Genomic DNA, 140,113 nt, shown 5'->3' on the forward strand with positions numbered 1-140,113 from the left:
AAATAGATACTCGATGCTTTGGAATTGTTGTAGCTATATCACTATTGTAGTAGTAATATAATCAAAGTGATATTTTGTTCTTTCTATCCGTAATTTTTCCCGATTTGGATTCTTCACATTAAAAATTATGTGTTCGTTTGTGCGCTTGATAGTTTGATCGTAATTTGTTTTTTATCCAAAATCCTAACAAATTGGTATGAGAGCCGTTGGATCAAACCATCAACTTTTAGTATATCTTACCCGTTGGATCTGCGGTTCTTCATCATCTTCCATATCTAGGGTATCTAGCTACCATAGCCGTCGCCATCAATCACAGGTGCCTCAGCTTTGTCATTCTTCTCCTAGCTTGACCATCATCATCGATCTTCGTCACAACCTGTCGACGACCACTTCGTCTTTAGCTAACGAGGCCATTAGTTGTAGTGGCCCACTACCGGATAGTCCCGCTAGTATAGGATATCCGAAAGGAGGTCATCACAAGTGTGATATAGAACAATAACATACAACACCATAATACTATCCTTAGATAAACTCAGCGGAAGCTAACATAAAGGTTTACAACATCTTAGACCATAGTCTAAACAAAATGAAATACAAGGGCACTAACAAATTTTACAACATAAAATTTCCTCACACCTGCCCTCATCACAAATGCTAACATAGACCATCTAATTTGGAAGGTCTCTGTACACTTCTAACCCTGGGCTTTAGCCCCACTGGGCTCGCCCTCAACCACTGCTCTACTTGTACCTGGAATGACATGAGAGTAAACAAGGTGAGCTACAAGGCTCAGCAAGTGTATTTATAAAGCATGGAGATATAGAATCAAAGGCAAGGATAATCAAGATAGAATAAACAACTCTATGAGAAGATATTAGTATAACGCGACTCATAAGTTCTCCGTTTACATTAATTTCCCATGCCGTGATTATTACATATATTATGCACTCGTTTTCATGCTCATGCATATGCACCAATAGTAGGGAATTTTTCCGCATAATTCTCAAGGCTCTCACGGCCTATATATATATATCCATTCATAAATATATATGCATCATGAAAATACATTAACAAATGATAACAATTTGAGCCACGCCTTCTGGGTTGATGGCCACCTCACCCGCGTCAAGCGCTCATAGGATATCCTTTCTCATCCACGGACTTAGCCGTCGCGCAAAATAATAGGTGCGCAAATCAGTATAATCATGCATCACATATGCATATCCCCATTTCATGTCAATCCTCAATGATTAAGAAAAATCTCAAATCATGCTTAACATGCACAATTACATAAATTAAAGTGTGCACTATCTTATGATCACAGGGTAAATTTTAATACATTTATTTACTCATACTTATAGAAATGCCCAAACCAATATTTACGGTATATTTTTACCCCAATAATAATCGCAAGGAATCAAAATTTATACATGCAAGAAACACTAAATCTTGCATGACACTAGACCCTAATGAATAAATGTCATTCCTTAAGAAATGTAGGGTGACACAAAACCTTATTTAGTTTTTTGTAATGTTCAACAAGAAAACGAATTAATATTGCAAGATTTATCGAAATAAGGAAAATAAAACCCTTTTATCCAACAATGAGGGTTATCAAGAATAATTAAAAAAAAAACAATGGAAGAACTATACAAAAACCATAATTTTAAACGTAGGAAGGATAGACTACATAGGAAGAGTTGAATAACAACATATTTCAGAAATTTCCAGATTTCAAGCATATTTTCAAAAATCCAATCTGGGCTCAATATTTGGTCAATTACCACAAACGATATACCAAATCAAAGCCTAATGAGTCTAGTTTCTGGAACATCAACTGGATTTGAAATCGGAAATAACCACAAGGAGATATTCCACAAAAACCGAAACAAGGCAGAATTTGTAACAGTAATTTACAGAATTCTACATAGAATTCAACAAGGTTGTTATGGGTACAAATCATAACCAAAAATTTCAAATCTTATACCGAATCGAAGCCCATGAAGTCTATTTTATAGAAAAAATAAATGGATCACAATTTGGATATAACCACAGAGCATTATACCTCAAAAATCGAAGCAAGAACAGATTATTCAAAAACAGAGCAGAAAATTTTCAGATTCTGGGCAAGAATTTACAAGGATACTGTAGGCTCAAAACACAGCCAAAAATTCTAAAAAATTTACAAAATTAAGATTATCAAGTCTAGTTTATACAGAAACAAACGGATCTTGAATCGGATATAACCACAGAGAGTTATACTCTAAAGAGTACAACAAGGTCAGTTTACTCGAAAGCAGTAAAATTTTCAGATCTTAGCAGGGATTTACAAGGCTATAACATGATCAAATCTTAGTCAAAAAATTCGATTCTTGTGTCTAAAATGAAGCTTAAGATGTCTAGTTTACAACTCAACAAACGGATCTCAATTTGAATATAAACACAAGGAGTTATAGACCAAAGAACATAACATGGTCAGTGAATCCGAGAATAAGAATTTAAGAGCAACAACTTAAAAATGAAAGAAACAAGCCTTCTAAGATGGAAACAAGGTTGAAGAACTTGCATTAAAAGATAATCAAGAGAAGAAGAACTTACACAATCATAAGGAGAAGAAGAAGAAGAAGAAGAAGAAGATCTTGCGTATGAAACAAGAAGGAAGGGAACTTGCCTTAGATGGTTGCAAAATTCAAAGAGATGAAGACACCCTTCAAATTGGAAATTCTCCACTTGAAGCTCTAATGAAGAAGAACAATGGAGGAAGAAGAGACAATCGGGAGATGGAGAAGAAGAAGGGAACAAGAAGAAGAAAAGGAGGGAAAAAATGTGGGAGACTTGTCTCCCAACTCCTTTCAATCCATCTCCCTTTTAATTTTCTCTAATTTGCCCTTCATACTAACACACACAATTCACATATCTCTTACCCATTTTGGTCATTTTACCATTTTCTTAATCTTTTTTCTTTTTAATTAAGATACCATTCTCTATGCTCATGGCCCAAGCCCAAGTCAAAATATATAGCCCAAGCCCAAGTCAAAATATATGGCCCAATCCAATTAAGGCCCAATGGACTTTTCTTGAGTTTTGGGTTCAACCCAATTAATTTACACTTAAGATTTAATTATTTATCAATGGTCTAATTCAAATAAGGCCCAAACCCATTTAGCCCACAACTTTGAGACTTTTTCACACCAAATATTATTTTCATTAATTTACCCCCATTACCAACTCATATAATATTCTTAACAATTAATTAATAAAGGCAACAACTCTAATGTGCAAACTAAAATACCCATAACACCTAGACCCACTAACGGGTCGTTACATTAGTCTTCTGCCTTTTTGACTTCCACCACCTCCAATCAACGACCTCTTGACATTTTTGCATTCATCACCGTACTCCTCGCCATAATCGTTCAATCTCTCTCGTGCCCTACGCCATCATCAATCGTCATTTTGCCATCATCTTCCCCGATCACAACCATTCGATTGCTGGCCACATTTTTTAGTTTTGCCTTTGTCATTTTTTGATTTGTCTCCGTCGCTCTTCTCCTTCCTCCAACGTCATTGTCGACTCCATCCCTTTGTCTTTTGCTATCGACAAGCCCTTTACCAATGTTGCTAACGACGTCTCCTTGCACCAATCGCCATTGCCAATGGCTAGTTAAGCCTTACCCAGATCTGCCATCCATCCCAAATTTAGTTCAGATATGCTGGACCCATCTAAGTCCTATTTGACCCACTTTAGATTTGTTTAGCTTAGATTTGACCCATTAGACTAGATCCGATCTGCCAGCTTTGTCCAAGCCGAGATCCAATAAACCCAGATCTATCTCGCTCAAATTTGTTACCTTGGCCTATTTTTTGTTGTACCTTTTTATTTTTTATTGACTTTTGACACTGCTTGGGGTTATTTGAGCTGCGTAATGACAACCTTAAAATATGATATTTTATTATTGAACCGGAATATTAGATTCTCACTATGACAGATAAATATATGAGCAATTTTGGCACATATGGATTTAGATAATACGAGTACTCTTGATTTAACGGGTACAAGTTCATTGGTGAAGTTGGAGTCATTAAAATCAATAAAGGTGTTCCTATTGTGATGAAAGGTAAAAAATAGTATGATAGATTATATGTTCTGCAAGATTCTACTGTTACAGGTGATACTGTCAATATTATTTCTTCTTTGTCAGATATTGATATCACTCAATTATGGTACATGCGTATTGGATATATAAGTGAAATGGATATGATTAAATTAAAAAAAAAAAAGGATTCTTAGAAGGACAGCATATTAAAAATATGAGTTTTTTGAGTATTGCGTCTTTAGTAAGCAAAAATGAATTAGATTTAATAAATGTATTCTCAACACATAAGGGACATTGGATTTTGTTCATTTTGATATTTGGGGTTATGCTAGAGTACCATCTAAAGGTGGTACCAAATATATGTTGACTTTTATTGATAATTTTTCTAAAAAAGTTTACATATTTTTCTTGAAACAAAAAATTGATGTTTTTACTACTTTCAAATAGTGGAAGATTATGATTGAAAAATAAATTAAAAAACAGATTAAATGTCTCCGCATTGATAATAGTTTAAAATTTTGTTTAAGTAAATTTAATAATTTCTATGTGAAAAAAAGAATTTTAAGGCATTTAACAGTTCCAGCAAGCAAATGAATAGAAAACTTGATGGAAAAGATACATTATATGCTGTCTAATTTGAATTTATCTAAGTCATTTTGGATTGAGTATGCGAACAGAACATGATTTTTGGTTAATAAACCTCATTCCTTTGTCATTGATAAGAAAACTCTAGGAGATATATGATTTGATACTCTTGTAAATTATTTTAATTTGAAAATTGTTAGATGTTCTATGTTTGCTCACGTTAATGATGGAAAATTGAAATCAAGGTCTAAACAATATGTATTCCTTAGTTATAAATTTGGTGTCAAGGAGTATAAGTTGTGAGATTCGGAAGTATTTAAAGTTGTAATTAGTAGAAATATTATATTTGATGAAATTGCGAAACTTCGTGATTTGTCTCCAAAAGAATCTAACCCTACAAATAAGTAGAATTCCGATATTTAGATGGAGTTTGAAAATGATAATAGTCATACATCTGCACCTCAGATTAAGTCAAACCTAAAAGAAAATACTGTTTCATCACAATGTTATATTGCGAAAGACAAATTTAGAAAAAATATCAAACCCTTATATTGAGATTGATCTTGTTGCTTGTAAACGAAGATATCAATCTTTACATCCGTAGAAATATGATAAATTTATAAATAAATATTCAATAGTCTGAAATTATTGTGTACTTGTATTACTATAATGATATTATTATATTTTATTATTTCTATTTATGATTTTTTTTTGTATGTTCGGGTTGAGTATTTGTTTTTGTATTTGATAAATATCTTTTCTATTTATGATTTTTTTTGTATGTTCAGGTTCAGTATTTGTTTTTGTATTTGATAATTTGATTATGATTTATTTTCGACCTAAAATAAACTTTTAAGTAGTTTGTGCAAAATTTGCAGAACTGCTGTATGCCGGAAGGAATTTGGATATGATATCCCAAGAATTTGTTTGATAAATGTCACTAGTACGTATCTGCCTGCTTCCTCATTTTGATTATTTTTATACATGGTGCTGAGATAGTAACATTATTACAAGTGGAGAACCAAAAAATATATAGGATTGGATTTGTTGGACTTGATTGAATTCTGCAACAGATCTTTACACGTCTTCCAAAAAGAATTGACTCAACAGATGGTGTTCTCCATGAACTTCAAAAATTCCCCAAAATCTATCCTCCCGTCTCCATCCTTATCAAACGCATCGATCATCCTCCTGCAATTCTCCACCTCTAAACCCTCCTTGAATCCCAGAACACACAGAACTCTCTGCAACTCCTTCGCCTCAATGAACCCATCACCGTTCTCATCAAACACGTCGAAAGCCGCCTTCACCTCGTCCATGCTCGGCCCCTTCTCTTCAAACAAATTCGAGATCTCATCGGACCCCAACGTCTCCTGAAGGCACTCATCATCTTCTTCAGGGTCGCAAGAGATCCCCAACCCCTCCATCAGCACCTCCAAGTCTTCTCTGCGTACGTATCCTTCTTCTTCTCTTCTTCTTCTTCTTCTCTGTTCTCACTCGAGCAAGGCGTTCGGTATGGCAAATCGGCCAAATTCTGGCCGTTCTTCACAGCATGATCTTCCGAATCTTGAAACGACCCGAGTTTGGGTTCAATGAAAGACACGGATCTTGCCAAAAACTTGAGAAGCACATGAAACGCGAAGAAGTCGACGACACAAAACGCCACGCAAAAGAGTGGAATGATGTTCAAGGATACGTTTTCCATTGGAAATTGGTTCAGACAAACGGGAGACATGGCGAGTAAATTCTAAGTATTTGGTCGTGTATGCGTGTTTTCACCTGGAAATGGAAATAGGTAGAAGCATCAAGAGAACTTGGATCGTTGGGGATGATATGGGTGTGTGTGTTATATACATGGAGAAAGGAGTTGAGGAGGAAGGTGCGTCCATGGTTCGCCGAGTCCTGGAGAGACGAAGACGAGGATAACGTGAAGAATCGGTTCTATTAGGAACCTTCTGTGTTGCTGCGCGTTTCATCGTTGATTCGGGAGTCTGCTGATGGCCATAGGCTGCTTTCCGTCGTCTGCTGCCGGCTGATTTATGGGGGACTTGCCACGAAGTCTCCATATGTGAAGAGGAATGATTTAACAAATGAAAAAAAGATTTAGGAGAGAAGCTTGTTGGAATTTTCTCATTAGGCAGCCATACACTTACCCCCACAAAAACGGGGGGCGGCATTGACTTTATTTGGTATTAAATTGTCTTTTAGTTACGTTCGTCTAAATGGATATTAAAAATGAATATAATATGAAATAAAAATAAAATAATAATATTTTTTTTAAAAAAAATAAAAATTAGAGGGGTGAGAAAATATATAAATAAAAAATATATTTTTATGAATATAATTTTTAATAATAAAAATTATAAAAAATAATTATTCAATCAAATTATTTGCAGATATATATACATTTATATATTAAAAAAATAATAGACTCCACTAATGTAAAAAGAGAGAAACACCCGTCAAATTACTTACAAACATGCATGTATTCATAAATATACTCACATACAACTATGTATATTCATTAACAATCACAAACACAGAGTTATATATATGCATTCACAATTATAGTTATACATGTATTCATAAATGATAATTTTTGATCGAAAGAAAATAAATAGATAGAGTTATAGTCGTTGATCAAAGAGATCAGAGATGATGGTTGTTACAATTGTGGTCTTCAACAAGAAAATAAACAAATGACAAAATAACGAAAAGATAAAAGATCAATCACGAAATGGTAAAATTACGACGAGAAGTTAAAAGGATGATAGTGGCAACAAAGAAAGTTAGCTAAAAAATTTTCTAAAATAAAGAAAAAAGAACAAGACTGAGTTTAAACTCGAATCGATGCTACAATTTTTCAAAAATTACAAAAAATTTTAAACTTGAATCTCAATTATAGATGAAATTTTAAACTTGTGGTCCAAAATTTTATAATTTTGAATCAAAATTTTTTAAATACATTTTATCATGTCAAAATATGAAAACATCAGGTGTGAAAGAGTCTTCCATAATCAACAAAGACGACATTACTTTTTGACCCTTTCTTCAGAGTGTTAAATGGCCGTTGGAAGAAAGAAGCATGGGAATTGAAGTTGGAAATTGGAAAAAATCTGAGGTTTGACTTGCGGGAGGGGGCAAAGAACTTTATGTAAAACGAGGTGTTGGATTGACGTCTCTCACCACATTCTTTAATTATTGGGTAAATTATAAGAAACTCCTTGCATTTAAAGTGATGTGTAACTTACTCTTTGTGTTTTCGATTGTATCAAAAAAAAAATTCTGCACTTTCAAAATGTTACAATCAGCCATAATTTGTTGTCTTTTTACATAATTTTATGCAATTTATTAGTTGATTAATGCAAATTTTTATATTTTTTTGATATATTAAAATTATATATGTAGAATTATGTATTTTGTATGTAGATTATTATACAAAATTATGTAAAAAAATAACAAATTATGGCTGATTGCAATATTTTGAAAGTGCAACGGAATTTTTTGATACAATCAAAAGCATAAGAGATAAGTTACACATGACCCTAAGTGCAAGAAATTTCATATAATTTACCCTTAATTATTTATACAAAAACTTTCATGACATACGTGTTGTTGCTAGGGATGTGTAATTAATTATAATTCAATTCAATTCAATTGAAATATATAAGTGAATCAAATCCATTGAGTCATTTAAATTAATTAAAATAATCAAAATTAAACTAATTAAATTTTAAACCATTGTAATCGAACAAAAATCTTACCAAAAAAAATTGAACCGAACCTAATAAAATAGAGTTGGTTCTCCGTTCGATTTGATTTTTTCATTAATAATATAAAAAAAATTGAATTGAATAACCAAAATTCTTGAAAGAAATAATCAAACCGAACTAAATAACCTAAAATCTTGAAAAAAATAACCAAAACGAACCTCTGATGGTGAAAAATCGAACCGAACAGATCGAACTTGTGGGTTTGATTCGGTTAGTTCAATTTACCCGAACTCTTAGTCACCCTTACCCGGTCCTTTCAATTAAAAACTAAACATAAAGTTACCAATTGAAAACTAACCTTATTTGGTTACACTCATTTATTTCTTTAAACAGAAGCAATTAATGTCTATGGTTTTAATTTTTAACTTCTTATTCTTTTTTTTACCCTTATTTTCTTTGACATATTTATCCAATCATTGATAAGTAATTAGAGAAATCAGATAATATGAAATGTATAATTTGATAATACTTTTTGTGTCATTAGTGATGTATTAGCTGATTTAATTTTTGTATATTATCTTTAATTTTTATTTTTTTATCATTTGTGATGTAAATTTGTGATCCCCCCGAAGTGGAACAATGGCCTGGCCGGACCAAATTGGGCCGAAGAGTTAGGAGCTCTAGCCCACTCAAGAGTGGGCTTTGGTCCATAATTAGACCAGGCCGCTTGAGATTCTTGGGCTGGGCCAGCGTATTCTTCCTACAGGCTTGATAGAAAAGCATTTTTCAACCAAATAAAAGTATTCTTTTGTGCTGTTTTGCTAATAAGCAAAACATAATTTATTTTAAAAATTAACCAAAAAATAATAGATTCTATAGACAGAGGACCAAAATAATTATATCTGCAAGTGGGTTAGGGGACAAATATATATATATATATATATATGGTACTGTTAGGGTATGGATTGGGGGAGTCATTTTCATGGAATGGAGCAATGAGATGTTGAGAAAACAAAAGCATTTAAAGTCCACATTGGATGTTCCCTATCCCTATCCCTATCCCTATCCCTATCCTCCCCTACCATGGATACTACAGAGGGATCTCAACCACAATCACATATTCATCTATTAGTTATTGGCTATTGGTTCGTGGCCTAAAGAATATTAGTCCTAATTAAGCCCATCTATCGAATGATCCATCTAAATGTAACATTTGTTGTAAAGTACTAAATAGAAGCTTGTAGCTAAAATTTAGCCTAATGATATCAAAATTAACATTACACAACAATAAGAACTCCAAAACATCACAAGTGAATAAACATTTTTTTATTAATTTAAATTGAATAGGTATAAGTAATATTCTAATAATCAAAGTGGATCGACTAGTTGACTCAACAACTACCCAAAAAATTGATCCAGTTCATGGTTGTCAAAAAATCGAGAAAATTGTTTTTTTAGAAGAATTGTGATTGAACCCATAAACCACTCTAGTTGAACCAATCAATACTCCTCGCAAAAATGATAATACTCTTTGAAAAAAATGATAAGTTAGGGTGTGTTTGGTTGAGAAAAAGATGGAAACGAAAAATATTTTTCAATTTCGTAGAAAACAATTCTCATCTCTCTCTAATTGTAATTTTTTATGGAAAATGAATCAAAACATACTTTAATGAGTTGTATTATGAAAATTTTTCATGATAAATGTTAAGCAATCAAATATGCAAGTATGATTTTTTTTTTTTTATTAATGTGACATTTTTTATAAAAAATAATTTCAATCAAATACACCCTTAATCACATATATTGAAAAAGATATGTTTAACAATGTTGCCAAATGAGACAATTATGCACTAATTTTAGAATATAAAACAATTGGACTATTCATCTTAATATCTTTTATGGATCTTATCTTATTTTCTATTCAATATTGTTGTCTTTACTTAAAAATTTTGGTTTCATATAACATAACTAAAAATTTTTATCAACTTATTTTATTAACAAACTTGAAAATTATGATATTCACATCGCACATAGCTTGCCCTTCAACCCTTTCCCTTTCAAGAATTTTTTTTTATGCAAGTAAGAATTTATTAAAAAAACCCCTTAAATAGTCTATATTTTTAGTTAGGGCATAATTCGAGTATCATAAAGTAATATCTAAACTATCACTAAAGATAAGACATTTCTTACAATATAAGTAATATAGGCAAAAAATAAAACATACAAAAGAAAGCCGCATTTGTAGTCTTAAAAATAAGAATCATTCATGAGTTTACCTTCCTAAGCATTATTAGACTTTTAATGTAAATGTCAATATTTTATGATGAGAACACTCGGTTATTTTATGACGAGAACATTCAGTTACTCTTCTAAAAAGTATTTATATTTTTGATACAATTTAATCACTTTTTTGAATATTTATTAAATATTGTTAATAAAAATTAATGTGATATGCATTAATATAAATCTCAAAATTAATTTATTGGAGTTTGTATTAATTTTAATATTAAGTAAAATTTGACTTTAAATCAATGTATGTTATGTTAATTTTTGTTAATAAATTAAAATATAACAAGTAATTTATTATAAAATACAAATTACAAAATATAGATAATTTGGCAGCGTATGTACGTATGGATGATTCCATTAGATTAGGACACGTGTTATAATGTCGTTTTGCAGCGAAATTTGGGCTGCCGACACGAGGGCATGCAGTAAAATACTGCGGAACAGGTACAAAACACAATTGACAGGTCGTTGTCTGTGGGCCCCAGAAGATATTTGTGAATTTTGAGCCCTTTTCTATTTATTTTGTTATTATTTCATTATTTTTAAATAATTTCTTAAACTTCTATATGCACCCACGTTCTTGTCTTTCACGGTGAGGGAACGTCGGTGCGAGAACAACTTGTATTAATTAAGATATAAATTTAAAAATATAAAATATAAAAATTATTTTATATTTTTAATATATTTATTAAATTTATCTAATTATCACTAAAAAGGAAGCCACATAATTTTTTATTTGATATTTTTTAAATATACTTATTTCTTTATCTTCTTCAAATAAATATATTTTGAATCTTATAGAATAATGCATATTTTCTTTAATGTATTTAAAAAAATTTAATAAATAATTTGATAAATATCTTAAAATATTTTCTAAACTTATCTTAATTATTTTATATTTTAATTTAAAAAATATTATAATTTTATCTTACTCATTTTAATAAATGCTACTTAAATAAATATTTTTTTATGATTTTGAGAAATTTTAATTGAGATTATAAGAATGAATGCATAAATAATTAACTTAAATTTTAAACATGGCATCTTAATATGAAAAGAAGTATATCTTAGTAGTAGGTGATTGTGTGAGCGAGTTTAAAGTCTTAGTTTAAGTTCAAATATTATGAGACCAAAATGGTACAATAATAAGTAAAAAGGAGTAATGTTATTCGGCCCCACAACGCTACCCTTAGTGTCGCCCAATATACAATTATAAATTTATCCACTATTATAATTATAAATATGTTCATGCTATTTAGACATCATTTATATAAATCTTGAACTACACAAGGTATGTAAATAATATAAATACCCATCGTCTCATTGTGTTTCACTATCTTGGGTGAGGGTATTTTAGACATTAGTACATCATTGTGTTGTCTAAGGTGTACACAATGATATACCAATAACATTTTCCTTATAAATATACCCTTAATTCTTATATACCCTCAATTCATCCTTTTCTCTTTCACTCTTTTCCGCTCATATTTTTTCCTTTCCCTCCTCCCCTCATACTCTCTCTCCCCCACCCGTGCAATCAAGCTTCCTCCATTGTAGCAGTTCTGACCTTTTTTCTATCTCTCTCCCATTCGTCACATGTCTCCATTACCCTCGATCTAGAAGGAGGTAAGTCTTTTAAATTTATCCACAATGATTTTCAGTACAGATCCACAATATATATGTATATACGCATTATTTGGGTTTGGCCAAAATTTTAAGGTTAGATCTACTGAGATTCAGCCGTTGAATCTTACTAGTTTTGGGGTATGTTGGTCGATGGGCCTTTGGGTGTCAGGGTGGCTGCCTTTGATCTCCGAAAATCTCTGGCCACAGTGGCTGGTGAGTGCTGACAATGTATTTTTCAATTGTGATCGAAAATTAAAAATCAAATCTACAAAAATTCAATCGTTAAAGATGACCCATTTTTGTGTATGTTAACTCCCTTGACTTGGTATTTCTAATAATAGACTCTGATCATGGGAGAATCTCCGATCGGCTGTTGTCGACGATCGCCACTAGTGGTGGCGATTATAGCTGGTTTAGGGTTGGCCAAGTTGGTTCATAAGCTATCCCATTGTGTTTAGGGTTGGGTTTGGCTCGTTTGTGGCAGCCTTGGGGTTGGTCCAAAAATCCAATCTTGAGTTTTTTTTATTATTTTTCATTTATTATTATTAGTTTTAGTGTATTTATAGTGGACTCCATGAATGGAATGCAATTTTTACATGTTATGTCTGGAATACAAATGATAAGAAGGATATGCAAGTGATGATTGTTATATCACCTCCCCCAATCCAAGTGTAAGTAATTATTATAACTTTGTTTTTCTTTCTTGATCATGTTTTATATATATGTGTATGTTTAGCTAGCTAGCTAGGACTTGTAATGGATTAATATTAATTTGTGGTTTAATTTCAGCAGGTGCATGCTTCAAGACTGGTACATGCCTCACCTTATTGCCAAATTGAAGTTTCCTTGCTATTGGGATGAAGAATGTTTCCAGTCATGGCTCAAGATTGAGCTTTAGGAATTTTTATGAATTTTTTTAATTATTTCTCATGTATTCGAAAAACAAAATCTGTCGAGAGATAATTATGCTATATTTTTTCTCTCACTTTGTTATGTGACCAAATACTACAAATTAGAGAATTATGTTATATTTGAAGGTGAGTTAGTGATATGTTATACATTGGATTAGAATATTTAATTAAATCAATCAAGACATAGAGTAATAATATATAATTTAAGAAGCAAAATAAATATGTATTAATCCGTCATAACAATCTAATTAATGTAATATTTAAGATAATGAGTAGACTTAAGAGTTAATGAGATGTGTATTTGTCTCATATTATTTTATTTCAATAAAGAGATCACATATTACAAATCTCATTTCTAATTCACAATTATCTAAATATAGGTGATAATCTTGTAAACAATGAAACGAGCCATACAAATTAAGAGAGGGCTTCGATCAATATAACTTTTTACATCAAATTTTAAAATCTTTCAATAAGATTTGTCAAATTTAGAATCGATACGTCAAGAATTTTCTTCTAAAATTAATCTTAATCCATGATGTGTAGCACCAAACGTATACACCATGCTCACACACGATATTTTGATGTGAGCTAGAGTAGATAAAAGCTTCATTCATTTCGAAATTGGAACTCATAATTCCTAAAAATGTAAAATTTAACTAAAATTTGATTTAATTAAATTCAAAATTAGAACATTATAAATATCTTCCAATTTATACACTATACTAACAAGTGTATAATACATGAATAGTTTTATATTTTTCAAATGTTTGAATATTTGATTGAATTTTTTTTGAATATTTTTTTTTATAATGAATGTTTGATGAAATTTTAAATTATATTTAAAATATATTTAGCTGAATAATTACTAATATTATTATCATTTCCAATATTTTCTGTATATCGAATTGCTAACAAGGCTATTGAAGACTGATGTAGAACATGAATGCTATAATTTTATTTTTCAAGTGTTAACATTTATCTATTGCAATATTTGATATTTTGTTTATATTATTGTGTTTACTTAAAATTATATAATTACATTTAACATTTGTGGATTGAGTAAGTTTGATTTAAATAGTAAAAATAAAAAATTAAAGAATATAATTTTTTTTTTATTTTATTGTATATGTATCTAAATATAGTTAACAAATTAAAATTAAAACTTTTCATTTTAAAGTCTTCAATTTATTATCATAAAAGATTCACATAGTTTAAATTTAATTAATATTTTTAAATTTTATTGAATATAAAATTTAAAATATATATACACATTAATAAATATCTAAATTCAAATAAAATTAACAAAAACTATTTACCATTCAATTCTTAAATAAACTTAATAATCTCACTTCAAAAATTCACAAAAAAATACAAACCAATTCAATTTATTAACATTCAAATTTCAATCAATCATTTCATTTTAATCTTCACAATATTCAAAAGATCACAAATCTAATATTCAACTTAAGATTCAATTTCAACATCTGCAATACAAAATCATAATTAAATATCACATTAAATATTGACATTCATAATATAAACTAAAATAATTACAAAATAATATTTAAACATTAATTCTCAAAGCCTCCACTCATATAGGCCTAATTCTCTCTTTCCTCTACAAATGAGACCCAAACTTCGAACACAATAAAAAAACAAATCAAGTTTTTTGATTTCCACGTCAATAACCAAATCATCATCATCATCTCCATACAAAAAAACAACATAAGCAAATAGGAAAAATTAATGTAAAATAAAGGGAAATATATAAATATATGTATGTACAGACGCGAAAAATAACCTAACCAATTACAACCGTCGCTACTAGTGGTCGCCAATGACTATCACTAGCTAAAGATTTCCACGATTAGAGTCTACCATTAGAAATACCAAGTCAAGGGAATTAGCATACACAAACGTGACTCAAATTTAACAGTTGAATTTTCGTTGATCTGATTTTTGATTTTCAAACACTTTTGAAAAACGCATTTTCAGTCATCATCGACCACTATGACCGATTGTTTCTAGCGATCAGAGGCAACCACCTGACACCCAAGGGTCCATCAACTAACATACCCCAAAACTAGCAAGATCCAATAGCCGAATCTCCATACATCTAAGCTTAAAATTTGGGTCAAATCCAAATAGCGTGTATATACGCATTACCAGTTGCCACTGGCCACTGACTGGTGGTTTCTGGTGATTTAAGGCAATCATCTAACACCCTTATCTCCATTGACCAACATATAAAAAAAAACAACAAAATTTAATGCCTAAATCTCCATAAATCTAAGTTTAAATTTTCAGTCAAACCCAATATTCGTGTATATATCTTTGTTGAAAATCATTGTTAATAAAACAAAAGACTTACCTTCTTATAAATCGAGGCTAGAACGAGCGCAAGGGACACCGGAGACGTTGCATGGGCTGGAAAGAGAGATGCTGAACCGAGTTGAAGGGACTTCGGAGCCTTAGCCGGACGTGTGAGAGAGAGAGAAAGATTTGAACTTCACAAAAATTCTGCTACCCTCCTGTCATTGGATATATTGCGATATCATTTGAGATATCGCGATATGTTGGTGTAAAATATTGCAATATCTCTTGAGTGGCAATGAGGGTGGCGAATAGCATTAGTTAGTAATGTAAAAGACCAGATTGACGAAGTAAGAATATGCTCTTCATTGACTGAAATGAACAAACCAGACGCAGCTGGTGATTTACACTCTATTGCTCTCTCGCACTCTCATGATAGCTAAGCATATATAGAATAGGAGGAGGGACAAAGGCCAAATATATATATTCAGCTCAGCTCAAGCTGATTACAACAATTGCCTAGCTAGTTAGCTCAAGAAGCCAAATGGGCTTCGCCATTACTACTATGGCTTTTCGCCACAAGGGCAAACTGTGAATCTTCTAAACCCAGTGATTCACAGACACACATCATCCCGAAGAAGAATGGGGAAAAGGGCCTCTTCACCCTTCCCCATTTTGCCTTTCCAACACCACACCACATAGCTAATTAGTATCATGATGTCATATATATATATATGGTTTCTACTTTCTAGCGGAACTGGCTGCCGGAAAATGTCTGGCCGAAGGACCAGCTGGGCGGCGCGACATTGTACGAAACCACACTCCGGCCGTTGCTGGTGGTGACCTTGAAAGACAGGGCTTGCCCGTTCAGGTAGCTGTTGCTCTGCCAGTTCTGGCCCCAGTTCCTCGACATGGCTTGCCACGCCGTTCTTGACCCCTTGATGTACACGGAGTGGACGTCGCCGGCCCCACCCACATTGGTGATAAGCACAAGGTTGAAGTAGGAGTGGCCGTTAATGGTGAACCTTATGCCCCCCCTTCTTCTGCAGGGTACCCTACACCCACATCAAAAAGACCCCATAATTAGGGAAGGGAATTTTGGAAAAGAAAGGCAGAGTTTATACACAGATTTTTACGTGCTTACCTTCTGAAAGCTACGGGAACAATTCCGGCCCTGTACTGAGCAATGTGGAGGAAGACGGGCTGGGCGAGGTCGAAGTGGTAGTTGGGAGGGTCACACCATCCACCGGGCGGGCAGAAATTGGTGGCGGTGACGGTGATGATGCCGGGGAGGCACCATTGTGGATCATTCACGCACCTAATCTGATAACAAGACCCGCAGCTCAAGCCATTGTCGAACAGGGCCGTGCTCAATGCCGCCGTGTTGGTCCCGTACCCCTGGCTGTATAGGTTTCCATACCCGCATGCCCCGCCTGCAGAAGAAAAAGTTCAAGAAAAGTTGAACAAGAAGAAGTGAAGAGTGAACAAAGACGACTCCATTGACGTATGTACGTACCCATTGTTCCAGAAGCATCACCGCCTCCATAGAAGGTGGCATGAGCACTAGTCCAGCCCCAATTGTCGCCTTGGGCCGAGGAGATGAGAGAGAAGAAGCTTGCTAATAAGATCCCAATAATAAATGCCATTCTTTCTTCGCCTGCAAAACCCAAGACTAGTTTGTAATTAAGCTGAAAGCTCAAGTGCATGGCCAAAAGAGAAGAAAGAAGACAGAGGGATGGAGTTAATAGATAGTTACAGATAAGAGAAGAGAAGACGATGAGGAGGAGGCTGGGACTGGGAGGGAGAAGTAGTGAAGAAAGGAAGAGCGCATCTGATGGGAATAAATAGAAAGGGCAAGCCAAAGGGACCTAATAAAAAGTTTCAACATCAGCTGGCTGACAATCTGAGGGGTTTCTTCAGCCACTGGGTTTGTTGGGACCATATCCTCGATCCATATATGCACAAAAAATAAAACTGTTAAAAATGTAGGGCAAAAGAAGCGCATTTACAAGAGGAGGGTTGGTTGGAAGTGGGTATTTAAGCCTATATGTATGTGAATTCAATCTGGGAAAAATCCCTTCAATGCCGTGTGGGGCAGAGTGAAGCCTTTTTCCACTGTTTCCACAGAGAGAAAGCAATTAAGAAGCCTCATTTGTGTGATATATATATATATAAATTAAACAGCAGAGAATGGGGCCAAGCCACCCACCAGCTAGCGCACATTCATTTCTGTAAACAAGCAAGGCAAGCATGAGGCCTTCTCCATCCCCAGCAAACTTGTTGATTTTTCAGGGCCTCTCGACCCTTTGAAGGCATGCATCGTGGATGTGCAGTTCTGCCTCTCATGTTCCTAAAACAAACACGCGCGCCCGGCTCCTAAATAAATGCCACCATTAATCTTCGAACGAGCTTCCTCAGAATCATTCGTTATCACCTCAGAACAGAAGAATTTAAGGTTTTTAACTATGCATACTGTACTTAATTTACTCCTCAACTGCAACTCAGCACCACATCATCCATCCCCTTTTTAGGGAAATCTACAACTAGACTAGCTAGATTACCACGCGTATTAGTTTATTGTCATCTGTTGTTTGTAGTTTGGAGGAGGGCTTCAAGATGATTTTCGTATCTTATCCAAAAAAAAAAAAATAGCGTCTTTGTTCGGTAAAAAGCTAGTTATATTCTGAATAAGCCAATGCCACACATTTGACAACGCACCGTGACAAGAAGGTAGCCTATAGCCTATAGCCTATGCTTCGAGCTAGCAGTGAAAGTCTAGACACTAGTTCATCTTACCCAGAATTGCGGGCGAAAGGTCTCTGGCTGATAGAATTGATAAGGTTTCTTTCCTTGCATTATTGTTGTTTTGTTACGTGCCTATTGTTCTGCTATTTTGGGGTTTTGTTGATCTTTCAGCCAATATATTGGGTTTAGAATTTTTTATTTTATTGTGAAAATCAAGGGATTCCTGCTTTCTTAAACACCTTCGGCTAAATTATTTCACCCTCTATAAATCACAAATCAAATCACTGCAGTCTCATAAACTAGACCATATAAGTTGTTGCCAAAGGTAAGGGCCATGGCCCTTTGGTATTAGACAGCTGACACTTCCGTGCAAAGCATAATCGAACTCACATCTCTCGATATCCAAATCTTTAGCGTGTGCTATTAACCAGCTTAGCTATTTGGAAGAGTTTAAGATTTATGATTAATTATAAAAAAAATCATCTTTAAAAATTAAAAATTAGGGTAACGTTTAATTCTTTTATAATTATCTGCCTTAAAAAATTCTTAGGCTTAATTAAGAAATCAAAAGTCAGTCCTTAGTATAAACAACACCAACTTACAAGGAAAAGAAAATAGCCCTGTGACAAATTATGTAACCTTTGATACTAAAAAATATAAAATAAAAAAAATTAATTAAATCAATTTATCAACCCAAATGAATAGAACTAAAAGAAGGCGCGTGAAATTCTCGTGGCCCAAAAGGTTGGCAGCAAATACACTGTCAAAGTATTTTCTTGAATATCGAGAAGTCTCACATAATGCATAAACTTGATAACTCTGACAATTGAAAATCTTTTTAAGAAAAGAATAGACAATCATCCATAAAAAAATTTATCCTCAAAAATTGTAAAATAAAAATTATCTATAAAAAATAGATATCATCCATAAAAATCCTAGTTCTAGTCAGACTAAGAGTAATTAAAATAGGCATTACCTACAATAATCTTAAATTCTATTTTACTTTAGATTATTCCATACTTCTCTGTCTAAAAAAATATATATTTCCAATGCTTATGTAAATACTATTCTTAGTCTTTTATTATTCTCAATATCTGATTTAAATGTCAAAGTATTTGAGAGAAAAATCTCTCACGTTTTTTAATTATTTTATTCCTTACAGAATCAGACAATTTAACAATAATATTTTTTATCAAATAAATTTATTTTTATATATTGAAATCAACCGTGTTGAATGCTTAACATAAATTTTCATTTTCATTTAAGGTCGATGGTGTCATTTCATTTCATCAACTCAATTATTGGCTCAATTGCTAGCACCACTCCAATTGCTAGCACCACTCCATATAAGTCCTGTCACTACGTACCAGGTTACATAAATATTATTTATGTAAATGAAAAATTACAAGATCTTTATAAACATTAGCATAATTAATTGTAGCATCAAACCCTTATCACCAATTCAAAAATTTAAGTTATTTCCTTTATAGCACAGCAACTCATTAACCCATGGTTCGATTGTAATTCGAGACCCAATATATATATATATATATATATATAATGGTTTTACACAAATGTTTATATATTTATTTAACATACGAAATTTATAAATTATTACTTGTCCTTATGATCATAGCCCCTCCATATAACAGGTAACGATTGATTGTTCCATTTATAAGGGAAAAAAAAAAAAACACATGGTGGGGATTGCTCATTTATGCCATGCATGGAGCCCAAGAACTTATGACAACCCACTAATAAGTCTTGATTTCAATATACATTTATATGCAGAAGAAGTAGGTCCATTTCTAATCGAATTGTATATATTGTTTAGCGAAATGAGTTTAACAGTAACTTCTCTTATTAAACTTAAAAAGAAATATTCATGAGATAGAGAATATGTTTTGATATATTACATTAGTAATATTATTAGCCTATTTTAAATAATTAATGGGTCCCTAAAGATAAAAAAAAAAAGACTATTCTCATAGGAATTCGAACACAATACTTTTTCTCCAATTATTACGATATGGGTAATATATATCTTTTTTTTTTTTTTTAATGAAAAGTGATGCCAACCCACCAAATGCTTAGAAGATAGGGAGGAATATGAATGAGATGGGTGGGGGGGGTGTCAAATAGGAGTGATAAAATTAAGCAAGGAAGGTAGGAATATAGAGGAATGGACAGGTTTGATGAATTGAAATCTGTTGAAAAGTCGGTCTTAATTTCCATGAAAAGTGAGGTCCTCGAAACCTGAAAGAGACTTCAAGAGTAGCTTTTGGGGAAGTACAGAAAGAAATGTAACATGTGAGCTTGCTTGTGGGATTTAGGCATCCACCTTGAGCAACGAAAAGGATGTAATGTAACCCACCCGCCCTCCATTAACGTTGCAGCTGTCCCACTAACCACTACTACTGCTTCCTTCATCAACAGCTAGCCACATTATTATTATTCAAATTAACGTCCAAATAACATCCATCGTGCATGCCCATGTAATTAAGCTGAGTATTTATTTAACTCAACTCTACACTGCCTGCCTTATTTTCTTTAAATCGGTCCTACTTTCTACTCTCTGAAAATCGTTACTACAGTGAACTGGGGAGGAGGGAGAGGTTCAATTCTTCTAGGAATGTATACGTGAAGAGTGGATGGAGAGGTAACGTCATACGTTGGTGGGCATGGCCAGCCGGGGGCAGTGATTTTGAATTTGAAAAAGATGGGGGGCCGTAATGCAATTTATATGGGGCATGTGGGTTTAGGTTTGACCAAACGGTCAAGGATAACGTAACATTTTCGTTTTGGTTTTTTCTCCAAACGGGACCCTCACCCTTTATGCCATGCGCTGCACTGCAGCTATCCATTCGGTATAGTGGCTGCTGGTTGTTTGGGTTTTATTATATAATATATTATTATTATGCTAGTGGGGATTTGAATTAATCATTATTTGGTCTATAAATTCAGACTCTTCGAAATTGGCCTAGTTAAAAGTATTCAACCAAATCTAATTAAATTTTGAGGTTGATTTCAGTCCTCCCCTGCTTTCTTGCTGCGCGATTCTAGTATTGTATTCGATCAAGAATATTATTTGTTTTATTTGTAAAAATTTTATATAATGATACTAGATATTAGATATTTTGAAGTCTTGTTGATAGGAGAGAATAAGAGAGAACAGAAGAAAGAAAATGTACTTGGAGAAAAGAAAACAAAAAAGTGCATGTCATTTTGCAATTAGATTTTCATTAAATGTAATGTATATAATTGAAACTGTTTATCTCCTACTAATTTGTATGTATGCATGTATGTATAAGCCGCTCAACTTGGGTTCAAATGACAAATAATGTAACCTCTTAAGGGCATGCAATGTATTATGTTTTAAACATAAGAAAAAAAATGGACCAAATTATGCATAAAACAATTTCTTCTCCCGAGTAAACAGTGAGAGTTCCGTAGGGGAGGGTTAAAGGAATATATTTCACTGTGATGTACACATGGGTTGAGACCCACCCAACACATGGGAGATCACATGGCTACAGTCCACCCCAATGCCACCCTCCCAACCCACTGGCCACTACTGAACTCTGAGGTCCATGTGTGTGGGCCACACCAGAGCCTAACCGCACTATTGTGGTTTCATCTCAACCTCTGAAGTCTGAACCACTCTCCTGGGTACATATTATTGAGGATGAGAGCCCACCCCTCTACTTATTAGGGCATACATCACAGCCTAATTCTGATTGAACGTACAATCTCTTTCAACCATTTTCCTCTCCAACTCCAAACCCTTCCCCATTTCAACCATTCCATTGAGAGGCCGTTTTCAAGCTCAAGGGGCTCCCATTTATGACCCCTCTTGCCTGCTCGCTTAACCTTGTGGAGTCGTCAAGCCTTCAGAAACCAGTACCGTAGGGCTTAGCCCTCCTAGGCTTATCGGGAGAATGTGGACTTGTCGGTGGCGATGGAGATGGCTGCTAAATAGTCCCAAGGAGCAAGGGGAAATTGTGGAAAGGAGCGGCGCCATGTTTATCTGTTGTTGAGAAGCACATTTATGACGGGGCGAAGCAAGCTCCAGCCCCTAGACAATGATGGAAAAACTGCTCCCCCGAAATGTACATTTCATACGGTTGCACCCACATTTATTTTCCATGCCCACCTTGTATCTCCCTTATTGCAGCAACGCACGCATTTATGTTCTAATCATCAAAGCCACCTCCATCAATATCTTTTTTACCTACACTAACCGAATTCTGGCTTAAAAAATTGCTCTCCTGCTGCATCATGTTTCTTGTGGAGGAAAAAAATTAATTTCAATCATCTTCATTTTCATCCATTAAATTACAACAACAGGGAGAACAAGCTTGTGGACACCAATCCTGGCTTACTCTTTTAACACCTAGAAGAGTACGGATAGCCTGAAAGTTAAAAGCTGACAACAGCATACAACAGTCCATGGCTAGAAGGTTTACCTTGTGCCCCCATTCAAAATAAAGTTGAACTGTTCGAAATGCCTAAACTAACAGAGCATCAGACCTGGGGCCATAGATGCAATTGGACGCTCAATTCTTTCCAAATCCAAATCCATGCACCAAGAAAAGATAAATACCAGCTCCAGTTAATTTTATCATTTGAAGGAACTTGAATATCATATAAAGATGTAGAATCTAAAATTTACGACCCAAAAAAATGTATAGAAACTTAATGTAAACTTTCAAACCAAAAGCCAGAAAAAGGAGGAAAGAGTTTCTAGTGCCAGATTTGGAGCTAAATCATTGACAATACAAGGCGGCACCACCATTAAGTCATTTATCAAAGCTAGGGATACACTAGATTCTAGTAACTGCAAATCAAATAATTTTCTTTCCCCTTGCAAAACCATTCTGGGCCGAGAGAGAGAGAGAGAGAGCCATTATAGATGGTACAACTAACCAACCAATTAATGATAGTAAGAAGGCTGACCTGGAGGCAAAGAACCACCAGGTCGCACATTAGCCTGACCCACACGTTGAGATACTCCTGAAGAAGGCAAAGTAGGACTCATTTGTCCAATTTGCACCGGCGGCAATGAAGCAGCAGGAGTTGCTGCAGTAACATGGTCAGGGGCTGAAGCCGGTGGATACATCTGCCCATGAAATGCGTTTGGAACTGAAACAAAGGTTGGTCTGCCTGCCCCCATGTTTGGATCCCATGAAGGCACTTGACTCCCGGGAGCTTGAGCAGGTACAGCACCATCAGCAGGAAACTCACCCCGAGGGAACATTGGAGAGGCCTGAGGATTCTGCCAAGGTGTTGCTGTGGTAGCACCAGGCGCCTGCTGTATTGCAACCAAACCTGATTCGGGAGCTGTGTAATCTCTACTTTTGTCACTGTATGCCTAGGAACAATATAATTAGCTCATCAGATGCAAGGAAAAAATTCCCATGAGGAATAAAAGTGAATTAAGTGTCACGAAGCATACATTGAAGAAAAATTCTGTTTGCAATCGCAATCAATAATGGACCCAATTTTCTTTTAACCAAGTTTTTACAGTTTTTGCCTCTCAATTTTTCTTCATGAATGTTTAACTCAGAGCAAATTTTATACCTTTATATTGAGATCAGAATGACGGGAGTATGTTAGATGAAGCTTGCAATAGCCACCATCATATATGCAGTGTCCTTCTAGGGCATTTTTCGCAACTGCAGCCATAGCGACATCTAGAAATATAACAATAATAGATCAATGACAAAATCTGTCAAAAAAATCAATTGAAATGAAAGATCAAAAGCACAAGGAGATAATAATACCTAAATAAGCATACAGTATCTTCATCATTGACGTGGCTTATGCAAATGTTACCACTATTTGTATTTACACTAACAAACTAAATAATTCGTCGTTTATCAGTTTATTAACACCTATAGGAAAGTGGAAATTTGGAAATTTTACCGAATCGAGAAATATAAGAGCAATGGAACAACAAAGAAAAGAAAAAGTGGGTGACTTTTCAAAAACTAGCCAAATAAGCACAATCAGTTTTCAACCCTAAGTTATGTATATCATAATAAAGCATTGTGCCTGCCACGTCTCAGACACACTCATTAGACGCACAAAACAGAATACATATTATTAATTTTGTGTACACTTAAAAAGCTGTCTGCAACTTAGCATCCTTGGTGATGTGTTCACCACCAAGCATTAAGGGCCAATATTAACATAAAAAACAAGGTGATTTTGCACCTATTATTCCTTTGTCCATGCTAGAACATTAACTCTGCCTGTGCATGTTTTACGTTCAATCTTCACATTGCAAATCCCAAGTATGGATAAAAAGACAGTTGCATTAGGTAACAAACAACAATGTTTTTAGCATTTGTTAGATCCTTTATGAACATGGATCCTAAGAATAATCATGTTAATGCTAGGGTATTTCTCTTAAACAAGTACCATGTACCCCTCAAGTACAGTGGAAAGTGGGTGAGGGTATCACAAGGTGCCTAACAGCATGTCAAGCCCTTGACTTAGGGTTTGACAATGGCAGAAATTCCGAAAGTAATTTCCTTCTAAAACAGCAATACCAGAAAAGAAAGAAAGAGAGATAAAGGGAGAGAGAGAGAGAGAGAGAGATGAAGAGGGCGGGAGAGTTTGTTATTTCATCAAAAACTGATTCCTCCTTTACAACAGCCTCTTTAGTAGGCTGTAGCTCCCACAACTACCCACTGTTATTACAATTATGCCCTGGGTCTTAACAAATTCCCCTCCCCATGAATCAATTCTTGTCCCCAAGAATGTCATAGAAGACTGATAACACAGGGAAACTGCTTCAATACATCTGGTCAGTACTCCCAAGTAGGCTGGTCTGGAGGTAAGTGAGACCACCTAATTAACACTTGAGTAATAGGGGTTGTGCCCTGATATATCACCCTTTTGTCCACAACAGCCTGGGGTTCCACTGCCACTTCATTCTCTTCAATAGTTGGTAACAGCGGACTAACTTCCACTTTAGGTTCGCCCTCCAAATTAGGTAATGAGTCGTTGACTGTCACCTACGGAGTGACCGCTTTCTTTAGTAACGACACATGGAATACCGGATGAATTTTAGTTCCCACTGGTAATTGCAGCCTATATGCCACCTCACCGACCTTAGCCAATATAGTGTAGGGTCCAAAATACTTTGGGCTAAACTTAGACACCGAACCCTTGGTGATAGAAGGCTGTAAAAACCGCTTCACCTTAAGGAACACTTGATCTCCTACTGCCAGAGTTCGTGCACTTCTCCTTTTGTTAGCAGTTTGTTCCATCCGATTCCGAGTTGTCCTGAGCTCCCTCTTTAATTCCTCCAAAACCTCCCTCCGTTCTTGAAAGTATTGCTCCACATTAGCCAAAGTAGCTGATGTCCTCGTAATAGTTGGTAGTAGGGGTGGACAATATCCAAATAAGGCCTCAAAAGGTGAGCGTTTAATAGCTGTGTGATAGGTTGAATTATACCACCACTGGGCTAGAGATAACCACTTATGCCAGCTCCTAGGCCTTGCAAAACACATGCATCGAAGATACCCTTCCAAACATTGATTCACTCGTTCCGTTTGCCCATCCGTTTTCGGGTGATAAGCAATGGAAAGGTGTAGCCCAACTCCCATATTCTTAAACAATTCTGCCAGAAGGAACTTGTAAATATTTTATCCCTATCCGACACCATCCTCTTAGGAATTCCATGGAACTTCCCTACTGAATCCAAGAATAGTCTAGCCACTTCAGAAGCTGAAAAAGGGAGTGTGAGACTGATGAAGTGGGCAAATTTAGTCAATCTATCAACAATGACCAAAATTGTATCTTTACCCTCAGATTTAGGCAATCCTTCAATGAAATCCATCGAAATATCTTCCCACGCTTGCTCCGGTATGGGAAGTGGCTTGTAACAATCCCGGCACAGCCATTGTTTCATGTTTACAACGTTGGCAGATTTCACACTACGCTACATACCTTACCACTTCCCTTTTCAGCCCTGGCCAATAGAAAAAACCTCTAATTCGATGATACGTTGCCCTCACCCCTGAGTGTCCACCTATTGCTGAATCATGCATGGCTTGCAATATTCTTGTTTTTAACTGTTCAGCATTTCCAATCACAATTCTGCCCTTGTAGCGAATTACTCCATTAGCTAGTGTATAACCTTTTTGATTATGGGGATGGATAGCCAATTGGGGCAGCAACTCCTGCAACCAAGCTGTGTTGACGTAGTTGCTCACGACCTCTTTAATCCACTCCGAAGTTACAGCTATGACAGCTTTACAAGATCCTGTTTCGTCTCTTCTTGATAGTGCATCCGCTACCAAATTATCCTTTCCTTTTCGGTATTGAATTGTGTAGTCCATTCCTAAGAGCTTCGATACCCCTTTTCTTTGCAATTGGGTGTGCAGTCTTTGTTGGCTTAAGAATTGTAGACTCTCACGGTCAGTGCGAATTATAAATGGGTTGTTTTCCAAGTAATGCCACCATTTATCCACTGCCACCAACACTATAATTAACTCCTTGTCATATACACTCAACCCCAAATGTCTGGGAGCCAACCCTTGACTAATGTAAGCCAATGGCCGCCCTTCTTGCATCAGCACTGCCCCCACCCCACTGTCGCAAGCATCAATTTCCACCACAAAGGTTTTCGAAAAATCTGGTAATGCCAACACTGGAGATTGAGTCATGGCCTTTTTAAGGGCTCCAAAAGCTGCCTCCGCTCTAGGATTCCAATGGAAATTATCTTTATGTAACAATTCTGTTAAAGGCCGACTGATTACTCCATAATTTTGAACGAATTTTCTGTAATATCCCGTCAGTCCCAAAAACCCTCTCAATTCTTTAACAGTAGCAGGCAGTGTTCTAAAAGGCGCTAGGCGCTAGTCGAGCGCCAGGCTGGGGCCTAGCGCCTAGAGCGCCTAGGCGGGGCCTAGGCGGCGCTTAAGAAAACTGCTATTTTTTTTATTTTTTAAACTTTGTGATATAATTTGATATTATTTTTAACTAAATCAAAGTTGAAAAATATTAATAATGCAACATAAACCAATAATATATAGAATTAAGCATGAGAAATAAATTATTGTAATTAATAAATAACATTTTAATTAGTCATACAATAATACTATAAGCAAACAGCTAAGTGGATTTTTTGGAAATATTATAGAATATATATAATTAATAATAAAACTAAATATAAATCTATAATTATATATAAATATTAAATAGAAAAGAAAAATAAAATAAAATAAAAACAAAAAACAAAAACGGTGCAAATGCCCCAATAACCACACAGAGAGACGGGGAGACGAGAGAGAGAAAGAGAGAAAGGTTATGACAGATGGAGCTTGCCGCAGCGGAGATGGAGCTCGACGGCGAGGATGGGGGTGGCGACGATGACGCTGAGGACGACGAGGATGCGACAGATAAGAGGCGGTGACGATGAAGCTTGGCGGCGAGGATCGAGCTGGACGCAGCGACAGCGGTGAGCTACTGGCGGGCCGATGAAGCTTGGCGGTGTTGAGGCGACAGCGTTGAGGCGGCGACAGCGTTCAGGTGAGAAGAGAGAAATAGGGAGATGTTGAGAGGTTCGATTTAATGATTTAGCAAAAAAAACCCTAAAAATGGCTGAGCCAACGAGTTGGGTGCCAAGGCGCGCAGGCCGACTAGGCGTCGCCTGGGCCGCCTAGGCACCCAAGCCGGCCGATTACTCGGGCCGGCGCCTAGGAGGCCCGACTAGGGCAATTTCGGGGCGGCCACCTAGGCCGATTTTTAGAACACTGGTAGCAGGTCTTGGCCAACTTACCATTGCTTCTGTCTTCCTTGGGTCAGTGTTGACTCCCCCTTCCCAAATGATGTGGCCTAGGTATTCCACCTCCTTGGCAAATGTACACTTGGACAACTTGACATATAATTGATTAAACCTAAGGACTTCAAAGGCTATCTGAAGGTGGGCTAGGTGCTGGTCTAAATTCTGGCAGTAGACAAGTATGTCGTAAAAAAAAAACAAGTATAAAGTTCCTCAAATAAGGGCTGAATATGTGGTTCATTAGGGATTGAAATGTGACTGGGGCATTAGTGAGGCCGAAAGGCATAACCGTGAATTCATAAAGGCCTTGATGTGTGCGGAATGCTGTCTTAGGTATGTCGGCTGGTAGCATCCTAATTTGATGATATCCTGCTCGAAGATCTAATTTCGAAAAAATGGCTGCACCATTTGAGTTCATCAAGCAAATCCTCAATGATGGGAATAGGAAATTTGTTTTTAATGGTGATGGAATTCAGCTGTCTATAGTCTACATAGAAACGCCAAGTGCGATCCTTTTTCTTAACAAGTAGTACTAGTGAGGCATTGGGACTGTGGCTTGGTTGGATTAGAGAATGGGCCAACATATCTTTGACTTGTTTCTCAATTTCAGTCTTTTGTATTGGTGCATACCGATAGGATCGGACATTTACAGGTTCAGCATGTGTATGGAATGATCAAAAGGTCTTTGGGGTGGCAGGGATGTAGGTTCTAGGAATAAGTCCTTAAATTCAGTCAATAATAAGTGCAAGTTGTCACAAGGGGTTACCTCATTAATCAGTAATTGCAACTCAGCTTCTACATTGGTTACTTGATCTTCCTCCTCCACTCCTCTTAGAGAGTACAGATGGGTGATTTGTCCATTGTTTTTCTGTATCAATTTCTGCAATCTCTTTCCTGAAATCAGCTTGCATTCTCCTTGTTCCAAATTTCCTACTAAAGTCAGCTTCCTTCCTTCCACGTCCACCGTCACCTCCAGCTTATTAAAGTCAAATGTTAATGGGCTGACTGTCTTCATCCAATCGACCCCTAAGACTATGTCACATCCCCCTAACTCCAGCACCCTGAGGTCTGCCATAAACTCCACTCCTTGAATGACCCAAGTGAAATTACAGCACTTGTGGTGACTATACATTTTATTACCATTAGCTATTGTCATCGATAGGGGAACGGTCTCTGTCATCTTGCAATTGAGGTCTACAGCAATAGCTTTATTTAGAAAGCTATGAGTGCTGCCACTATCAATTAACACCGCGAGTCTCTTCTTTCCCACCTGAATAATCCTTCCAGCTGAACCACCTTTTAAGGCATGGAAAGAGATCTGGCCTCCTTCATCCTCGCAATCTTCTTGTTCTATACCATCCCCTTCTACGACTTCTTCCAACAGCTCCTCCTCTGCCTCATCGTCCTCGCCCGACCCCTCCATCTTCAGCATCAATCTTCTGCATTGATGTCCGAGCCCGTATTTTTCGCCGCATTTGAAGCATAAACCCAGCTGCTGCCTCTGTTCCATTGTTGAATTCTTATTACTTCCCAAATTATTATTATTCCTGGGTCCTCCTTGGCCACCCACTCCCATTGTCGACTTAGGATATTCCCCTGAAGGAAAACTTATACCCCTTCCTTGTTGTGCTCCTACGTGATTCCACGTCCTACCCTTCTTGAATACGGCTTCCCACGTCAATTCTTGCAAGCGGGCCTTCTCCGCTGCTTGTTTTATTGTTACTGGCGCCAACATTTTCACCACCGATCGTAGATCATCCTTTAAACCGCTGATAAAACTTGAGACAAAATAGGTCTCTGACAAGCTAGGATGGGCTATTCCGATCATCGCTCTCAACTCCTCGAACTTCCTTAAGTAATCCTCTATCGACCCTTGTTGCCTCAGCTTGTTAAATTCTTCTACCGTGTCGGTCATATTTTTTTCTCCGAACCGGCCACACAATTCTTCCGCAAAGTTTCTCCACGACACCCATGGCCCTTCTGCCTTGCTTCCAATTCTGATACCATGCATCGGCAATATCGTTGAGATATGCCGCTGCCATCACCACCTTCTGATCTTCCCCGACACGGTACAATTCAAAGAACCGCTCACAACGGCGAACCCACCACCTCAGCTTCTCCCCTTCAAAGATCGAAATCTCCCATCTTGGTACGGGCGGGTGACTATGGCCTGTATTCTACCTTGTGACTCCTGTTCATAAACTCCTCGCTCGTCCAACATCCTGATTCCCTCCGGCCTAGGCAAGATTCCATCCCTCTCCAAGAATGGCTCGGTCCCCGATCTTGGACGCAATTCTCCAGCCACTTTAAACTGTGGCAACGCCGACAGCATAGTGAACATACTGTCGATCTTTTGGCCGTAAAAATCTGCTCGTTCTTGGCCTCGTTCTAGCTCTTTGATGCCGTCACGGATGGCTGCGACATCTTCCTTGTTGGACGTCGCGTCCTCTTGTACGCGTGCCACGCTCGCCTCTAAGGACTCCATACGCGCCTCCATCTGTTTGAGACGAGTACCTTCCGCTATGCCGTGCGTTTGTCTTCCACCCAAGATTTTCTCACTGGAGAGCCACCAAGGATCCACCTGCTCTGATACCAAATTGTCAAGCCCTTGACTTAGGGTTTGACAATAGCAAAAATTCGGAATTTCTTTCTAAAACAGCAATACCAAAAAAGAAAGAAAGAGAGATAAAAGGGAGAGAGAGAGAGAGAGAGAAATGAAGAGGGCGGGAGAGTTTGTTATTTCATCAAAAACTGATTCCTCCTTTACAACAGCCTCTTTAGTAGGTGTTAGCTCCCACAACTACCCACTGTTATTACAATTATGCCCTGGGTCTTAACACAACAGAGATAAATGAGCCCAACAGTTCCTGTACCATGTCTAGGTGCAATTAAAGAAGAATAACATGCTTAGCTTGGGAGTATAAAACTAGTTAACAGAAAGGGTACAGTGATAACAAACACTTCAATTAGAAGGAACATGAGCATAGTGTTGCCAAGAAAATAAGCACATAGGGGCAAAACCAGTAGATTTAAGAAAATACTACATAAAGTGGAAAGGGTCGGGCATAAAGCATAATATCACATAAATATTTCAAATAAGACAATAACAACAACAACAACAACAACATATCCAGCCTTTATTCCACTATGTGGGGTCGGCTACATGAATTCTAGACTTCCATGTATTTCTATCTTTTGTCATATCTTCATTGAGATCCATACACTTCATATTAAACTTTAATGTCTCCCTCAAAGTTTTCTTAGGTCTGCCTCTACCTCTTTTTTTGATTAGTTGTTCTATTTCATCAACTCTCCTCACAGGAGCGTCTCTTGGTCTCCTTCTCACATGACCAAACCATCTTAGTCTAATCTCTCTCATCTTCTCCTCTATTGGTACTACTCCTATCTTATTACGAATAACTTCATTTCTAATTTTATCTTTTCTTGTATGGCCGCACATCCATCTTAACATCCTCATGCTCCGCTACACTCGTCTTTTGCTCATATTGGTATTTGACTGCCCAACATTCTAAGCCGTACAACAAAACTGATCTTATAGCTGTCCTATAGAATTTTCCTTTCAATTTTAATGGGATTTTACCATCACATAACACCCCTGATGCATTTCTTCATTTTAGCTAACCTGCCTTAATTCTATGTGTGACATCCTCGTGAATTTCTCCATCTTTTTGAATTTCTCCCTAAGACATTACAAGTAAAAGTAACAAGAAAAAGAGATAGAAGAATGTTACTAGAACTAATCGAGCAACAATATTTATAAGGAAAAATAAAATGTTATATTAGGGAGGACTTGGTATTAGTGTAATAGTGGTTGCTTTCCTCAGATTGGATAAGATAAACTAAGACGGAATTTAGGGTGGATACTGATGGGTTAATGTGAAGAATACCTCAAAAGAACAAGTAATTATAGAAAGGGAATTTAAGGCCCATGTAAGAACAAATTTTAAGCATATAAGAATGGTACATGGTGTCAGGACCCTAATGTAGTTAGATAGTTAGTATGGATGGTTGTAATAGTAGACAGTAGGGTTAACAGTTAGTTGGTTGTAACAACAGGCTGTTAAATGACAGTTAGGTGGTTTAGAGGAGCTGTTAATATTGTTAGAGGAATAACCAATAGGCTGATTGTAAGCTGTGGTGGTAGCTATATTAAGCTACTAGGCTGTTGTTGTGGGGATATGGAAAATATGAATTGAAACATTTGTTCTCCTCTCTCCCAAACTCTCTCTCTCCCTCTCGGACTTGTCTTCTCTTCCCTTCAGCCTCTCTTCCTATCTTTCCCTTTTGATTCTCTCTAATTCTCCCTCTCCTTCTCTTCCATTTTCCCCACTCTTTCTCCAATTCTTCCCTAATTCTTCCTACAATTGGCCCTAATTTCTCTGTTGAAACCCTAGGGTCACAACACATGGTTAATATTGATCTGGAAATAGGAATAATGCTGGGGGCAATCCTGGATTTTGCAATGGCCTATAATCTCATAATTGGAAACACTAATTTTGGGAATAGAAATGGATATCTAACTAACTTTAAATGTAGATTAAGTGAGTTTAATAATCTTTTCTCCTAAATATAAGAATAGTTAGTCAAATATGCGACTCAGAAAATAGGTTAACTATAGTATGTGTGGTTATCAAAAGAACACTACAGAAAAAGTTAGTATGGGAAATAGAACTAGAATTGTTTCAAGGATAAAAAGTTAGTATGGGACTTAGATGTGTCACGAACATAATGTGCAACTAGATGAAATATGTATAAGAATGACATCAAAGAATATTCATATAAAGTCAGAAGAGAAAGCACATTATTAGCAAAAAAAAAAAACAGAGAAAGAACATTTTATAAGGATACTTGGTCTTGGTGTGGAACAAATGCTAACATGCTCTGTACAAATGCTAGTACAATGATTCCATACTCAGAGACCTACCAGGATACTGAATCAGTGCTTGTGTTCCCCCATTCTTCTCAAATATGGCAATTTTATGAACAGTGCCAAATGCAGAAAACACCTAGAATGACAAACAGAATGATATCAGTAGAGCACACCAATATAAATTAACTTCACATGGAAAATATTGTGAGCAAATTTCATCACCGTGTGAAGAACATCCACTGTGACAGCATATTGCATATTCTCAATAGATGCAAGAAGCACATTACCCTCAGGTTCCATTCTCTTTACATCAAGACCTACAGTAGGCTGCATGTTCTGCTAGTTAGTATATGCTCTTAATCATTTGATTCATTTCCCTGACTCAGTCGAACATCCAAAATGAGAAATCATACCTGAACAAAACCCTCAATAGCAGTCGGGTTAACAGGAAGATATGGGTTTGTGTAATCCCTATTAGATAAAGTAATAAATTCCATGTATCAGGAGTCATTTTCAGAAACAATGTAATAACCCATTAGATGCAAAATAATGGGTGAATTTATGCTCCTGAAAGTAGGCATCATATCATCATGAACTACCTTATTCTAACCAAGTTAAGGTCCGTGACATGGCATTCATAATGTCAAATTGACTTTTAAAATTCACACAGAAATCCATGCAAAAAAAAAATATTGTGGCAAAATTTTATGTTGGATACCCTTCTAGAAGAAACCTTCTAGCAAGAGAATAATCAAATAAAGTTCCAACACCATCTTCATATGGAAAGTTGAATAAAACAGTAAAAATTAAGAGGGAGAAACAATGAATTATTAAGTTTCAAAGGAAAAAATGTTAAGCAAACAGATTTGACAACAGAGAAGTCTCGATGTCATTCAACTTGAGTTCTTGTGCCTGAACAAATATGTTTAAAATGTTAGACAACTAATCAAGTCTAAAATGAAAAAAATGACAAATGGCTCTGCCATTGTGGGTAGATATCAATGATGATAATGAAAATTTAAAGCTTAAGACACTGAAATAGCAACCCGCATAAGAATGTCCAAGCTAGAATACACACAAAAAATAAAGCTGATGTTATGTAGAATGAGATTGGCACAGAAGACAGGAAGCAAGGTTTTTGACATCAAGGGATCACATCTCAAAATGCACAAACTGTTTTGCACCTGAACTGATCATAAAATTACTTTAAAACCTGATTTAGGAACTGAAAATTCCTATAACAAAGGCTGCAGACAAATTTTTCCCCTTATATAATAAAGAAAAAGGTAAAAGAATTGCTTTAAGGGGGTGAACCCCGTACAATAAAGCCAAAAGAACTACTTTTAGAACATCAAAAAAGTTTAATCAGAAGATTCAAAACCATAAACTATGATGAAACAAACACAGAACAAGAAGAACAACAGAAATTGTATAGAGTGACTGAACATTGTCAAGCACCTAATTTGCCGTTTGCAGATAAATCAATGAATACAACAATAGATTAGATTGGTTCAGTCCGTTCATTTAATATAATTACGGAACTTTGACATTTCAACTGCAATAAAATTACAGTGATAAGGAAAAAAACAAAAAAGATGAAGAAAATTGCTAAGAGGCATTAAAAGACATCTTTGTTCTAGCTGCCAAGCCTCACTAACCCCCAGATGAGAAAAACCACACACCTCAACCATGGAGACCTCAAGTTGAAAACCAAAATCACAGAATCATAATGGTGACAGAGGGTACAGGTAGTGTAGCTAAATAGGGAATAAGAAAAATCAAGACTGTTGCTATTACCTACTCCGATGAGATTGGTACTTAATATTCAGGTCTGTATGGGCAGAGTATGAGATGCGCAACTGGGTTAAACCAACATGGTCTGGAAGCAAGTACCTGAAATTTGTTCAGTGCCAAGCAGATCCACCAAAGTGAGAACTCCCAATGACAAACTATGAAAAGTTGGAAAAAAAAGAAAAGAAAGATAACTATATTGGATCAATGGAGGGAGAAATAGGAGCATGCCTGGGTATGCTTCTTCCATCCAATGCCTCCCTTGCTGAAGCCGCAGTCTGAACATCAGTATATTGGATCAATGCCTTCCAACATGCAGCAACATAATAAAATTAGAAGAGAACAGAAAGCCAAATTCAGTGAAAGAAAGAATTAAAAATATACTTCACAGCATCATACCTGAAAACCTGCAGCCTTCTCAAAAGTAGCAATCTTGTGCACAAATCCAAAAGCTGAGAACACCTGAAACAAAATTTCAATCAGGCCAAAGCATATTACCAGAGAAAAAATGTAGGAAGAAACAAATGTTTCACCATTGAAACCATCTTAGCTACAACTATGTAGGAAGAAAAAATCATCAGTCAGACAAGTGTAGAATAACACCTGCATCTGTATGCGAGAACATAGACCTCAGAGAAGAGTACAATGCACAAGATAATATATCCAGATTGTCTCCATCAAAAGAATCTAAATGAGAACCATCATCATCTGAGACTTTAACTGATTTCAGAAAAAGCTGACAAATAATTTTAATCAGGGTGCTACTAAGAATGAGCCAAGATAAAGTGGCATCACAACTTTGTTTAATGCCACAAAAAAAAGGTAAAAAGAAAAACTACCCCAAACTAGTTACGCAAAGAATAGCTTAAAAAATAATGAGAATGAAGGTGGGGGTGGGGGGGAAGAAAGAAAAGCATGAAAGTGTTATGAATTGGCAAGGAAAAGCTTAACTTTATTTCCAGCCTATAACTCAATATATATACAGTTTAGGAGAAGCACTCCCCACTTCCTTAAATTAAGGATCCACTACCCAACTAATAATCTGAACACAAAACACAACTTGAGGGCCATAACTTCAGCCCACTAATGGATAATACCAAATAAAACAAACCAAATAACTGTACAACAAGAAAACAGCAAATCATAAATCTTATAAATCTGTAAACATGCTCCTTATTTCCTGACACTCCCCCTCAGAAAATCATCCATTCTCCAGCTTGTTAGTTAGCTTTTGAAAGGCTGTCCCAGGAAGACCTTTGGTAAGTAGATCTGCCAGCTGACTTCTTGTAGGTGCAAATAGAGTACAAATTAGACCATTTTCCAGCCTTTTTTTATAAGTGTCTGTCAACTTCCACATGTTTAGTACGATCATGCTGCACCAGATTGTGTGCAATATTAATAGCTGATTTGTTATCACAATACAGCTTTATAGGATCCTTCCATTTGACCTTAAGATCTTCTAGAACTATTTTAATCCATAGTAATTCACAAATCCCAAGTGCCATAGACTTGAATTTAGCCTCTACACTTGATCTTGACACCACATTCTGCTTCTTATTCCTTCAAGTAACAATATTTTTCCCCCTAGAAAAGTACAATATCTGGATGTTAATCTCTTATCAACCATTGATCCTGCATAATCAACATCCATATAGGTTTCAAGGGTCAATTCTTGTCCTCTTTTGAATAGGATTCCTTTACCTGGTGTGCCCTTTAGATAATGCAAAATTCAGTGTACAGCCTTTAGGTGAATTTCATTAGGATTGTGCATAAATTGGCTAACCACTCCCATAGCATAAGCTATGTCCGACCGTGTATCTGCCAGATAAATGAGTCTCCCAACTAATCTTTGGAAAAGACCTTTACCTATTGCTGCATCATCTGGATTGTTACCTAGCTTATGGTTAGGCTCAATAGGTGTCTTAGCTAGCCTACATCTTAGCATACCAATCTTTGTTAATAGATCTAGAATAAATTTTTGTTGTAATAAAAAATACCCTGCTGAGCATGAGCTACTTCTATACCCAAGAAGTACTTCAGCCTACCCAACTCCTTAATTTCGAATTCCTTTACTAAACACTGCTTTAGGCTTTCCATTCCCTCCAAATCATCTCTTGTCATTATGATATCATCCACATAAACTAGCAAAATAGTGATTTTTCTAGCAACTGAATTCCTTAAAAATAGTGTATGATCTCCTTGGCTTTGTTTGTATCCCAATTTAAGCATGGCTTTGGTAAATTTTCCAAACCAAGCTCTTGGAAATTGCTTCAACCCATAAAGGGATTTGTTTAACTTACATACCACATCTTTTGCCTTTGTTTGACTCACTCCCGGTGGAACCTCCATATAAATTTCTTCCTTTAGATCTCCATGTAAAAAGGCATTTTTTACATAATATTGTTGTAATTTCCAACTAAAATTAGCAGCTAGGGATACCAATATCCTTATGGTATTCATTTTTGCAACGTGAGCAAAAGTTTCAAGGTAATCCACACCATATGTTTGAGTATAACCCTTAGCAACCAACCTTGCTTTGTACCTTTCTAATAACCCATCTAAGTTGTACTTAATAGTGAATATCCATCTACACTCTATTGGTTTCTTTCCTTTAGGGAATGTTACTAGATCCCATGTCTTGTTCTTTTCAAGTGTCTGCATCTCTACCCTCATGGCTTCTCTCCAATTCTCATTGTTTAATGCCTCAAATACTATTTTTGGAATAGGAATTGAGCTAATGTTGGTGAGAAAGATTTTGTGACCGGGAGACAAGTGCTTATAGGACATGAATAAGTGCATGGGGTGTTGTGTACATGTTCTGGTCCCTTTGCGAGTGGCAATAGGTAGGTTAATATCAGTTGAATTAGGCAAATCAGAAACATGTTCAACTTCATTAGGGTAGATGGTAGTAGAAGTAGTTACCTCAGCTTGCTCAATGTCAGGTTTAGGAGCTGATTTAGATACTTGAACAGGTGTTGAATGAGTAGTAGGTCTCTTCCTTCTTGAGTAAACTTAACGTGAACGAGGTCCAACCTCTTGAATTAACATTTTTGTTTGTTCTTGAGGCTTGGACTAAGAATTAGATGTTGATTGTATGGATGAAACAGTAGGTTGGAAGTGTTGTACAGGAGAAGGCAAGAAAGAAGGAAACTCAGGGAAAAACAAATTTCTATCCGACCTCACTTATTGAGATCTCCCTCGAACAAAATACTTAGTTTGTTCAGCAAATGTAACATTCATTGATACAAAAAAAAAAAAAAAATTGGTTGGAGGATGAAAACACTTATACCTTTTTTGAGTAGACAAATACCCCACAAAAATACATCTAAGAGCCCAAGGATCTAGTTTTCCCCTTTGTTGAGAGTGTTGATAAACAAATGCTACACACCCAAATACTCTAGGTATGAGACCACTAGAGATTGAAGCTTGTGGAAAGAATTGAGACAGTAGTTGAACAGGACTTTTAGGACTTAGTTTTCTTGGTGGTAGTCGATTTATAAGATGAGTAGCAGTCAAGATAGCCTCCCTTCCTCCCCCAACCCCCCCAAACTATTGTTTTGGAACATTCCCTTGAAATAAAAGGGCTCTACTGATATTTAGATGATATCCATTCTTTCTTTCGACCACCCCATTTTGTTGTGGGGTGTTAACACATGAGGATTCATGAACTATGCATTTTTCTTGGAAGTAGGAAGTAAGAACCTGATTAAAGTAGCCCTTAGCATTGTTTGATCTGACGCTTTTGATAACAACGTTGAACTGAGTTTAGATCAGATTATAGAAAATAAGGACTATAGAACTGACATCTGATTTGTTCTTTAAAAGATAAGTCCAAGTGATTCTAGTACAATCATCAATAAATGACACAAACTACCGAGTTCCAATGATATTATGAATAGAAGATGGACCCCAAATGTCATTGTGAATTGAGTGTAAATGGAGAAGGACTTCTTTTAACATTCATTGGAAATGAGGTCCTTCTATGTTTTGCAAATTCACGTGTCACATTGGAAGTCTAATTCATTTAATTCTTTGAACAATAAAAGTTACATAATTTTCAGAACATTAAAAGAAGGATGACCAAAACGAAAATGTTGTAACCAAATCTTCTCTTTGTGAGATTGAGAGGATTTTGTCATACATGTCATAGGAGATTTTTTGGCTAGCCTAGGTTCCTGTCCACTACTTTGTTCCTCAAGAAAATAGAGACCTTCCTTCTCTTTAGCAAGCCCAATCATCTTCCTCGTGTCCTGCTCCTGAATTTCACAATATAAGGGAAGAAAAACCACTCTACAATTAGAATCTGAAGTAAGTTTTTGGATTGAAACAAGGTTAGTGAAAAGTTTAGGTACATGTAGGGCATTTTTTAAGGTAAGATGTTCATTGACATAAACATTTCCTTGATCTGCTATTGTGGTAGTTATACCATCAGCAATGGTAATTTTTCGATTGCTAGGACAGGGACTATAGGACACATTTGTGAGAAGAACAAGTCATATGATCGGTGGCACCTGAGTTAATAATCCAAGAATTTGAGAAAGCAGTACATGTGGCATTTAGTGCATAAGAAAAGGAGGAAATAGCTTAAGAGATTAGGGTACAGGTACCTAAACCAGTAGATTTCTCTAGGGATCCAATCAGTTGCTTCAATTTAGAGATTTCTTCCTTGTTGAACTAAACAATCACCGGTTTTGAATGCTCTAATTCCCCCACCTATTGTGTGTTAGCCACATAGGCATGCTCCTACCTCTTCTGCTTAATTGGTGCTTTACCTTCAGCTTTGGTTTCCCATGTAACTTCCTGCACTTATCCATAGTATGTTTACGCTTCTTACAATAGGTGCACCATAGGAGATATTTGTTTGATCGTGACACATCTATAGGTTTTTTAGTCTCACTTCCTTGATATTCTGCACTAGAATGCTGGTTCTTTCTTGTCATTAGTGCTGAGTTTTCCACTGTATGAGTCTCAAGCATGATTCCTCTCCTTCCTTCCTTAGCTCGGACAATGGCTATAGTCTCATTTAGAGATGGTAAATCCTATTTTCCTAGTATCTGGACTCTCACTGCATCAAAATCAATATTTAGGCCAGCAAGGAATTCATAAATCCTTTCTTTACCAACAAACCTTTTAAGTAAGGCAGCATCCTCACTACATTTCATTTTGATACACTGATAATGATCCATTTCCTGCCATAGAGTTTGTAGGAGATAAGAATACTCAATGATTGAACGATTTTCTTGTTTGGTTGCTGAGATGTTTGTATTGATCTCATAAATTTGGGCTACATCTTGAACTTTGGAATAAGTTTGTTTGATTGCATCCCAAATTTCTTTAGTAGTACCTAGAAACATAACAGTATCACTTATCTCAGGAAGCATAGAATTCCATAGCCTAGACATTACCATAGAATCCTCTTCATCCCAAGCTTCGAAAGTAGGATCTCCTTGCTTAGGCCCAGTACTGAGTAGATAGCTCAATTTGTCTCTCCCTTTCAAAAAAGTCCTAACCAATTGAGACCACTTCAAATAGTTCTTACCATTCAACCTATAGACTGCCTGGATATTCTGCAATTCTCCAGTAGATGGATTACTTTTATTCTCCCCCACAAACAGTGGTTGTAATTGGTGATTCAAAGGCACCACTTACTTTGGTTGAGGTAGACATAGCTCCCAAATGAACTGCACTTGAACTTCTTGGGTCACAAGATAGCTAGGCTTAAGGTCTCGGATTGAGATGTTGGTTTCTTCGGAAATCGGACACCTTTATGGCTCTGATACCATGTTATGAATTGGCAAGGAAAAGCTTAACTTTATTTCCAGCCTATAACTCAATATATATACAGTTTAGGAGAAGCACTCCCCACTTCCTTAAATTAAGGATCCACTACCCAACTACTAATCTGAACACAAAACACAACTTGAGGGCCATAACTTCAGCCCACTAACAGATAATACAACAGAAAACAAACCAAATAACTGTATAGCAAAAGAACAGCAAATCATAAATCTTATAAATCTGTAAACATGCTCCTTATTTCCCGACCTAAAGTAATCCATGAACTATTCAACCAGGTATTAATGCCAATTTGAAAAACATAGTACCAGAAGTGGCATTTTCCCCTTAACTGTTAATAAGATCACAAAGATAGAAGGAGTTTAACAAAGCAAAAAAGACATTTCCCAGTTCAGTAAAGTGAATTGGTTGTTCGCTTAATGTTCCCCTTCCCAAACACTAACTATATCAGGCGTTTTACAATTGAACGCACAAAATAAGGAAAAGGTAACTAGTTCACAAGTACAGGCTTTTCCAAATCAAGGATTCTGCAATGTCAGATAGAAATCAATCTGCAAGGTAATATATTATGGAAAACAAAATTACCAAGTGAATAACATCAATGCTGACATCTCCAGCTCCTACTCCCTCAATAGTTACCAGCAAGACATTTCCCGGAGTATCCCCTGGACTTTTGTTATTGACAATTTCATTTCTATTAGAATATTGAATGTAAACATTTTTTCCACGAATTAGCGCTGGCTCAGAAGATGAAGCAAAATATGTAACCATATTAATTGCTTGGTTTAGGTCTGCCTGCAATAAGGGAAGAAAATAAAATCAAATATCACTACAAACAGAACTTCCTCCAAATAAAAGGAAAACACCTAGACAAAAATGAACGAACATGCATAATAAAAAATAAAGAATATAGTACGTTTAGGCACATTTGATGATCCAGTAAAAAGGTACAGCCAATGTTAATTAGCGTATGAAGTCCACATACAGTGACCAAATTGACGATCAGCCTTAGTTTTGAGAACCATTACCATAACTTAATCCCATCAGAAAATGGTAAGGCTGAGTTTTGTTACTTATAGTCTCAGACCCATAGAACCTACGAGTCACAGCTATCGCAGACTTCTATATTCCCATAAAATCACTTCCAGAACTCAGATTGTACCTGTACCATGAAAACTATAAAGGCATAAAGAAGAAAAAGAAATACAGTTCTTTGTTCGTATGAAAACAACACTTTCTCTTTTTTTACTTCAACTAGTATTTATCAACAAAAATATGCTATCAGATGCCAAATCAGTAAAAGGTCTTCATATTGAGAATTTTGACAACTCAAATTCCTCATCTCTTTGCATAAGTATGACATATCGTCACATCAATTTGCACTAACCTTCTGCTACCTCATTCAATTGTTTTATCAACAACTTATCAGACAAGATATGAATATATTGAAAGGTCTATCAACTTGAATTTAATTGTTTCAGGTTGAATACAATGTCTCTCAACTTCAGTTGTGTTTCTATTGTTAAAAAGAATTTATAGAACAATCAGGGGAAGTGTGTCCTATTAAGCCTTTTCTCATATCCGTGCTAGTGTCAGGCAGACATTACATGAACCCCAGCACTACTTTTTTCTGGGTCATTTAAATAGTAACATTCATTGCAAATTATTGTCTTAAATGTGCAAAACAAGATAAAAAATATGTTGATTATCTTAAGGGCGACAGAGATCATGATCATCAATTATAATTTTATTAGCGCCTATAATAAGGGATTTTTAGGTATATTATTTTCTTTTGCGGTTGAGCTAAATTTGGGGATATTTTCTTTTTTCAGATTAATAGGATTATGATTGTTTTTACAAAGACTGATCAGGCCTATATTGACTGGTAACAGAATAAAGACTACCAGATGTTTTTCTCCCTCTAAATTCTCTACTCTATCTTGGTTGTTTCCAGTTTCTCTACAATCTCTCCTTCCAATTTCTTCTTATGTGCTCCCCTATTATTCTTCTTCTCTTTTTCAATTCTTCCAATTTTCTCACTGTCGTGTTCCACATGAGAAGCATGAAAACCTCAAAAAAGTAGCATTCCCATCTCGGACACGTTTCAAACAGGGAAACTTTTTGGAAGTTGTAGGAACGTTTTGGAAACTCCAGGGAAACTTCCGAGAAACGTTTCTAGGTTCTTTGTAATTCTTGAAAATAAAAAATAGGTCTCTTTGGAAAATTAAAAACCTAATGAGCTAAAGTGATGGTGTTTTTATATTGTACTTTATAGACATTATTTAGAAATATTATGGTTACTGGTATTCTTAAAGTTAATTCATGCTAGAATTGATGAAATAATCTTTTTTGTTAAATGAGAAATAATCTTTTCTGATTATATTAATATAATTAGATTATTACATATTTATATATATTTTTTATATAGCATTTCTTTAACGTTTTACTTCCTACTATTTTAGGCAATAGCATTTCCACGTGTCTCGTGTCTTGTTTCCATTCCCTCTCCCACTTCCATGCAACTTCTGAACCTAGCATGCATCTATCTTGCCTTGCCTGCCTTCTTCTATCCTTCCGTTTCTTTCCCCTCTCAGATTCTATGGTCCTACACCAATTGAATACCGGAGATTTCATTCTTATTCCCTTCCCGCATTATATTCTTCCACCCTGTTCTGGTTCTACATCACAGAATAAACCACCATCAACAAAGATCCACTATGACACTAATATAACCAAGAAATATGTTGCAAGTAGTGGGGTGTGAGTGTCGGTTGATGGTGAGTGTTAAAGTATCAGACTCGTCACTCATCTTAAGTGTTCTTGTTTCTTGGATCATTCGGGTAAACGCAACTCGGCCGGGACAACAGGAGCGGAAACCACTATATATGCTATACATTACTTAGTGACTACGTACACGAATACAGATCAAATAGGTTCTGTAGTTGCATGTGCGTATGAAAAACCCTAGTTCGCAACAAATTCAGAGCAGCATACACGAAAAGCCGAGACAAGCAGTAACACTCACGAATTCAACGAAGGCCTGGTTGCGATTAGCGCCGACATTGCACTTGGTATTGATTATCTTGCCGAAGGGCTTGCAGAGCTCGACGAGCTCCTCTTCGATGCACTCCCACGGCAGGTTTCGCATGTGCAGGACCTTCGACGGCGTCTGCGTATACCGGAACTGGTGCTGCCCCGACGTCGACATCGGTCAATTGAAGGGTTTATACACTTGTTACAGTTCGAGAGGGACCAAATCAGTGCAATCAGCACTAAGGATCAGCTAGGGCTTTGGTTGGGGTTGGATTCGGCCAGTTAAGCTAGAGGTTGTGGCCGGTCATCATCTACAGATACCTACATCACTAGTTTCCTCTGAGCAATTTTAGGTCGAGTTGCTCTCTCCCTCCCTCGCTCTAAACCGCTTTGCCAATGCGCGCTACCCCTCTCGTTGCAAGCCACACCTGGTGCTATATATATGCGCGCGCGTGTGTGTGAGCCGTGAGGCCATCATTTTCCTTTGTTAGTCCATTTCCCTATTTTATTTGCCATGATTTCAAATTTTGTAAAAGCATGATATACATATATATATATATATTTATATTTTCATCAATAAAAATATCTATACTTTTCTTTTTTTATTTTTAAAAATAAAAAATAGCATTACTTGATTTATTGTTTTTGTTTTAATTTTTTTTAAAGATTTCACTTGAGATTAGTAATTAAATTTTTATTTTCTTATTTTTTTTCAACTTGATCATTAATTAACTCAATTTTTCTCCACTGAAATTGATATTTGAGAGAGTTTTAGTGAATTTTAAAATTATTTATCTATCTATTTTAAAACTCAACTCCACATTGACTTGCAATTTCACCGTCAAGCACGTTTGAAGCACTATTGTTGATGTGATAAATTTAATTCTCGAAAGCAAGTTTATGCAATAATTAATGTGAATTTTCTAAAATTACTTTCTATAACCTTAAAAAATATTTTAAACAAATTAAAGTTGAATTTAAGGTATATTATTATGTCATATATATAATTATAGACAACTCTAATATATCAAAAAATAAAAAAATGTTACTTTTATATACCTTAGACTACATAATGGTGTAAGAATGTCTAAAATATCCCTGAGTCTCAGTGTGAGGCACAAGGTATTTTTGATATTTTTATATTATTATGTAATTTAAGGTATATATATAATGGTATATGAATAGAATCACTAAAAAAAAATACCCAAACACATGTAAGATTTGGCAAAATAATACAGACATGTAAGGCTCGACTTTTGGGCCTTATTTTTTAGAAGGCCCAAGGGGAGCCAAGTCCATGTGACAATAGAAAGCCACTAGGGTTTCCCAGCTTCCTTCCTCCCCCTCTCTTCTTGTTCTTTCCGTTGCAATCTCTCTCTCTCTCTCATTCATTCTCTTCTAAGAACGCTTCCGCAAGTCACTTCTGATCTTGAATCCAACGTATTTCCACCGTGAAAGAAGCCCCGATCTACAAGAAGGTAAGTTTTTTAGTTTTATTTGCCATATTATCAGCATAGATCCATGATATATATACCTATATACACGCGGTTGGGTTTGGTCGGAAGTTTAAGCTCAGATCTATGGAGATTCGGCCGTTGGATCTTCTTGGTTTCTGGGTATGTTGGTCGATGGGGATAAGGGTGTCGGGTGGTCGCCTCGGATCGTCGGAAAACACCGGCCAGGGTGGCCGGTGGCGACTGCCAGTGTGTTTTGTCAGTTCTCGCCGAAAGTTAAAAGTCAGATCTATGGAAATCAAGCTGTTAAATCTGTCCCATTTTTGTGTATAGTAACCCCCTTGGCTTGGCGTTTCTAGTGGTAGGCTCTGATCGTGGGAATCTCCGGCCGGCGGTGGTCGCCGGTGGCGGCGGGTGTGGCTGGTTTAGGCTGTATTTGGGGTTGGCCAAGTTGGTAGGGCTTGGCGGGTTCATGGGGCAGTCCAATGTGTTTGGGGCTGGGTCTGGCCCAGTTGTGGCAGCCCTTGGGTCGGTCCAAAACCCAATCCGTTGACCCTTTCCGTTATTTAGTTAGTTAGGGGTAGACATTTGGATCTTGTATTTATTTAATTCTCATGTGATTTAATGATTTTGTTAGGCGCCTGAAGGAATTCCAAATTTTATATAACACTGTGAGTGGGTAATTTGTATTATGGTAGTAATTGTTGCATTCATATCTCCAATCATCCTAGTATTCTATATATACTATTCACGATTCCATTCTTTATTTGCATTTGGGAAATTAGAATACATCTTGTCGGATCTGCGCATATTGACACTTATGGTTGATTTCATTTCCTTTAATTTGCATTTGGGAAGAATATGATTCATGGTATCGCAGACTATGAATGTTGATGCTTATATGTGATATATTCCATATGGCACTTGATAATACTAAATGATAGTATAAAATGTGTGTGAAATGGAGTAACAATTAGAGCCTTGTATTGCTAACTACAATAAGAGTTAACCATTGGTGCACCATGTATACGTTAGGGTGAGAGTATGGTCCACCCTTGTTAGAGTGAGATAGTCCGCCATCCATGTTTATATCTGGCGTAAGTACGGTCCGCCGAAATGGATCTTGTGGGTGAGAATACGGTCCGCCCTAAGAGATGGAATATGTGAATTTTGGTTCTAAATTGTTTTCTCCTAAATGTGCATGTTTATTCGTCATCTCCTATTATGTTATAATTACTATTGAGCATGATGATTTATCCTTGGTGCATTGGTTCTATATTTCCCCCATTATAATGCCCCTTACCCCTCACTCAGCCCGTGATAGGCTTACCTCTTAATATTTCAGATTTTGTACGTTGGCATTAATTTTGACGGTAAGAGTTGTGGAAAACAATTCCACTACATATACCCTAGTCATGCTCCGGCTAAAGCATGTAGACCTCACCTCATGGGATTTGGGCAGGGGAAAGTTTAAGTTTCTTTCTTGTGTAAATTAGTAAATTTTGAATATTGTAAGCATATGATGGATTCTGGCTTAGTGGGCACTTCAATTGCAGTATAAAGGCATTGGAAATTTGGTTTGTGATTTATTTGAGATATTTTAATGTCAGCAGATATATTGTAAGGCCTACTGCCCGCTCTTGGAGTATATGGCTTCTTAGGAGGTATCAGAGCCTAGGCTTTAGAACTTTGGGTCATAAAATGAATATGACATGACACCTGGTACATGAATAAGGGGTTGAACACTTTCACATGCATTGTATTGCATTCACGGTACTCCCGGAGCAAGTTTTTGGTAGAATAGGTATGAATATGAGCCGCGACATATTCATAACCTTGCCTTGCCAAGGACTCTAGGTCCCTTATGCATATCATGATTGTGTATGTGAAGTTCTATTTTATTTGGTAAGCTATGTTAGTATCACCAAACGCTAATGACAACTATGTTTATCACCATCTTCCTCTTAGATCTGGCCCTAACATGTTTGTTTTACCTTGATTTTTGTTATTATGAAGTATGTTCATTCTTAGATTCAGGTTGGCACACTCCTCCCCCCCCCCCCCCCCGCGCGGACCCCCGACCCCCCTCTCGTGTTAATATTAGGATATGCTCTGGCCCAAACCTGGAATGGAGTAAATGTTAATCAGTGTTGTTACATGGGTAGTGAGCTTAAGCACAAATAAAAGTGCAAAGCGCAGCCCTAGTGTTTTTTCTTGTCAAAGTGAAGTGCAAATGATAAAGCACGGGCTTATTTGTTAAGCACAGGGCATGCTTATTTATTTTTATTGTTTAAAAGTAAAAAAGAGTTGTTACTCTGTATCCTAATACACCAAAACACACCCAGTCTATTATATAAATATCTGGGAGTGCTGTAGAACAGAATGATTAAGTATTTAGTCATGATTTTTTGATTTGAGGTGTTGTCATGAATAGCTCAAGTTGAGGAGTCTAGATTTAATATTAGAAGCAGTGGAGGCAATGCAACAACTGGAACACCAGCTTCAACTTCTATTTCACAACCAGTCTTTGTTGAACTTAAGCTCAAGTTGAGTTGCTTTTCTTATAGATTTAATATTAATTACAATTGAATTGATCAACTTCTGGTTCACGACCAGTCTGTGTTATTGAGTTCATCTATCACTAGAGAAAGAGATAGGAACTTGGGTTAGAACTTTAATGTAATCCAATTGTAATTAATATCTGTCAAGTGTTTGTATCATATCTTATCCCATCCTATCGAACAAACATGCACTTTTTACTTCTTCTTCAATGATAATATTTACATAGAGGTGATATTTTTTAACAGTTTAAATTTCTTTTGAAGCAATGTTGGTATGTTTTGGTTTTCTTAGTAACTTTTCCATGTCTTATATCTAATATTTGAAATGCAAGACAGATTCAAGTCCAATGGCTGGTCAGAGGAATAAGCGTTCTCAGTCTGACTATACTGACAGTGGGAGGAATAAAAGGAGGAATTCTGGTGATGATAGAGACTTCACTATTGGGCCAGAAGATACTGTATATAGATACCTGTGTCCTGGGAAGAAGATTGGAAGTATTATAGGGAGGGGAGGGGAGATTGTTAAGCAACTAAGGGTAGATACTAAATCAAAAATTAGGATTGGTGAGACAGTGCCAGGTTGTGACGAGCGTGTTGTCACTATCTACAGCTCAAGTGAAGAGACAAATGATTTTGATGATAATGATGATCGTGTTTGTCCAGCCCAGGATGCTCTCTTCAGGGTGCATGATAGGGTTGTTGCTGATGACTTAGCTGCTGGTGAGGATATGGAAGAAACCCCACAAATTACTGCTCGGCTTCTTGTACCATCAGATCAAATTGGATGTGTTATTGGGAAAGGTGGACAGATTGTTCAGAATATTCGTACTGAAACGGGAGCCCAAATTCGCATTTTAAAAGATAACCATTTACCTTCTTGTGCATTGAGCTCTGATGAACTTGTGCAGGTGACAAAACAAATGCTGTTGAGTTTTTCTTCTGCTTGTGACTGTTATAGTGCAATTATTCTCATTTTATTTATTAAAAGAAGTGTCACATGAGCAGTTGCAAATAGTACTATGGTATCATTTCTTATGTACAGCATTTGACACTATTTTAAATTTCATGTGGATAAGAAGAATGATTTTAACAAATTTTCCATGGAGATGTATAAGAGTATTTTCCCTTCTTTAATTCTAAGTATTGGCAATATGATACAAGGGAGCATGTTAGCTCTCCTTTTATTTATTTATTTAGTTTACAACAGCAATTTCTCTTCTTTTACTCTTATTGTTCAGAATATAATATACGATGGAGTGGCTCTTATTTTATTTATTGACTTACACCTGTTTACTTTTTAAATAAGAAATTAGTATTAATGTAGTTATTATTACTGAGTTGATTTAGCACTGCTGCCATACTATATTTTTGTCATTTAATTTGAGTTTTGATGCATTGGTTATTTCAATAGGTATATATTTTTGGATTATCATAGTTGAAGGTTATTTTTATCATTTTTTATTTTTTTTTGTCAAGATATCTGGGGAGCCACAAGTTGTGAGGAAGGCTCTTTATCAACTCACATCTCGTCTTCATGATAATCCATCTCGGTCCCAACACTTGCTCGCCTCTTCTTTACCTGGTGCATATGCTTCTGGCGGTTCACTTATGGGTCCAACTGCTGGTGCCCCAATCATGGGTTTGGCTCCACTAGTAAGTCCTTACGGAGGATACAAAGGTGACAGTGGAGACTGGTCACGCTCATTTTACTCAGCTTCGAGGGATGAGACATCTTCAAAGGAATTTTCTCTTCGATTGATTTGTCCTACTTCAAATATTGGTGGTGTGATTGGCAAGGGTGGTGCCATAATCAATCAAATTAGGCAAGAGTCTGGAGCTTCCATCAAAGTTGATAGTTCAGCTACCGAGGGAGATGATTGTATAATATCTATTTCAGCGAAAGAGGTTAGAATTTAGGTGTTCTATCTGGACTGTTTACCCATGTTTAGGATCTTCCAGTGAATGATATCCATATATTTTCTATTTCAGTTCTTTGAAGACACATTCTCTCCGGCTATTGACGCAGCAATACGCTTGCAACCTAGGTGCAGTGAAAAAGTTGAAAGAGATTCAGGTCTCATCTCTTTCACAACACGTCTGCTAGTTCCAACCTCTAGGATTGGCTGCCTCATCGGGAAAGGTGGAGCTATAATTACTGAAATGAGGAGGGCCACCAAAGCTAATATTCGCATACTTTCGAAGGAAAATCTGCCCAAAATTGCAGCTGAGGACGATGAGATGGTGCAGGTAAAGGAGTCATTGAGAATGAGGTCACTTAATTTTGTGGAGATTGCATCATTTCTTGCATTCCTTGGCGTTGATAGTTTTCTTTCTTTCTTCTGGTCTGGTGGTGGTTTACAGTCCTTATAAGTTTAACTATTTTTCCATTTCCTTTATGTTAGATATCTGGAGATCTTGATGTGGCAAAGGACGCTCTCATTCAAGTAACTTCACGGTTGAGGGCTAATCTTTTTGATAGGGAGGGAGCTGTTTCTGCACTTGTGCCAGTTCTTCCTTACCTTCCGATGCCTACAGATGCTTCAGATGGTCCAAAATATGAAAGTAGAGATGGTAAAAGACTTGGGCGCGGTCATTCTTATTCTAGTGGATATGGTGGCTCAAGGGATTTGCCTGCAATTGATGGTTATGCTAGTTATGGTGGGTTGCAGGTAATGCTGTTAGCTTTTCTTTTTTGCTTCTGTGTATATACGTCTTTATGGATAATAAGACAATTTCTTCTTGTCTTGTGTGTCAAATTCATTGGCGATTTTCATGGTGTCTTTTATTTATTTTTTTTCCCTTTCTTTTTCCCTCTCCAGTGTCTTTTACATAACCTGTGGCATGCCTTCAGCACTCTCTGCTATTTGTCTTCATTTATGTGTCCTCCTCAAACTGCTTCATTTACTCTCCCTATAAATAGGTTTTATGTTCTTGTTATTTTGCAGAGTGGTGGTAGTGCTGTGGGTTATGGAGCTTATGGTGGCTATCCTTCTGGACGTAGTACTGGTAGTTCTGGGTAAATATTTCATTTTATCCATTTCTTTGTTTACTAGCTGATCCCCACCTAGTGGGATTAAGGCTTGGGGTTGTTACTATTTTTGTTGCATCCATTTGCCTGTTTACAATTTCAGGGCTACTGTTGTGAATTTGTTTTGGATCTGCTTTATTTCGAATTCAGTAAGATCAGTCATGAGACCTGGTCAAGTTCAAACAAATATTTAATTTACTAGACCTTATAAATCAAGAGCTAATCAGTGAGATAGCTTCACAAAGCACAAATTTGATCAGGCCTGAACCCTGATTGGTTGAGCATGTGAAAGAATCACACATGCAATTATCCCAATCTGTTGGGGGACTGTGAATATTGACTTTTCTGTGAGATCCACAGCAACCCCTCTTGCAACATGATTATGTTGGTTTGATAGCCAGTATAACGTGACCTTGCCTATGGTTGAAACTTTTGCAACTTATAAACTGAGCTATTTAAAAATCTTGTCTCTGGGGCACAGTCAACAGTTGTGGAGGCAATAAAAGATCATGTCCCCAGTTATGGTGAAACATGAAGAATGTGGTGCTCTGCATTGGAGGTATGCATGGTCGTTTGGTACTGAGCAATGTTTCTGTAGAAAATTAGGGAGTTTCAGATTCTGCTAACTCAATCAGCTATCATATGGGTGTAGCCATTTTGCTGATAGACTATTAAGACCAGATTAAGTGTGACTGTTCTGCTGACATTTTTGGCTGATAATTAAGGTTCAAGCTGATTGGGTCTGTTACTACCTTTTCTAAGGACATGTGGCACATAAAAATCGACGATGCACTTCTAAGAAAGGAGATACTGAAATGGTATTCTCCTTTCATACTGCAATATAGATGTAATAGTGAAATTTTTTTTATCAATTGCTTCTATCAGGGCTATATGGCATTAAGATAATGGTTCTTGTAATAAATTCGACATGCACATTTGATAGCCATTATTTGCTTCTCCACGAATTATTTGTGTGCAGGCAGAACTCCCATTTTACTTGGAAATAATGCTTCTTTTGTTTCTGCTTATAGTTTTCTTCGATTGTTCTTGGCATTCTAAAATTCCCTTTTCTCCAACTTCTGGTTTCTTTTCCAGGCTATCAGGTCAGAGCTCAGTTTCTCGCCGGAAAAATTATGGTTACTGAAGTTTGACAATGGTTACCTGCAGGTAAATTCTTTCTCTGTAAAATGTCTTGGGGGTTCATTTAGCTTGGAATTCTATCTATCTTGTGCTACTGAATATTTAATTTATGAATTTGGTGTCCTAACCTCTAGCCTGTCTCCCCTATATCACATTCTGATTCTTTGTTTTCCCTTTGTTTCCTTTCCCTTCCCATCGCAACAGCTGAGATCCTTGAAGCCTGAAGCCAGCCTATCGCCTCTTTGATGAAGCCTCCTGCCCTAAACCAGAAGACCAGATGAAACAGAGTTTGGAAAACTCATGGACAACCTTGATGCTTTGTTTAGGTGGACCAATATATGAAGATCTTACTCACTAGTTTAACTTGCCATGTCCCGACACCAAATTTTCCAAGCTTTATATCTTCTGCTCCCAAGAACCTATGCAGCCGTATGCCTTGCCCTATGATGTTGTCTCTTCTTCTAGCAGTTGTATTTTGAGCATTGGTTTTTACGGGTTTATAGTCCTCAGCTGTTTGGTTATATTTACATGGCTGTTTTACGTTATTGGATAGTGCCTTGATAAGTTTCTCTACCAAACCAATCAGTTGGGAAACTTGTGTTGCTGGATTTGCTGGATATTTTTCATTTTTATGCTATGTGTGCAATGACTTGTTTCTGTTCTAGAGTCCACTTTGTTATTGATTCTGAAATCTAATGCTTGTGCCCCTGCGGTGTGTATTTTCAGCTTTGATTGTCATTCTCCTGGAGATATCTATTTCACAAAAAATTTCGATGCCTTATGATTTTTTTTTACCCACTTACCTGATCAGTGGAAATCAAACTCCTAGGTGCCATTGTTTTAACATTTTTTATTAAAATCATAACATCCACATCTATATATTAGAACAGATGATAATTAGTTTTGAGATGAGAAACTCTGATCCATGAGAGTCCAATTTGCTCAAGCTTTTGAGAGGGGGGGGGGGGGGGGGTGTTAGCATTCCGTGAATGTTAGTTTAAGCCCTCGAGGTACCACCTGCATGGAATTCAACAGAGCAAAAGAGTGAATCACTTGAAATATCCTCTCAAAGGCCCATATTGATGTCTATTTACTCTAGTTTACTATTGGGAACATGGAAGCTCATCTTGAGATTTGTTGGAGGTGTTGGAACCTGAGACTGATCTGGATGACCGGTGGCAGGTTTATTCTATATTTTATGTATTTATGTGATAAAAATTCATGTCAAGTCAATTTAAATTCTTCTTTGCCGTTACTGGCAGGTTGATTCGATGTTTCCCTTGGCGCATAAACCATGTAAGTAGTTTCAGACTAATCAAATCTCGAGCAGGTAAGTGCACAATGGAGAGCAAATGAGCTTTTCGCTTAATTTGTTTGCTACTGTACGTTACAGATATCTTCTGCTTTCTCCACTATTTTCACATGTGGTTCAACTTTGGCATTCCATGTGTGCAATCTTATATTATTCCTTCAACAGTAGGATTAAAGTAACTTTATCTGCATCAAAGGTGTCCCGGGGATTTCCTCTCTCATTTTTGCCCGCAAATGATATTCTTCTAGCTTTTATGATAGCTATTCCTTTTCTCCCGGAAAGAAAATAGAACTCAATTCTCCTCATAACATGTTAATGTTAGAATTTGCTGCTCTCCGCATAACATGGACTTGGTAACGAGTACAGTAGGGTAGTGGTTTGAACTGTCCATGTATCAGATTGTTGCTAGCTGTTCCAGAGCCTTATATGGAATACCTAGACAATGTCTTTTGCTAAACTGGCATCATGATACTTGCATCTGTATTTCCCCGCTTCGCAAAGCTGAGCCTTGAGCTCCTGCCAACTTGTAGAGAGGGATTCAGAGGACGATGGTAGAGTTAAAAGGCAGCAGGCATTGGTTTGATAATTTTTGGCGGCAGATGGTATTAGGGAGTGTTAAACATTGCACTATTTTCAGTGCACTATTAGTTTAATATTTGCACTATTATTCTGAATGTGTTGAAAGAATTTGACTGGCTGGCAGAAGAATAATTGGTGGCACTGCATTTGTGAACCAAAGAGTGGGTAGCAGAATTTTTTTTATGCTTGTTTCTGTTGATACTATCTACTAGTGTTTACATATATGAGCGTATATTTACAGCAAATTGGACCCAGAAATACAGGAAAGAAAGTTGGCTTAAAACCTGTATCAGCTTGTGAAAATGAAAACTAGTGATTGGATTAAAGATATGTAACTAGTTATATATATTCGTGTTATGATACGTGCTTGACGTATCGTATCCTCGCGACTGTATCTGCTGCTTCACCGATGGGTCCTCCCTTTCCTTTTTAATCTAGCAAGGCAAATGGTAATGGGTCAACATCATTTATATATATCTTGAACTATACAAGGCACATAAATGACATAAATATCCTTTATTTTACTGTGTCTCAGTCTTGATGAGAGCATTTTAGATATTAATACATCATTATTGTGTAGTCTAAAGTGTATATAATGATATATTAATAATATTTTTCAATTGTAATTAATTAATCGTACAGTTATCACTGGGTTCGTGAAGCAGGCCGTTCAGATCTAGGGATTTGGGAAATATAAAAATTATTATTTTTTCCTCGTTATCAAGACTTATTTCACTTGTTTATTTTTATAAATTAAATATGCTTATAGGTATATATATTTATTTTAATTTTAAACAAATAATTAATGACTTGTGGGAGCACTCAAAATGCCTAAGCACTCAAGCCCAAGATTGAGATGGCGCTATGGAATAATGGATGATGCTGTCAGTTAAAGAACTCAATGCAGCGATATTCGATCCTCAATTCACTTGAGGGCCAGATGTATTATGAATCAGGTAAAATGCACCGCGGGCAAGGCTCTGAAAGGTGGTGCCGTTAATATGGCAAGGAAAAGCAGTAAAATCAGGTAGGTTTAGAATAAATGGGCGAGAGAAGGTACGCCACAAGTTGAGATGTGCACTTTTCCTTGCCAGAAGGGTAAGAATAGGAGCGGTAGAGCTGCAGCAGGCCAGCAGTGTGGGGGAGCCAATGAACAAAGCAGCAGATCTCTGAATCCATCCGTACGGTTAATCAGTTTGTATTGGTATTTGCTCCCAGCGGAAGGAGTCCCGTCCCGTCCCGTCCCATCAGATTTCATGAGTTGAGTTTGTACAATGCATGGCCGATCCACAGTTGGAATCATTAATGCTTACTCTGGATTGGCATTCACTTGATGCCCAATATCTTTCTTTATAAAATCCGCTGGCCGGCTGGGCACTGTCTTGCTTCAAAGTGCAGGAGTGAACCCTATCTATATTCGTCTAAGTTTCCTGTCAAGGGGGCTTCACAGTCCAATCGACTTCTTCCCTCCCCACTCCCCTTTCTTCTCTCTCCACCTGCTTTGGGGAAATCATCAATCATCAGTCATCAATCATCAATCCTTGTTGTGTGAGCAGAAGGGGCAAGTGTTTCTTTCTTTCTTTCTTTCTTTCTTTGGGTGCAAAAGGTGAAGTCACTCACCTTAAGGTTCTTTCTTTCTTTTCTTTAGGGAGTGGTTGCTTGCTCTTTCTGATCAAAAAGAGCAAATGGTTAAATGCCATTTTGAAAGCAGAAATGATTAGGGTTTTCATGGTTTTATTCATCCAATTGTCTTGCATGTGGGAAAATGAGGCTACGTGGTGCAGCCAAGGATGACTTGCCGGCATATATTTGCTATATCTTATATTATAATCATGAATCCATCACCACGATTGTTCAATTAGGAAGGAAATAAAATAAAATAAAAACAAAACAAAGTATCGGCAAGTCGTCTTTGGCTACGTTGCTGCCCTGTTTTCTCATGCTAGACTTGGGATGACAATGACAATGATCGATCACACACACTCCAAGCCCCCAAAGAGCAAATGAAAGAAAAATGTTCAAATCGTGAGGTCAAGAGGTTTGTTTTCATCGTTTAGTTCATTCTTAAATTTTATATAGCTTTTGCTTCTTATTTCATTTCGTGAGCTAACTTAAGCTCTTCACCACCACTCTTCTCTCTCCACCTCTCTTTATTTTTTTGCAGGCGAAGGTTCCGTTATACTTGGGCTTCTTCCTCCTCCTCCTCTACCCTTTTAAGTCTTTTTCTATGTTTTATTATATCCAGAAATTAAGTTAATGATGATTTAGCCATTCAATATTAAAGTCTGGCTATTATGTGTATTGTCTAATCAGTAACCTTTATTTAGATCAAACCCTCTGATTATTTGTTAGCTTTAGTTGACAAATTACCCAATAATGGAACCCCAAGAGTCATCCGGTGGTGGGTAACTGTGCCTAATCCTTCTTACCATGTATATCTCTTTAGTCAACCAACCTCTTCTACTTTCTAGAAAATGACTTAATATAAAAAGAAACAAAATACTTGATAATGTATATATCTCAAATCTTACAAACTCAATACTTTATTTCACCTCCTTGGAGTGTGAGGTTACCCAATCAACCTCCCAACGAACTGCCATGAGACATTTAGTTCATGTAATGAAATTGTATCATTCAGCCCAAAATATAATATATAGATCTCTCTCTCTCTCTCTCTCTCTGTCTATATATATATATATATCTTTTCTTTTTTTCTAAGTAAGCTGTCTCATATTTCGTACCATTGTTTTCGTACAGTGGTCTTGTGGGCACGTCTAGAGATTGCAGTTGCAGCAAAATAAATGCATTAATGCAATTTGTTTGCAATTTTGTAATTTTTATTTGTCAACATATAAATATAATTAAAATTATGTTTTAACATTTAACATTGTATCACAGAATATTTTAAATTCTGTATTAGCCAAAATTATAAATTTTGAAAAATAAATAAATAAATAGACATAGCAATCACCCCAAAGGCCAATACATAGAGTCCAAAGAGGAAAACCCTAAAACTAATATGGGCCGACCCACAGGACCCACCGTAACCGACTTGATGGGTAGGGTAGGGGTTAGACCGTGCAAACGCGGTTCAATACTCGATGGTTCTTCTTGAGATCGTATATGTTGAATGGAATCCTATTTTTGTTTGGCATCGCCAATATCGTATGGAATATGAATATATATATATATATATGTAATTAGAAAAATATGAAAAGACAGGATATTTAAGCTTTGAATTGGATTAGATCGACATCAAAACTCAGAAGCTGAAACAAACAAACAAACCAAACATCGAAGCAATAACGAACTAATCTTTTGATTGCAGAAAAGTGAACTGAAAAGGGCAAGGAAATTGAGTTAAGTTCACGGCAAAAAGCAGGGAGGAAGGGAGGGACATGGACCCCAAACAGACCCTTAAGGCCGCTAGAGAGAGATGAGACCTTCCCGGACGAGAAGACCGAAGACGAGCACCAGAAGTCCTACTCCGACGCATTGAGTGGGAGAGATCATAGTCTGCGAATAAGCGGACAAAGTGATGGCGGCGCCGACCAGCCCTATCACCAGAGCGCTCACATTCTGATTCATTTTCCGATTCTCCGGTTGCCGAAAACCGAAGGGGCCTTCGCGCGCGCTCTCTCTCTTTCTCTTCTACTTCCCAACGAAGAAGTCGTCTGTGATGTGATGGACAGTTTTGGGGAGGACCAACTAATATTGAGATTGAACAATAAGGAGGCGAAAGTCAACTCCTTTGGATGTCATGTGGAGGAGGAAGATGAAGCGTATCTCGGCCGCCTCGTCTGCTGGCCGAATTCCAATTCAGTTCTGGGCTTTTCTTCTGTGGGCTTTCGGTTGGGCTACTCATGCGAATCCACTTTTTTTAATCCTTAAACTTGGTAATTTGTGGATTTAGGCAATTACTACCTGAAATATATTAAAAAAAAGGTTCATAATTGGCCTCAGTGCCCAGCTCCGCTAACGAAGGAGGAACTTTATAAGATAATGCTCTTGTGACTCAAGTTCTGTGTTCAAGCTTTATTCAAGAGATCGATATTCTCAATTTATTTTTTTAGTATAATTTTAGAGATAGAGTAGCTGAGGACGTCAAAAAATATAATTCAAAAAAAAAAGAAAAAAAGGTTCATACACATAGTGATTAATAATAAATTAATATGTTTTTAATCAAATACAACTAACTATTTGTTGATTTTATTTTGGTTTATAAATCCATAAAACCATGGTTAAATCTTGAACTACAATTGAGGCTGAGGAAACAAATGATTTGGCAGTTTGCTTTAATAATTAAGGATTTACATTTTGTGACTTAGCATTAAAATACTTGCAATTCATATATTTTATACTTTTTGTATTTTAATTACAAAAGATTCTCATAATTTATTTATATTTATTTATTTATTTTACTGGAGATGGGCCTTGAGTTTTGGAATGACTGCAGTTGCGGGTTCCGCCATAGCTGACAAGCGATCAGTGGCCGAAGGAGCTCCAACATGCAAACCCTAGATGAGAGCAAGAAGCACCGCAACCACCGTGTCTCTCTGCAATCGGATGGTCCCCCCGCTCTCCGGTCTCCTCCCAAAGAAGAAGCTCCACAGCAAACAGGTTGGCTCTCTCTTCCCCGGTGAACGCCAATTCTATGCCATTTATCTCTTAGAACCTCCATCGTCTCCGGCTTCATCTTTGTCTTCAACAAGCGCTTCCGTAGATTTATCTTCAATCAATCCTTGTGGTATTGCAAAATCTGTTTCTCTTAGATGTTCACATCTTTGGTCTAAGGACGGTGGCGATGGCCCTTCTAATCTTTCCCTAAAAGACCTTCTTCTGAAGCTTTCCACTATATCTCCGGAAACCACTCGTAAATTCCGGCGAGTTTCGGATTTGAAACCGGAAAATGTCCTTGAAATATTACTCGGTTTTCAGTTTGAGTGTAAGCAATTTGAAACTGAAGTTCAAAAGGTCCAATCTTTGTGGGGGATTTTCAAGTGGGCTAGTGACCAAGGTAGGGATTTTGAGCACCTTCCTCGCTCGTTCGAGGTTATGGGAGCGATGCTCGTCCGAGTTCGCTTATTTAGGGAGGTTGAATTCTTGCTTTCAACAATGGATAGTAAAGGAATTCCGCTGGATAGTGATGAAGTTTTCAGTAATTTAATTCAAGGATATGTAGCGGCTGGTGAAGCACAGAAAGCAATTTCCATTTACGATCGAGCAAGGAGCATAGGTTTAGTCCCGTCAATGTCTTCCTATCGTGTTTTTCTTGATTTTCTGGTCAGAAACGATGAAACCCAGTTGGCTTTTCGAGTTTACGTGGACATGGTGGAAACAGGGATGGAACTGGGTGTAGCAGAAAGAGCTATTTTTGAGAATTTGATTCAATTACTATGTGGGAATGGAAAAGTTCAGGAAGCCAGAAATGTTGTTAGGAATGCTATGGCTTTGGGAATTAAACCTAGTAACACAGTGCTTGATGCAATTGCTGGTGGATACAGCGAGAAGAAGGATTATGATGATCTGGTTAAGTTCTTTGTGGAAACAGAGTGTGTTCCTGATGTTGTAGTTGGCAACAAGATAATCTTTTCTTTATGTAGTAGTTTTGGCACGGACAGAGCTAGATTGTTTCTGGAAGAATTGGAGAATCTAGGTTTTGGGCCTGATGAAATAACCTTTGGAATTTTAATAGGTTGGAGCTCCCGTGAAGGTAAATTGAAGAATGCCTTTTTCTATCTGTCAGAAATGTTATCAAGATGCCTTAAGCCAGGCGTGTGGTCCTATAATGCTCTCATTAGTTCTGTCTTCAGGGAGGGTATGTGGAAACATGCTCGGGACATTTTTCTTGAGATGAATGATAGAGGAGTAACACCCAATTGGGAAACTTTCAGAGTTCTTTTAGCAGGATTTACTGGAGCTAGACAGCTTGATGAAGTGAAATCGCTGGTTTGCAAGATGGTTGAACTTGGTTTGGTTCAACTTTCTTCTGTTGAGGATCCCCTGTTGAAAGCCTTTGTGTTGTTGGGGCTTGACCCATTGTCTGTAAAGGTGAGGAGGGACAATGGTTCAAGGCTGTACAAAGCTGAGTTTTTTGATGATCTTGGAAATGGACTATATTTAGAAACGGATTTACCTACATATGAGAGGACCATGGGTAAGGTTCTTGAAGACTCCTTGATTCCTGACTTTAATTCCTTTATATTGAAGGATTACAATCAAAGCAGTCGCAATTTGATGGTGATGGTTGAAGAAATGGGTAGATGGGGGCAAGAGTTGTCATTGACTGCCTTTTCAGTATTAGTGAAAGGGCTTTGTGCATCCAGTCACAGTATGAGAACTGTTGTTAGCCTAGTAGAGAAAATGCCAAAACTGACTAATCAGCTCGATCAAGAAACTCTGAATATGCTTGTCCAAGCTCTCAGCAGAAAAGGCTTTTCTGAAAATGCTAGAATAATTTTTAGGGGCATGCTACAAAGGGGATCCTATATCAATTCTGAGACATATACTGCTTTAATAACTGGTTTTTGCAGGAAAAGAAACTTTGAAGGCCTCCTTAGCTGCTGGAAACTTGCACATCTAGACAAATGGTTACCTGAGCTGAAGGATTGTAACATTATTATGGGTTGTCTCTGCCAACAAGGATTGCTTGAGGAAGCATTGGACATCTTTGAGAACATGTTGGCAGGCTACCCTTGCTCAAGATTGAATATTTGTCATGATTTTCTTGAGGAGTTGTCCAGTACAGGGTTCACAAATACTGCACTTGTTTTGGTGGAGGAGCTTCAAAAGAAGGGTTTTGTCTTGGACTACATTGCTTATAGCCATCTTATAAAAGGTTTCTTTATGGAGAAAATGAGTTCAAAAGCCTTCACTATGCTTGATATTTTGCTAGAAAACAAGAAGATGCCCTGCTTGGATGTTACTGTTCTCTCAATTTATCATCTGTGTCGGGCTAGTAAATTTGAGAAAGCTGTTGCTCTGAAAGAGATTTCCTTGAGAGAAGGATCTTCCACTTCACCTTCAGTACACTGTGCTTTGATGAGAGGGTTTTGCAAATCAGGGATGGTTTGGGAGGCAGTGAATATCTTCCAAAATATGTCAGTAATAGGGTTACCTCCAGATAGTGAAACTTGCAACATGCTGGTCCAAGAGTATTGCCAAATTAATAACTTCAAGAAAGTATGGGAGCTACTGGGTATTATTATAAGGAAAAAGTTTAGCATATCAATCTCAAGTTACCGCAATCTAGTTTGCCTTTTGTGCACAAGGAGTATGGTCCCCTCTGCACTGAATGTGAAAGAACTCTTGCTTAAAGAAATCAACCCTCCCTATATTGTGATTTACAACATTCTGATTTTCTATCTATTGAGAACCAAAAACAGTTCATTTATGGACGAGCTTCTAGATGAATTTCAGGGGAAGGGCTTGCAGCTTGATGGAGTCACTTATAATTTTCTTGTGCATGGATATTCTCAGTGCAAAGAGTTATCGCATTCTGTGCATTATCTTACAACTATGATGCGTGTAGAGCATAGACCAAGTAACCGCAGCTTGAGAACCATAATAAGCTGCCTCTGTGCTGGCGAGAAGCTTGGAAAAGCCTTGGAATTGAGTCGAGAAATGGAATCAAGGGGTTGGACTCATGATTCAGTTGTTCAAAATGCTATTGCTGAAGGCCTTCTTGCTCGGGGAAAAATTCAGGAAGCAGTGAGCTTTCTGGAGCGGATGGAAGAAAAAGTTCTAGTTCCAGACAACATCAATTACGACAATCTAATAAAGCAGTTTTGTCGGCTTGGAAGAGAAGACAAGGCCGTTGATCTTTTGAACATAATGCTGAAGAAAGGTTCCATTCTAAGTTCTTCCAGTTATGATTACCTGATCCAACATTCCTGTTCACGGCATAGGTTGGAGCAAGCTCTAGATTTGTTGACTGAAATGATGGACAGAAACCTGAAGCCAAGCATTATGACATGGAATGCGGTTCTCCAGAAGGTCTGCCAGAATGGACGAGTTAGCGACGCAGAAGGGCTATTGAAAGTTATGGTTCAGGTGGGTGAAACGCCAACCAGGGAGATGTATTACTCTGTTATTCATCGGTACTATAATGAGGGCAATCTTCAGAAGGCATCGGGTCTCTTGCAGATAATGCAGCAACATGGCTACGAACCAGACTTTCAGACTCACTGGTCTCTCATAAGCAACTTGAAAAATTCAAGCTCTAACAAGAACAGCGGCAACAACAGCCGTCCTTTTCTGTCAACACTTCTTTCTGAAAGTGGATTTGCTCAGAAGAATTACCGCAAGGTCAAACCACATTAACAAAGCATGATCAAGTTTTTGTTGTGAGCTCACTATCTTCTTTTTTCTTTTTATTATAGCTTAAAATCTTGCCCCCTTATATTTGCTTGGCTGGCAACTTCTTCGTTCGATTATGATTTAGGGCTTCTGCCAGTTTTCTTGATGTAATATAATTAGTTTGACAGTCATATTCTGTGTATATTAAATTCAAATGTAAATTTCTTAGTTGTGTAGATAACCAATATCCCTTTTCCTTCTCTGAACCATTATTTTCTGACAAACCTATTTCCCGGGTTAGAGTTATGATTTTTAGAACCAGTAACCTGAGAAGTCTGTACCGAAATCTGCACAATTGGCTTACCATATGTTGCCACGAACTGTGTCTGAGTTTGAATAACTTGAGTTTCCTGTCAAATTAAATATCAATTGGCTTGCATATATCCATGGCCAATGCCAACTGCCTTATTAATTTATATATAGCTTCCTTATATAGTGTGCGTGCTAGTATTATTAAGAGATGTCATCACAACATACCAAATGGGGGGAAATGCTGTTATTCAGAGTTTTTTGCCCATTTGGGCATGGTTTGGTGGAGTTGGAACATGCAGGTCCATGGAGTCATGCTTTTGGAAATAGTGATTCCAAGAGATGGAGCAAGTAAGGGCAGGTACTATACTCCATTAAACAAACTTTAAACCTAAGCTGCTTTAGTAAGTACATCATGTACTTGCCCACATGACTATGCAAGGTGGCATCAATCCATTCCCTCATGAACTATCAAACCTAACATGCAAGACCATTTACTTTTTAACAAAATTATATATATCAACACAATTTTTACATCAAATATATATTTGTATTCTGATAACGCCCCTATAAATGGACATATTCCGTACCATTCCTGCAGCGTAGTCCAAAGCATCTCTGCTTATAACCCTAGATTTCCAATATATTTAGCTAGAAAGCTCGCTCTTTCACTGATTAAGAAGATGATGAAGGCGGGTCCTCTTGAGCTTGGCGAGGCCACCGCTCCAAAAACTGGGGTGAACAGAGGTGTCTCCATTTTAGACCTCATTTTGAGACTCGTCGCCATTGTTTGCACTTTGGCCAGTGCAATCCTCATGGGAACAACCAACGAATCTCTTCCCTTCTTCACACAGTTCATCCGGTTTAGGGCTAGGTACAATGACCTTCCCACATTAACGTAAGTAGTTTTCAATTGCTTAATTACCATTTTTATTATATATATATATATATATATCCATCTTAATTAATTTCATCAACCCAAGCTTAAACCTTGTTTATATATAGATAATATATATTATACGTGATCATGCATGCTACAGGTTTTTCGTGATTGCAAATTCCACTGTTTGTGGCTACCTTGTTCTTTCGCTGGGCCTATCCATCTTCCACATCATGAGGAATGCGGCCCAAGGCACCAGGATTCTCTTAATTTTCTTGGACACGGTAAGCTATTAATTAATTCAATAATTTATGAATACCGCTGTTGCAGATAGTTGAAGTTGCATGCATGAGAAATGAGAGTAAAATTAACAGCCATCGTACGCTTGTTAGTTTAGTAACAAAATGGTTATTTTTTTCATAGTACTGTTTCTATATAAGATAACGAGTTCAACATGTGTTAATATGTGAATATATATATATATAACTATAATATTAGGCAATGCTGGGGCTATTGACGGGCGGAGCGTCGGCAGCTGCGGCCATAGTGTATCTAGCTCACGAAGGGAGCAGCAAGGTGAACTGGCTGGGTTTCTGCCGACAATTCAACTCCTTCTGCGAGCGCATCTCCGGCTCTTTGATTGGCTCCTTCGCCGGAATTCTGCTGCTTATCCTGCTCATCTTGTTGTCCGCTGTTGCACTTTCTCGGCGTTAAACATTCATCATCTAGCCACCATGGGCCATGATAATGAGTGCATGCACATGCGCTTGGGTTAATTAATTTCTCTTCAAGTTCAAGTCTTTGCGTGAGTGTGATTGTGTGAGTGGAGCCATATATATACCTTGTGAAGGTTGTGCCTTTTGTTTTCTTTTTCTTTTTGGGTCTTCTTGATGGGAATTGTTGTTTTTCGTTTAATTTGAACGACAAATCATTTAATAAAATGACTGTGTTTTTCATTTTTTTTTCATAAAAAAATAAAAAATATTCTTCACAATTAAACATATCATAAACCGAAATCGAAATCGAAACGAAACCGAAGCTTCATTGATTTGTTAAACCGAGCATTTTCGGTCACCAGCAGGATTGGCAGACATGGGAGTGGGCGGAGGATTGCAGCAGGAACAAAGCCCAATCAGGCTCAATCTCGTCCCAGGCCCATTACATGAAATGAAATGAAAGAAACGGGTTGGGTTAGCCTTTGGTTGGTCGATCTCATTTAAGAATTATTAAATAAAAATATGTGACATATGAGAAATGCACTAATTTTTAATCCCCGAAACCCAATCAAAAAATCATGAGCCAAATGAGGTGAAATCCCGTTCAATCCTCCGACCCATTAAAAAGCATCCCTCTTTTGAGAAATGCCACGTGTAATATTTCAAGGAGGATGCAAGCCTAATTTAATTTACCTTTTTACGTACAATTTGTGATGTGATGTGATGCTTGCAATAAGCTTGGCTTGAAATCAACATTTATGCGGAAAATATAACTTCGACTCCCCAAGAGACCAAGCTCTTCGGTGGGGGCATATTTTTATATATATATATGCTCTGCATTTATGCCTCCTCCAATCAACTCATAATTAATACTCTTGTTAATTATTATTATTAGGTAACTAATTAGGCTTCACTTTAGTAGAAAACTCACACATGAGATTACTTTTTGAACATGTTAAGGGTCTGCTTTGTATGAGCAAGCTTAATTTATGCTTGGCTTCTTTTGAGGAAAGCTTGTTGGAAAAATTTAAGAGTTTAGTTTCAAAGTTATAAACAACTTTTATTTTATGGGCTTTTAACAATACTCTAAATGAAATTTTTGATTTTTTAACAACTTCTTAGTAAGTAATTCTTAAAATTGTTGTACCAAACACTCTATAAATTTTCATGAGTTAACTTTTCACAAACATCTATGAACTTAACATTAAAACTCTACTTTAACCCACACTCAACAAATTTAGAGTTTAAATTATTCTGTTTGGGCTGGACTAGAATTCAAAAAAATGTTGGGCTAAAAATTAGATTAATTGGAGTTGGGATCGGACTAGTTCGGTTCATACTTTATTTTTTTTTTTCTCAAATATGATTTTTTTTTTAAAAAAAATCAGTAGATATTATGCATTATTTTATGCTTTAATTATTATTAATATTCAATAATATTTATTATTATAAATTATAATTAAAGTATATCATTATCAATATTTAATAACCATAATTGATTTTTAATCTTGAGCTGAGATCGAATTGAAAACTAATTACAATTAATATTAAGGCTCCGTTTGTTTGGAAAAATGTATTTTCCTGGATTATAATTTTTGTTATTTTGATTGTAATCTAAAAATGTTATTGAAAAACTATTTCTAACATTTCACTGACGCTTATAATAAATTACGATATTGTTTTCAGCGTTTTTTTTGGTTGTTTTGCCGTGTAAAGAACAGAGAGAGAGAGAGAAAGTTGGAAATAAAGTCAGACGATGGTTAGTGAAAGGTGGAACGAGATGGCGGCGATGACATAGGGGGAGATTTGAGAATTTATATATATATAATCTGCTGTTTATATATATATATCAATGGAGGAACGCAATGTATCTACGAAAAAATTCAAAGAATATGGGAAACAATGTATGATCTACAGAAAAATGCAAGAGAAGAATGCAAGAGAGTAGAGAAGAGCGCAAGAGAGCATCTAGAGAAGAACTGAAGAGAAGACCAGCAACATCCGGAGAACAAGATAAAAGATAAGGGAAGAGAGCAGAGAAAACTGACAGATTTGAGGGCAAAATGGTTGAAAATATCATAGTTGTTGAGAGTAGAATTATAAACTAACACCTCCTCAACTCTATTTTTCATGTATAACTTTGAAAGATGGAGAGTTTTTAACTTTTCAAAAATATATTGTCAAAATATAATTAAATAATAAACTATATATAATCTTTAAGCTTCATCAATAACTTAAGATGGTTAAAACTGTAAGCCAAACAACCTCTTAATTAGCCTCAACGGAGGCCATTCAAGTCTCTAGCATAAAATGAGTGATTCGATGTTTGGGCTCTTATAGGATGATGATGATGATGATGTCAATAGCTTTCAAAACGACAGCCTTGTTTGTGAAGGAGGAGGGTACATGGGGGGTTCTCAAGTTCCTCAAAAGTAACGACAAGTACGAGGTGTGGAGCCTCACTCATTCGTAATGGTTAGGTAGTAAGCATTAGCAATGCTCCACGATAGACACCATCTTTTCAAACGACTCGACTGAAAGCTACCTGTATTTTACAAGTATATGCCATCCCAATGATGAATTAAAATAACTTATAATAATAACAATAAGAATATGGTTCAGAAATTGCTATTTTTTAAATTATTAATGTGAATGATGTTAGATTAGTTCTCCAACAGTTGAGAGATGGGTAATAATGACGAAGTTGAACGAATTAGAAGGGTGGGCTATCACACCTTTGCAATTTACAGTCTCTCTTCTCTTCTTCTTATTTACCCAATAATTGTTTGAAAACAATGGTGTAACAGTAAAAAATGGTAGAGATATTAATGTCATGAGACTAATAATTAATTGGCAGAAGGCGGCGTCTAAACCTAATTAATTAATTTGAGGATAATCAAAAAGGGGAAAGGAAAAGAAGGGATGAAGATATAATATTAATTAATGGTAAATATATAGAATGAAACTCAATGAATTCATGGCGGATTTAGTTTTCCACTCTGGGCGAAGACAGTTTTGTAATGTTGTGAGCCGGCTGGTACGTTGTTGTTGTCACCCCGTGGGGGTGGGGGGAAATTACTTTTAACTTCATTTTTATGGCATCAAAACAATGTGACGATTGGCTTTGTTTTAGCTGCCATTTGCATTAGATAGCAGCAGATAAAATTGGTTAAACAAATGCAACTAACGCCCTCATTTTCAAACAATTGAATTCGTCTAGATGTGATAATTACAAAATTAAGACGAATAAAAGATAAGGAACAACCGTAAGGACATATAATACCCGGAAAAAAAAAAAAAAGATAAAAGAGAGAGCTGAAAATTGCAGAAGCTGCCCACCAGGACCCGGTTGCCTTCTGGACCACGTTTCTTCTCTCCTCTCCCTCCGGAGAAGCCACTATTTAGGGAGTTCTATCTTAACATCTTTCAGTCTTTTCTGTTAGAAGATTTAGTTCTCTCTCTCTTTCTCTCTTACCTAAACCATTCTGGGTATTCTTTTCACATTATATGAAATCCTAGACTTGTTTAATTTCAGCAGGCAGTTAATTCGTTTTTAGAGGTTTTAAGATCTGGGTTTAAGGCATAGCATGTAATTTGGCTAGAAAGAACTAGTTTTGGATTCAGAAAATAACACAGATTTGGTCCGAAATGGAGGTTTCCGGTCTCTGTTTGGATGGGGAGAAAATGGAGCTGCCTCCTGGGTTCCGGTTTCACCCAACAGACGAAGAGCTCATCACTCACTATCTGTCCCGGAAGGTGCTGGATCACTGCTTCTGCGCCAGAGCCGTAGGAGAAGTGGATTTAAACAAGGTGGAACCCTGGGATTTGCCCTGTAAGCCTTCCAAATCTTGTTTTTTTTCTCTTGTTGATTTTCTATTCATGATATGAGAGAGCTCAAGCTTGTTGCGCATGCAGGGAGAGCGAAAATGGGGGAAAGAGAGTGGTATTTCTTCTGCGTTAGAGACAGGAAATACCCCACTGGTTCGAGGACGAACAGGGCCACTGATGCTGGCTATTGGAAGGCGACTGGGAAAGATAAGGAGATTCATAGAGTGAAAACTCTGGTTGGAATGAAGAAAACCTTGGTTTTCTACAAAGGCAGAGCTCCCAAAGGCGAGAAAACCAACTGGGTGATGCATGAGTATAGGTTGGAGGGCAAGTGCTCTTCCCTCTACAGCCTGCCTAAAGCAGCAAAGGTAATTTAACTAGTTTCTTTTTCTTCTTCTTCACATGATGTCAGCATGATAACGGCTTTCCGGGCTTCTTCTGACGATTTCGCATTGCTTTGCAGAACGATTGGGTCATTTGCAGAGTTTTCAAGAAGGGTTCGGGTGGGAAGAAGACGCATATTTCAGGACTGCAGCCTTCGAACTTGCCGGCCCTGATGGACTGCTCGGCTCTGGATGACAAGGCCGGAAGCGTAGCCACCGACGCCTCTCAGCTGACCTGCTTCTCCGGCCCGCCGGAAGACAAGAATCCGCCGGAAAACATGGCAGACAACTCCAACAACACTACTCCGGCAGCCTCCTCCTTCTGTTCATCGCTCTTCGGAAAAGCTTCTGCTCCAGCCTCGCCCTTTTCCGCTCAATTCGAGCCAAGCATCGAAAGCTTTCATTGCCCCGATTCCAATTCGGTGCAGGATCACACTGTACTGCGAATTTTGCTTCAGAACAGCGAATCAAACGCGCAAAGATACTCGAAACCAGTGTTCTCACCGGAAGAAGACTATCCCATGAACTATGGTGGACCGGTGGACCTCGATTGCCTCTGGAATTACTAAGTAAAAAGAGCAGAACATAGCGAGGGAGAGGAAATATTATGATATTCAAGTAAATTAGTATTGCTGTCAAATTATTGTGAGTACAGATTTTCATTTTTTTTTTTTTTTTCTTCCCTCTTAAATTCCCGAGTTCTGCGAAGAACATCATCGCCCTGTTACATACGAAACCAAATTCACTGAACAGTGCTTCGTTTTCTATGTTCCTCTAATTACTCGAACTGAAAACATTATTCGTTTAATCCATGTTCACACCGGGACTGGGAGCTTTTTTTTTACTTAACTAAGTAGTTAGTGAACGTACGTGAATATATAATTAATTAATTTATATGTATGCTTCCAGATTTGTTAGTTAATTCAGCACACCTCTCTCCCTTTGTCTCTTCTCTTGCCCTAACTAATCTGTTTCAGGATAAGATGTTAGGCCACCAACCAAAGTTCTTCTTGGATCACAGAGCGAGCAAGATAAAGAGAAAGAGAGAGAGAGAGAATCTTATCGTTAATTTTAAGATTAAAAGTTTTGGGAAACGGGAAGAACTGGTTGGCCGGAAGGAGGAGCCAGTACAACCATAATTGGGGGCTGTGTGTGGTTGATGAACGAGAGCGATGGGCTAAATCTAAATGTTTATCCATCTTCTTCTTCTTTTTTGTTTTCTGATAATAATTGGTTATTAAGCAGCAAGTGAGATATTGCTTTCTTGAAAGATTGGGACCTTTTCAATTAGTGAAGACCATCAATTATTGGGCTTAGCCGAAGCTAATTTGTCCGAAACCGCAGACACATGGGCATCGTGGCTGGCGGGACATTGCAGCAAATAAGTTTGAAATTTGTGAATGCCCAGCTACATACTTACTGCGACATGATCCAAGCTGTCTCCATGGAATGTCCCAAGCTTCCAAATATTTTTAAGAAGGAAGATATTTGCTTTGGTTTAGGCCCCGTTCCGCTTCGAGTTTGGGTGGGGGTGGGGGTGGAGTTTGAGTGCATGCCCGAATATGGTAAATATGATACCCCATAGCTAGCTGTGTTAGAAGGGCTCAAATTTAGCTTTAAGAATCTGTCTACCCAGATGAGTTAATAATAGAGAAAATTATTTGCATCTAGCTAGGTCATAAAATTGTTCAATATAAAAGGGTAAAACTTTTGAATCATCAAATATTTGACCAAGACACCTTGCCCCAGTTCACCTAGCTCGTCCCAGCAGGGATGTACATATATAATAAATTTTTATACACTTTCAATTAACCTTATTTAAAATAAAATTAGAATAAGGTTAATTGGAACCCCCTTTTTATTGGTTTGATACGAAAAAGATTAAATAATAGCGTAACGTTTAGCATGTGATGAATGAAGATCATTAAAATAACTACAAATCAATCAAATGCGCCAAATGAACCTCCTACCTGAAAAATTAGGTTTGAATCGCAGCCCCTCTCCCACAAATCTCTCTCTCTCTCTCTCTCTCTCTCTCTCTCTCTGTTTTGTTATACCAATGCAATGAACAAACTTCTATATAAAAATAGTGATAATTGCTGTTAGGAGGTACCAGCCCGAAATATAAATTATGCTCAAACTAATTAGCAATCCAATTATAATGGGTAAATTATATGAAACTCTCCTGCACTTAGGGTTATGTGTAATTTACTGCACTTAGAGTTATGTGCAATTTATCTCCTGTGTTTTCGATTGTATCAAAAAATCCCTCTGCACTTTCAAAATGTTGTAATTAGTCATAATTTATTATTTTTTTACATAATTTTATGTAATTTATTGATTGATTAATACAAAATTTTATATTTTTTTAATATATTAAAATTATATATGTAGAATTATGTATTTTGTACGTAGATTATTATACAAAATTATGTAAAAAAATAATAAATTATGGCTGATTGTAACATTTTGAAAGTACATGAGAGTTTTTTGATACAATCAAAAGTACATGGGGTAAGTTACACATGACCTAAGTGCAGGGGGTTTCATATAATTTACCCAATTATAATTATAGGTGCTTGGGTTTTATGTGATCTTATCAATATTAATTTATTTTTTAAAGATAAAAGGATTAATAATATAGATAATTATTCATAAATTAAAAAATAATAATATACATGAGAATCCGAGTTTGGATTGGACAAATAAGCTGGCAATTTAAAGTGGGGTCCAGCGTAACGTAAGCGGTGGTGGGTCCCCTAGTTGGGCATGCCTCCGGATTGAAGTTTGGCTGCTTGCGTCAACAAAAGTGGTCCCTCCCTCGACCCGTCTCTTTCCTCTCCTCCCACTGTATTTCATTCCAATCCTTCCATTCCTCCACACTCTCTTATCAATTATCACGCCAAAAGCGTGCTCCCCACGTGCCCCAAATAATTTTAATTTCTAAATATCCATCCATTTTATTAGGGACGTGCACTGTTCGATTTTCGTAGTTTATTATTGAATGCTTAGTTTTTCTAATTTGATGCAGTTTGGTGCAATTCGACACAGTTTGACGTAATTTAATTTTTGCTAATCGACATGCACTCAGCATAATGCACCAAATCACTTTATGGAGTATCTTAGAAATCAAATGAATCAGTTATTTTATGTTAAAAGGAGATACTTTAAGAACTGAACTCAAAAATTTAATATATGAGATTTATATCAAATGAAATAATATATACACGGGTACATTTTTTTATTTATTTTTTAATTTTTTTATTATTAAAATGTTACTCGAGCAATTCAATTTTGAATTAAATCGCGAAATTTTCAAATCGCAAACTGCGTGATTTGTGATTTTCTAAAACGTGTTTAATTGGTCACTCCAAAAATTTAGCTGTACAATGCAATTCGACTTATTTTTGTGATGTGTCGAGTTTTTTAGGGAAATTTGAAAAAATAGGACTCTCGAGTACTAAACTTTGCAAAAATGTGACACTATGAAAATCTTTGTAAAACTAGAACTTTTCAATTTTTACTAGACAAAAATATCCTCATTTTTCCCTCTCCCTTTTTTGCACTCGCTGTCAATCAATCTCAAGAGTCTTTCTTTATCCCTATCATTGTAGTTGCTTCTTCATTAATCGTCTTCTTCAAAGTTATTGTTGACTAACTCTCTTCTTGAAGATTAAAAAATAATAAAAAAAAAGATAAACTATCTTGAACTCACCCATATTATTCAGAGTCGTTGACTAACTCTCTTCTTGAAAATTAAAAAATAACTAAATACTTAAATCGAGAGAAGCTGATTGATATGCAAAACCAACAACACTTAAGGAATGACAACAATGGAGGTGAATAAGATGATTGATGAAAAAACAACACTTTGGCAACTGAATAATAATGATAGATTTGAAGAAACAACAACACTCAGATGAAGATAGAAAAAGATGGATAATAGAGATTGACGGCGGCCAAGTAAGATTATGAGTAAGAGAAGAGAAGATCATGAGACAAGATTCTATAGCGGACTAATTTAAAGTAAGAACATTTATGTTCAATAAAAATTGAAAAATCCTAATTTTACAAAAATTTTCGAAGTGTCTTAGTATCAAGAGTCCTATTTTTCCAAGTTTCTTATTTTTTTAATACCCCTGCATTTTATATGCACTCTGCACTTCACCTAATAATTAATTAATTTATTTATAATAATACTTTTTTAAGTTGAAGTAACTAACGTACACTCTCTCGCTCTCTCTCTCTCTCTCTCTCCTCCGCTAAATCAAATCATTAATTGAGGCTCGATGGCCAAGAATTAGCCAGCGCAGAGGATAATATAAGAGAAGAAACACAGTCGTACGTACGTGCATGGACCGTGCGCGCATGCATGCATGCTTGTGTAAGCCGACCACTTCGGAGAAGAGCCGTGGAGCAGCTGTACTGTACGCGGCGATCAAAACTTCGACAGGGGGGATGAATGAATGAATTCCCACGTGTTAATGGGTTCCATTTTATCCCGTACGTGGGTTCTGTTTCGAAAGTGTAACCTTTGAAATTCATATTTCCGGCAGCTCTACAGTACCCACCAGTTGAGGATTTGTTCAGCCCCCCATCCCATGTAATGAGATTGAGTCCATTGCATCATCGTACCTAAAGCCTCATCTCATCTCCTCTCTAGCCAATGAGAAATACGCACATATCTATCTCTCTCTATATATGTGTCTGTACGCGCCCGCGCCATTTGGGCCGAATGCCTGTAATTGGGCCTAACTTCTTATCAAATTACCCTGTCATGATTTGGGTTATGTTACATGGCATTCCTTAATTTGGATTCTCTCAAGAAATCAATTTTTTTGGGGGTCCAAATTCACTCTAAAATAAAAAGGTGTTAGCCTGGAGATTAATACTTTCTTAGGCAATTTTAATAATCATCCAATGGCCTTAATCCGGTGTCTTTTTTTACAATAATTAATAAATAATGCGACTCGATTAAGTGATTTGAATTTTTAATAAATTAAATTTTTTTTTAACAAGTATAATTTATCATTATTTTATAAATACTTGCACGAGAATAATTTCTAATTCCTTCTGTTTTTGTTCTTAGTTTTTACTGAGCAAAAAGTGAATAAATAAATAACAAATTTAGTACGATGAGGCAGTGAAAGTTCTGTCTATTGGGCCTGGGCCAACCAACAAACGGGAAGGGAAACGTATTGGGTCGGAAGAGGGTTCACATATTTGAGGCCCACTCCCTTGTGTTCATATTTTTTATGCCATTGCCAGCGTTGTAAACCCATCACTATTCATGGCTAAGTCCGGTATTAATACAAGGGAACTATTTTACTGGGATTTTGAGTAAATTTAAAGGGTACATGGGTTAATTATGTTGTTATGAAAATTTAATAAGTATTATTATTCAACTAGTTATGCAAGATTGGACAACATATATTGCATCAATTGATCATCTAATCTTATCCTTAATTTTTTTCACTCAAAAAAAAAAAAAAATCTAATTCGATAGGTTAATTATTATAATGTGCTGGTGATACATATATACAAAACACATATATAAATGAAAAATACTATTAATACATTATGATGTACATCTTGGACTATATAAATTCCACTTCATGAATTGATGGAACGAAATTAAGTCTACAAAATCCATGAATAGAGACGTTTAAGAAATAATCACAAAGAGACGAGTGGTGATTAGAAGCCACAATTGAAGTCAATTTGTGGCCCCCAAATGAATTCTTTAATCACATATATCCCCGCTGCAGAATCCACGCACGCACTCGTTGATTGATTAACACGAGATGCCTTAATTTGCCAGTGCAAATATATATATGTGCGTGTGCGTGTGCGTGTGTGTCTTGCGCGAAAACGACAATTAATGGCTTTGATGCAGTCGGCCATGGATCGAGCTGTCGATCAAACTCTAGAGCTCAGTAACGACAATATCATCAGAGAACAAGGATCGACGATCGATCGATGACGATGATGATGATGTTGTTGCTTTCAGGAATATTAATTATGAACCCATTAATATATCTCCGGCCAGACGACCATCCATACTCCACCGCAGCCACATTCATTTGCCCTGCACCCGCCCGCAAAGCAACTTCGCTGGAATGGCATACCCGCGGAAGAAGCTCATCTCATACATGCCTTTCACGCCCACATGGGTATTGCTCTCTACACACAGACATATTAAAACTGTGAAGCGACAGCACAGCAAAGATCGATCGATACATGACATATATAATAATCTAATAACACAGTAATATGTAATGTGGGTAGCTAGCTAGATTGAACTTGATGGAAACGATTAAGAGTTGCAGGCTGGCTGGCTGGCTGGCTGTAGAGAGGTGAAATTCAAAATTAAAAATGAAAACCGTTTTCGGCCATTTAATGGATCGCACGTGATTTATCCGGATCCCAACCCGTACAACGAAGTTGCATCCATTACCCAACTGACCCGCCAGTCAACTCTACTGTCCTTTCAGTTGGATCACCACCGCAGGGAAAATTGGAACTCCCCTTTTTAAGCTTCTACTTCTGGGCAATAATGGAGCCTATTAAGAGCATGATCGGGCTGCTGAAATTCAATGCTCGCTTTTATTCATCATTTATTACGTATTATATCTTATTTCGTTTACCAGAATGATCCAGGTGGACCTTTAAGAGGGCGACAGGTGTATTGCGTCCTTACATGGGAAAATTAAGGCCAGCGTTGGACCTTAATTATATCAATGGGTTGTCGGGTATTTATGAAGTTTGAGATGTATTGCTTAAATCAAATTACTATATAATTAAAATTATTTATAATTATGGGGGTTTTGATCTTGGTATGTGCTCTTCCACCATATAAAGTGACTTCCATCCTAATATTGTAAAATTTGGCAGTGTGTTTCTATACTAAATTTTAATGAGGTTGTCATCGGGGCAGAAGGACCAGGTCTACTTCCTTCTCTCCATGGGCCTTTCAGTTACCCCCCTCTTCCCCTTCTCCATGTTGCCCCGTCTTTCTCTTCCCTACTTATTATGTCGTGTTTGTGATCTTGTGGTGGCTCTATCTATCCAACTTTCCTTTCCACTGCCATGTCAACTACCCTGCTACCACTGTGGGTTTGGACCATCTGCTCTTGCCTCCTCCTTTCTCTCGAGCCAGGGATGTATTTGTTGATTAGAGGCTTTTGCTTTTGATGGGCTCTCATAGAGTTGTTATACTTTTCCTTTTGGCTCTTTCTCTCTTTAAGGTGATGGTTTACTATTGTTTGCTGCTCTTTGTTTTTTTTTTTTTTTTTTTTTTGGCCTATTAGAGATTTTTTTATAATTAATCTGGGGGTATTCTAGGCTTTGTCTGACTTAGTCTTTAGGGAGGGGTGAGTCTCACCCTAACCTACACTCTTAGGTAAATTATTGTATAATTTTTATATAGTATTTCTAAGAAATTTCAAATCTAAGATCTCAAACATATTTATCCCCCTGTTCTTATCATCGGAGCTATCCGTGAGGTTTATTTGAGGCTTTTTAGTTATAGCCATGCAGTTCTCCATTATTTCTTATTTTGCTTTAATTATGAATTCGTGTAGTTTTTGTGTTTAGAGGGTATGTCCTTGCATTTTCTTATCAACGCTCTGCGTTTTAATTCTTTAATGAATTTTTATTCAAAAAAAAAAAAACAATTTAATTGTTTGGGTAATTTCTTTTATATTTTCACGTATGGACTGAATCAGCGGAAATGATTCGGCCACGAGGCCGTAGGGCCCAGGGGATTGAATGACGGGGCTTCGATGGAAATTATTAAATTGCCCCTGTTCGAAGGCAGGGCACCATACGATACGAGGCCAGCATTATTGTAGCGTCACAAAAAGATACATAAGCGTGACGCGTGTACAGATAGGGACTGACGTTATTCGAATTGACGATATTGTCCCCGGATTCTTTCATATTTCTGGACAATGTAGACTGGCCCAGTTCGTTACGCAGGACATTAGCGTCCAGAAGGAATAATAAACAACAGGCAGCCAGCGAGTGGAAACATATGTGCAATATTTGGAAACATTGGGGGGCAGCCAATTAATTGCCTCCGTGCCATCATCATCCCATCCAAAGTTCCAAGAATTTTGGGTTGAGGCGGTTGGTTCCGTTTTTATTTTTATTTAAATTTTAAACAAAAATAAATTATTCATAATGTAAAAATTAACAATTTAGTATTTTTTTATGTAGTAATATTTATTATAATAATTGAGTGGAGTTTAGAGTCTCCATTTTTAAGGGTTTGTTTAGTATTATTGTATTGTGTCATTTTAAAAAAAAAAAAAAAAAGTTCCAAGTGTATTGTTATGTTTATTAATGCTAAATAAAAAGAGAGAAATGCATATATTTAAGGCTTAATGGAGAGACAAATGATATACAAATGAATTAGTAAAAAGACAGAAAATTCCCTCAAGGGGACGTGTAGGTAAAAGGACGAAATGCGAGAGAGAAATCGTAAAACAAAAGGAAGGGCAATACTGTCTTATACATCACGTACCCATCGAATTGGTACCTTTGCCCCCATCAAATCAATTCCTCAGACTACTCTTCTCTGCTCTCTCTCTCTCTCTCTCTCTCTCTCTCTCTCTCTCTCTCTCCTGTCATCCGGTCTTAAAGCCCATCTTCTCCCTCTCTCTCTCTCTCTCTCTCTCTCTCTCTCTCTCTCTGTGTTTGGGGGGTTGTTATAATTAAGTAGCAAATTGGTGTTGGGCGCTGCAATCTTCCTGGGAGAGTGGGAAATGGGACGTACTCCATGCTGTGACAAGGTGGGCTTGAAGAGAGGACCATGGACACCTGAAGAAGACAAGAAGCTCTTGGCCTACATTGAACTACACGGGCATGGAAGCTGGCGCGCGTTGCCTGCTAAAGCCGGTACCTACTCTTCTTTAATTTCATATACATAATTCCATCATCAACATGCATGTTCTCTGTTCAAGATGTGTGTATATACATATATATATTAATCTTCTTCTTCTTCTTCTTCTTCGTTGCTCCATTATATATAAAAATATAGGTCTCCAGAGGTGTGGGAAGAGCTGCAGGCTAAGGTGGACGAATTATCTGCGACCCGATATCAAGAGGGGGAAGTTCAGTTTACAGGAAGAACAAACCATCATCCAGCTTCATGCTCTCTTAGGAAACAGGTCCATTAATTAATATATATCCATACTTTTAATCACTCTTTAACTATGTGTATATATTTATGATCTAGAAATACAATTTTACATCATCTTCATCTTCTTCTTCTTCTTCTTCTTCTTCTTCATTATAATTCGATCGGGTCCTTAATTTTCTGATCAAAATGAATAATATATGGGCCTGAACGTGCTTTAATTTCGTATTCAATCGTTTTGGAAATGGGTATCTGCCATCAAGCTTCGCTTGCAGAAGCTGACATTCACGTAAGTACAGAATTAAATTTATTCTCCGGATTCAGGAAGGATGCCCCTTTTAGGTTTTCATGGCCTTTTTTTTTGTCCTTTAAAGGGGGTGTTGCTCGTAGCTAGTTGTAACGGGTAGATGGTTCCTAAGGTTTGTTTGCACGTTTGTTTTTAGTTTTATTTTTAAGGAACTGATGAGAGGGTTGCCTTTTACTTGGCGTTTGGCTCCATTGTCGTCCGTCTTGTCGCCAGGTGGTCGGCCATTGCAACTCACTTGCCAAAGAGAACGGACAATGAGATCAAAAACTACTGGAATACGCATCTCAAGAAGCGGCTGGCCAACATGGGAATCGATCCGGTCACCCACAAGCCCAAGAACGATGCCCTCTTGTCCATCGACGGTCACTCCAAGAACGCCGCCAATCTCACCCACATGGCCCAGTGGGAGAGCGCCCGCCTCGAAGCCGAGGCCAGGCTCGTCCGACAATCCAAGCTCTTGCGTTCCAATTCTCTCCCCCACAAGCTCACCTCCCCGGCTCCTGCTCCGGCTGTGCCAGCCTCTGCGTCGCCGCCGCCGTGTCTTGACATGCTGAAAGCTTGGAGCGATTCCATCGCCGGGCTGGGCGGCGACCTGGAGTCTCCGACCTCGACGCTTAGCTACTCTGATAATGCGCCGCCTTCGACGGCGTTTGTTGAGTTTGTGCCCAGTTCAGGGTCCTGCGACGGTGGAGTGCTCGAGAAAGAAGAGCAGTTTCCGACCCATTTCCCGGAATTCAAGAACGGAATGGAGGACACCCTGTCGTTCCCGTCGGGGCTTCAAGATTGGACTGTTTCTGCCGTGGACGACAGGTGGACGCCGGAGCCTTTCAGATCGGGCGGCCATGAGATTACGCATGTTAACGGCGGAAGCTTCATGGAGAAGTTTACCGACCAGCTGGTCAGTAACTCCTCCGGTGGCCGAAGTGGCGGTGACAGTGACTACTATGAAGACAACAAGAATTACTGGAACAGTATTCTTAATTTGGTGAATTCTTCTCCCCCAGATTCACCCATGCTCTAATTAATTGTAACCGAAATCATCCATGGAACTCTCTCTCTCTCTCTCTCTCTCTCTCTCTCTGGTCTGCATCAATTATTAATAACTCCTTGTCTTAGCAAACCCAGATCTTTGGAGTCAATTATGTTCAAACAATATATATATATATATGTACAAAACTTCGTATTAATTGGACTCTTCTTTCTACTTCTTTTCCGCAATCTTTCCATTCGCAGGCGGCTAATAAGTCGGGCCGGCAGATGCAAGCCAAGTCTTCAGATCTAAAGGATAATTTGTTAATAAAGATACGACCTGAAAAATATGGGATGTATATGATACTTTTACCTTTTTTAATATATTTGTTAAGTTTATTTAATTAATTTTAAAAAAATTATTAATGATCTCTTATCTCAATATTTTAAAACATTTATATCTCTCATCCTTTTTAGATAAGCATATTTTGTTTCTTATATATAAGAAAAAAATAACTTACATATTCTCTCTAATGCATTCTAAAGAATTTAACAAATTTTAAAATATTTTTTAATTTTATTTTGATCATTTTATTTCTTAGTTCAATAATCATTCTAAACTTAACTTGATCCTTATTTATCTAACTCATTTTAAGAAATCGGACCAAAAAAATGAACTTTAATTTGATTATTATAAAGAGTTCCTTTTGAAAAGAAAATCTATCTGGAAAGGCAAATGGAAGTCAGACGCGTTAATGGCAGACTTTACTGCGGTTGGTTTCGTGTCTCATTCCGCGTTCAAAGAAGTAGACACTGCCTGCCTGCCTGCCTGCCTGCTTTGGCGTCCTGCTTGCTTCCTTCTCAACAAAATTCGGTCATTCATGTCATATAAATAAATATTTTTATTAGGATTTTGTTATCCGAATCATAAACCTTACATTAGCCCTAACCCCACTTCACAATTACAGTACAGATAACAGAAAATGCAGGCAGTAGTGCAGATGATGAGGAAGGAGAAGGACGTTAATTAAGGAGCCAACCGAGATATATATATATATATATATAAAGGTGAGGTGGCTTTTATTTTAATTACCTGCTGCAACAGAAGCTTAAATGTGCCGTTGATGATCGATGCGATTGCGGGGTCAAGTCCAGACTCCAGCCTTTGAAAATTGATGATCCAGCCAGGCCGAATTAAAGAATGGCTCAAAAACGCCTTCCACTACTTGTCCTCCCAAACCGACCGTCACTATATATATATATACTAGCATATACCCGTGCCTGAAGGCACGGAGTAAATAATATTAATATTAAAATATAATAATATTTATTAGTATTATAAAAAATTGTAAATACTGAATAAAATACAAAAATTAAAGTTATTATAAATTTATTAATATTTTATAATAAAAAAATTATTAAATCTATATAATAAATCACATTACTAAGTGTTCTACAACTTGAATACATTAAATTATAAATTAAATATCAAACAATACATACCGATCGTCACCAGGGACCCTTGGAGCCCCCGACAGCGGCCGGTCGGGGGCCCGTGGGTCATCTTAGACCTCCATCGCCCTCTTGCCATCTCTCGCAACGCCTCGCCCCCATTTGCTAGCCCTCCTACTCGCTATAGACCCTCCCTTCCCCCCTTCACGCTGTTGCACCCGTCGATAACATGGGTGGGTGGGTTTGTGAGAGAAAAAAAAAAGAAAAAAAAGAAGGAGAATGAAAGAGGCAATGAAGGAATATGAGAGAGGGTGCAACAGAGGGGGGGAAAGAAGCAATGAATGAGGGAGTGAGTGGCCGTCGCACCCGTCGGCCCCCACATGGCGTCGTCCCTCCCGTAGACCTCACTGCCATCACACTTGCTGACCCCCCACTGCCGTCGCACCTGTTGATGGCATGGGTGGGTGGGTCTATGAGAGAAAGAGGGAGAGGAAGTGAGGCAATGAGTGAGGGAGTGAGTGGTTGTCGCACCCGTCGGCCCCCCTACCCACAGCTCACCCTCCCTTTCTCCCACCGCCGTTGCACTTGTCGATGGCATGAGTGGGTGGGTTTGTAAGAGAGAAGAAGTGAGTGAGGGGTGGGTGAGTGGATATGCGAGAGAGAGAGAGAGAGAAAGACAAAGGGAGAGAGAGAGGTCGTGAGTGAGGGAGTGAATGGGTGGGAACATCATTCAACCATTGATATATATTTAAAATTCATCTCAGCCATTGAAATGTGTCTTTGAAATATTTTACATATTTTTAAATATTCTTCTTTACTATATAGATGATAATTATAATAATAATGTTATTTTTACATATTTTAAAATAAGAGGGTTTTTTTATATTTAATTTTATATTTATTTTATGAAGAGATTGTTTTTAGTTATTTACAAATGTCCTATATGATAAATTAATTTTTGTTATTAAACAGTAAATCATAGTTGAACTCAATATCATACTCATTTTCTTTGATTGATAGTTTGCATGATACATTTTGATTACATAATAAATTCAATATTTTTTTGTTGGGTTAAGAGGGCTTATGGGCAAAGGATTTGTTTGGTTTTGGGTTTGAAATTTTTAAAATATATAATGATAGATAATTATGAAAAATTTTATAGAATATAGTGACATTTTAAAATAAAAAATAAAAATATTATATCATAAAATTTCTATCATAAAATTTAATTGACAGTTACACACAAAGAAAATATATACACAGAATATATTTAATTAATCCAATACATTAACATACATACACACAGAGATTACAACTATAAAAATACACATAAAAAATACATTCCGTGCACAACAATAAAAAATGTATTTAATTAATGGAATATGCACCTATAAAAATACATTTATTTAATTAATGGAACGTGCACAGCAACCACCGCAATGTATTAATTAATAATTTGGAGTTTGTGCACAGCAATGTATTAATTAAAAAATATATTTTCTTTTATTTTTTTCCCCTTCTCTGTTCATCTTCTTCCTCTCGATTCTTCTTCCTGCAACGCAACGCACAGCACCAGCCATCACCCACGCAGCCTCCGCCGGCCGCCGCCGTGGCCAACGCCGTCTTCGCCAGTCGTTTTCAGTCGCCGCCCCACCGTCGTCTCCGCCGGTCGTTCGCTGCCGCAGGCCACCATCGCCGTTCGACCCTGCGCCCACGGACTGCCATGGCCATTCGACCCTGCTGCTGCATCGTCCGACCACCATCGACAGCGCCTTCGACCGCCGCACCCAGCCGCTGTATCGTCCGCCATCGACTACCGTTCGGCCTTCAACTCCCTCGCCCACTGCTTGCTCTCTGTATATATATAGAGAGAGTCGGTTGCGTTGTGAGTGTGTGCCTGTGTATATAGCCGAGTGTATATAGATGTTAGTGTATATATATATATATATTTATGTGAGTGTGGGCGGTTGTGTGGAAGATGGCTGCCTGACTTTGGGCGGGAAAACTTTTAATCCCAGCCATCAATGTATCAAAATTTGATCTCAGCCATCAAAATGTCTATACAATTCAAAAACCATCCTGTTTTATTATATAGATATATATATATGTCACCAATAAATAAATTAGGGCTGGCTTTCAATATATCACCACTTAATAATACGATACAAATGTTTGTACGAGACCGCTGGAAGTTTTGAGTATATATTTTCCATCAATTTTCAAATGTTTTATCAACCCACCCACACAAGCAAAATGTTTGGGATCCATTGGATTCTGCAAATTAATTTGGTATATTATTATTTAATCAATTTTAATTTATATACGATCCATATATCAATGGATTTTTTTAGAATTTAGAAGCTTTAAATATTTAGATATATTAAAACTTGAATATACAATAAAATTACAAATGTGAATCGTAAAATTTGAAAGTAATCAAACTACTAATTCAAAGGATAGAATGGATGGAGAATCTAAAAATATGGCAAGATTAATAATGAATTAGATGCATGCAATCAATTCAATTAAAACATAATGGTTAATAATTGATTTTACAAACCCACATAATAGAAAAAAATTTGTAACAAATGAGGGAAAAAAAGGCTTAATATATATATGACCGTCTTTCAATAATTAAAAATTATTATTTTAAATTTTTATTATGATGGAACGTTCGTATCTACATGAACGTGCACATTTTCACAAACGAATACTATATGAACGAGAGATATTAGATTAGAGTTAATAAATAAATATGATACTTGATCATTCAATAATTAAAAAATTTAATATTTAATTTTTGATATGAAATTTTTTTCTTAAAAAAAAATACATAAATTTTATGAAAAAAAAAACCTAAAATTTTTATTAAAAAAGACCTAATTATTCATAAAAAAATAAAAATTCATAAAAAAGACTTTAAAATATTCAAAAAAAATTAATGAGATTTATTTTATCACTTCTTGTTTAAGATCTCATTTGATAGTTTGTGAACAAAATTTATGGATTCAATGAAATTTTTGTTATTTTTTAACATAAATTTCATGAAATTTTTAGGTCTTTTTAAATATTTTCAGGTCTTTTTTGAATGAAATTTTAGGTTTTTTTAAATAAAATTTAGTCCTTTAAAACATATTTTTAGTTAAGTTTTTTTATAAAATTTAGGTTTTTTTAATAAAATTTATTTTTTTATATCAATAATTTAAAATTTTAATTATTTAAGAATCAAATATCATATTATGTATAAAATCTAATATAATATGTCTCCTGATATGGCAAATATCAGTGACACATATTAAGAGGTTAAAATAATAATTTAACTTATATATATCAGTGAGATATTTGAGGGATCAATTATCATTATCTTATGATGATCCTATTTATTAAGAAGTTAAAGTAATAATTTTTAATAATTAAAATATTAAATTTTAAAATTTTATATTTTAAAAATCAAACAATATATTTTTTTATTATGGATAAGTCATCGGTATTAGGGCAGAGAAAAAGGTTGTAGGTATATGGGTTGTTATGGACGTGTTATATGAGTTAGAGATGAGAGAAGATTGGCATCAGCATAGCCGGCGGAAACAAGAGAGGTAGAGACAAATGCTGAATTATTTTTCACATTAAATGGAAGAGTTATGAAGCCAGGCTGTGAACAGAGTTGAAAAGGAAGGGGAGGAAATGGTTTTCTTGAATGGTGCACGCTAGCATCATTTATGTCCTGTCCACACATAATCAATGTGAATATGACGCCACTCATTTATTGGCCAAGTCCTGGGCTAGCCCTTCTAGTTCTAAATGGATGGGCCTATCCGACCTGTAGTTGAGCTCAACTCAAGAAGACCCTAGCCCAACTACAATTCCCTGTAGCAGGGCCCAGTAGCCCACTAAAATTCTCACCGCCTTGAGGGGAGGGAGGAGAGTATAGTTGGGGCAAAAGCCGACTCAACCAATCAACTTGACTGATCTCCTTCCCGAATTTGATCATTACTGCAAAATTAAACTGAAACGAGCACGGAAGGAGGGAAAATCTGGTAACAATGTGAGGGCATAACAGGCAGCAAGAACATGTTCAAGTCCAAGCTGCAAAGCGAATCCCTGCTTGTTTCTTTTGCACGTCGAGATTAGGCAACTGGGAATGGAATGAATGGTCACAGTGCCTCAGTACTTGTGCAATGTTGTCCGAATCCTTCACAGAAGAAGTTCCTAACTCTCGCTATTATGCAATGAGCAAAGATAAAAACTAAAATTTTTGCAGAGAAATAAAAAAGTCAATTTCAAGCTGCAGATCGGATCCCTACAGTTCAGTTTTGCACATTGAGATTAGGCGTCTGGAAATTCAATGATCACAACGCCTAAGTACTTGTGCACTCTAATCGCTCTGTCAATCCAACCTCTTGGAACTACCTACCTATCTTTATATTCCTATTCTTGATCGATAGAGGCAGGATATAGAATCAGACGAGATATATATGCTAACTTGAAAGAGAGCTTCGCAGGTGCTCAAATCAAACTGCTAATTTGAAGAATTTCAAGTTTCAGATATATTTTTTGTAATCGAGATAGAGAGATGAACTAGGAGACGGCATAGACAGAAGGAAAGGAACATTCCACTACCTTTCCAAACACTGGAAACGAAAATCAGCCAAGGAAAACATAGCAGGAAGAAAAAACAGTAGCATTTACTTACGGCATTAACGGGCATATAATCTACACAGCATACCAGAAAGAGAAAGGAGAGAGAGATCCGTCGCAGCTGCGGCGGAGCCTACCTCCAGTGGGAGGAGGTAGATGAAAGCACAGGACCGGGGGATCAACTATTTAACAGGGGTCTTGAAGCCCTAGTCTTACTAAAACAAACCAAAGCCGAAACATGGGCCTTCATAATGGGCCAATCTAGCGCTTGCTCCAAAATAAATGCATTAGGTTAGTTCTATTACAGAACTGATTGAACTTTTAAAAATCAAACAAACAGAAATGGGCTTAACAACTAAGTCGAATTGATTGAAATTTTTGGGCAATCGAACTAACTGAAAAAAACTTCAGTTTGATCAATTAACAGAACAAATTGAACTTTAAACAATTCTGAATGAGGACCTAAAAATCATATAAAATGAACAAAAATTATGATATTTGGTCCATAACAATTCAAAATATTAACAATTCTAAGCAAAAAAAAAATAAAAATACCAAACCAAATTATGTCTAGGGGTGGAGGCTCTTCAGAGATTGGAGAAGGAGTGGACTCAACGAACAAGAGAAGAAACAAAGACGACGAAGACGTGAAGATGATGAATTGATGAGAGAAAAGAGTTGGCGAAATAAAAATTATATATACCGAAGATGATAAATGAATGAAAATATAAGATAAGAGAGTTAGTGAAGTGAGAACCAAATATAAGCAAATGAAAAGACAAAAGAAATGAAAAGAGTCAACGTAGAGAAGACCAAAGATAACAAAAAAGATGAAAGACGAAGAGACGAAAAAAGTGAAGAGATTCAATGAATGATGAAAATAATGAATGGACGAAGAGACAAGAGAAGATAAAGGAGTCGGCGAAGTGAGGATCATAGATGAGAAACATGAAGGGACTGGTCCGACCAACTAGAGTGCTCGAAGACAAAGAAGAAACAATGAAAAAGAGAAGAGTCAAAGGTAGAAAAGAATGCAAGGACGGACGTGACCAAAGAAGAGACAAAGACGATGAAGACTCATTAACTGTGAACATACAGAAGAGAGGAGAGAGCCAGCGATTGTGAGTCGCGGTCTCACAATCGCAGAAAGAGGGCAAGCCATAGGGGTAGGGGGTGCGTGGTTTAGAATTAAAATTTCAATATTTAGATTCTTAAAATTCAGATCGTATATATTATATAATATATAATATCTGAACTGTTATTAGTGAAGCCCCAGACGATGTCGTTGGGGTAAGCAGGTGGAGGGCCGCGTGCTGCAACCTTGAGTTGCCATATGGCAGCCAATTGGAGGGCAGCACGTGGCAACCATCAGCTGCCCTCTGATGGCGCCCGTTTGCATTATCAACCCCTCTTCTCTTCTTACTTGTCCGTCTGCTTTTATTCTGTTGGAATATTGTATATCGTGCTTGCACGATCTGATCCGAGCCATCCATCCATGCTTTATGATTCTTGATCCCAGCCCTCCATCGTCGCTATTTATCTTCTCCTCGGGATATGGTCTGGACAGATGTTTAAGGCGAAAGAGAAAAAAGATCAATCAAAGAAGAGAATAGGGATCGAGAAGAGAGAGATACCCTTCGTCTCCGACCTAGGGTTATCTGGTTTTGCTTCGGTTCTTTTCTTTCTTTCTCTGTAAATGTTTGTATAGCTTTATAGTTATATGGTTCGATAGGGTTTTATGCCTCTTAATCTGTTTGAGTGATTATTGGGCAAGTTTTGTGTTTCTCGAACCACTGTAAGTACAGAGAGATTGAGGGGTTTTCTGTGGGTGTATTTTTGATTCAATCATTAGTGCAGTGAGCTCTCCATATTGGAGCTCAACGTGGACGTAACCCTATTTGGGTGAACCACGGTAAAATCTTGTGAGTCTCTTTTTCGCTTTTTCGTTTCAGTTCGGCTTACCTCTGTTTCGCATGAATGACTGTTAAAGCTTTCATTCCTTTTGTTTCATCGTGTGTTTGTGATTGGGATATTCTGATTTTAACCCTAAGGTTTGAGTATCAGTGCTCAACAGTGGTATCAGAGCCGTGTTAAATTCGGCGCTTAGGGTTTTTTGAAAAGTAAATCAGTCAGTCTATTTTCATCTAAGGGGTTGTCATCTATTATCGGATGGTCTAGGGTTTTCTTTGAGAACCTAGTGTCAGCAGGAGTTTGCTGTGTTTATTCTCATCAGTGTCTAGAGCCACCTAGGTTAACTTCGTGCAAGGCGAAGAGGATGTCTACCCGATTTGAAATCGGCATATTTGATGGAAAAGGAGACTTTGGTAGCTGGAAAAAGAAGATGAGAGTTTTACTCTCTCATCATAAGGTGCTGATAGCACTAGAAGCTGATGACCGAAAATGGTCACCTGATCAGCTTACAAGAACAGAGGAGGTAAGAGAAGAGGCATTCAACCTCATCTTTCTTCACCTTGGTGACACTGTCATTCGCAAGGTAGACGGTATGTTAACTCCCATTGATTTATGGAATAAGTTAGATTCTTTATACTCTGTTATGACTGCACCAAATTTAGTATACTTAAAAGGCATGTTGTTTAATTTCAAAATGAATGCATCTAAGTCAATGGATGAAAACATAGATGAATTCACTAGACTTGCATTATTACTTAGAGGTACTGATCAAGCATTAGGTGACACAAGTGAAGCTATGATTCTTTTAAATTCCTTACCTGATGACTATGATGTAGTAAAGCATGCATTAAGGTATACTGGCATTGTTCCTAGTTTAGATCTTGTTATCTCGGGTATTAAAGATAGGGAACTGGAACTAGGAACATCTAAAAGGTCAGGAAATAACCTGTTTGTAAAGAGTAAAAATGAGAAAAAATCGTCTACCAGTAACAATGATCACACTAATGGGTTAGGGCAAAAGGGTAAGAAAAAGGATAAGAAGGGTAAACAAAAATGGAAGTGTTATCACTGTGATAAAGAAGGTCATATTAAGAAGTATTGCTATGATTATATTAAGAAACTAAAACAAGGGGGAAATGCAAATGTAAATGCTGGGATCTCTAACTGTTTAGCTGAAGTACTCAATGTCTCATATTTATCTGCTGAACATGAATGGGTAATGGATTCTGGTTGCTCTTTTCATATGTGCCCAAACAGAGAATGGTTTCAAAATTTTAATCAGAGGGAAACTGGTACGGTATACATGGGTAATAATCAATCATGTAGTATCCAAGGTATAGGTAGCATATCCTTAAAGTTACATGATAATAAAATCAGAATGTTAACTGATGTAAGGTATGTACCAGGATTAAAAAGAAACCTAATATCTCTTGGGACACTTGATGAGTTGGGTTACTCATATAGAGCTGAAAATGGTTTCCTTCATGTCTTTAAAGATGATAACCTTATACTGTCAGGTAATAAGAAAAATGGATTGTACATTTTAAATGGTTGTTATTCATCCCTTGTTAACTCTCATTCTGCCTGCATAGTCAATACTGGTAAGACAGATATATGGCACCTGAGACTTGGCCATATGAGCCTGAAAGGTCTCCAGGCACTGTCAAACCAAGGGTACCTTGGATCAGTGCTTGTTGGGTCTCTTGACTTTTGTGAGCCATGTGTTCTAGGCAAGCAACACAGGCTGAGTTTCCCTAAGGGAACTCACCTGGCAAAGGCATGCCTTGAATATCTTCATGCTGACCTATGGGGGCCTTCTCAGGTCCCCACTTTTGGTGGTAACAGGTATTTTCTATCTATTGTTGATGACTTTACTCGAAAGGTATGGGTGTTTTTATTGAAATCAAAAGACCAGACCCTAGAGAAGTTTAAAAATTGGAAAACAATGGTAGAAAATCAAATAGATAGGAAAATTAAAACCCTTAGGACTGACAATGGTCTTGAGTTCTGCAGTAGAGCTTTTGATATATTCTGTAATGATCATGGTATACTTAGACATAGGACAGTTAGGAACACTCCCCAACAAAATGGGGTAGCTGAACGGATGAACAGAACACTTCTTGAAAAAGTCAGGTGTCTATTATTCACTTCTAATATGTCTAAGTCATTTTGGGGTGAGGCTTTATCCACTGCTGCTCATTTAGTAAATAGGAGTCCTTCTACTGCATTAAATCTTATATGCCCTGACGAAAAATGGACTGGTAGAAAATTGAACTTTAATTACTTGAGGGTATTTGGCTGTGAAGCCTATGCTTATAAATCTGAAGGCAAACTTGAACCTAGGTCTATTAGATGTGTGTTTGTTGGGTACCAAGAAGGTACCAAGGGATATAGGTTATGGGATAAGGAATCTACTGGAGTTAAAATTATAATAAGTAGAGATGTTATCTTTAATGAAAATATTTTCCCCTGTAAAACAAATAACCTAAAAGAAACAAACACTCAGGAAAACCTAGATGATTTTGCTGTTTTAGGGGGTTCTCAGATCGAGGTGGAGCAACCAGCAGGAAGTAATAACCTGCCAGTTGCTTGACTGCACTCTCACCCTGCAATTAAAACACAATAAAAACAAATCATAATAAAACTTTTATATTTTTTTTATTTTAGTGAGAGGTTTATACTCGCCAGTGTACGAGTGCAGTTGTAGTTCAAATTTAAATTTATATTTTCTGGATGAATCCAGGTCGTCCACTGAGAGATTTATTTATGGCAAAAGAAAAAGAATGTCACTCACACGCACACGCATTTGGACAAATTGATAACAAGATTTTTTATGGTTTTGTTTTTAGACAACAGATACTAGAAAATAAAGTAAGGCAAAAATTGAAATAAACATTAAACGTAAAAATATGAATTTGAATAGTGCTTGAGTTAAAACAATTTCAATACCAACCCGTTGATTCCCAAATTTTAGCATAAAAAATTAGCAACATTAATTTAATTTCAGATATGAGAGTTTGTTATTAAATGCAATTAGAGATGATGATAGTTCTAGGTTAAGCAATCCCCATACATGATATGCGAGATTCTAATTTAAGCAACCACCATAAATCCAATTGCAATTAATACACAAAACAACTAAATTAATCATCTGGGTTTAGGTATGATAGCGTTTCCAGTTCTAGTAACTCTCATACATGGCATGAAAGCTCTAAGTTAGGCTTACGCTCCAATCCAAACCTAGTGATATTTTAATAATTAATACACACTCATACTGAAATTTAAATTAATGTTACTTATTTAAAGCGCAGCTTTCTTTGGGAATCATTAGCGTTGGACACTGTCCTTGCCTTAACCCAAGATTAGATTTAACTACTCATTTTTATTTGAAAGTTAATTGACATAAATTTAAATGACGTAATTTAAATAACAGAATTTAAATGACAAAAAATTTAAAGGCATAAACTAACCGGCCATTTAGGCGGTGAATAATTAAATGACAAGAATTAAAATTGCAGAAATTTAAAGGCATAAACTAACCGGCCATTTAGGCGGTGAATAATTAAATGACAAGAATTAAAATTGCAGAAATTTAAAGGCACAAATTAACCGGCCATTTAGGCGGTGAATAATAAAGTAATAATAAATGACATAAGAATTTAAAAGAAGAAAGAAAAAAGTAAGATTATAAGAGAAAGTACTAAAGAAAATGAGAAAGAACAAGAACAATTCTCAAAGAGAGAATTATAAGGAAACAACTAAACTTTTATTCAAGAATAATAATCACACTTACAAATGCAATCAAGTGATCTATTTATAGGCCACAAGATGCAATACAAACCACACAATTTCAATTATTCAACTAGACATAATTATATCTAATGGGCACTCACACACTTAAAGTTAAATGGATTTTAGCTATAATACACACCTAATATTAAATGGATTTTAGCTAAAATACATACCTAATAAAACACTCATAAAGTTAAATGGATTTTAGCTATAATATCCACCTAATAGTTAAATGGATTTTAGCTAAAAAACACACCTAATAAAGCTCTCACATAAAAAATAAAAATAGATTTCTATAAATTGGTTTTTAATCTTCATTAGGATTAAAAATAATCCTTGGGTCTTCTCCAAATAATATTTTCCATGGGTTGCTCAAATTGGGCCTTAATTCTTCATGGGCTTGAATTCTTCATGGACTTGATTTCTTCATGGGTTTGATTTCTTCATGGATTTGAATTCTTCATGGACTTTAATTTTTCATGGGCTTGATTTCTTCATGGGTTTGAATTCTTCATGGATTTGATTTCTTCATGGACTTGAATTCTTCATGGGCTTGAATGCTTCATGGCTAAAAATAAAAAAAATCATTTAATATTATTAATAAATTATATATTATATATATGTATTACACATAGCACACATATATATTAGATTATATTATATATATAGTACATGCATGCATATAATGATGTATATGTATTATATATAATTTTATATATTATTATTATTTACTTTAGAACTTCATTTCATTTATCTTTCAATTTAAACTTGCATATAACCATAAAATATATATTAATATCTAATTTAAACCATATTTAAGATCGAAAGAAGGGTATAATTATACCAAAATTTTTACAAAATTAACCACTAATCATTGCTCCATCTTCACCTTAGCAAATTCAACAAGATGCTACCTTGTCTATGTCTCATGATGTCTCTGATCATGATGATGATCAAGAGGAACAAGAAAATGAACCTGAGATTGAGGTGGAGCATCATAGCTCACCCCAAGACCTCAGTGGCTATCAGCTAGCCCGTGATAGGAGCAGGAGGGTTTCTAGACCCCCTGCGAGGTATGCTTACTCTGACTTAGTGTACTGTGCTCTAATTGCTGGAAAGGAATTAAGGAGCAGTGAGCCAGCCTCATATGAGGAAGCTATCATCTCCAAAGATGGTGTCAAATGGCGACAAGCCATGGATGAGGAAATGAACTCCCTCAAGGTAAATGGCACCTGGATTTTGGTCCCCAAACCTGAAAAGCAGAAACTGATCCAGTGCAAATGGCTGTTCAAATTAAAGGAAGGTATGTCTCCCACTGATCCACTTAGATATAAAGCTAGATTAGTTGCTAAGGGCTTTACTCAAAGGGAGGGTATTGACTACAATGAAATTTTCTCACCAGTAGTAAAATTTAAGACCATTCGCATAATGCTTGCTGTTGTTGTTCAATTTGATTTAGAATTAGAACAATTAGATGTTAAAACAGCCTTCTTGCATGGTGATCTTGATGAATGCATATATATGTTTCAGCCAACTGGTTATATTGATAAAACTCATCCTGAACATGTATGCTTACTGAAAAAATCTTTGTATGGATTAAAACAATCCCCAAGACAATGGTATAAAAAGTTTGATAGTTTTATCTTAGGGATTGGTTTTGAAAGAAGTCAATATGATAGCTGCTTCTACTTCGTAATTTCAGATATTCCTGTTTATCTACTGCTGTATGTAGATGATATTTTGATAATTAGTAAGTCCAAAAGAAAAATTAGTGAGTTAAAGTCAATGTTAAACACTAATTTTGATATGAAGGACTTAGGACATGCTAGGAAAATTCTAGGAATGACAATAGAAAGAGAAAGAAGTAAATCAGTCTTGAAAATTCATCAAAATGACTATCTTATTAAAGCTGTTCAAAGATTTGGTATGCAAAATTGTAAAACTGTAGGGGTCCCCTTAGCTGGTCACTTTGTCTTATCTAAATCCCAATGCCCCACAACTAATTCTGAATTAGTTAAAATGGAAGATATCCCTTATGCCAATGCAATCGGAACAGTTATGTATTCAATGATTAGTACTAGACCTGATCTTGCATATTCAATATCTCTGCTTAGTAGATATATGTCAAATCCAGGTAAACCTCATTGGGATGCACTAAAATATATGTTAAGGTATATTAATGGATCTATAGACATTGGCTTGTGTTATAAAAGAAGATTTGATACTCTTAATCTTGTGGGATATGTAGATTCTGATTTTGCAGGTGATAGGGACTCAAGGAAATCAACAACTGCATACTTTTTCACCTTGGGTGGAAATTGTATCAATTGGAAATCCCAACTTCAGCCTCTGGTGGCTTTGTCCACCACCGAGGCTAAGTATGTTGCTGTTACTGATGCTTTTAAAGAGGCTATTTGGCTACAAGGTCTATTAAAGGAGATCCAGTTGCTACAAGACAAAGTGACTGTGTTCTCAGACAGTCAAAGTGCCATTCACCTCTCCAAGAACCCGGTATATCATGAACGAACAAAGCATGTTGAGGTAAAGTATAATTATGTTAGAGATTTAATAGCTAATGGCACTGTGAGTATTTTGAAGGTGCCTACAGAAAACAACCCAGCAGACATGGGAACAAAAGTTCTAACTGCAACCAAGTTTAAGCACTGCTTGAACTTGCTGCACGTGGGAATTGGTTGATCAAATCAACCAGAGCAATGAAGGTATGGATTGTAGCATGCTGCACTTGTGAGAGTTTCAGATTCACCTCTTGTTTGGGCTTCAAGGTGGAGATTGTTATTAGTGAAGCCCCAAACGATGTCGTTGGGGTAAGCAGGTGGAGGGCCGCGTGCTGCAACCTTGAGCTGCCATATGGCAGCCAATTGGAGGGCAGCACGTGGCAACCATCAGCTGCCCTCTGATGGCGCCCGTTAGCATTATCAACCCCTCTTCTCTTCTCACTTGTCCGTCTGCTTTTATTCTGTTGGAATATTGTATATCGTGCTTGCACGATCTGATCCGAGCCATCCATCCATGCTTTATGATTCTTGATCCCAGCCCTCCATCGTCGCTATTTATCTTCTCCTCGGGATATGGTCTGGACAGATGTTTAAGGCGAAAGAGAAAAAAGTCAATCAAAGAAGAGAATAGGGATCGAGAAGAGAGAGATACCCTTCGTCTCTGACCTAGGGTTATCTGGTTTTGCTTCGGTTCTTTTCTTTCTTTCTCTGTAAATGTTTGTATAGCTTTATAGTTATATGGTTCGATAGGGTTTTATGCCTCTTAATCTGTTTGAGTGATTATTGGGCAAGTTTTGTGTTTCTCGAACCACTGTAAGTACAGAGAGATTGAGGGGTTTTCTGTGGGTGTATTTTTGATTCAATCATTAGTGCAGTGAACTCTCCATATTGGAGCTCAACATGGACGTAGTCCTATTTGGGTGAACCACGGTAAAATCTTGTGAGTCTCTTTTTCGTTTTTTCGTTTCAGTTCAGCTTACCTCTGTTTCGCATGAATGACTGTTAAAGCTTTCATTCCTTTTGTTTCATCGTGTGTTTGTGATTGAGATATTCTGATTTTAAGCCTAAGATTTGAGTATCAGTGCTCAACATGAACTTTCTGCAAGTGGTAGCGGCAGGGGAGCCGAGACCAATCAATATTCACGATTCGCCACAAAAATATCTAAACTTTCGTAGAAGCTAATGTGGATGCCATGGGCCCTTAGGTTCCTTTTCATTTTTGTCTAATCCATCCAGCATATGGCAGTGGTGGCCAACCAGCGAGCCAGCCCAGCGTTGTCTACTCTTTCTCATCTCATAAAGCATTTACACTCACACACCATTGTATGGACAGTTCAGTTGCTAATCTTTCTGTAAATACATGATCAAATCCCATAATTATTCATCACTATATATCTAACTCCACAAAGATGCCTTAAAATAACATGATCCCAACTCCATTCAATAACAACAGAACACAACATCTTTAGGCCGTGTTTGGTTTTGTGGTGTTTTTGAATCGTAACTATTTCTTTAAGAATTAACATTCAATTAAGAAACAAGAATCATTGGTTCTTTGAATGGCATCAACTTGGGATGGTCCGGTCGTTGTTTATTCTGCAAATTGTGTCAGCAGCCACCCATTTCAACATCATTCCCTTATTGACCCGTAATTTATGACTATGATCAAAACAGTATAAAGCAGAAGAAAGAGGAGGGAGGGGTTAGTAGGAATATTTTGTAAATTGGACCAGGCGAGACAGCATATTCAAATTCAAAGGAGAAAATGGGTCCATCGTCCTTCGTATATTTTCCTTCAGTACTGGACTACTACATATAGCTGGATGATTGTAAATTGATGACCATATTTCCCCTAAGCCAATCACTGCAATGGACCACTAGATTCAAATATGGCTCCTTTCCTTCCACCAACCCAAATCTTGTCACTATCTGTTGGCTTAGGTAGGACCAAGTCTAATTTTTAATATCTTACACACGGTCAATGATAACCCAATATTACTAGACCAAAACAGACAAAACGTCTTTGTTTGTGATTATAAATTAGAAATTAATTTTTCACTCCATTTAACCTTTGATTTGAAGAGGCCCGTTTAATATGAGTATATCAAAATAAAATTTAAAAATTTTTTAAATTAAGATATATAATAATTAAGATAAAAGTGAAAAATATTTTAAGATTTTTATTTGTTTGTTAAATTTTTTTGAATGTATTAGGAATATATAGGTCATTTTTTTCTTATTTTTCAAGTTTAAGATAAATTTATTTGAAAAAAAAAAGAGAAATTTATCTAAAAAATTATAAGAAGTCACCTGATTTTTTTTTTTTTAAAGATTATCAGATAAAATTAACAAATAGAATAAAAAACATTTTTGCTTACTTAGATAGTATTTGTTAAAATAATTAAGATAAAGTTATATTAAAATAAAATTGAAATAATTTTCAGACTAAAATATAAAATAGTCAAAATAAGGGTGAGAAGCATTAAAAGATTTTTATCAAATTATTTGTTAAATTTTTTAAAATACATTGAAAAACATATGCATCATTTTTTTTCTTATATGTAAGATTCAAGATATGTTTATCTAGAAGGAGAAAGATAAACATATTTAAAAAATAATAAATAAAAAGTTACCTGATTCTGATAAGATAAATTTAATTAATAAATTAAAAATAATAAAAATTTAAAATATTTTATATATCTTAATTAATAAATATTACCGTTCCAAACAGCAGCAGAGTGAATAACGCGGTATCTAATTAGTCATATTAGCTAATTAAGTAAGGTTAGTCTCCCGTCAATTTCAATGCCTTTCACGCTTTTTGTGGCCAATTGTCATCAACTACGTAAAAGGATTTTCCTTCACGATGGGCCCACCAACTTTGTAAAAATTAAAGGGCCTTACAAGTTTACTAGTTTATGATAATAATAATAATAATAATTTTTGTTTTTTTTTCAAACAAAAAAATCATATTAAAATTTCAAAATTATCATTATTGCATTATTTTGGTGGTATTTTTACTACAAAATTACGCAAAAAATGACTGGTTGAGGATATATATATATATATATATATAATGATAGATAATAAATTGATGGGTAGAGAAATTATAATTTATAGTTTTATCATAGTATGTTTATAAATAAGATAAGATGTTAGTGGCAACAACGGGGTCTGACTATGCATTTGACATCTTTCACTTACGAGTTGTCATCAAATATCAACCATCATCATCATCCTATTAAAAGGAAACTAATATATCAGATTATTGCCCAAAATGGTGGTCAGGGTCCCACTTTAATTTTGATTAGATGAGCGGATCATTTAGGTTTATTTGTCGGCCAGTCCCTAACTTAAGAAGGCTTCGTTTGGGTTGTTTTTCTTGCTTTGTTCAACTGTGTTTTTATTATGTTAATCACAATTTTTGACTCTACTTTTGACAATTTGAATAAAATCTGAATGCAAATTTATTTTAAGAAATTTTGATGGTAACAAAGGGATCGGGACGCTGTGTTGTGTTGCAGCTATTTTATTGTTGGAAAATGTTATATTTATAAATAAATTTAATAAATAATTCTCACGAAATCAGCAAGCTAACCTAACTATAGTTAACAAGAAGATTAGAACCCTAAATCGGAGGTTAAAGACAACTAGATGCTACTGGTCCGACTCACCGGTATCTGGTCCCTATAAAATAAAAACGAGGAAGCCACCCCAATTCTCCTCGCCCAGTCTCCGAGTCCAGAGCAGAGAGATCCTTTCAGAGCCTCTCTCTTTCCACTTGTATTCGAAGAGGAGACGGACAGGGAACTTGAAATTACGACCTTGCAATGGCCGTGTCCGGTTGTGCTAGGGTTTTCCCGTCGTTCGAGTGCCGATCAGATCCCGACTTCCCCGGCCTCCATCGCCCGGAGAATCAGAGCTCCCGCAAGGTGAGGGTTGGGGAGAGCCGCGGATCGTTCGCTGCATGCGGCATATCTTCGCTGATCTTCAGGTTTCCTCCCAACTTCCAGAGGCAGCTGAGCAACAAGGCTCGGAGGAACTGCGGCAACATCGGCGTCGCTCAGGTGGTGGCGGCTTCGTGGTCCAACAATCCGGAGGCGGCTGGTTTTGCCCCGGCGGCCTCGACTAAATCAGTCGATGCCGCCGCCATCGCGCCGCTTGGGGTTGCGACGGGGGATGAGGAGGTGGTGGTGGTTGGTAATAGTTGTTGTAGTGATAATAGTGTACAGGTCCACGGTTTAAACAATTTGAAGACATATTCATTTCTGAGCTCCGATGCGAGCGTCGCTATTCATGCTGGTGCGCCTCTGTATATCCTTCGAAGATTTTCTGTTTTTCTTATTCGTTTAGTTGATCTTCTTTCCTATATCCTGTTCTTTAAGGGTCTACGCTATTATACTGGGAAAGATTTTAGTGATTTTTTATTTTTTATGACCAATTAGGATTCCTTGTTTAAAGGTCCACTTTTTTTGGTGGTGCCAGTGAATGGTACCCTTCCAGATCGATTCATTTTGCCTTTTGCATCTTCCTGACTGATTACCCTGCAGTATTTGTGATTAATTAACTTGTGATTAGGCATTCATTGATGCTTCCTTTCTCGTTCTGATCAGGTGAAAGGTTAGGTCGCGGTATAGTTACGGATGCAATAACTACCCCAGTAGTCAATACGTCTGCGTACTTCTTCAAGAAAACTTCTGAGGTCATTGATTATAAGGTATATGCCATGATTCTATTTGCTAATTCAGCATTAAATGTCCTTCCTTGTACCAGCTGAAAGTTTGATGATGTTGGATTTAATTCCCATGCACTATTAGTGCATACTGAACTAGTGGATTAAGATTTGATACGTTGTTATTGTTGCACTATTAGTATAAAATTTCATTATGCAAGGGGGGCTCAAAATAGGACACATCATCATGAACTTTAGTATTTTATCAAACAGAATAAAAAAACAATAAAATTGAACTTTTAAATGACAACTTGTCATACTTTGTTGCTCAGCTTCTGCAAAGAAAAGTAGTCACTGCAGCAAAATAGAACTTCATGTTTTCTAACTTTCTCTGTGATTAAATATTTCTTATTACCTCTGAAGGTAACATGTCTACTTTCTAATCCATTCAAGAAGATCGCTGATGTAAAATTAGCAATGCTACAGTTAATGTGCAATGACACTTCATCAGCTTTGTTTGGCAAGTTTAATATGGAAACACTGGCATGATACTCGCTAGCAGGGCTTAACTTGGTGAATTGAATTGGTCCTTCAATCTTTGCTTTAGGAGAAATTATTACCACTGAAATTAAAATGTTTAACTAACTACTCCGTTCAAGAGGTTGGCTGACATAAAATAATAAAGCCACAATTCATGCGCAATGGCACTTTATCAGTTATGTTTGGGTATTTAACATGGATGGTAACAAGGCATGCTGCTTGCAAGCTGGGATTTAACCTGGTAACTGATGTGGTTCCTTGATCTTTGTGGTAGGAGAAACGCCTCAAAAGCTTTGAATACGGTCGGTATGGAAACCCAACAACCGAAGTTTTGGAGGAAAAGATAAGGTCTTCCTTTTCAATTCCTTTTTTCAGTGTAGCAATTGTGCAAATGAATACATATTAAGGCCTTTGTTCTTTCTAATGAAACAGCGCACTTGAAGGAGCTGAGTCCACTTTGTTAATGGCATCAGGAATGTGTGCCAGTACTGTCATGTTGTTGGCATTGGTTCCTGCTGGTGGGCATATTGTAACGACAACAGATTGTTATAGGAAGACTCGGATATTCATTGAAACTTTCCTTCCCAAAATGGGGATCAAGGTATGTTTTTCCCCCTCTCGGGTTGTTGGTATGGTGTTGCATATGAGGTGGAGGACCAATTTCAGATCTGTAAAGTACTTGGTGGATAAAAACATGTTGGAAAAATTGAAGGTAGAAGAGTAACAATACAATGATGATAAAAAATAATTCAACTTGAGGCGTGATGTCACTGTTCTAAAAGGTAGATTCCGCCACACACAATAATGATTACATCAAAAGCGGCTACCGTCAGGATACAACAATCTCTTCTTGTATTACTAGCTACAAAGCAATAGTAGTACAAGGTAGCAGGAACAACAAAAAGAAATAAAACCCAGCAAATGTTGATACAAAAGAGTAAGCAATACAAAGTATTAGAGAGAAAAAAGTAATGAATTGAAGATATCTCAGAGTCTGGATGAGATGCTCTATTTATAGAGGAAAAGTGAGCAAAATTTCAACTTGCCATTTTCTAGCCGAAATTTCAATAGTAAATGAAATTGAATTTGTTAGCGAGCAATTTCAACTTTCCAACTTCCAGCCGAAATTTCAGTAGTAACCACAAAGCTTAATTTGTGGAAGAGGGTGATGGAGAAAGGTGGAAGAGGGAAAGGGAGGGCTTCTGGAGAAAGAAGGAAAGGGAGGGCTTGTGAAATTGGTCATCCACCTTTCTCTAGAAGCCCTCCCTTTCCTTCTTCCACCATTCTCCAGCACCTTCTTCCACGAATTAAACTTTGTGGTTACTATTGAAATTTCGGCTGGAGGTTGGCAAGTTGAAATTGCTCACTGACAAATTCAATTTAATTTACTACTGAAATTTCGACTGGAAAATGGCAAGTTGAAATTTTGCTCACTTTTCCTCTATAAATAGAGCATCTCATCCAGACTCTGAGATATATTCAATTCATTACTTTTTCCTCTCTAATACTTTGTATTGCTTCCTCTTTTGTATCAACATTTGCTGGGTTTTATTTCTTTTGTTGTTTCTGCTACCTTGTACTACTATTGCTCTGTAGCTAGTAAGAGATTGTTGTATCATGGGGTAGCCGCTTTTGATATAATCATTATTGTGTGTGGCGGAATCTACCTTTTAGGACAGTGGCATCATGCCTCGAGCTTAATTATTTTTTATCATAATTGTATTGTTACTTTTCTACCTTCAGTTTTTCCAACATAAGTTTTTGTACCTCTTTTGTTGCTGAATTTTAAGGTTATTACTGAAAAATTTTCAGGTTAATGGATGTTGATAACCTGTCACTGATAATTAGTGGTGTTTTGGCTGCACCTAAGGTCTAGCTGTTCTATGCTTAGTAATTTTTACACGCGCTCAATTTCTTGATTTTCTTTATTACTGAAATGCAGGCTACTGTCATTGACCCTGCAGATGTGGAAGCCCTTGAATCTGCTCTAGATAAAAATAAAGTTGGTATTGAAGAAGTTTTTAATTTATTAATTACCTCCTAATTATCATATTTAGCTGTATTGGGCTTTGTTTTACTGACTTGCATTATTATTTGATGCAGGTTACTCTCTTTTTCACCGAGTCTCCAACCAATCCATTCCTGAGATGTGTTGACATCAAATTAGTTTCAAAACTTTGCCATGATAAAGGAACTCTTGTCTGCATAGATGGAACATTTGCAACACCTTTCAATCAGAAGGCACTTTCCCTTGGTGCTGACCTTGTTTTGCACTCTGCAACAAAGTACATTGCTGGACATAATGATGTGTGTTACTTTCTTTGCAAATCTTGTTAGTTAGAGGATTTACTGACCTTTTTAACTCATAAGATACATTTGAGTGAAGTGTTAACTTGGCACTGTCTTGTTGTAGGTCCTTGCAGGTTACATCAGTGGTTCTGAGGAATTAATTTCAGTAGTTCGTAATTTTCATCACGTTCTGGGTGGTGCACTTAACCCTGTAAGTTATCCATTTCATTTTCAGTGTTTCTAAATTTGAATTTTGAACTTGGCCTCCAAGTAATAAATCAAACTTATTTTTCTACTATCAGAATGCCGCGTATCTGATCATTCGAGGGATGAAGACACTGCATCTTCGTGTACAGCAGCAGAACTCAACAGCATTGAGGATGGCCGAGATTTTAGAGGCACATCCTAAGGTACTTAAAACTGCCTCAATTGCCATTGCTTTTGGGGGCAAAATATTCCAAAATCTGTAAAATTTTCATTGACTATTATTCTGTACATATAACTCACAAGGGATATGTCAACTGGAAAATGCTGGAAATGAAGTATAGAAATAACTGGGTGGAATCAGGATCTATGATTTCTGGCAGTTTGCGCATACCTTGTAATGTGGTATCCCTTCTAGTCGTACTTTCATCAGGGTGGATATCAGATTTAATGTTAATGCCATCCTGAGGAAACATTAATATTTTGGAATGCTGAGAAGCTTGTAAAATACAATGAACAACCTGACAGAAAATATTTCCACTTGAAAAGATATCATCCCATGCTCACACGCCTGAAATACAAATTCCAAAGGGACTCTATTTCTAGGCTTCAGCTGATGCTAATTTAATCGGCACAACTTTATGTTTCAACTACCAGAAAATTGAACCCTTGAATTTAGTATTTTTTTAATCAAGAATTTTGATTGGTTGAGTGCATTTTTTAGGTAGTGGGGGAAGTTTGGGCATTGTTGAAGCCATTGGAATTATTTTGTGAACTTAATGTAAAAAGGTATCCAGTATCCTCTATCTCTTTGATACTCATGAATATCAGTTGATTTAACTGGTGGTCAACTTGTAGTTTAACTGGTGACTGGTGTTGATTTACTAAGAAAAACTTGGTGAGAAACAATTAAGTATGATATTAGCTGTAAGGTCTTTGTAGAAGATAAACTCATAGATAGAATTGATTGATGAGGTAGTATTCATGACCTCACACAGTATAAAGGCTTGGTATGTTGTGGGATAGAGATGATGGGTGAGCTAGAATTTAGGTGGACCCCACTTAGTGGAATTAAGGCTTTATATGTTGTTAATCGATGTGTTTAGTGGAGGAGCCTTGTCTACTGGGGACACTCTTAGTAGAGGAGTTGAGCATTGCTATCTGGCTGAGCATTCGCATCACATGCTTATTTCTGTCACTGTCACTTTGACCCTGAACACGCGGGTACACAATTGTGCACTTCTAATCGACATGACCACTATAGCATCCCTTTCGTAGGGAAGTGGAACAAGTAGGAAATGATCTTCTGCTAGCTTTTTTTCTCACCCCATTTATTTTCAAGTAGCAATTATCATTGTTATCATGTCTCACCGTCATTACTGTCTTGAATCAAGGTTTTCATTATATGTGTGATTGGTCAATATTCTGTAGATTTAAAAGCTGTAATTAGGATGTGATTTTATCTATGTTACTATAAATAAGAGATAACCCAATTAGGAGATTTGTTTCCATAGTTAGGTGGGCATCCTGTGTATATATGTGTCTACCAGTTCAATGAGAATAATTGCCATATTTTTCCACAATTACAATTTCATCCAGTTTTTGGAAAGACAGTTAGGGATAAAGTTGGTTTATTTTTCATTGCATCATCAGTTTACCATCTGACTGAACACATTCACAGGTGAAACGGGTCTATTATCCAGGCTTGCGAAGTCATCCAGAGCATCACATTGCCAAGCAACAAATGACTGGTTTTGGTGGTGTGGTCAGTTTTGAGGTCAGTATTAACTGATTGATGCACCGGTAGTAGTTCTTTATATATAATTTCTTTATGTTGATTGCATATTTGGCTATTTTGGATTTCTTAAAGGCTATGTTTCATTCATTTCAGGTTGATGGAGACTTGCTGAGGACAGCAAAGTTTGTTGATGCGTTGAAAATTCCATATATTGCTCCTTCCTTCGGAGGCTGTGAGAGCATTGTGGATCAACCAGCTATAATGTCTTACTGGTACTCTCTTTACTTCCCCTGATTGTAGAGTTGGCAAATATGTCCATTCTTTTGTGTCATTAGTTTTCTGTTTTTCCTTACTGAAATATGCCATTAGTTTAGGGTGGGTACAACTACTATAAATTTCTTATAACCTTATCCTTAGTTAAGAATTCCTGGGAAGAAAATTTTTGGAAGACAAGGATAAAAATAAGATGATGAACATATATATATGGATGAAAACCATCTGTAGACAAGACAGTCTAACATGCTGATCCATCATCCAATTTGTTATTGTTGATGATGATGTCATCATTACTGTTGGACTTGGACGCAGGGATCTAAGCCAGTCAGATAGGGCCAAGTATGGGATCATGGACAATTTGGTTAGGTTCAGCTTTGGAATTGAAGATTTTGAAGACTTGAAGACTGATATTCTGCAGGCTCTGGAAACCATATAGAGCGTTTTACCTCCTCAGTTTTCTTTTACTTTTTTTTTGGAGGGGGGTTGCTTCATTGAAGGATCATCGGATGAAATGATCCTGTCCTGCGAATAAACTTTTATGTTCTCATGATTCTTGAGCCAGTCATTGTATATGTAGTAGTGTTCATGAGCAATGCTGGCTGAATTTGTGTCAAACCTTTTTAATTTTTTTGAAGGAAAAAGTTGCGAGAAAAATATTTAGATTCTCTGCTATTATAAAGAGTTCCTTTTCGAAACAACAAAATCTATCTGGGAAGGCAAATGGAAGTCAGAGGCGTTAATGGTAGACTTTACTGCGGTTGGTTTCGTGTCTCATTCCGCGTTCAAAGAAGTAGACACTGCCTGCCTGCCTGCCTGCTGTGGCGTCCTGCTTGCTTGATTAATGTCGTATAAATAAATATTTTTATTAGGATTTTGTTATCCAAATCATAAATCTTACATTAGCCCTAACCGATACAGTACAATACTCAATTACAATTACGTACAGTTAGTTACCAACTTACAACCCATGCACTATCACTATATATATATATATATCTAAATTTTGGGGAATTAGAAAATCTTTCCAAAAATTTCAAACCAAGCTGGTAAAAACCTCTTTTCATTCATTATTATTTAAGACCAATTATTGCCTTTAATTACATAATTAATGATGCAGTGGTCGATCACCTTCTTCTGCCTCTATTAGAATACCTGCAATGGAGACAGGGACTAGCTCCCCCGGTTTATCTCCGACGATCAAGTCAGATTATCAAATTAAGAACCTCAGAATTACTCCCTATGCTCGATTATCACATTAAGAACCTCAGAATTACTCCCTATGCTCGAGAAATCAAAAGTTTGATCCCTTACCTCCTCACGCTCCTTCTCTTTTATCCTCATGCTAAGATAAGGATTCTGGAGAGATATTCGGGATCTCTATCCTCCCGTTCTCAGAATCTTATTGATAAGGATTCCGTAATTGTAACCGCCTCCGAAAAGCTCGGGAGAGCCCCTGTCTCCATGATCCTCGACGGGATGATTGATCCCAAGAAACTCGGAGAATTCCTCGCCGAGCATCAGGCCAACTGGCGTGGTGATACATATCTGTCACGTGTCCCTCCCTAGACCCAAGTAAGATAACATCGGTGAAGTACCTCTTTAGCAGACACGTGGCACTGCTGTCAATGGTTGCATACCCGGGGTATTGGAATAATTATGGACCTGAAGGTATTCCCCTCATCACTTGCCCCCTCATTCCTTGAGCGCTTCGACTCAAATGGCTCTAGGAGTGCTGAACTCTCCGAAGCTCAGCTCCTTTTCATCCGAGGGTTAATGTCTCTAGAGCCTGAAATGTTGAGGTGTCTTTTTCTCTCGTGCGTGTCTGGGGGGCACAAGTACCGATTTGTTCCGATGGCAATACCTCTTCCCAAGGCGCTGTGCAAACCTTTTCGTCTTTCGAGCCGCACCAATTTTGGATAGTTATTACTCATCATTATTTGCCCATTTGGCTTTCTACCCTTATGGTTTAAATAGGGTTTCTTACTCTTCTGTTCATTCTTTCTTCTGACTCATCTCAACTTTTAGTCTCTTGTTGTGCTATCAATCGTTCTCTTTTTCTTCGCACCTTCTTCCTTCTCCTTCTCCCATTTTTCTGTGATGGCGATTACTAGGTCAGGGAAACTTAACTCAAACGGCGTGGAGCTTGCCAAGTGGGAGAACCATCCGGTCGCCTCCATTCCCTGTCAATGGATGAACGAATTGGAGTGTCAACAGTTCAAAGAGAGATACAACATCCCCATGGAGTGGGAGGTGGAGTTCAACAGCCATCTGCGAGCATGCCACCCCGTCTCTGGTCGCCTCTGTGTTTACAAATGCGCCTTTGATAGGGGCTTTTGCCTTCCTCCTCGAGGTAGGGTGATGTCCTTACTCCAATATCTTACCATTGTTCTAGCCCAGCTCTCTCCCTTCGGATGACGGTACTTGATGGGCTTCATCATTATCTGTTATTTCAGCAAAATAGAGCCTTCAGGAGATCTTTTTGACTACTTTTTTACTACCAATCGCGACCTAGGGGGCTGGATCTCTATCTCCCTCGGAATTATAAAGGAAGGTTGCCTCATTGCTATAAAAGAGCGCCCCGAACTCGAAATCAAAGCCTCGACACTCATGCAATCCGGAGGATCGAAAGATTTAGACGACTGGAAAGAGCTCTTCATCTTCGTCCGTCCCCGATCGTCCGACTCCTCTCAAGAAATTTGGTTCGTGTGCAATGGGTGGACTTTAGATACCAAGCACAGACATCCGAACATCGAAGACATCAAAGAACCAGCCGGCAGGCTCATGAAGATCAACCAGAACTGGGAAGAGGGATGGCTTTCTAACCTAACCCTTACCGAGGCGGGCCTAGACGGTGAAAACTGTAAACTCTTGCCCTTCACTTTCTTCCTCATTTTTTCATCCCCATCATGTGTTAATCTTCAGTGTTACTTCTTTCACAGTTGAAAATCTTTGGGAGATAACTTACTTTCCCGTTACTGAGGGGGTGGTCTTGGACTTCCCTTAAAGGAATGGCCCCTCGGCTTCTTCCAAGAGCAAGAAGAACTTCGAGAAGGCTCCTAAACCTTCTCAAGGTCGTGGACCCTCAGCACTGCCCGAGCAAGCCCCGAAGAGCACCAAAAACAGAAAATCCTCGGCTTCGTCTCGATCAAGGAAGATGGCGGAAGGGGACCCTTAGACCTTCCAAGAGGCTCCCAAGGACAACACTGAAGCGTGTTTGAAAGACCCTTCCACAGGATGACCTACCCCGGGAATAGGAAAAATCCTCCTCCCATTCAACAATCCATTGCTTTTGCCCCCACCTCCACGCAGAGCCCTTTCGGCGAGGACACTGAGACCATCTCTCAAGCCATGGAGACAGCTAGGGCGTAGGCCCAAGGCGATCAGGCCTCTTGCAGGTACGAAGCCCCCCTCGATGCCTCCTAGCATTCTTATCCCTTCTGTTTTCAAGCGGATTTTGACGCCACTGGCACCAAAAGGGCGCCCAAAATTGACAAGAGAAGCTTTGCTGGAGGGGGCTTCCGCTCTGTCGGCAAGAAAGATAATAGCTCGAAAGACGAAACGGCGAAGAATATAGTCGACTTCTCTCCCTCCTTCGTCTTAGGCGACTTCCACATCTGAGGCGGCCGAGGCTCCTATTGAAGTTTTGGCTATTTGCAGTACTTCTCCTACTGCGGGCAAACCATATTATTATGCCGAGATTCTCAAGGTAGCTTGCTTCCATCCGCCCTCTCCTTTTGAATTCTTTTCACACTAATAGGCCTTGATCCTCATTTTGTCCCCGTTCTTCAGAACCTCTTAGGTTTTCAAGATTTGATCGCCTGAAGAGAGTTAGGGTTCCGAACCCGAATTATCTCTCTAGAGTCCGAGGTTGAAAGGCTTCTAGGGCTCGAGTCGCTTTCTTCAAAACTAGCAGATTTTGAGCATAGTGTATATATCCTCACCAAATCAGTTGAGCTGGCTCAAGAAGAAGCAAAACTTGCCAACGAGGCTAAGGCTCAAGCTCGCGAGGATCTAGAGTTGGCTCAGAGAAATATGCTAGAAGCCCATCAAGCTAACTCTAAACTCGGGGAGGAACTGGACGCCATGAAAAGTGCAAATTACTTACTTAAAGTAATAAATCAAACTTATTTTTCTACTTTCAGAATGCCGCGTATCTGATCATTCGAGGGATGAAGACACTGCATCTTCGTGTGCAGCAGCAGAACTCAACAGCATTGAGGATGGCCGAGATTTTAGGGGCACATCCTAAGGTACTTAAAACTGCCTCAATTGCCGTTGCTTTTGGGGGCAAAATATTCCAAAATCTGTAAAATTTTCATTGACTATTATTCTGTACATATAACTCACAAGGGCATATTTCAACTGGCAAATGCTGGAAATTAAGTATAGAAAGGACTGGGTGGAATCAGGATCTATGATTTCTGGTAGTTTGCATACGTTGTAAAGTGGTATCCCTTCTAGTCGTACTTTCATCACGGTGGATATCAGATTTAATGTTAATCCCATCACTAACAAATATTAAGAATGTGTTCTATTTCTCGTTTTTTATTTGTTTTAAGTTTTTGATTTTTTAAAATATTAAAAACACATTTATTTTATTATTTTCAAAAATAAAAAAATTATAAAAAAAACCCAAAAAAATAACATTTTATTATTTTGAATATTTTTAGTCAAAACACACTGAAAACAACCAATACGCGGAAAACACACAACCTCCCCCCTCCCAATCTTGCACATACCTAGCATTTCTCATCTCTCTCATTTCTCTTCTTTTCTCTTCCTTCGGCCGTTGACCGCCACCGTCATTGATCGTGCCCACCACCAACAGTGCGAGTCATCGTCGATCACCCCCCATCGCTCTCTTGCTGGTTTTGTCTCCTCTCTCTTTTTTTCCCTCATCTCTCATCTATTCTTTTCTTTCTCTTGCTAGTTTTTGAATATATTAGTTGATGGGCTCTTAGGTGTTAAGTGGTTGCCTCTGATTGCTTAAAACCATCGGCCATGGTAGCCGATGGTGATTGACAGTGCATATATAGGCAAATGTTGGGTATGGTCGAATGTTTAAGCTTAGATCTAAGAAAATTTGACCATTCAATCTTCCTAGTTTTTGGATATGTTGGTTGATAGACCCTTGAGTGTCAGGTGTTTGCCTTTGATCACTAGAAACCATTGGCCATGGTGGCCGATGGCGACTGACAATGCATTTTTCACTTGTGGCTCAAAATTAAAAATTAGATCTACGAAAATTCAATCATTAAATTGGAGTTTCTAATGGTAGGCTCTGATTGTGTGAATTTTTAGCCGGCGGTGGTCGCTAGTGATGGAGAAGATGCAAGGCGTCAGAGAAGATGAAAAGAGAAAAAAAAGAAAGGAAAAAAAAGAAAATTTTATTATTAAATTTTGAAAATAAAATTATATATTTATTTAAAATTTAAAAAATATAGTATATGTATATTATAATTAAAAATATAAGATAACATATAGTATATTATTAAGTGTATAATTTAATATAAATTATTGTTAAGATGTATGCTAGTAATTTTATTATTTAATAATTAATTTCATTAAATAAAATATCATAAATATTTTTTTTTAATTTAAAAATAAACCCATTTTCTAATTTTTTATTTTAAGTAACAATTTTTTAAAATAATAAAAAAATATATTTTTAAAAATCTCAAAATAGATAGTTACGACATAAAATTAAAAATAAATTTAAAATTCAAAACTCAAATAGAAAACGAATACCACCTAATATTTTGAAAAGCTGAGACCCTTGTAAAATACAATCAACAACCTGACAGAAAATATTTCCACTTGAGTAGATATCATCGCATGCGCACGCACCTGAAATTCAAATTCCAAAGGGACTTTATTTCTAGGCTTCAGCTTATGCTAGTTTAATGAGCACAACTTTATGTTTCAACTGCCAGAAAATTGAACCCTTGAATTTAGTATTTTTTTAATCAAGAATTTTGGTTGGTTGAGTGCATTGTTTAGCTAATGGGGGAAGTTTGGGCATTGTTGAAGCCATTAGAATTATTTTATGAACTTAATGTGACTATGTATTGAGTATCCTCCATCTCTTTGATACTTGTTATACGTATTTTTTGCATCACTCTTTATGAGTCAGACTCAGTTTAATGGGCCGATCCAATCACTCAGAGCCTAGAAGGTCCAAACAATCTCGTTAAAGAAAGTCCATACACTATCGAAATTCGAAACTCATAAAGTGAGGTCCTTGCGAACTTCCGATAAAACCCCTAACGAGCTTTCAGCGATAGACTAACGAGCTTCTAGTAAAACCCTCAATTCGCTAGACCATCCAGATCGCTGGCCTAAAACCTAGAGTCCATTTACTTTATCTGCAACAACCTATGCTTCTCGTAATGAGGATCCCATTCCCAATTTTGTACAGATGATAAGGACTGTTTGTCCCCCCATTATTTCATCTTTATATTTCTATATGTTATTCAAATTGTAAAGGCCCCTCAATATAAATAAGAGTCAGATATACCATAAAAGGGCAAGGGAGAATAATCAGACACCGCCATTCAAAAAGAATAATCAGAGTGCGGTCGTGGAGTAGGCATTGTTCTGGCCGAACCACGTGAAAATTGCTGGTGTTTATTCATATCTGGGATATTTATTTTTCTTCTTCTTGGCATTTTCGGACTCACTCACCGTGGCCCAAAACGAATCACGATAGGTTGAAATTGAACGTCGACATTTTGACGCTAAAGAAATAGGTCGCTTTGATCGATAGCCATGGCAAGAGAAAGGAATACTCGAAGTTCTGAGGCAGCGATTGATCCACCAAAAAATCACCGCGATCGATCGCGAGATTGTCCACCAAATGGAGGGCCTGTTGCTTCGACAGCGAATATCCCTTTACCACCGCCAACCAGAGACGCCACCAGCATACCACCGCGATTTCCTGTTCAACCCACCATCCAAATCGTTGGGACAGGGTCGATCCAGGACTGGAAGCAACGCCAGGAGTCGTTAGAAAATACAGTGATGCAGCTCACTGACGCGATCAGAATTCTGGCTCAAACTTAAGCGCGAGCTACCCACGATCCACCGGTTTCGCCTCAAAAGATCCGCCAACCACTAGAAGAGAGACCTCCGCCTGCAGAAGAGGATATCGGGGATAACTATCCTTTCCCAAATCACCACTATCCAGATCAGAAAAGAAGTAGGCGATCGCAGGCCCAGTAATCAGCAGGCCCGGACTCAACTGTGGAGGAATTATATCAAAGAGTTCGGCAGTTGGAAAAACGACAAGGAGTCCGCAGTCAGAATAATGGCCGTGGGGACAAGACGCCGTTCACTAGAGAGGTTGAACTCGAACCCCTCCCTTGAAATTTAAAGTCCCGAGCATGCCAGAATATAATGGGGACGACGACCCCTACGATTACCTGGATGCGTACAACGTACAAATGGATTTGCAGACAACCAGCTAGCTGACTAAATGCCTCGCCTTCCCGGCGATCTTGGGTGACATTCCCTGAGCTTGGTTCATGAGCCTTCCGCCTCGTAGAATCAGCAGCTGGGAGGAATGCCAACAGAGATTCCTCAATCAATATAGGGCCCTAAAGAGGCAGCTCGCACCACCATGTCACCTCGCCATAGTGTTCCAAAAAGCAAACGAACCCTTGAGGGATTATATTGTCAGATTCAGACGCGAGATGAGCAACATTGAGGATCCCTCCGATGAAAGTATCCTGACGGCGATCTCCGTCGGCCTTCGAAAAGATGGGAAGCTCTATGAGAGCATCTATAGGACCCCAGTTAAAGACTTGGGGGAATTCTATGAACGACCTTCCAAGGAGATCCGATGGGAAGACGCCTTTGGGTCAAAGAAACCCATTGGACCGAAAGAAAAAGCTGGGGGCTCCAACCAGGATAAGAAAAGGAATAACGAAGACACTGAAAGGGAAGCTCGGGCGGAGCGCTCAAACAATGAAGTCTTCAAGCAAGCTCACAAGGCAGAGAGAGATGAACGACCTTCGTGGTCGCGACACTTTGACAGCTACTATGCCCTGTTTGACCCCTAATAAAGTATCTTCGCCATGGAAAGAAGCAAAGAGGAGTTCGGGAAGCCCAACCTGCTGAGAACTCCCAACAAATTTAGAAATAAGGAAAAATTATGTGCGTATCACAACGAGGTGGGTCACAACACCTCTGAATGCTGGGCCCTAAGGGATGCCATCGAGGACCTGATTAGAAGGGGTCGTTTGAAGGATTACGTGATATGACCAACCAATCAACCAAGCCAACCACCGACCCAGCAACCGCCTCCCTCCGATGACGAGCGTTCACCGGCGATACGAACTATCTACACAATTCATGGTGGACATTACCTCGCGAGATCTTCCCACAAATCTCGTGAGAAGTACGTGCGTGAAGCTTACCATGTCTTGTTGGCAAGATCGGGCGAGCAGCTGGCTCCCGCAAAGCGAGCTAGGGGTGATCTGATTCTGGAAAAGATTGTCTTCTTGGAAGAAGTGGCCAGAAACGTCAATTGGCCGCACAACGATGCGCTCGTTATACTAGCCCAGATCGACAATTCCAAAGTACGGAGGATAATGGTGGACACAGGCAACTCGGTAAATGTAATCTACAGAGCATGCTTCGATCAGATAGGTTTGGGACTAGAGCAATTGAGCTCGTCCCTAGAACTGCTCTATGGATTCACTGGTGATGCAGTGATCCCTATCAGTCGGATTAGTCTTCCCTTTACCGTCAGGGATGCAAATCGACAGGCCACCACTTTGGCAAAGTTCCTAATTATAGACTGTCATTCAGCATATAACGTCGTGCTCGGGAGGCCGACAATGAACGACTTGGATCTGGTCGCTTTAACCAGATCGCTAACAGTCAAATTCCTGACCCCCAATGGAGTAGGGTGTGTATAAGGCGAGCAACACCTCGCAAGACGTTGCTATGAAGATGCCCTAAAAATAGGGGTGAAAGGAAAGAAAGTAAAGGTCAGCGCAAAAGATAGCCCACGACTGATCAACCAAAAGGGCGATAATCACGATCTGGATCCCCGCAAGGTCGACTGTGACAGGCCCACCAGTCCGGTGGAAGAGCTCGAAGATATCTCAGTCAGCGAGGTGGACGAAGAAAGACACCTCAAGCCAGGAAAAAATCTAGCCCCCGAGGTAAAATCACAACTTACCAATTTCCTTAAAGCTAACCTCGATGTATTCGCATGGAACCATGAGGACATGGTAGGAATAGCCCCAGAGGTCATGTTGCACATGCTTAACGCAGATCCCAGCTACAAGCCAATGCGCCAGAAGAGAAGGCCAATGACTCCTGAGCGTTACACCGCTCTCAAAGAAGAAGTGGACAAGCTCTTGGCAAACAAGTTTATTAAATAGGCCCATTACCCGATCTGGGTGGCTAACCCGATCCTGGTAAAAAAAAAAAAGGAAAATGGAGGACCTGCGTCGACTTCACCGACCTGAACAAGGCTTGCCCTAAGGACAACTTTCCTCTCCCAAAAATCGATCAGCTCATGGATACAACAGCTGGTCACCAATTCCTCAGTTTCATGGATGCCTATTCGGGCTACAATCAAATCCCCATGAACCCCACCGACAAAGAGCACACCTCGTTCATTACCAACAGCGGGCTTTATTATTATAAGGTCATGCCTTTCGGGTTGAAGAATACTGGTGCGACCTACCAAAGGCTGGTCAACACGATGTTTGAAGCTATGATCGGCAGAACCATGGAAGTATACGTTGACGACTTGCTAGTAAAGTCTAAGCAAATAGCAGACCATGTTTCCGATCTGAAAGAAATGTTTGCAGTCCTTAAGAGTTATCAGATGAACCTCAATCCACTCAAGTGCGCCTTTGGGGTAGCCTCTGGAAAATTTCTGAGGTTTATGGTAAATAACAGAGGCATCGAAGCCAATTCGGACAAAATAAAGCCTTTGCTCAACATGAGGTCACCCGTAAGGAAGAAAGAGGTACAGAGCCTTAATGGACAGATCGCGGCCTTGAGTCGTTTCATTTCTAAGGAAACTGATAAATGTGCCACGTTCTTAGAGCTCTTAAAAAAGGAAGAAGACTTCAGATAGACAGAAGAATTTGAGTCCGCGTTCCAATAGCTGAAGGAATATATGGGACGAGCCCCACTGCTCGCCAAACCTAATGAGGGAGAAAAGTTGACCTTATATTTGAGAGTATCCCAATAGGCTCTCAGTGTAACCCTCGTTCGGGGGGATAAAAGGGTGAAACACCCCATATATTACGTCTCCAAAAGTTTGATCGATGCATAAACAAGCTCCAAGTGCGGCCATGGCCGCAGGCAGCAGCCACAGCCTCGATCGGCGGCAGTGGGCGGATGCGCGGTGGCGCAAGGACGGACGAGATGGCCGGCGACGGGAAGAAGGCAGCGAGGTGCGGCGACGTTGGTGTGCGAGGCGCATGGCAGAGTTGCAGGGGCAGTCGCGGGAGAGAAGAGGAAGAAAAAGGTGAATAGTGAAGGAGGAGGAAAGAAAAAGAAAAAAAGAAAAGAAAAAGAAAATAATAGAAAACAATTAGAGGAGATGTGGGAAAAAATCACGAAACATATGAAATGAAGTTTTATTAATTTTTTTGGAGATTTTTGTAAAAGAAAAAAAGAAATAGTTTTGGCACACATTTCGAGGTCAAACGCGCATATCGAGAAAGACTAAGCGGTTAAGTTAAGGTAAGTAAAATTTTTTAAAAAATTTTAAAAATTCAGAAATGTTATTTTATGTATTGTCATAATGAAATATTTGAGAAAATAATTAAGAAATATTTAGTTTGGATTTATTGAGGAAAAATAGGAATGAATAGGAAGAAAAATAAAGAAAATACAAGAAATTATGAAAAAATAAGTTTTAATACTTATTTAAATAAATATGATGATTAGGGTGTTTTGAGATTTAAATTGAAGTGACTTATGTGAATTTTGATGATTGACATGCAAATCAAGATGATGTACGTAAATTGAGACAATCGCACTTGAGGTTAAAAGCACATTTCTCAAGGCTTAAGCAGATTTCAAAAGCAAGCTAGTTTTCTCAAACTTAATTTATTTATGAAAGGTATTTTTCTAAATACGTGCCCTATTGTTTGAAATAATATGCCTATATGTTGATATGATGTATGCTTCAAAGTATGTTTTGGCATGTTGACATGTTATGTTTCGATGTGTTTTCACGTAGATGCATTGACATGCTATGTTGAGATGCATACATACATAAACGTTACCATCCATCATGCATTGCATATGTTTGAGAGTACGAATAAGCAACGTCGGCTCAGGCCGGTATGAAAGTTGTTAAAGGCTTATTGGCTCAAACGGCCAAGTGGAAAGGACATTGTTGCATTTTGCACTCACGCATGCAAATTTTTAAATGAATGCTTACTTAGATGATTCATCATCTAACTTGGGTTTTGCCCCTGGAATATTCAAACGTTCCAGATGGAAATTGTAGCAGAAACGAGGATGAATAAGGCATGAAATGGCACTTAGCAAAGTGCATGATGAAATGAATCTGAAATGAATGTGAATGGAATGTATGATATGTAGCACATGTATTTAAGTTCTGCTACTTTATACTCTGAACGTTTTGAAAGTCCATGATGTAAGATATGATTTATGACTGACGTTTGAGGAATGATAATGTACAACCCTATTTAGGGTTAATGTTAGTTGATAACTTATGTTATGTATTAAGTTATGTTGAGAACTTATGTTCCATTGATGAATAGTCTTGTATTGAGGATTAAGTTCAAGAAACGATGATGTAAGATTTGATTTATGATTAATGTTAAGATGTCAGGTTCGATTCTAACTTTCGCATTTGATGTATGTGATGATTCTCTTTTGAAATAAATGTATGAAAATTTTAGGATGGATAAGAGCAATTTTATGGTTTACTCGTAATTTTAAATAGAAAAAAATTATTATTTCAGAATTGTCCTAGTGTATAAAAAGCCCGAGAAAGTGGGGTGTTACACGAGCGCTTTGTAACAGGGTGTCGCATAAGGCGGAAGGGCTGCGACCGCAAGCCCGGTATTCCATAGAAAACTAATCCTGAGATCATTGTGCCTGAAGGCTCAGTAGATGCCGAACCAACCGATTCGAGTCGCTTCCCCGAAAAATGGAAGCGACACTAACAGAATCGGGAAGACTAGAGAAACCATTGACGGCTAACCGATGATAGACGGCCTTACAAAAAGAAAATAAAGAAAGTTGCAGCAAACTTACCAAACACTGAACCTGACGTCTGTATGGAAACTCAAAGCAAGCACCGGATGGGAATGGTCAGCGTCTAAAAACGTGGTAGTGACGGCAGCCTCGAGAGAAGACAAAAGCAAGAAGGGATTTCGAAATAGCGTGAAAGAGGGAAAATGGAGACACCTCCTACTATTTATACCTCTAGCCTGATCAATCACAGTCGTCGAATCGAAAAAATAACTTACCGCATGCTCCACATCCAGCAGCCGCACGATAGCTTGTGGGTCCCACAAACATAATCATGCGCAGTAATGGGGAACGTGCGCACTAAATGCACCGCAGACAATGCGTGCTGCGTGAAACGACGAGATTTGAAGCAATTGGGCAAAAGTCAAAGAGGTGGGTTAATAGCTGGCACATGTCAACTCCTAGTGCGAAGATCGCACCGCTAGCTGGAGGGCTTGTGTTATACGCATTTCCCACATCACTCCTTAAGGGGCAAACTCAACCCAATGGGGCGGCCCAATCGCCTGGAGCCTAGAATGTCCAAGCGACCTCGTCAATGAAAGCCCATACACCATCGAAATCCGAAACTCATAAAGCGAGCTTCGTGCGAGCTTCCGGTAAATCCCATAAAGAGCTCTCAGCGATCGACTAACGAGTTCCCAGTAAAACCCTCAATTCGCTGGACCATCCAAATCGCTGACCTAAAACCTCCAGCTCGCATATATGACAAAGCTGCTTAGAAGTCAGAGGTAAGGTCCATTTACTTTATCTGCAACAACCCATGCTCCTCATAATGAGGATCCCACTCCCAGTTTTGTACAGATGATAAGAACTGTTCATCCTCCATTATATTATCTTTATATTTCTATATGTTATCCAAATTGTAAATGCCCCTCAATATAAATAAGAGTCAGATATACCATAAGGGGGCAAGGGAGAATAATCAGACACTGTCATTCAAAAAGAATAATCAGAGTACGGTCGTGGAGTAAGCATCGTTCTAGCCGAACCACGTAAAAATTGTTGGTATTTATTCATATCTGAGATCTTTATTTTTCTTCTTCTTGGCATTTTCAGAGTCACTTATCGCGGCCCAAAATGAATCACAATCGATTGAAATTGAACGTCGACAATACTCATGAATATCAATTGATTTAACTTGTGGTCAACTTGTAGTTTAACCGGTGACTAGTGATTTAGTAAAAAAAACTCAGTGAGAAATAGTTAAGTATGATATTAACTATAAGCGCCTTACAAAAAATAAAATCATAGATAAAATTGATTGATGAGGTAGTAGAATTCATGACCTCACACAGTATAAAAGCTTAGTATGTTGCCGGATAAAAATGGTGGGTGAGCTAAAATTTAGTTGAATCTCACTTAGTGGAATTGAAGTTTTATACGTTGTTAATATGTGCTTAGCGGGGGAGCCTTGTCTATAGAGGACACTCCTACCAGAGGTGCTGAGCATTACTATTTGGCTAAGTATTCGCATCACATGACTTATTTCTGTCACTGTCACTTTGACCCTAAATACCCAAGTACACAATTGTGCACTTGTGTACTTCTAATCGACATAACCAGTTCAGCATTGGTTCAAGATTCACGAAAAGCATTTTGTGCCCTCTTTCTTGATTAATTGGACTGCCCATGCGGGCTTGACCAGTACAGCATTCCTTTCGTAGGGAAGTGGCTCAAGTAGGAAACCATCTTCTGCTAGCTTTTTTTCTCCTCCCATTTTTTTTGAGTAACAATTATCATTTTTATTATGTCTCACCGTCATTACTATTGTGAATTAAGACTTTAATTATATGTGTAATTGGTTAATATTCTATAAATTTAAAAATTATAATTATGATGTGATTATATCTATGTTGTTACTGTAAATAGGAGATAACCCAATTAAGAGATTTGTTTTCACACTTAGGTGGGCATCCTACGTGTATATTTGTGTCTAGGGATTCAATGAGAATAATTGTCATATTTTTCCACAATTACAATTTCATCCGGTTTTTGGAAAGACAGTTGGGGATAAAGTTGGTTTATTTTTCATTGCATCATCAGTTTTACCATCTGACTGAACACATTCACAGGTGAAACGGGTCTATTATCCAGGCTTGCGAAGTCATCCAGAGCATCACATTGCCAAGCAACAAATGACTGGCTTTGGTGGTGTGGTCAGTTTTGAGGTCAGTATTAACTGATTGATGCACCGGTAGTAGTTCTTTATATATAATTTCTTTATGTTGATTGCATATTTGGCTATTTTGGATTTCTTAAAGGCTATGTTTCATTCATTTCAGGTTGATGGAGACTTGCTGGGGACAGCAAAGTTTGTTGATGCATTGAAAATTCCATATATTGCTCCTTCCTTCGGAGGCTGTGAGAGCATTGTGGTTCAGCCAGCTATAATGTCTTACTGGTACTCTCTTTACTTCCCCTGATTGTAGAGTTGTCAAATATATATATATATCCATTCTAATTTTGTGTCATTAGTTTTCTGTTTTTCCTTGCTGAAATATGGCATTAGTTTAGGGTGGGTACAACTATTTTAAATTTCTTATAACCTTATCCTTAGTAAAATTTTTGGAAGACAAGGATAAAAATAAGATGATGAAGTACATATATATATATATGGATGAAAACCATCTGTAGACAAGACAATCCACAGACAGAAGACAACAATGGTAAAGGTGATTATTGTCTAACATGCTGATCCATCATCCAATTTGTTAATGTTGATGATGATGATGATGTCATTACTGTTGGACTTGGACGGACGCAGGGATCTAAGCCAATCAGATAGGGCCAAGTATGGGATCGTGGACAATTTGGTTAGGTTCAGCTTTGGAATTGAAGATTTTGAAGACTTGAAGACTGATATTCTGCAAGCTCTGGAAATCATATAGAGCGTTTTACCTTACCACCTCAGCTTTCTTTTCTTTTTTTTTTTTTTTTGGGGGGGGGGGGGGGGGGGGGGGTGTTTGCTTGTGCTTCATGGAAGGATCATCGGATAAAATGATCATGTCCTGCGAATAAACTTTTATGTTCTCATGATTATTGAGACAGTCATTGTATATGTAGTAGTGTTCACGAGTAATGCCGGCTGAATTTGCATTTAAATAAACTCCCCCAACCCCAAATTGAGGCTTCAAACGTAACTACTGGCTACCCCATTATCCTCCTTATATTTTATTATTATTATTATTATTATTATTATTATTATTATTATTATTTACATAAACAAAAAAAACAAAAAAAGAGTTGTGTGCCTGCATCAATTCAGTTGACGTCTATCCCCTCTTCTTGTTGTATCCGATTCGAGATTCCTCCACTTTCTCCGTCCCCTCTCTCTCTCTCTCTCTCTCTCTCTCTCTCATTCATTCATCCGCATATTCATTCTCTTCCCCTTCTTATCATATAATCGGCGAACGAGGAAGGAATGCGATCGCGTTTTGGCATCAAATTGAATTGAATTTAGACTTGAAATGAGATGAAATTCGGCAAGGAGTTTCGGATCCACCTGGAAGAAACCCTACCCGAGTGGAGGGACAAGTTCCTGTGCTACAAGCCCTTGAAGAAGCTCCTCAAGCACCACTTCCCCGCCTCCGACGTCGATGTCCACGATTCCCTCCTCCCCAACCCCAACCCCCCTCTGCCGCCGCTGCTCCAACTCCAGGACTGGTTCGTCAAGATTCTCACCGAAGAACTCGAAAAGTTCAACGATTTCTATGTCGACAAGGAGGAAGAATTCGTCATCCGCCTTCAGGTCACCACCCAATTCACCTTCATTACTTCTTCTGTTTTTGTTGGATTCATAACTGCAGTACAACTTGGAAAAGCAGAATCAAAAGCTTTCAGTCTTGACTCAATTTGATAGTCTGGTTAAATTCCTTTTGCTTTGATACTTATGTAGGGGAATTTAAGGAATTTTCATTAAGGAATTATTTTTAATGGCTTCTATATTCTCTAGGTCTGTAATACCATTACCTGTGAATTTTTCCAAATGAATCAACTGAAGGCAAAACAACCTATTCTTGTGACTGCATTTTGAGGTACTTGAGATCCTGGTTTTTATAATCTGGTGATGCAACGGTTAACATTACGTGGTGGAATTCTTCCTATTTTTCCTGTTTCTCTCCGTATGTCGATTGGCATGAATTAGTCAGTGCTGTTTCTAGATGATCTTTTTTTCATTTCTTAAATCTGTTATGTGGCGTGTTTGTATCTAATGGTCAAATCATATATGCCAAGCCTCAGCAATCAGGAGTTTATCATAAAGGGCATATTATTTTATAAATCACATGCTATGTTCAGAATTGTTATGACAATGCATTAGAATTACATAAATCACAAACTATTTTCAGGATTGTCATAAATAAAGGCATATATGGCTCCATAAATCGCATACCACCCATGTTTTTGTCACATTTATTGGTAGATCATAACATTAGAATTTACCGATGGAAAAGCATTAATGTCAACACGACAACCCAAGTACCTGGCAAGTGCAGGTTCACTAAGTTCTTTGCCTAAATGAAAACATCAGTGATGCTTTGTCTATCACAAGCTTTTCCAGTCACAGATTGTCTTGCTCATTATGCTAACTCATTAGAGCTTTCACAAATTAATGCCTACACTTAAGTTGTTGGTTAGCCTGGGACCACAGCTTCCAGAGGCTCCTGCTGACTAACTTTCGTCCTGTTATTAGTTGTCACCCCGGTCTTTCTTTCCTTTCAAATAAGATACCTTTCAAGTATAACTACTATGTGATTGGGCGCACCTTTGCTGGAGCCCACTTCATATATTTGTTACTTGTAGTATTGTAAATAACGTGAAGCTCATTTCATGGAGTGTTTATACGGTTCTTTTTCATGTACTCATGGATTTCTTTGGTATCCTTCCAAAAGTGCAAGTTCTTGACCACTAATCAATCCATCTTTCGTTTGGCATATGTTGCTGGAAATGTCAATAATGACAAAGAACATATGTTGCTGGAAATGTCAATAATGACATTGAACATACTAGGTCCTGTTTGGTAGGCTTGCCATTTTCAATTTTTCAATGTTTGTTTCCTCTATTTGGTCAATAAAAATTGAAAATGGCATTCAGTTCATTATTTTTGTTTTTAAAAATTTTAAAACTCCAAAAAGATGTGTTCACTTTTTCATTTCGTTTCCATTTTTTCTCATCTTCCATCACTCACTGCCAGCAACCAAATTTTGCCGGAGGACCACCGGAGTGGCCACTGGCAACCTATAAATTCCCCTGCTTCATCAACATTCTTTGTTTTCTGAAGCAAAGTTATTCTTGCTCTTGAGCCACAAACTCCTGATCCCTAGTTAAATCTCAGTCTTTTTCCTTGTGCTTTCCATAATTGCAAAACTTGCATTTCAAATCCTCTTTCCGGTCCATTCTTATACCCCTCACTTTCTCTCTCCCAGATGAAAGAGAACTTCAATGACTTCCAGTAAATCGGGTTCTTGCAGGGCAATCCAATCTCTGTACTCACTCCTCTGTCCATCAATGAAAACTTCTTTCACCAAATTATTTGGTATTCCATGGCCAGGCCATCTGTTCAGTACCCATTGCAGCCGCAGAAAGTAGGACCTCACATATTTGTCATCATCCTGGAGATTACCCCTTTGATCAGCCTCTAAGAACGAAGACTTGATCTCTTCCCAAGTCAGCATATAATATGGCTCAATGTCAAGATAGTACCATTTACAGAAAAAAATAAGATCATACCACACGGCAGCCTCCTTTTCTGGCGTCACAGGGATATGCTCATGGAATTATGTGAAGGGAAAACTACTCCCATAAATCTCTGGGAGTTGTCCGCTGCTTCAACATCTCTTTTGGTCGCCAGCTATGATAGGGATAAGAGATATATTTTTTTAAAATAATCAGATATAAAATTGAAAATAAACACAAAATTGTCAAGCAACATGCCTGTTTTCATAAATGAAAACCAAAACTGAACATAGAAAATTTAAAATGAAAATTGAAGACTAAAATCTCTGTCAAATGACTCCTGACAAGTTGAGTTAATATATTGTTGCTCCAATGCATTTGAAGATTCATAATTCCTTGCTTCCACATACACACATTTGATAAATATGCATCTAAAGAATCACATATAAAGTGATAAACTTCCAGTGATGATCCAACTACTTAACTATGGCCTTTTGTAATTTTGAATGCAATTTATAACAGGAGTTGAAGCAAAGAATTGAGCAAGTTAAACAAAAGACTAGCAAGAGTGGAGAGCTCACGTCAGAGGCTGAATTCAGCGTAGAGATGATGGACATCCGCAAGGAATTTGTCACCATTCATGGAGAGATGGTGCTTCTCAAAAACTATAGCTCCCTCAATTTTGCAGGTACAAATCTTCAACTATGTTTTTCTTCTATATCCAGTTTGGTCTGTTAAAGGGCCAATTGATTCATGGATTCGTGGTGCTGACAAAATGTTATAGGTTGCTAAAGTTAAGAGGTACATCAGTTATTGCTGGAAATTCTTTGTTCTAAATCTGAATGGGGTTTGAGGTTTGGAATGTTTATATAACTTCTGAGGCATTTTGTTCCTATTCAATAGGATTAGTTAAAATTTTGAAGAAGTATGACAAGAGAACAGGGGGATTGCTGCAGCTACATTTTACACAACTCGCCCTTGAACAGCCCTTCTTCACAACAGAACCTCTCACTAGGCTAGTCCGAGAGTGCGAAGCTAAACTTGAGCTCCTTTTCCCATTGGAAGCAGAAGTCGTTGAATCTCCCACCGATGAGCAAGATCAGACAAACGTTTCGAACCCAACGCCTAATGAGGATACGGTAAATATCCCTGCAGATAAGCCACCATCACTTGGCGAAGAAAGGGGAGACGTATACAGGAGCACCCTTGCTGCAATGAGAACCATACAGGGCCTTAGAAGGGCGAGCTCCACATCTAACCCCTTGTCATTTGGGTGTATTTTTGGGAGCCAGGATAATGGAAATACCGGCGACGTCACGGCCGAAAATTCACCTTGCGACTCTGTGGCCGGCTTGAAGAATAATCAATAATGGGCAGGAGGCAAAACTTGGTAACGCCCATTGCCCCCTGTAGAACTTCCTCCCGTATGGATCTTGTGACTGGCCATTAGTGATGTAATAAGCTTTTCATGGTAGATTGATTTTATGAGTCGTGGTTTTTTCTGATTCATTTTGTCACATTAATTCATTACCTTCAGCTAATGTCTCTGCTTTCGTTGCTTCTTATATTTGCTGAAACACTTTCGAAACGCAATATATAGAACAACATAGAAAGACATGTCCAGTCCAACCGATAGGCAAGACAAAAAACAGGAATTTGAGCATCCAAAAGATATTACGCGCGCACAGAGCCAAATGTTTAGGAATATCATTTAAAAGCGGAACAGACAGACACACACACACACACACGCACAACCAGAGGCCTATATGCCCCTTTTACAGATGACTAGCACACAAGCCTTCTCTTGCCTTCTCTTTTATTTAGTAGAGTAGTAGGGCATGCATGACTGCCATTCAGAAGGCGGCGGCTTCAAGCGTATTCCGATTAATCATCGTTGTGCTTGCGATGGTGGTGGTGGTGCTTGTAGCTACGTTTCTCCTCGCTCTCGTCGTCAGAATTGTTATCCCCCTGCCAAGTTTGATTCAACCGAGATAATTCTAAGTTTCACCAACTACATGAAATCATCTTCGGAAACAGAACAACTACAAGAAACCACGAGACCTGTTCTATGAACCACATTTTTCATGTACCACATTATTCCTTTTACAACAAACAAAGGCAGGCACCGCCAAGGCCTGATCAGACACACAAGAGTGAAAGTGAACTTGAGTCGAATAGGCAGCAATCTAATCCCACAACAAATATGATTATTAAAGTAAAATTTGCAACTCAAGAATTTTCAAAAATTGAGCTCCCGTATCAGTCATTAAGTTAAAACATTTCTCCAACTTGTCTTCCAACAACTTATGAATCACAGGTGATAGTTGATTATTGCAGTAGCCAATTGCCAAGAACTAGAAGTATATCTAGTGCTTTTGGCCTCAAAACTTTTCATATGTTAGAGAGAAGGGGAAAAAAAAAAGTCAATATCAATTACACCACTTTTAGTTAACACAGAAACAGATCAGACAATAGCCCCCCTGAATTAGCCTTTTGGAGAATGTTTAAGACTTCCTTATTTTTGACATTTTGTAACTGGCAGTGTTATGCATTTGTCTAAACCAATTAATGAAGATTAGCAACACTGGAGCTACCAAACTTAAAAGACATTATTTTTAACAAACACGCGGGGTATAGAAACGGAGCATATCATAATCATGAGAAACTATTCAAAAGGCAGAGAAATCCAACAACTTAGAAAACACCAAGAAAGATTCTAATTACTTTGCCACTCATTTCTATTTATGTTCATATCTTCTATGAGACCTTTATAATTTGTCTCTCATCAAGATTCTTCTTTTTTATACTCTTCCTCTATATCTTTTGCTAAAGACTTGATTAATTCCATCCACTTCTCTCATAGGAGCCTCAATTAGTATTTTTCTCACATTATAAACCATCTCACTTGTGAGTAAGACATTTCATCTTCAATAGGAGCCCCTTCAACCCTATTACAAATAACCTCATTTCTAATTTTATCTTTTCTCTTATAATTGCAGATACATCCATCGTAGCATCCTCTTCCTTGTACTCATATTTTGCATATATTGGTGCTTTGCCTAACATATTATTCTATACATCAAAGTTGATCTAAAAGTAGACTCATAAAATTTTTCTCTTAATTTTAATGGAATACTATTATCATATAAAACACTAGAGGCATTTTTTCATTTTAAAAGCAAAAGAAAATTGAAAAAACAAACCAATTCAGAATTTCATGATTTTATCAATCCAAAAAGTGGGTGCGATGATCTTACATATTTCTTACGGCCATAGCCCCCCTCCTCCTCCTCCTCCTCCTCATCGTTGCGCTTCCCATAGCTAGGCTTGCGGTAATCTTCCTCCTCGGATCGCCCATAGCTAGGCTGCTTGCGGTAGTCCTCCTCTTCAGGGCGGCCATAGGTTGGGCGGCCATAGCCCTCTCCTTCCTGGCTGCCATAGCTGGGCCGCCCATAACTCGGCCTCTCCTCCCCATAACCCGGTGTCTTATACTCAGTCCTTCCATACCCACCACCACTTTCTTCCTCCCCGTAGCTCGGCTTCCTACTATACCCAGATCCATACTCCGACCCGCCCCCCTCGTACTCACTCTTTCGCTCATAACCAGACCCGTAATCCGGAGTGGGTTTCTCGTACTCGCTCTTCCGACCATACTCAGATGATCCATACTCGGAAGGTGGTTCCTGGTACTCGCTCTTCCGAACAAACCCAGATGACCCATACTCGGAAGGTGGTTCCTGGTACTCGCTCTTCCGAACAAACCCAGATGACCCATACTCGGAAGGTGGTTCCTGGTACTCGCTCTTCCGACCATACCCAGATGATCCGTACTCGGAAGTGGGTTCCGAGTACTCGCTCTTCCGACCGTACCCAGATCCGTAATCGGAAGTTGGTTCTTCATACTCGTTCTTCCGACCATGCTCAGATCGGTACTCGGAACTTGGCTTTTCGTACTCGCTCTTCCGACCATATCCAGATCCGTACTGCGAACCTTCATACTCACTTTTCCGTCCATACCCCGAACCATAGTCCGAGCTGGGTTGGTCCAATTCAGGCCTTCCACCGAACCCGGATCCGAATCCCTGATCCGGTTCCCCGTACTCCGTCTTCCTACCATAGCCAGATCCATACTCAGAACTGGGTCTCTCATACCCGGACCCGCCATATTCGCCTTCTCCGCTGTTTCCACCAGGACGGTTCATCCCGTAATCGGATTGAGGCCTATCGTACTCGGCGCCGCCGCTGTAGGACGACGGAGCGGGGCGGGGCTTCGGACGGGCATAGCTCTTGTATTCGTTGTCGAGGACGTCTTCGGAGTAAGCGGAGGGCTCGGCGGAGGAGGTGTAAGAGGGGCGATCATAGTCGAAGTTGTCGGAGCCGGAGGATGTGGTGGGGTAGCAGGTCTCCTCCGATGGCGGAATAGGGCGGCCGTAGGTGAGGGCTATGTCGTATCCGCCGCCGTAAGGCGTGGGATCGTACTCGGCGAAGTCGTCGGCGTCATCGTCGGCGGCGCGGTGGTCTCGGGGATAGTACGACATCGTTTCTCGCTTGAACCTCCGATCTGCTGCTTGGACAGGTAGCGTAGAGCGAGACCTCCATACTCGGCGCAAGTGGGTTTTTATATCGAAGCTTCGAGTTGAGCGAAACGGCGTCGTGTCTGCGGTTCGCTCTGTGCGGGGCAGCGGGGGAAACGCCTCTTTCCAGTTTGACTTTCCCTTGCCAGAATTGCCCTTGGATCTGTTCAGATTTACCATTTAATCATAGATTCAAAGCCACGTGGCCCATCACCATCACCAGTCGCCGAAACGGGCCTTGGCCCACGTCCATTGAGAATTGGGCCTGTCCAGCAGTTACCGACTTCTTTAATTTTTCTCTTTTTTTTAAAGTATTATATTCTATACAGATTTAAATAAAAAAAAAAGAAAGTATTTTTTACAAAATGGTTTGCTTGGATGACAGGCAGAAATCTGCACTTTGCCTTGGGTTGGGTTTGCTTACATATGAGGTATCCTTTACTAAAATAACGAGTATAATAAATTTGTATTTAGATAAGATTAAAATAATTTTTAAGTTAAAATATGAAATTATTATTAAGATAAAATTGAGAAGTATTTTAATATTTTATTAAATTATTTTTTAATTTTTTTAAAAATGTATTAAAAAATATATGTATTATTATTTTTATTTATAAAGTTTAAAATATATTTATACAAAGAGAGAAGAGATAAATATGTTTAAAAAATAACAGATAAATTTAATTAATACGTTATAAATAATAAAAATATAAAATATATTAGTTAAAAAGTATTACCTAAAAGTCTATTATTTAGCACACAGCAGAGCAGAGAGGAAGGAGTGTGTTTGTGTTGAAGGAAAATGATAATCAATGTCAAAATCATAGGATTATCACTGAAAATGTGATCATCTCCTCCGATTACAATTTACAACAATTACTTGATCCGACCGATGATTCACACTACACAGTGAAGTGGAGCGCAGCCTCCCGAAGAAAAGAATTAAGAAACCCAACATCGAAAGAAACAAATAGCAAAACGTGTAAGATTCAATCATTGTTAGCGTCTTTATTCAAAGTTGTTGCTTTCCAAACCAGAATCAGATTCGCTTCGTCGAAGAGGAGATGTCGGCTTGTGTGATCACCGTGGCACAGGACGGCACCGGAGATCGCCGGACGGTGCAGGAGGCAGTAGACGCCGTGCCACTCGGCAACACTCGCCGGACGGTGATCCGGATCTCTCCCGGAATATACAGGCAGCCCGTGTATGTCCCCAAGACCAAGAACTACATCACCTTCGCCGGCATAAGCCCCGAGGACACTGTCCTCGCCTGGAACAACACCTCCTCCAAAATCGAGCACCACCAGGTAGGTATCTTCACTTCCGCCATTCAATTGTATCCGCTCCACATGCTGTCTCTGCTAATCTAGGGTTTTTCTTATCTCAATCTCAGGGCTCGCGTCTGATTGGAACTGGAACGTTTGGGTGCGGGACCACCATTGTGGAAGGGGAGGACTTCATAGCTGAGAACATCACCTTTGAGAACTCTGCTCCTGAGGTAATCCAACTACTGCCTTTGAGCATTTACCGTCCCGGCCGGCACCGCTTATTCTGGAAGTACTCAAAACTGTTTTTCTTCTAGTGTTTGGCTGGTGTGATTAGACTAGTGTATGTGTATTTATGGGTTTCAGATGGAATTTCAATAATCCTGGTAATTTTAGGTATTGTATGTTTTGAAGTTGCTGTTTTGAGGTTTTTGGATACAGTCTATCCATGGTCCAAGATGCGTGATTATAGATGTTCCTTGTTATGAATCCGTTCTTGCAGGGTTCGGGCCAAGCTGTGGCACTTAGGGTGACAGCAGATCGTTGTGCATTCTACAATTGCAGATTTCTGGGATGGCAGGTATTCTAGCTGCATTGCTTTCATGAATCAAGACTCTGCTTTGGTTACCAATGTGGACTCATCTTGCTGAAGAATTGCAAAGAAGTAATAATTGTAGGAGTAACTTTTATCTCTTGGAACTTGGTCTGGATCAAAATCAGTTTTACATCTTGCAGCAGCCATATGAATAGGTGCCAGATGTAATGGCAACATGGTCACGAGTTCAACACAAGTTTTAAAATCGCAGGAGAACTCTTGAATATATCAATAGACATATAACTTGAGTTTATCCAACATGGACAAAGAGTATGTGTGGTTGTTGATCCAGAGGCTGATGGTCTTATTTCTTTCTTTTTTTTTTCACGCTTATTTTCTCAATCACATAGTATAACATCTTGAATAACCACTGGCAGTAGTTTGTGTAGGAGGGACCTAATTGCAGTTTGATTGAGATGAAGTTTTCATTTCTTATCTTGACAGCACGGAAATATAGAGTTGAGTCGTCATTACTTTGGCGGGAAAACTTAATTCTGTTATAACTGATTGGCAAGATACTTTGTTTTCATTTTTTGTCTTGACAGCACGGAAATATAGAGTTGAGTCGTTATTACTTTGGCAAGAAAACTTAATTCTGCTATAAATGATTGGCAGGATACTTTGTATTTGCACTACGGAAAGCAATATTTAAAAGATTGCTACATTGAAGGAAGTGTGGACTTCATTTTTGGAAATAGCACAGCTCTTTTGGAGCATTGCCATATTCATTGTAAGTCAGCTGGATTCATAACTGCACAAAGCAGGAAATCTTCTCAAGAGACAACTGGATACGTCTTCTTAAGGTTGTGTTATTAACTACTCTTAGCTTCATTTTTTCTTCTCTTTCCCAATTAGACAAGTTTGCTGCTATTGGATTTGTTGGTGCCCTTTTTCTTGACCATATACTTAATACTTGGTTTGTTTTCCGCTTTCATAAACTTGCACTAAAGTGGATTCATTTGATGCGCATATTTGTGCATCCATTTCTTGCTGTGACATTCTTTGTGAATACAATAAGTCTTGCTTCCTCATAGAAGCTTGTAACCTTGTTTTTATGTGAATAGTAGTTTCATTGTTTTGTTTTCTTTGTGGTTGTTTTGTCATCCTGATGTGTGTGTGCGTTTTTGTATTTGCTCGGATGGTGGGCTTGCTAGACAGTGATTACTTCTTCATTTTGTATTTGGTATGACCCCACATAGTGGGATTAAGACTTTGATATCCTTGTTGTTTTTGGGGTGACCTGGTGCATTTATAAATGTTTTCCCCCTCAGCACTATGGGGCAGGTTTAATTTCTGGAAATTAGCCCCTAAAAAAAAAACTGGGAGGGCTGCTACCTACCTTGTCGTCCGGACCATGCTGTAAGGGGGAGTAAACTGAGTACGTGTTGCTCTTTGAGTCCAAAATTTTTTTCATTGTTAGTCAGATTAAGCAAAAATGCTAGACGTGAAGGCATGTGTGTTGGTTCTCGGGATGTAATTTGTTTGCATGGTGAGTCTGGAAATGGTTTCAATGTTATGCTGGGATGAGAAAATATGGATCTTTACAAAGAGCATGGTTGAATACATGTTAGTCTGGAAATGGTTGCTGCGATATTACTTTCACTGAATACATGTAGTTGTACTGGATAGTTGGCCCATGGAGGTTTACATGGTTAACTAACTTCTCCACCTTTTTCCCTAGCATTCTTCTCAAGATCTCATTCTTTCTTCACAATGTAAGTATGATTTACGATGTGCAAAGCTAGAGGATGTTGCATCTGTCCGTTCATGAGTGACTGTCATACATCTCTGACTTGTTTCAACAATTTTTTTGAAATGAAAATAACATCACATTCGTTGCTGGACTTTGTCACTATGCATTTCTTGAACATTTAGGAGTTCAGGCTTTAAGTTTTTGTTGAGATGAATCAGAATTTCTTTTGAATTTGACCATTCAATTTGCTTTGGACTATCCAATTAGCAAGGGAAAAGGATAACTCCTTTGTTTGCAGTTTATCTTTTCTTGTTCCTTTCTCAATTCTCCTTGGCCAAAGGAAATTGAATGCAGATGATTTTGTTTTGTATCTTTTCTTCCTTGACTTGTCTGTGATATTAATCCAGATGTGTAATCACTGGGAATGGAGGGACATCCTACATGCATCTTGGTCGCCCATGGGGACCCTTTGGAAGGGTAATTTTTGCATACACATGGATGGATGCATGCATCAAACATGTCGGATGGAATAACTGGGGCAAAACTGAGAATGAGAGAACTGCTTGCTTCTATGAGTACAGGTACCTCACCTTCATTCAGCCTTGTCCTGGATAAATTAGGGAAGTTTTCCAGTAATTTTGTAGTGGAAAATTGTGGAACAAACATGTGCCCACATAAATAATTTATTTTAAAAACTCAATGTGGAGAAGACAACAATTGATTTCCATTGCTTTGTTAAAACTTGGGAGATGTTGCTTTATTGTTAACAATGGTTTTCTCCCCCTATTTAAAAGATGTGCAATAATTTTGTAAATGAAAATAACGGAACATTTATGTACTGTACTGTAGAAAAATATGTATTATTTGAATCCAACAAAAAGACTTGAGAATGTTGTTGTTGTAGAGCTCACATAAAGACATAACTGTCTTGAGGAATGAATTTGCCAAAACTATAATGGAAAATATATTGCCATTGAGCCTGAGATCAGATGCAATTTTGGAAAATCTCTCTCTTAATTCTATTTCTCTTAGCTGAAATTCTGGTGAATAATTCCTCGTTGAGCCCAAAATCACCCTCGCACCCTCTCCCCTTCCCTTGTGATAGTCAAGACTCAGATGCCTGGATAAAGTGACAGAGGAAAGACTTCATGTTTGTGGTGGTGTAGAGCCTTCCTGCATTGTTCAAGGTCAAGGGTACTGCTTAGGACATAAATATGATTTCTCAAGTCGCCTGTTTTCCCATTCGAACTTCTTATTTTCTACGTTTGTTAAATCTGGGCGCTTTTAATTGAAAATTGCAGGTGTTTTGGGCCAGGTAGTTGCCCATCAAAACGCGTGACATGGGCGAGGGAACTGGTAGACGAAGAAGCAGAACAGTTCCTAATGCATTCCTTCATCGATCCAGATCCACAGAGGCCTTGGCTAGCCCAGAGAATGGCCCTGAGGATACCATACTCTGCTTAGGAACTAGGAGGTTATTCAAGCTCAGAGACCAGAGTTCTCCTCCTCATAATCAAGGAAAGGATATCTAGGATTAAAGCCTTCTATCAGTATCAGACGGACAAAGCTCTTTTCTTTGGATGGATGTTCCCACTTTATCTGTGACCCTCACCATATCAGATGTCAAATAAATTAGTGGGATGCCTGATGGTACTACGATATACACTACAATGTTAACCGATCTTTCACTATGATTTCATGTGTACGAGTAGCAAAAGCTCAGCTTCTGTTCATTCTGCTATTTTTACTCATTGTTATTTTAAGAAAAGAAAGTATTCAATAGATAGATAATGGTGATATGGATAAGCTTAATACATAAAAGGGATCTTGGATTATAAAGAAATGTGCCATTAAATTTTAGCATATTCCCTTCTTTAACTATTTGTTTTCATTTCCTTTGGTCCTTTGGTTAGTTGAGAGTTAATAGCTGAATTAACAATAATAAATAAGATAAAATCTTAATAACACTTCAGATTAATTCTTTTTAGGCTCAATGCATAAGATATCCCTAGATTATTAAAAAAATATCTCAATTAAAATTTTGACATATTTTCTCATTCAACTAAATGTTTTAATTAATGACTATTAATATTGACGAGTAAGGTTAAACTTTTATAATATATAAAATTAATTTTAACAATTTTTTTTTTTTTTTGTCTAATGGAATTGTAAGACAAATTTAATAGTTGTACAAAGTTTGGGTAGTAGGTTATAATAAAAAATCTTATTTTTTATGCAAGGTTCGTTGAAGAAACTAATATGTGATTGTACATAACATGTCGACAATTTAAATATACAAATGATGATAAAAGAAAAAGGTTATAAAATACAAAAGAGACAAACATATTTCAAATGGTTTTATTTATAAGCAAAGCCTAATCTAAATATATAACTTAATTAACATGAGTTTTAATATGTAAAATAATAATTTTGGATAAAATGACCCGACCAATATAGATATTAATATTAAAAAAAAAAAGTATACTATTCAAACGATAAAAGCTAAGTAATGAAGTGATCTAAATTCATAAATAAATGATTACATATTCATATAACAGAAGCCGGAGCTACCATCCTACAACTACTTTTTTAATGCTTTCTATAATATGGAGTCATATTTAGATTCGAGACGGAGATAACAGACGAAGGATCGTATTTGTTAATAGTCTAAATGTTCCTTTTTTTTTTTTTTTTTTTTTTATGTGTTAAGCCATATATGATATCACGGACCAAACTTTATTGTGGTGATGAGGCTGTGGGGGACGCAAACGTGGCATTGCCGAGTGAGTGGAGTTTGTGGGTATGGAAAAGCAAAGAGCAATGAGATGGCAATCCGTGAGAGGCTGCGCCACCCAGCTCCTTGCTTGGAACCACCTATGGGTAGCCACGTCATCTAGACAGATACGGTTATCTCTTCTTTCGTTCTTCTCTCTCGCCCTTTCCCTTCCAGGACTCTCTCCGTCTCTCTCTCTCTGCTACTGCAATTTCAATTTCAATTTCTGGACGGAGCAGAGTGAGAAGCGGGGGGAAATGGGCAAGGTTCTGATTGGATGGACGGTTGTTCCATCATCGTCATCGCGCAATAAAAGTGGGTTCTGCTTGTTAATGCGAAAGGGGAGGCAGCTGCGGCTATGCCACCGTGATCTAATAATGATGATGACAACGCCCGAATCAAGTTTAAGATCGAATTCAAGGTCTCCACTTAGCATTAAGAACCGGATGGTGAATCCCCCCACTTACTCCTCCAGAATCGCCACTGACATCCCTCTCCTCGAGTCCCCTGGGGTACCCCTCTCTCTCTCTCTCTCTCTCTCTCTCTCTCTCTCTCTCTCTCCACTTGAGATTGGAATTTGAAGGGGAAGAGAATGTGGTTATATTTTGCAGGCTTCTTTCGATCAATATTTGGAGGATAAGCCCAGAGTATTTAAAGCAATCTTTCCCGACAAACGAAGAGCCCATCGACTCAATGAGGTCCTTATCCTTTCTGCATTTATGTTACTGTTGGGTTATTGTTCCCTGGATTTCAACTAAGTTCAACAGAATAATGCTAGAATGAGGGAATTTTGCTTTGGGTTTGCTTCCACACAATCAATTTGGAGGTTTATTCGCAAAATATGATCCCCATCCTTGTCTATTAGGCAATCCCAGGAAGATTCACGATAACTTAATCAGTAAATCGTTGATGCCAGTTTCATTAATTTTGAATAGAACTGGAAGTGAGGCCTCTATCTCCCTCTGTTTCGATGTTCATAACGCTTCTATCTCCCTCTGTTCATAACGCTTCTGATCCTTGTAGGACGTGTGGAGGATCCAGATGCTACCCATACAGTTCCTCTTCCTGAGTGTGTGGCCGGTAATAGACATGAGACTGAGATGCAAATCCGGAGGGACTGGTTATCCTCCTGGAGTTCCTCAACATGTCACAAAGCTTATCGAACTCGACATAGTAAGTTCGTAGAACAAAATAACTAGCAACTGTAAAAGCGATTTGCGAAAGCCATTCCTCCTTGATCCTTACTCAGTTAAACATGCCGCCAATTGTGCTTTCTGCAGATCAGATGGGAGCTTCAAGGGCTAGATGACATTCTCAAGCCCGCTGAATTTACCCTCGCGGTTAAGGGAACCATGTACCCCGATAGACAGGGAACACAAACCCGGCTAAAGGGTCAACTAAAGATGAGTGTAAGTTTTGTTCTCCCCCCTGTCCTCGCCTTGGTGCCTGAAGATGTTCGCCAAAGTGTTGCCCAGTCGGTTAGACCTTCGTACTACTAACTAACCTTTAGTAGCATCTTCCTTCAATGTGACAAATCTGGAAGCTTTCTGATGACCTCTCTGGTTTGCATTCGTGTAGGCGCTGAAGAGATTGGTGGAGAACATGAAGCATAGAGTTAATGGCAGCTTGTTGGCTGACTATAGTGAGTTTAAGAGGGAGAGACTAAACAAGGCTGTGGTTTGAGAAGATCTTGTTGATGCAACAGACTGAATTGGGAGGAGAACTGACAAGAAAGCGCCTGTAATAGAGCTAAAGGAAGTCTGCTGCAGCAACCTGTAATGTAGCGTATTATTAGTTCTTGCTGATGATGATCGCTGGTTAGTTAAGTGGTTTTGTAATCAATAATCAATAAGAGGGAGAATCTGAAATTCACTCAGTTTTGGCCCTTTTTAGTAGAAGAATATGCAATTAATGGAGCGGTTGCTCTTTTGTGTTATTTTAACATGTGGGATCAGAAAAATTCTTTGCTTTTGGCTGCCCAAACTATGAGAATACTAAGCAGCTAAAAAGACATATACAACATGTTGCATCTGGAGATGCGGGGGATCGAACCCCGTGCCTCTCGCATGCAAAGCGAGCGCTCTACCATTTGAGCTACATCCCCTCCTGTTAACCTTCTCCACAAAATCTTTATTTACTTTTTTAGGGTGTACATTTGAATATATTATCAGCTGTTGGCCAACCATGCTACAGAAATGATGGGAAATGGATTAGGGTAGGGCTGTATAAATTAACAGAAATATTATCATGTGTTATAAAATTTCAAAATGAGTCCTGAAATAGATTGTAGCAGAAACATTCAAGTCGACCTCAAAGACACCATGGGCCAAGGCAACCTTATTTCCCTTATGTTACAAATTGAAGCAATTTGTGCTGACATTTCTAATGCACAAACTCCCTGATTTCCAAGAATTGAGAAAAGGTTTTACATTTGCGTTATGTAAATTGAAGTATTTCGACGAACACAAACAAGCAAGCGTTTTAAGATTTCAGCCAGAACAGCGTCCCTCGCGTGCTGGTAGACAAAGCTATGAACAAGTCCGAGGAGAACATACAAGGCAAGAGCAGCTTTTCATTTGATTATAGGACTCTCAAAACTCACTAGCAAACTTGCAGAATCAAACACACAACAAAGAGCCAAGAAAGAAAAAACTTCTGTTTCTCCAGAGCCAGCCAGCCAGCCCAAAAATGAAAAAGAAAAATCTGGTCTATTTGGAAAGTTTGAAGTACAAGATCAAGATGACAGCAAGAACAAGGACTGCAACTATGGAGCCAATAATCCACTTGTTCCTGTTCATCCTTCTTGATATGTTAGTTAAAATTTTCTTGCTCCTGCCAATGTTGTCATCAACTCCATGGAGCTGCAGCAGAAGATCGAAAACATCAAATAAATAGGCATTTACATAAGCTTAAATGGAGAGTAAGTTGCCAATCAGCTCAAAATGCAGAACAATATAAAAATGCTTGCCTATAATTGTTGAATCATTTAATATGTAATGGACATACAGAAAGGGCATTTAAACCAAAGTGGAGGCACTGAGTACTTGCAGACGCAAAAGAACAATTGTCATAAATAATAAATGCAATCAATAAATATACTCTCACGTGTTAGTCTATTAATACCGTGTTATTAGCGTGTAAGAGAGACTGGCGCTGCTGATGCAAATCCTGAAGAATTGAAACACCAAGCTCCTCTGTCTCCAGCATGGTCCTTCTACTCTCTCTAACTCTGTCACTGGTCTTGTTTACTCTCTCCGTAGATAGTAACAATCTAGCCCTCTGATCAGAAGATACCTATAGCATTCATTCATGAACAAGATTAACACTTCCACAACCCAATAAATGATGTATACCAGATAGCCAAGAAAAGTCTGAAAGGCTGAAGTGATATAAAATTCCATAATCCTGGAAATCAGCAACCGCCACCCCCCTCCCCCCCCCCCCAAACAGCACGTGCTCGTGTGTGTTTCTGTAGATCTGCAATCATGCAGATCAGACCCTCTCTAAGGGCTTCTTTTGGAATTGTTTCGAAAACTGATTTGGAAAAATTAAATTTTTAGAACTCCTTTATTTGGATTGTTATGGTTTAGGATTAGAATGAACACACATTATCAAACTATAAGAAAAGTAACACACAGCCCCCAAAGAACTACTTGTCACCTGGAAAACTTTCTAAAGCAATAAAAAGGAAACAAAAGGCACCAACATACACAGCTTTTCTACTTCGATAGCAAAAGCAAGAAATGACAAGTCAAGCATACCGTTAGCGCATCTGCCATTCCAGATTCCAACAATTCATCCCGAGCAGACTGGTTTAGGTTACTTGATGTAACCCGTTTTACTTCAGCTTTCAAGTTGTTTAAATCAGACTTATATTCCCTTAACTTAGCAAGAAGTACAGCCTTCACATTTGGCTGCAAACTTCTTGCCTCGAGGTCCATTTTTCGGATCTATATAAACAAAGAAGCCAATATCATATTCAACTCCAGCAATTTGGAAAAATAAATGAATAAATAATTTTTTAGGAAACAAAGAGAATTCACTATGATACCAAGGATTCTGCTTCATCTACTCCAGCTTTTATTTCAGAAATCTTTTGCTTCTTTTGCTCTGCAAATCATGTGGCATTGCAAAGTTCATAAGAAAAAAGATGTATATTAACACGCATGGAGACACACAACAGAGTTTCACAAAACATACAGCTTACTCTCGAAACATGTACACTGATGTTACCGCTAAAACTTTTTGGCATTCTAAATTATTTCTTCCTTTCCTCGGCTCTTCTCAGAACTTTCCATAATTTTAGTACAGAAGAAGGGAATAATGCTGTAAATCTTAATTCTGGATCATTTATGCATCAATTGCAAGCAACCACCTAGGTCCTTCAAGTAATTCACAAGACAAATGTAACAGCCAAGTGGCATTTGCTTTAAGTCGTTTCCTTTCACCAACTATGCCTTCTCTCATAGACCACGCTTTCTTTCCATCTTTTTTCTTCATTTTCTCATGGTGTTTCAAAATGTAGTTTTCTTACAGTCAACCACCTTGAATGAAGAAGTAAATCAAAACAATATCGTAATTGAAGAACCTTTCTCATGCTTTCTGGTATCTAAAAATTCCCTACATTGCTAGTGAGACTAACCTAATATATTGAATCAAAGCTGAGGACACTGTGATAAGAAAAAAAGAGAGGAAGGAATAGACCAGCCAATGTGTGAAAATGCAGCATCTGTTATTAGAATCATCACATACATGTGTAGTAAGGGGCTGTATCTGCATGATTATTAAGTGAGAAACCAAATAGATCAAGTTAACAAGGGTTTTCTTCGTCTCCTACCTCCGTCAAGAAGACTGGCAGAGGTGCATTTTTTGGACAAATTGGCGGAGAGCTCACAGTATTGGCGCTCGTAGCCTTCAAATACGTTACTCATCGCGTCAGATAAAAACTCCAAAAATACCCCCTTCTTCCTGTCCTTTCGGTAAATGCTCTGTTCAATGAACAACGAATACACAATCAATCACATGAACTCAGCACGATAAACGAAACCGTCTCGTCAAGGTTGTCGTTCTGAAACCAATGCGATTTACAGATCGCCTCAATCGGAACGAGTCCCGTCGTAACCGACGGTCGAATCATCGACTAGAGGTACCGAGCTTCAAAGAATAAACCAATCTTATTGTGGCAATTAGATGAAAAGATATACCTGATCGAAAAATCTTGACCTCGCCGAAGATCGGGGACGTGCTCGGGAGATCGCCGGACACCGGTGGTGGATCTGGAATGATAATACGTAGAAAGGTTGTTTTTTTCCTTCCTTTTTCCCACACAACGAAGCTCACGGGCCACTCAAATGGTCAATGAAAAGCGTGGAGGTTGTAGAAAATATTTTTATAATATATATTTTCAGAGAAAAATAGTTTGAAACATTTTTAGTGGAATTATATTTGCTTACTAAATGATTAAAAATATATTTTAAGAATAAAATTATCAAAATATATATAAAAAAATGTTTATGGTCCTAAATATAGCAAGTGTAATTCTTGTAATTCTAATATTTGTTGCTTTACTTTTGACAATAATGTTTTGACGGTGAAAGTTTTTTGTTTTTGGAACTTAAAAATAAAAAATTAAAATTTTTTGTGGTATGAATTTTCATTTTGAAAGACAATATTAGAATCTTAACGAAAATTTATTTTAAAATCAAATAAGATATATTTTATTTTTGAAAATTAAAAATACAAAATCCAAATAGTGTCAAAGGATAAATGAGCATCGTATAGCTAAAAATTGTTGATAATTTTTTTCAAACTATCGATTATTTTAGAAAAAAATTGATCATTTTTAGTCTTAATTGAATAAGATATGTAAAAAGTATCAACCATTTTAGTGAACTATCGATTGGATAATTTTTTATTATTTATTATTTTTACAAAAGTTAAAAATCTGTTAATATGATTATATAGTGTTAGTTTTCTTATAAAACTATTCACTTGTTACTTCAAACGTCATTTGTCCAAAGAAGATCTCTTTTGAAAAAGAGTCGATCATTTGTCAAAGCCCAATGATTGCTTCAAAATTGTTGAAGAAAATTGTTAATAAAAATGTCGACTGTTTCCTTTATTGGTATTCAATAACGACTAGTTTTTATAATCTCCAACGACTATAAATAATTAGTTTTTTTTCAAATTCAAAAGAAACTTATAAATATAATCACATGGATGCATTAGAGAAGACTAATGAATGAAAATAAAGTGTTAAGAGCTTATTATTGTATTCATAATTCACATTAGTGCTTAAATTTTCTTAAAAGTCTACAGATATCATTTGTATTAATTTGTTTTAACATTTGTGTTTTTATTCGAGAGACATTATAATTGAGAGTATTAACTTTTAGATCTTATTTTTGTAATTTGTTCTTACAATTCCTATCAATTGTGCTAGAAAGTCTATCGGGTTATTGTGTATTTTTTAGGGATTTATGCTATAGGGGTTACTTGATAAAATAGAAAGTTTTGGTGAATTTGAAAATTCGTAATAAATGATTAAGGCAGCGGAAAAGACTGTGTTATATTTCTTAGCGGTTTAACTGGATTTGAAATTACTTTGTTATTTCATTTATTGTTGGACTATTATGGATAAAATCGTCAACAGTCATCTTCTTCTTATTGACCTGTGCATTTGTGTTGGCCGGTGTTGAGCATTATGAGTGAATATGACAACGAGAGTGCAACATCTTTGTTGCCAGAATGTGTGGAGATTGCTCATAATATCTTTCTGCAAACGTCTCCAGCACCCGCTGTATCTTCTCCGATTCTCCAGGCAACGAAAAGTTTCAAAAAAAAAAACCACGCAACGCGCAGCATCCAAAGTCATGTTCACAGCAAATTCATGGAGCACTTGGATATAGAATTCCTAGGAAATCTCCAACAAGGTTCTTATCCAACCCAGTGAGTGTATCCGAAGAAGCACGCTACACTTTTGGGATCAAAGTTTATCAGGCAACAGATGAGCATATCCCTTGGAGGAGCTCTAGACCAGGGCGGCTCAACAACATTTGTGGCACGAATTTGTTTGGTGACTTTTTAATAATATACATAAATATAAAAAATTATTTAATTTTAATTTTTTTATTTTTTAAGATACAAAATTATTAATTAATTTTTTAAATTCGAATTTTAAAAATATTTTTTTAATTAATAATATAATCAAATTATTTAATCTTTCTTATCTTATGATTGAACTTTAAATTATAATTCATTTTTTTTATCTTTCTCTTTGATTTTCTCCCGCTCTCATGCTATAGAATGTTATTCGATTGACAATTGTCAAGTCTTAACATTTAATGTGCTCGCAAATGAGATAAGTAAGACTTTTCAATTCTTTCGTCTTTTTCTTGTAGGCACGTGATGAGCTAATCGTATCCCATTCTCGATCCTCCACCACCTCTCACGCCAGATGTTCCATAGTCTTTTTCCTCTCGTCCTCAATCTTTTAGTATCTCTTATTCTCTTTCTCTTCAGGATAAGTACATGACCGCATCTCCTCCACCTCCAGTGTCCCTCGGTCTCCTCCTATCCTTCATTTCTTTCTTTTCGGCTTCTTTTATCGTCTTGCTTGCATCTCTTCTCGTTATTTGGTGTCTTATCTCTTTCTCTTTCTCTGATGTCTCCTCCAGCATCATCTTTGAAGTCCACTAGTCTTCTCCAACTCTCATTTCCTTTTCTTCGACCTTTTTCGTCTTAGGTCTCTTCATTTTTTCATTTTTTTGGGAGCCCTACTTTGAGGCCCTATTTTTCTTTTACTTTGAGGGCACTAGGCATGTCGACACTGCTCTAGACCCTCATTTGGATCCCCGTGAAGTGATCTGCTCCATCAGCCTTCTTTTGATTAGAGTTAGCTTAAAGGGTTTTGAGGCCCTAGGCGATAACTAGTTTAGAGGCCCTCACCCACATTTATGGCCATTGCAGGTAGCTACACTATCACCCTCTAATTAAAACACAAAACAAAATACAATAAATTTTTTATATTTTTTTCCTTTATTTTGGTGAGAGGTTTATACTCATCAGTGTACAAGTACAATTGTAATCCAAATTTAAATTTATATTTTATGGATGAATTCAAGTCGTCCACTGAGAGATTTATTTATGACAAAATAAAAAGAATGTCACACACAAACACACACATTTGGACAAATTGGCAACAAGGTTTTTTTATGATTTTTTAAATAACATATACTAGGAAATAAAGTAAGCCAGAAATTAAAATAAATACTGAACGTGAGAATATGAAATTAGATAGTACTTATGTTAAGACAATTTCAGTGCCAATCCGTTGATTCCCAAATTTTAGCAAACAAGGTTAGTAATATTAATTTAATTTTAGATATGAAGATTTGTTATTAAATGCAATTAGAGACAATAATAGTTCTAGTTTAAGCAATCCTCATACATGATATGCGGGATTCTAATTTAAACAACTACCATAAATTCAATTACAATTAATACACAAAATAACTAAATCAATCATCCGGGTTTGAGTATGATAGCGTTTTCAGTTCTAGTAACTCTCATACATGGCATGAAAGCTCTAAGTTAGGCTTACGCTCCAATCCAAACCTAGTGATTTCTTAATAATTACTATACACCCATATTGAAATTTAAATTAATGTCACTCATTTTAAGTGTAGTTTTTTTTTTTTTGAATAATTGGCGTTGAACACTGTCCTTATCTTAACCCAAGATTAGATTTAACTACT

At 37.5% G+C, this 140,113-nt stretch overlaps 15 protein-coding genes and 1 non-coding gene across 28 annotated transcripts; 9 read left to right on the forward strand and 7 right to left on the reverse strand.

The window, feature by feature from the left end:
• Window positions 1-5,570: 5,570 nt before the first annotated feature.
• Window positions 5,571-6,721, reverse strand: LOC127803148 (probable calcium-binding protein CML46). The gene has a single exon (XM_052339194.1). It carries the CDS (start codon window positions 6,107-6,109, stop codon window positions 5,786-5,788), a length of 324 nt encoding a protein of 107 aa, XP_052195154.1. The 5' UTR covers window positions 6,110-6,721; the 3' UTR covers window positions 5,571-5,785.
• Window positions 6,722-15,879: 9,158 nt separating this feature from the next.
• On the reverse strand, window positions 15,880-17,523 carry LOC127803631 (expansin-A10). 3 transcript variants are annotated; one of them, XM_052340025.1, is made up of 4 exons: window positions 17,294-17,523; window positions 17,054-17,209; window positions 16,682-16,970; window positions 15,880-16,592 (listed from the first exon to the last, which is right to left on the reverse strand). In XM_052340025.1, the coding sequence occupies exons 2-4, from the start codon at window positions 17,181-17,183 to the stop codon at window positions 16,286-16,288; spliced, it is 726 nt and encodes a 241-aa protein (XP_052195985.1). In that variant the 5' UTR covers window positions 17,184-17,209; window positions 17,294-17,523; the 3' UTR covers window positions 15,880-16,285. The 3 variants fall into 3 exon arrangements, with proteins under 3 accessions (XP_052195985.1, XP_052195984.1, XP_052195983.1); XM_052340024.1 differs by having other exon boundaries at window positions 17,054-17,194; window positions 17,294-17,520; XM_052340023.1 differs by having other exon boundaries at window positions 17,054-17,523.
• A 5,375-nt stretch (window positions 17,524-22,898) lies between these two features.
• Window positions 22,899-44,015, reverse strand: LOC127803629 (polypyrimidine tract-binding protein homolog 1-like). 3 transcript variants are annotated; one of them, XM_052340022.1, is made up of 11 exons: window positions 43,582-43,698; window positions 41,585-41,718; window positions 41,142-41,351; window positions 35,160-35,222; window positions 34,992-35,065; window positions 34,767-34,862; window positions 33,383-33,440; window positions 33,192-33,296; window positions 33,024-33,105; window positions 23,863-23,975; window positions 22,899-23,653 (listed from the first exon to the last, which is right to left on the reverse strand). In XM_052340022.1, exons 2-11 carry the CDS (start codon window positions 41,585-41,587, stop codon window positions 23,216-23,218), a joined length of 1,242 nt encoding a protein of 413 aa, XP_052195982.1. In that variant the 5' UTR covers window positions 41,588-41,718; window positions 43,582-43,698; the 3' UTR covers window positions 22,899-23,215. The 3 variants fall into 3 exon arrangements, with proteins under 3 accessions (XP_052195982.1, XP_052195980.1, XP_052195981.1); XM_052340020.1 differs by lacking the exon at window positions 41,585-41,718 and having other exon boundaries at window positions 43,582-44,015; XM_052340021.1 differs by lacking the exons at window positions 34,767-34,862; window positions 41,585-41,718 and having other exon boundaries at window positions 43,582-44,015.
• Window positions 44,016-44,899: 884 nt separating this feature from the next.
• Window positions 44,900-53,850, forward strand: LOC127805037 (KH domain-containing protein At4g18375). 4 transcript variants are annotated; one of them, XR_008023796.1, is made up of 9 exons: window positions 44,900-45,067; window positions 47,941-48,512; window positions 49,081-49,509; window positions 49,594-49,851; window positions 50,007-50,273; window positions 50,550-50,620; window positions 51,728-51,799; window positions 53,035-53,102; window positions 53,615-53,850. XR_008023796.1 is itself a non-coding variant. In XM_052342206.1 (8 exons), the coding sequence occupies exons 2-7, from the start codon at window positions 47,952-47,954 to the stop codon at window positions 51,774-51,776; spliced, it is 1,635 nt and encodes a 544-aa protein (XP_052198166.1). In that variant the 5' UTR covers window positions 44,900-45,067; window positions 47,941-47,951; the 3' UTR covers window positions 51,777-51,799; window positions 53,035-53,850. The 4 variants fall into 4 exon arrangements, 3 of the variants coding, with proteins under 3 accessions (XP_052198166.1, XP_052198164.1, XP_052198165.1); XM_052342206.1 differs by having other exon boundaries at window positions 53,035-53,850; XM_052342204.1 differs by lacking the exons at window positions 53,035-53,102; window positions 53,615-53,850 and adding an exon at window positions 51,977-52,497.
• A 3,107-nt stretch (window positions 53,851-56,957) lies between these two features.
• On the reverse strand, window positions 56,958-57,473 carry LOC127805039 (uncharacterized). Its single transcript, XM_052342208.1, has one exon. The coding sequence runs from the start codon at window positions 57,249-57,251 to the stop codon at window positions 57,090-57,092; it is 162 nt and encodes a 53-aa protein (XP_052198168.1). The 5' UTR covers window positions 57,252-57,473; the 3' UTR covers window positions 56,958-57,089.
• Window positions 57,474-58,088: 615 nt separating this feature from the next.
• Window positions 58,089-62,189, forward strand: LOC127805036 (pentatricopeptide repeat-containing protein At5g15280, mitochondrial). Its single transcript, XM_052342203.1, has one exon. It carries the CDS (start codon window positions 58,185-58,187, stop codon window positions 61,983-61,985), a length of 3,801 nt encoding a protein of 1,266 aa, XP_052198163.1. The 5' UTR covers window positions 58,089-58,184; the 3' UTR covers window positions 61,986-62,189.
• Window positions 62,190-62,339: 150 nt separating this feature from the next.
• LOC127805038 (casparian strip membrane protein 1) lies at window positions 62,340-64,061 on the forward strand. Its single transcript, XM_052342207.1, has 3 exons — window positions 62,340-63,168; window positions 63,311-63,434; window positions 63,649-64,061. Exons 1-3 carry the CDS (start codon window positions 62,753-62,755, stop codon window positions 63,862-63,864), a joined length of 756 nt encoding a protein of 251 aa, XP_052198167.1. The 5' UTR covers window positions 62,340-62,752; the 3' UTR covers window positions 63,865-64,061.
• A 3,117-nt stretch (window positions 64,062-67,178) lies between these two features.
• On the forward strand, window positions 67,179-68,855 carry LOC127803111 (NAC domain-containing protein 92-like). The gene is made up of 3 exons (XM_052339144.1): window positions 67,179-67,698; window positions 67,782-68,062; window positions 68,158-68,855. Exons 1-3 carry the CDS (start codon window positions 67,515-67,517, stop codon window positions 68,644-68,646), a joined length of 954 nt encoding a protein of 317 aa, XP_052195104.1. The 5' UTR covers window positions 67,179-67,514; the 3' UTR covers window positions 68,647-68,855.
• Window positions 68,856-76,689: 7,834 nt separating this feature from the next.
• Window positions 76,690-78,704, forward strand: LOC127803041 (transcription factor MYB16). Its single transcript, XM_052339044.1, has 3 exons — window positions 76,690-76,978; window positions 77,121-77,250; window positions 77,740-78,704. The coding sequence occupies exons 1-3, from the start codon at window positions 76,846-76,848 to the stop codon at window positions 78,545-78,547; spliced, it is 1,071 nt and encodes a 356-aa protein (XP_052195004.1). The 5' UTR covers window positions 76,690-76,845; the 3' UTR covers window positions 78,548-78,704.
• A 17,807-nt stretch (window positions 78,705-96,511) lies between these two features.
• On the forward strand, window positions 96,512-117,707 carry LOC127803365 (cystathionine gamma-synthase 1, chloroplastic-like). Of its 4 annotated transcripts, none has more exons than XM_052339531.1 (11): window positions 96,512-97,106; window positions 97,418-97,521; window positions 98,291-98,364; window positions 98,449-98,617; window positions 99,959-100,018; window positions 100,120-100,323; window positions 100,430-100,516; window positions 100,608-100,715; window positions 102,191-102,286; window positions 117,067-117,185; window positions 117,549-117,707. In XM_052339531.1, the coding sequence occupies exons 1-11, from the start codon at window positions 96,635-96,637 to the stop codon at window positions 117,670-117,672; spliced, it is 1,617 nt and encodes a 538-aa protein (XP_052195491.1). In that variant the 5' UTR covers window positions 96,512-96,634; the 3' UTR covers window positions 117,673-117,707. The 4 variants fall into 4 exon arrangements, with proteins under 4 accessions (XP_052195491.1, XP_052195492.1, XP_052195493.1 ...); XM_052339532.1 differs by lacking the exon at window positions 102,191-102,286 and adding an exon at window positions 116,857-116,952; XM_052339530.1 differs by lacking the exons at window positions 117,067-117,185; window positions 117,549-117,707 and adding exons at window positions 102,401-102,519; window positions 102,836-103,195 and having other exon boundaries at window positions 96,514-97,106.
• A 349-nt stretch (window positions 117,708-118,056) lies between these two features.
• On the forward strand, window positions 118,057-122,022 carry LOC127803369 (SPX domain-containing protein 4). Its single transcript, XM_052339540.1, has 3 exons — window positions 118,057-118,532; window positions 120,980-121,145; window positions 121,361-122,022. The coding sequence occupies exons 1-3, from the start codon at window positions 118,257-118,259 to the stop codon at window positions 121,825-121,827; spliced, it is 909 nt and encodes a 302-aa protein (XP_052195500.1). The 5' UTR covers window positions 118,057-118,256; the 3' UTR covers window positions 121,828-122,022.
• Window positions 122,023-122,144: 122 nt separating this feature from the next.
• On the reverse strand, window positions 122,145-125,057 carry LOC127803366 (uncharacterized protein At5g39570). Of its 2 annotated transcripts, XM_052339535.1 has the most exons (3): window positions 124,188-125,057; window positions 123,715-124,133; window positions 122,145-122,425 (listed from the first exon to the last, which is right to left on the reverse strand). In XM_052339535.1, exons 1-3 carry the CDS (start codon window positions 124,993-124,995, stop codon window positions 122,342-122,344), a joined length of 1,311 nt encoding a protein of 436 aa, XP_052195495.1. In that variant the 5' UTR covers window positions 124,996-125,057; the 3' UTR covers window positions 122,145-122,341. The 2 variants fall into 2 exon arrangements, with proteins under 2 accessions (XP_052195495.1, XP_052195494.1); XM_052339534.1 differs by having other exon boundaries at window positions 123,715-125,057.
• A 752-nt stretch (window positions 125,058-125,809) lies between these two features.
• Window positions 125,810-130,275, forward strand: LOC127803368 (pectinesterase 31). The gene is made up of 6 exons (XM_052339539.1): window positions 125,810-126,338; window positions 126,425-126,529; window positions 126,799-126,876; window positions 127,507-127,694; window positions 128,992-129,165; window positions 129,886-130,275. The coding sequence occupies exons 1-6, from the start codon at window positions 126,096-126,098 to the stop codon at window positions 130,046-130,048; spliced, it is 951 nt and encodes a 316-aa protein (XP_052195499.1). The 5' UTR covers window positions 125,810-126,095; the 3' UTR covers window positions 130,049-130,275.
• Window positions 130,276-131,371: 1,096 nt separating this feature from the next.
• Window positions 131,372-133,293, forward strand: LOC127803367 (uncharacterized). Of its 2 annotated transcripts, none has more exons than XM_052339538.1 (5): window positions 131,372-131,869; window positions 131,969-132,055; window positions 132,381-132,530; window positions 132,638-132,846; window positions 132,936-133,293. In XM_052339538.1, exons 1-5 carry the CDS (start codon window positions 131,387-131,389, stop codon window positions 132,940-132,942), a joined length of 936 nt encoding a protein of 311 aa, XP_052195498.1. In that variant the 5' UTR covers window positions 131,372-131,386; the 3' UTR covers window positions 132,943-133,293. The 2 variants fall into 2 exon arrangements, with proteins under 2 accessions (XP_052195498.1, XP_052195496.1); XM_052339536.1 differs by having other exon boundaries at window positions 132,638-132,835.
• Window positions 133,294-133,388: 95 nt separating this feature from the next.
• On the reverse strand, window positions 133,389-133,461 carry TRNAA-UGC (transfer RNA alanine (anticodon UGC)). The gene has a single exon. It is a non-coding gene; the product is annotated as a tRNA-Ala (tRNA).
• A 357-nt stretch (window positions 133,462-133,818) lies between these two features.
• On the reverse strand, window positions 133,819-136,706 carry LOC127803370 (vesicle transport v-SNARE 13). The gene is made up of 6 exons (XM_052339541.1): window positions 136,562-136,706; window positions 136,195-136,345; window positions 135,409-135,467; window positions 135,119-135,307; window positions 134,481-134,651; window positions 133,819-134,218 (listed from the first exon to the last, which is right to left on the reverse strand). The coding sequence occupies exons 2-6, from the start codon at window positions 136,286-136,288 to the stop codon at window positions 134,066-134,068; spliced, it is 666 nt and encodes a 221-aa protein (XP_052195501.1). The 5' UTR covers window positions 136,289-136,345; window positions 136,562-136,706; the 3' UTR covers window positions 133,819-134,065.
• Between the last annotated feature and the right edge of the window lie 3,407 nt (window positions 136,707-140,113).

This window comes from Diospyros lotus, chromosome 6 (assembly GCF_014633365.1).
Source record: "Diospyros lotus cultivar Yz01 chromosome 6, ASM1463336v1, whole genome shotgun sequence".
Lineage (NCBI taxonomy): Eukaryota > Viridiplantae > Streptophyta > Magnoliopsida > Ericales > Ebenaceae > Diospyros > Diospyros lotus.

What these genes read in the sequence shown, in the direction of transcription:
- LOC127803148 (XM_052339194.1), bottom strand. Translation starts at nt 6,109, where the DNA reads ATGGAGGGGTTGGGGATCTCTTGCGACCCTGAAGAAGATGATGAGTGC.
- LOC127803631 (XM_052340023.1), bottom strand. Translation starts at nt 17,243, where the DNA reads ATGCACTTGAGCTTTCAGCTTAATTACAAACTAGTCTTGGGTTTTGCA. An exon ending in TGATGCTTCTGGAACAATGG is followed by an intron (nt 16,971 to 17,053) that starts GTACGTACATAC and finishes TTTCTTCTGCAG; the next exon opens with GCGGGGCATGCGGGTATGGA. An exon ending in GTTCCCGTAGCTTTCAGAAG is followed by an intron (nt 16,593 to 16,681) that starts GTAAGCACGTAA and finishes ATGTGGGTGTAG; the next exon opens with GGTACCCTGCAGAAGAAGGG.
- LOC127803629 (XM_052340020.1), bottom strand. Translation starts at nt 43,764, where the DNA reads ATGTCGACGTCGGGGCAGCACCAGTTCCGGTATACGCAGACGCCGTCG. An exon ending in GATGGAAGAAGCATACCCAG is followed by an intron (nt 34,863 to 34,991) that starts GCATGCTCCTAT and finishes AACAAATTTCAG; the next exon opens with GTACTTGCTTCCAGACCATG. An exon ending in TACCAATCTCATCGGAGTAG is followed by an intron (nt 33,441 to 34,766) that starts GTAATAGCAACA and finishes TTTATCTAATAG; the next exon opens with GGATTACACAAACCCATATC.
- LOC127805037 (XM_052342206.1), top strand. Translation starts at nt 47,952, where the DNA reads ATGGCTGGTCAGAGGAATAAGCGTTCTCAGTCTGACTATACTGACAGT. An exon ending in AGGACGATGAGATGGTGCAG is followed by an intron (nt 49,852 to 50,006) that starts GTAAAGGAGTCA and finishes CCTTTATGTTAG; the next exon opens with ATATCTGGAGATCTTGATGT. An exon ending in CGTAGTACTGGTAGTTCTGG is followed by an intron (nt 50,621 to 51,727) that starts GTAAATATTTCA and finishes TTTCTTTTCCAG; the next exon opens with GCTATCAGGTCAGAGCTCAG.
- LOC127805039 (XM_052342208.1), bottom strand. Translation starts at nt 57,251, where the DNA reads ATGAATCAGAATGTGAGCGCTCTGGTGATAGGGCTGGTCGGCGCCGCC.
- LOC127805036 (XM_052342203.1), top strand. Translation starts at nt 58,185, where the DNA reads ATGAGAGCAAGAAGCACCGCAACCACCGTGTCTCTCTGCAATCGGATG.
- LOC127805038 (XM_052342207.1), top strand. Translation starts at nt 62,753, where the DNA reads ATGCAAGACCATTTACTTTTTAACAAAATTATATATATCAACACAATT. An exon ending in AATGACCTTCCCACATTAAC is followed by an intron (nt 63,169 to 63,310) that starts GTAAGTAGTTTT and finishes TGCATGCTACAG; the next exon opens with GTTTTTCGTGATTGCAAATT. An exon ending in TCTTAATTTTCTTGGACACG is followed by an intron (nt 63,435 to 63,648) that starts GTAAGCTATTAA and finishes CTATAATATTAG; the next exon opens with GCAATGCTGGGGCTATTGAC.
- LOC127803111 (XM_052339144.1), top strand. Translation starts at nt 67,515, where the DNA reads ATGGAGGTTTCCGGTCTCTGTTTGGATGGGGAGAAAATGGAGCTGCCT. An exon ending in GGAACCCTGGGATTTGCCCT is followed by an intron (nt 67,699 to 67,781) that starts GTAAGCCTTCCA and finishes TTGCGCATGCAG; the next exon opens with GGAGAGCGAAAATGGGGGAA. An exon ending in GCCTGCCTAAAGCAGCAAAG is followed by an intron (nt 68,063 to 68,157) that starts GTAATTTAACTA and finishes ATTGCTTTGCAG; the next exon opens with AACGATTGGGTCATTTGCAG.
- LOC127803041 (XM_052339044.1), top strand. Translation starts at nt 76,846, where the DNA reads ATGGGACGTACTCCATGCTGTGACAAGGTGGGCTTGAAGAGAGGACCA. An exon ending in CGCGTTGCCTGCTAAAGCCG is followed by an intron (nt 76,979 to 77,120) that starts GTACCTACTCTT and finishes ATAAAAATATAG; the next exon opens with GTCTCCAGAGGTGTGGGAAG. An exon ending in CATGCTCTCTTAGGAAACAG is followed by an intron (nt 77,251 to 77,739) that starts GTCCATTAATTA and finishes TCTTGTCGCCAG; the next exon opens with GTGGTCGGCCATTGCAACTC.
- LOC127803365 (XM_052339531.1), top strand. Translation starts at nt 96,635, where the DNA reads ATGGCCGTGTCCGGTTGTGCTAGGGTTTTCCCGTCGTTCGAGTGCCGA. An exon ending in GAGCGTCGCTATTCATGCTG is followed by an intron (nt 97,107 to 97,417) that starts GTGCGCCTCTGT and finishes CGTTCTGATCAG; the next exon opens with GTGAAAGGTTAGGTCGCGGT. An exon ending in TGGGTGGTGCACTTAACCCT is followed by an intron (nt 100,517 to 100,607) that starts GTAAGTTATCCA and finishes TTCTACTATCAG; the next exon opens with AATGCCGCGTATCTGATCAT.
- LOC127803369 (XM_052339540.1), top strand. Translation starts at nt 118,257, where the DNA reads ATGAAATTCGGCAAGGAGTTTCGGATCCACCTGGAAGAAACCCTACCC. An exon ending in AATTCGTCATCCGCCTTCAG is followed by an intron (nt 118,533 to 120,979) that starts GTCACCACCCAA and finishes AATTTATAACAG; the next exon opens with GAGTTGAAGCAAAGAATTGA. An exon ending in TAGCTCCCTCAATTTTGCAG is followed by an intron (nt 121,146 to 121,360) that starts GTACAAATCTTC and finishes CCTATTCAATAG; the next exon opens with GATTAGTTAAAATTTTGAAG.
- LOC127803366 (XM_052339534.1), bottom strand. Translation starts at nt 124,995, where the DNA reads ATGTCGTACTATCCCCGAGACCACCGCGCCGCCGACGATGACGCCGAC. An exon ending in GCTATGGCCGTAAGAAATAT is followed by an intron (nt 122,426 to 123,714) that starts GTAAGATCATCG and finishes CAAACTTGGCAG; the next exon opens with GGGGATAACAATTCTGACGA.
- LOC127803368 (XM_052339539.1), top strand. Translation starts at nt 126,096, where the DNA reads ATGTCGGCTTGTGTGATCACCGTGGCACAGGACGGCACCGGAGATCGC. An exon ending in TTGAGAACTCTGCTCCTGAG is followed by an intron (nt 126,530 to 126,798) that starts GTAATCCAACTA and finishes CCGTTCTTGCAG; the next exon opens with GGTTCGGGCCAAGCTGTGGC. An exon ending in GCAGATTTCTGGGATGGCAG is followed by an intron (nt 126,877 to 127,506) that starts GTATTCTAGCTG and finishes AATGATTGGCAG; the next exon opens with GATACTTTGTATTTGCACTA.
- LOC127803367 (XM_052339536.1), top strand. Translation starts at nt 131,387, where the DNA reads ATGGAAAAGCAAAGAGCAATGAGATGGCAATCCGTGAGAGGCTGCGCC. An exon ending in CTCTCCTCGAGTCCCCTGGG is followed by an intron (nt 131,870 to 131,968) that starts GTACCCCTCTCT and finishes TATATTTTGCAG; the next exon opens with GCTTCTTTCGATCAATATTT. An exon ending in GAGCCCATCGACTCAATGAG is followed by an intron (nt 132,056 to 132,380) that starts GTCCTTATCCTT and finishes TGATCCTTGTAG; the next exon opens with GACGTGTGGAGGATCCAGAT.
- LOC127803370 (XM_052339541.1), bottom strand. Translation starts at nt 136,288, where the DNA reads ATGAGTAACGTATTTGAAGGCTACGAGCGCCAATACTGTGAGCTCTCC. An exon ending in TAGATGAAGCAGAATCCTTG is followed by an intron (nt 135,308 to 135,408) that starts GTATCATAGTGA and finishes TTGTTTATATAG; the next exon opens with ATCCGAAAAATGGACCTCGA. An exon ending in GAATGGCAGATGCGCTAACG is followed by an intron (nt 134,652 to 135,118) that starts GTATGCTTGACT and finishes TGAATGCTATAG; the next exon opens with GTATCTTCTGATCAGAGGGC.